A 142,776-nucleotide genomic window follows, 5' to 3' on the forward strand; every position below is an offset into this window, starting at 1 on the left:
CCGCCCACGTTGGCTCCCTGGCCCAGCGGGCGTACTGGGCTCTGCTGAGCCAGCAGAGGGACCAGAGCATCGTGGCCCTGGGCCAGAGCGGTGCTGGCAAGACCACCTGCTGCGAGCAGGTCCTGGAGCACCTGGTGGGGATGGCAGGCAGTGTGGATGGCAGGGTCTCAGGTACAGTGGTCTCCAGGTGACGTGCAGCTGGGACGTGGTGGGGGCGGTGGCGTGGGGGAAGGGAAGGGAGAGTCAGAGGGGGTGCTGGGCGGCTCTTTCTTATATCTGCTCAGCTAGCGTTCACTGAGCACCTGTGTGCAGACCCTGTGCTGGCTTCTGGGCAGGGCCACCCCTAGTCTGTTGGGTACTTTTGTGTGAATTAGAAATAGGTACTCCTTGCCTAAGACACTCACTGCCACATGTGGAACCGTCGTCACGCATTGACATTGTTAGAACCAAACACTTGACCACCACGTTCTGGGCCATCATCCTAATAAGTATACAGGCCTATGGCTATCTGATATAAATGCTGTGCCCTTAGGTGTGGTGTCCTTGTGCAGCGCACAGCCCACTGGACTGTGCAGAGGACCCGATAAGTAAAAACAAAGACAAGGAGGCACTGACAGCCGGAAGGGAGACTCAGCTGCACATCTGTGCCAGACTCCAATGCTCTGCACCGCTTGCTGGCCGAGCTGGGGAGGGGAGAGGCGGAGGGAGCACAGAGAAGGGGCCGGGGGGCTTCCTTGAGGAAATGATGTTTGAGCTGGGCATTAAAGAAAGAGTTTCAACATTGTAAATCAACTATACTTCAATAAAAAATAGTGTCAGTTGGTGATAATAATTACAATATTGATGGGGATCGTGGTAAATGCTTGCTGAGGACTTACGCGCCAGGCTCTATTCCAAGCAGGTTAACTTATTTATTATTTAAAACATCCCTATAAGGTAGACATTATTATTATTTGAATTTTATAGATGAGGCCATTAAAACGCAGGGAGGTTAACCAGCTTGCCCAAGGCCACACAGCTCATACATCCTAGCACCGAGATTCAAACACAGACAGTTTGGCTCCAGAGCTGTTACCCCTGGGCCAGTGTCCTCAATGTATTGTTGCCCCTCTGAGGAGCCTTTTTAGTTGTTCTTTCTCCTAATCGTCTCCCACCATGAAAAGTTAATGCCATAGATTCACCATATATTTGTTTATGCAGTGTGTGTGTATGTGTGTATATATATACAGACACACACAGACGTGTGTGTGTGTGTGTGTATCTGTGCTCTATTCTATACATAAGAAAGGAAAACTGCCCCCATCCTCAAGAATCAGTTTCTGCCCTCTTGGGGGCAGTATTCCCCCTGCTGAGAATATATGGCCCAGGCAGTATTGCTTTTCTAATAATAACAAACAATACTAACACCACCACATTTGGAGCATGTTCTGAGCACTTTACATTATTAAATCTTTTAGTCTTTGTGGCAACCACATGAGGTAAGTAAGTACTATTATTACCCCCATCTTATAGATGGGGTATCTGAGGCACAGGGAGGTTAATTTATTCGCTCCAAATCAGGTGACTAACAACGGGGAGAGGCCATATTCAAGCTTGTTTAACCATTGTACTATCCTGCTTCTCCACTGGGCTTATTCCAATGCTTTATTGATCACCTGTTCTGCACCTGGCCCAGGTTAGAGCCCTGTGAGGAGCTGGGGATACAGCAAGGAGAGGCCCTCCCAGAATGTAGATCTGCTGAAAGTGTGTGTTGGGGGAGTGGGAGTCAGGCTAGGCTGTATCCAGGTGCCTAGCACATAGTGGGTGCTTGTTAAATAGTTATGTTAAAAAGCTTGGGACTGCTGGGCTTTTTGAGCTGGCTGTGATGGGCGTTCCCCGACAGCAGGTCCAAGAATGTTAATGCTCTGCCCTCCTCCTAGACTCCACCAGGCCCAGGAGGCCCTAGGGCAGCCCTTGTCACTCAGATCGTACCAATCCTAGGTGTGTGTATCTCCCCTTCTGGGCTCACTCTTGCTCACCCCGCGCCCCTGCTTGCAGCACAGGGCCAGCCCAGCAGCGGAAGAGGTGTGGCTTAGAGCTGAGTTGGGGGAGTGGAGGGGCCCCTGCTGGGGCCTGGGGCCAGAATGGGGTCCTGTGAGAGGTGGGGGTGGCAGCACCCGGGCCACGGGTGATGCCCTGTCTGTGCCCCACCAGTGGAGAAGATTCGAGCCACCTTCACTGTCCTCCGGGCCTTTGGCTCCATGTTCACCGGCCACAGCCGCCGTGCCACCCGGTGCTCCATGGTGATGTCACTGGACTTGAACGCCACAGGCCGAGTCACGGCCGCCCAGCTCCAGGTGAGGCCTCTGGGTGGGAGGGAGAGGGGGCTCTTTGGGGCTGCAGTAGCCTCAGCCCCACTCAGCAGGGCCCACGCCTCCAGCTGGGACCCTGGAATGTGTCTAAATGGTCATCGCTCCCCAGGCCAAGGCCAGCTCCTCCCCACCTCACTCAGTGCCCAGACATCTCCTCCCGGAGCAGGCCAGCTCGTCTGTGCCTCGGAGTATCACAGGGATGAAATATTCATGAGTAGATACATAATTCAGCCGCTCATTAGCTGGGTCTTAAAAGCGTAAGCTGAAATTAAACAGGCGCTCGCTGGCCTTCTGCGGCAGCCCGTGTGTGACAGGCACATGGCCTGTTTGTTCCTCTCTCTGAAATCACCTGGCTCCTCCCCTTCCCCCCCCCGCCCCGCCCCCGCCAACATTCTGTTTGAACAGAAAACAGGATTAGGTTATTAGAAGGGTTGTTTGTATGTGGAGCTAGGAGAATACCCAGACTCGCTGGTGCACGATAAATCCCTTTCTGTCCCGGCCCTGAAAGTCTACCGTGCATCACCATGTGGGTCAAGTTATTAAGGGCTTCGGTTGCATAAGAGTGTGTTGGAGGGCGGCTCTGGGTTAATTGTTAGTACCCTTGGATTCCTTCATCGGAATGAGCCCGTTGCATTCGTTGATTGCCTGCGTGGACGCTGAATCAGTGAGACAAAGGCCTGGCACGTTTTGATTTGGAGGCGTCCAGCCAAGTTGGGGCCTGAGGTGCTGCCTCGAAGAGTGGGCCTGGGGGTTGGTGGGGGTGTGCGGGCAGCCTAGCGGGGCCTCGTGCTGACCGGCGCCTGTCCTCTCCCCTGGCAGACGATGCTGTTGGAGAAGAGCCACGTGGCCCGGCAGCTGGAAGGGGAAGGCAGTTTCGAGGTTTTCTCCCAGATGCTATCCGGATTGGACCTGGCTCTCAGGTGAGCGACTGGGCTGAGCAGGGACAGCCGAGGGCAGTGAGACAAAGGGCCTCCGCTCTCCAGGGCCCCAGCCCTGCCTCTGCCCAGAGGTGAGAGGCAGTGGAGCCCAGTGGTTAGGAATCTGGCCTCTGATTCTTGCTGCCTGGTACTGCTCCTGGGCTGGGTGAACCTGGCCAGGTGTCACCTGCTCTGAACCTCCGTTTCTTCCTCTGTAAAGTGGAAATAGTACCTTGACTGCTGACCTTACAGGATTAAGTGAGATAATTCACATATGGCTCTTTATACACGCTGGGGGGTGGTGGTGGGTGTCTGCTGTGACGGTGACATTTTGGTACAGGTTCTGACAGCAGCGTGGGAGGTGGGCAAGGAACAGCAGACCCCAAATCTTCCAGAAGCTCCTAAACTCTGTGAGAGCCTTGGGTGCACCTGAGGTAGCTCAGGGCGAGGAGGCACCAGGTGGAACAGCAGAGAAGCCACAAGGCTCATCTGGGAGGGCCTTCTGGGGGAGGTGGCCCAGGGAGTCATCTCTGCCCCTCGCTGACTCCTGGGAATTCTTGGACATGTGGCTCCCTGTCTCTGAGCCTTGGTTTCCTCATCTGTTGAACGAATGAGTAAGGTTCTATCTAGTGAAGCTCCAGGGAGTGCTCACCCCAGGCGAGGGGTGATAATTTTCAATTTGCCTCTGCGTCCCCCATCATTTGTCTCCTGCCTTCCACCCCCGTCTGAAGGGCAGGCCCAACCTGTCCTGAGCCTCCTGGCTAAGGCCAGAGGGGCACCTTACCCTTTGGAGAGAGGGCAGATTAGGGAGGAAACTCCCAGTTTTCAGAGCAGGGTAACTGAGGAGTAAGGAAGCTTCTGGAAGGCCTTCACTTAAGAAGGGCCCATTGAGGGCAGCAAGTGAGGAATATTCGGGAGGCAGGGCCAGGGCCTGAGGCAGACCCCGGGGCCACCTGGGGCACTCTGTGGAGCCCCGTGCCATGATGCCCACCTGCCCTGCCAGGCCACTGGTGTGGGTGGGTCCTCCCTTACTTCTGGTCCCTTCTCTGTTTCCAGGACAGAACTGTACCTGCACCAGCTGGCAGACAGCAGCTCCTTCGGCATGGGCGTGTGGCCTAAGGTAAAGAGGAGGTCCTTCTGGGTGTGAGTGGGTGTCTGTGTCCCCATGGCCAAGATGGGCGGGTCCCCTGTGTGGCTCGTCCCTCTGCCACTGGGGTGAGTAGTTGGCAAGGGCTGGTCACGTGGGGGAGGCAGGGTTGCCTTTATGGGGCCTGGGCTTGTCAGGGAAATGAGTCTTGTGCTAATAAAGGGAACCAGGAGGTGGTTTGTGTAGAGGTTAGGGCGCGGTCTCCGGGACAGGCTGTCTGGGTTCAAACCCCGGCTCTGACACTTACTGGATATGAGACCTCAGGCATGGACCCTAGCCTCTCTGAATGTCTGTGTCCTCTTCGGTAAAATAACAACAGAACGGGCGGGCAGGCTGAGGAGAGGACAGAGCGTGGCACGGCCTGCCCGCCTGGGCCACGGGGAGAAGGTCGGGGCGCCGCCCGCGCCCTCGTTCCGCTGCCTGGCGTCCTTTGTGGAGGCAGGGCTCCCAAGGAGCTCAAAGGCCAGGGAAGGACACACGGGACGGTCCAGAGCCACCCTACCGCTCCAGTGGTGCAGCACCCTCTCTGAATTCCTACTGCCACCAAAACACATCCCTAAGGCCTTTGGGAAGAATTGCTAGGACCCAGGAAGGCGGCCCCTTGCTGTGGTCCAGACTTCAGCAGCTGCCGATGACCAGAGGGAGCCAGCCGGCCGGCCGTGAGCAGGAGGACACGACACGGGGACAGGGACAGCCCCAGCCGGGCTTCCCGCAGCTGTGCCCACCGCCAGAACCAGCTCCAGCCAGTCACAGCCCCCGAGATGCCAAACAGAGACGGGCGAGAGGCCGGCAGGAAACTGACACCCCCTCACTAGAGAGCCTGCCCGGTCGGGGTGCGGGGCACCATCCCCGTCTGAACTCACCCCACAGCTCAGCCGTCTCCCAGTGACCCAGACGCGTCACCACGGCCCCAGGGCTGATCCCCGACCAAGGTCAGAACTCCCCCCAGTGTGACGGCCCCCATGCCACTCCTGTGGTGGAAGGGACGGCAGGCAGAGACCAGGAGTAGAGTCTTTTTTATTAATGGCTGCGTTTTCAAAGAACCGTTTTGTTACCAGGAAAGCTCCCCAGGAAGGGATTGCATTAGTGCAACAAGGGGGAGCCTTGATGCCAGGCTTTCCAGACACTTCCAGGTGGAGACTTTTGGCCTAGGCCGGCCGCCGGGGACTCGGGGGCTGGGAGGACACACGGCCCCTCCCCCGCCCCGACGGGGCGCTAAGGCACCCGGCCCGCCTGGGGGGGCAAAACCCCGTGCCGTCAGCAGGCCGGCGGCTTGCAGCCCTCAACCTGCAGCCCTTTGCTCAGGAGGAAGGCGTCCTGCATGGGGTCACAACCCAGGAAGAGCTTCACCATGCCCTTGGCATCCTCGGAGCCCCCTGGCCTCAGAATGCAGCTTCTGTAGTCCATGGCAACCTGAGGAGAGGGGGCGGGGCTGCAGGAGGGTGGAGCACCCCCTTCACGGAGGGTGTGGGTGTGGCCACCTCTGCTGTGACTCAACAAAGGGCAGGGGAGCAGGGGGTTCTGGGCAGGGCCCTCAGAGCCTGGCAGGCCCAGGCGGGCGGCAAAAGCATCTAGACCCAGGCCCAAGGACCTCCGTGTTGGTCTGCACGGCAGGCCGGCCTCTCACCTTGCCACTCAGGACGCCCTCCTGCTTGAAACGAGTGTGTGGACCGTGTCCGCGGAGTACACCTCGCTGCACAGGTAGCCATAGGACTGGGCGTCGTAGCTTCCTGCCAGGTGGCCGAAGGTCGCAGGCAGGTGGGTCCCTGGGACACATGCGGAGAGGCTCCTGCCCGGCCCCCTGGCCGCTCCGTGCCCCTTCCCCAGAGCCCAGAGCTTGGGGCCTCAAAGCAGCCCTGTCTGAGTCCCCTGCCACTAGAGGGAGTATTGGCCCAACACTTCTAGAAAACGGGGACCTTGCGGGCAACTCAGTGGAGGGACACAAATCAATCTTTGCCGACTTTCTGCTGAAGCTCACGAGGGTTCACCCCTAAGCCTCTTACAGGGACAGCTGCCCGAGGCTCCGAGGGATGAGTCAGGGCTCGCCCTCCAGCACGGGGAGAGCGCGGGTTAAAGCGCTCACGAGGGAGTGAACTGCGTCTCCGCACCGACACGCTCGGGCAAACCTCGTCGACGCGTTCCGTCCGGGGTATGAAGCCCTCTCCTGCCTCTTCCAGGCTCTCCAGAAAGCACGTGCAGATACGCCCAGCCCACCCTCGGACTCCGCGGGCCACAGCTGGAGGGACCAGCCCAGGAACCCAGGCAGGAAGAGGCCAGAGGTCAGCGAGCCTCGACCAGAGCCCGTCAGTCGGTCCCCCTTCACACACCACCAGAGGATCCTCTTGACCTGGGCAGTAGCCGCCAACCGACCGCTAAGGTGGGCCCGGCGTGCGCTTGGCTACCTGGCGTGGCTGGGACCCCGAGGATCTCCTGGCAGAGGCGGGCATTGTCCTAGGCCGGGTCCGAGGGCGTCTGCGTGTGCAGGGCCTGGTCCACCTTGGCCAGGACGATCTGGCGCAGGTTGAAGAGGCCTGGAGGGCGGGAGGAAGGAGACGGGGGCGCTGGCACTGTGTCCAGGCCGCGCTTTCCAGCCGGGCGGTCCGGGAGCCCCTTTCCTTTCCCTCGGCCCGGCCGCACGGGGGTTGGCCAGCCGGGACTTGATGAGCTTGTCCAGCAGCTCCTGGGGGACGGCGCTGCTCGTGCCCCGCCGAGACTGGCAGCAGCGCCAGGGCTTCACAGGGCGCGGCGCTCCCGGCCCCAGAGCCTACCCTCTGGTTCTCATCCCCGGCTGTCACCAGAGTCGCAGGCAACGTGCCCTTCTTTTCGTTTGTCTTTTTTCCGGCCCTCGACCACGCAAAGGTGTGAAGCCCTGCCACTCGCTGCCACGTGGATGCACCGTGAGAACACGGTGCTCAGCGAGAGAAGTCAGACACAGAAGGACACACAGGGTGTGACCCCACTGAGGGGAAACGTCCAGAACAGGTAGATCCACAGAGTCAGAGTGGGTTCCTGGTTGTCAGGGACAGGGGAGGGGAGGGAATGATAACTAAGGGCGTGAGGGACCTTTTTGGGGTGAGGGAAATGTTCCAGAACAGGGCAGTAGTGATGGCTGCACAGCTCAGTAAAGTGTCCCCACGCGCTCCGGTTGCAGTCTGTGAGAGCATCGCTCTCAGGACGAAGGGCTGACTGCAGGAAGACTGAACGAGCACTGGGTCCTGGGCCCAGACGCTCATCTGGGGACCCCCCCCACATTGGGAAGTCACTGGGACTTGCTGAGCCTCCACCGAGACTGGCAGCAGCCCCAGGGCCTCACAGGGCGTGGTGCTCCCGGCCCCAGAGCCTAACCTCTGGTTCTCATCACTCATCACTCACCAGCCTTGCATGCAACGTTCCTTTCTTCTATTTTGTCTTTTTTAAAGGCAACTCTTGAATACCTGTATTTAACATGCAGGGAACCAGTCCTGACTCCTTGATCTGGGACTTCCAGCCTCCAGAGTCTCGAGGACATCCACTTCCGTTGTTTACGCGCCCAGTGCGTGGGGTTTGATGATGGAAACTGACACCGAGGGCGTCTCCTCGTGCGGGGTGACATCAGCGGAAGAATCCCGTGGCGAGGGCCTGCCTGAGGACCACGGGAGAGCCCGGGCCCTCCCCGCCCCCTGCCTTCAGCCCCTCGCCCGCACCCTCCTGGGAGCGGAGCTGGTGCATCGCTTGCCAGAACTCATGGAAGTAGGTCTCCAGCTCATCATGCTGGAACAGGGAGGGCGGGTTGGGCGTAGGCTTGGTGAAGTTGGCCACCATGGCCGCGATGGCAATCTGGCGCCTCCCGTCCTGCTGCAGGCAGCCCGGCTGCAGGCCAAAGCAGGCCATGTGCCCGGACTTCCCTTCCCTGGGGAGGGACGCGGGTGAGGCCCCGCTACCACAGAGGAGCCCCGGCCCACGGCCAACAGGTTCCCCCACGCATGCACCGAGGGTAGAGGTCCAGGTAGAACTTGCTGATGGATGACCTTGCCCGAGGCCGCGTCCCGGACCGTGTAGAGCCTCACATCTTCATCTTCGTGACGCATGTTGGCGCCTTCCTCCAGGTCGAAGGTCAGCCCCAGCAGCTCCTGGGAGATGCCCAGCCGCCCGCGCGTGACCACCTGCATGGGGAAGGACTCATTGAGCAGGTACTGGTCCACGTGGTAGCGCGTCTCCTCCCCCTGGTTCATGTAGTAGCGCAGGTCCTAGACGTTGATGGGCCCATCAAAGTGCAGGCCCCGCCTCTGGCACTCAGCCTTCTTTAGCTCCAGGATCAGGGCCGCTCCTGCTCCCCGAGGGGCTTCAGCTTCTGGGCCAGCTCATCTGCGGGCGGAGGGGAGAGGCTCAGCTATGTCCCTGTGGCAGCCGCCCAGCCGCCCCCCACCCCACGCCCCTCGAGGCAGAATGAAGGGTTGGGGAAGGCGACCCCCAAGGGCTGACACAGTGGGGTCTCAGGCAGCACCACGTCCAGTCAAGGTCCACCTGACCCCCGTCCCCACTGGGACTCGGGGAGGCGGGGTTACCTAGGAAAGTGGCCACCACCTGGCTGGTCTTGGCCATGTTCATCTCCAGCACAGAGTCGGCACGCGTGCTGAATCCCAGCAGGCGGGACTTCTGAGCCTGCAGCCTTACCAGCTCCCCGAGGATCGCGCAGTTCTCCTGGAACCCAGAGACAGCCAGCGCTGGGGACCGTGGGCCACGCCCTCCCCACAGGCCCCGGGCCAGGTCTCTGTGGGTGGGAGGGCTCTCAGGCCACTGGCAGGCACAGCCAAACACCCTCCCTCCTCCTCCTGGCCTGGATTTCTAGACACTTTGGTGCTGTCCTAACATGTGGTCTTTATGAACACAGGTCCTTTTGGAACCAGAAACGGCATGAACCATGATGAGCTCTAAGGCCAAGGGCAGGAAGAAATGTGACCAGGCTCTCCACCCGGGCTCAACAATACAAACTTGGCTGCCGTGCAGACAGCAGCTCATCCCCACGGCGCCCGAACACCCAGCCCCTGGACGGCGAGAGACCTGTTGCTGCAGGTGCCCCGTGGTTGGCTGGTGAGGCCTGGCCCCAGGCGTACGCCACCTTCTCTGGGGCCACCTCTCTGGGTCTGCGGTGGGGTTCTCCTGGGAGCCCCCAGTCACCACAGGACCAACGTGGCCTGTCTGCAGCCCAAGAAGGTGGGGACACAGGTCTGTCCCCCGTGGACATCACCCGCGAGGCCGAGCAAGCACCAGTGGTGTCTGCGGGGAAGATGAAGGGCTCATGCACAGCCCCCATCTACTGAAGATGCTAAACGGGAGAAGCACAGACTGCAGCCACATGCGGTATGGACCAAACGCAAGTGTCCTTGCAGGAACCGATGTCTGAATGTCGAGGCTGTTCCCGGGCCACAGTGAGAAGGCCCAGGCCCCACGCAAGGCACAGAGAGGGGATGGGGGGAACATCTGCGAATCTGAGCTCATCGGGCATCACCCCAGAAGGAGAGGGAGAGAGCCAGAAGGAGATACGGAGGGAGAGGGAGAGAGAGGGAGGTACAGACGTCTCTCCTTTCCCTGGGGGTTCTCTAGTGCAGCCAAGCCTGAAAACCACTGCATTTCGGGAGATGGGTCCTCGTGGAAAAGTTAAATAGTAGCTCATGGCATTATCGACACATATTAAAATGGCCCCAAATCTTGGGGAGTCAGGGAGGGGAGCTGGCGGCTGCCTCGTAAAGGAGGAGAGATTGGGCGTCAGAGGAGGTGCCTGCCTCCACCACCTCCGCCGCCGCTGCCCCCCCCCAGGGCCCCGCAGACTTCATCTCCCAGCTGTGGTCCTGGGCTGGAAGGCAGCGGGGAGGTCAGGCCGTCCCAAGCATCAACGTTGACTTCAGGGCTGATCTGAAAGGCGCCTGGTGTTTGTTGAAGCAGAAAAAAGAGAAAGCAGTGGGCAGAGGATGGGAGGGGGAGGGAGCCCCCATCAGCCCTTCTCCCTGTCTCCCTCTCTGTCCCCCTCCCTCCCTCCCTCCCTCTACCTCCCTGCCTCTCACTCTCCCTCCATCTCTCCCTCTGCCTCTCTCCCTCCCTCTCTCCCTCCCTCTCTCCCTGTCCCTCTCTCCCTGTCCCTCTTGCCCTGTCCTGTCCCTCTCTCCCTCCCTCCATCCCTGTCTCTCTTTCCCTGTCCCTCTCTCCCTCTCCCTCTATCCGTCCCCCCTCCCTTTCCCCGTTTCCATCTCCCTCTCTGCCTCCCTCTTTCCCTGTCCCTGTTTCCCTGCTCTGCTCTCCCTCTCCCTCTCCCTCTTTCCCTCTCCCTCTCTCCCTGTCCCCCTTTCCCTGTCCCTGTTTCCCTGTTCCGCTCTTCCTATACCTCTTTCCCTCTCCCTCTCTCCCTCTCGTGCTCCCTCTCCCTCACCCTCTCCCTCCACCTCCTTCCCTCTCCAGAGAGGGAAGGAGGTGGAGGGAGAGGGACAGGGAGCAGGAGAGGGAGGGGGGAGAGGGAGAGAGGGATAGAGGGAGGGAGAGGGACAGGGAGCAGGAGAGGGAGGGGGAAGAGGGAGAGAGTGATGGAGGGAGGGAAAGACAAAGACATCTCTCCCTCCCTCCCTCTATCCCTCTCTCCCTCTCTCCCTCCCTCTCTCCCTCTTCCTCGCTCCCTCTCCTCCCTCTCCCTCCGTCTCTCCATCTCCCTCACTCCCTCCCAGAGACAGAGAGACGAAGAGGCAGAGACAAGGGAGAGGGAGAGAGGGAGAGGGAGAGAGAGGGGGAGAGAGGGAGAGACGGAGAGAGGGAGAGAGAGAGAGGTCTCTTCCTCCCTTTCCCTCTCTCCTCCTTCTCTCCCTCTCTCCCACTCTCCCTCTTCCCTCTCCCTCCCTCCCCCCTCCCTCTCTCCCTCTCCCCCTCTCCCTCGTCTCTCCCTCTCCCTCCATCTCTCCCTCTCTGGGAGGGAGTGAGGGAGAGGGAGAGACAGAGGGAGGGAGAGGGTGAGACAGAGGGAGGGAGAGGGAGAGAGGAAGGGAAAGGGCGAGGGAGGGAGAGGGAAGGAGGACGAGACGTCTCTCCGTCTCTCCCTCTCCGTCTCCCTCCCCCTCCCTCTCTCCCTCTCCCTCCCTTCCTCTCCCTCTCCCTCTCCTAGAGGGAGGGAGGGAGAGGGAGAGACAGAGGGAGAGGAGAGGGGGAGTCGGAGAAGGAGGTAGGGAGAGGGAGAAGGCGAGAGGGTGCCTGCTTCCCTCTCTGTCTCCCTCCCTCCCTCCCTCCCTCTCCGTGTCCCTGTCTCCCCCCTCTCCCTCTCCCTCTCCCTCTGTCTCTCCCTCTCTGGGAGGGAGAGAGGGAGAGGGAGAAGGAGGGAAAGTGATGGAGGGAGGGAGAGGGAGAGAAGGAGGGGAGAGGGAGGGAGGAAGAGAGCTCTCCCTCTCTCCCCCCTCTCTCTCCCCCTCCCTCTCTCCCTCTCCCCCTCTCCCTTGTCTTTGCCTCTCCCTCCGTCTCTCCCTCTCTGAGAGGGAGTGAGGGAGACGGAGAGACGGAGGGAGAGGGAAAGGGAGGAGAGGGAGGGAGGGAGGGAGAGACGTTTCCTCCCTCCCTTTCCTCCCTCTTCTCCCTCTCCCTCTCCCTCTCCGTCTAACTCTCCCGCTCCCTCCATCTCTCCATCTCCCTCACTCCCTCCCAGAGGGAGAGGGGAGGGAGAGAAGGAGAGGGAAAGAGGAGAGGGAAGAGGGAGAGGAAAGAGGCAGAGGAAAGAAGCAGAGGGAAGAGGCAGAGAGGGAAGAGGGAGAGAGGGAGAGGGAGAGAGAGGGGGAGAGAGGGAGAGACGGAGAGAGGGAGAAAGAGAGAGGTCTCTTCCTCCCTTTCCCTCCTCCTTCTCTCCCTCTCTCCCACTCTCCCTCTTCCCTCTCCCTCTCTCCCCCCTCCCTCTCTCCCTCTCCCCCTCTCCCTCGTCTCTCCCTCTCCCTCCATCTCTCCCTCTCTGGGAGGGAGTGAGGGAGAGGGAGAGACAGAGGGAGGGAGAGGGAGAGACAGAGGGAGGGAGAGGGTGAGACAGAGGGAGGGAGAGGGAGAGAGGAAGGGAAAGGGCGAGGGAGGGAGAGGGAAGGAGGGCGAGACGTCTCTCCCTCTCCGTCTCCCTTCCCCTCCCTCTCTCTCTCTCCCTCCCTTCCTCTCCCTCTCCCTCTCCTAGAGGGAGGGAGGGAGGGAGAGGGAGAGACAGAGGGAGAGGAGAGGGGGAGTCGGAGAAGGAGGTAGGGAGAGGGAGAAGGCGAGAGGGTGCCTGCTTCCCTCTCTGTCTCCCTCCCTCCCTCCCTCCCTCTCCGTGTCCCTGTCTCCCCCCTCTCCCTCTCCCTCTGTCTCTCCCTCTCTGGGAGGGAGAGAGGGAGAAGGAGGGAAAGTGATGGAGGGAGGGAGAGGGAGAGAGGGTGAGGGAGAGAGGGAGAGAAGGAGGAGAGAGGGAGAAGGAGGGAGGAAGAGAGCTCTCCCTCTCTCCCCCCTCTCTCTCCCCCTCCCTCTCTCCCTCTCCCCCTCTCCCCCTCTCCCTTGTCTTTGCCTCTCCCTCCGTCTCTCCCTCTCTGAGAGGGAGTGAGGGAGACGGAGAGACGGAGGGAGAGGGAAAGGGAGGAGAGGGAGGGAGGCAGAGGGAGGGAGGGAGGGAGAGACGTCTCCTCCCTCCCTCTCCTCCCTCTTCTCCCTCTCCCTCTCCCTCTCCCTCCAACTCTCCCGCTCCCTCCATCTCTCCATCTCCCTCACTCCCTCCCAGAGGGAGAGACGGAGGGAGAGGCAGAGACAGGGGAGAGGGAGAGAGGAAGAGGGAGAGAGAGGGGGGAGAGAGGGAGAGGGAGAGAGGGGGAGGGAGAGAAGGAGAGGGAAAGAGGAGAGGGAAGAGGGAGAGGAAAGAGGCAGAGGAAAGAGGCAGAGGGAAGCGGGAGAGGAAGAGGGAAGAGGGAGAGAGGAGAGAGGGAGATAGGGAGAGGAAAGAGAGAGGGAGAGGGAGGGAGAGGGAGAGAGGGAGGGAGAGAAGAAGAGACAGAGGGAGAGCGAGAGAGGGAGTGGGAAAGAGGTAGAGGGAGAGCGGAACAGGGAAAGAGGTACAGGGAGAGAGGGAGGCAGAGAGGGAGGAGAGGAAGCAGGGAGAAAAGAGAGAAAGAACACACCGTCTACATTTCTGTCAAATGACACCGGGGATCCTTACACAACCAGGAGAAAGTAACACAGGGAGGCTCTTTCTCAGCTGGAACTGGAACTGCAGACGGGGCCAAACACCACCAGGCTGGCCACACGTGTCCAGCCGCCGCTCCAGCCCCGTCAGCCGTGAGTCCGGTCACCAGGGCTCTGAGTGTCTGCTCCAGGGAGCTGGGGTTCACCCTCTCACCCGGGAGGCCAGGCCAAGAGAGCAGGGCCCCGGGCTGGACACATAGGGGAAAACGCATCCCCACAGGACAGCTTGTGCGAGCAGATTCAGCTACCAGATTCTAGAGGCCCGGGACCACCCTGTGGCCCGTGAAACCCAGGAGCCACGAGGGTCTTGCAACGTGATTCCTGTCCGTTGGACTGTAAAGTTTATGTAGGGAATCTTGGAAACAGTGGTAACAAGGCTGAATTGGAACGAGCTTTAGGCTATTATGGACCACTCTGAAGTGTGTGGGGTGCTAAAAACCCTCCCGGCTTCGCTCTCGTTGAATGTGAAGATCCCCAAGATGCAGCCGATGCTGTCCGAGAACTAGATGGGAGAACACTATGTGGCTGCCGAGTAAGAGTGGACCTGTCGAATGGGGAAAAGAGAAGTCGAAATCGTGACCGCCTCCTTCTTGGGGTCGTCGCCCTCGAGATGATTATGGGAGGAGGAGTCCTCCACCTCCCACACATCTCCAAGATGGAGAGCCTTCTCCGTCAGCCAGAGCAGGTCCCTTTCTAGATATAGGAGAAGAGAGAGATCCCTGTCCCAAGAGAGAAATCACAAGCCGTCCTGATCTTTCTCTAGGTCTCCTAGCCGATCTAGGTCAGATGAAAGGAAATAGAAGACCACTTTGCAAGAGGAGTGGTGTACAGGCAATAACTTCATTTGGCAGGAGTATGTACAGAAAATTCAAGTTTTGTTTGAGACTTCCGAAGCTTGGTGCACTTTTTAAATGTTTTAGTTGTTCACATTTGTTTGTCTCTTGGGACAGTGACACATAAAGGTGTCATTCTCTATGGTTTGAAATGGGTCCTGTGAGGCATGTAATATGAAGAATTGTTACCTTACAATGTTCCCTTAAGCAAAATTGAACTTGCTTTGAATTTTTGGTCTTGCCTAGACTGATAATAAAACTCTAACTCCTGCCCACCTAAAGTGTGATGTTTACTATTATGGAAACAACACTGGCAAACATTGAAAAGACTTTCTGTAGCTGGGATGTGGTATGCAGCTGTAGTTAAGCAAGCAGTCTTTAAAAGGTGCTGTGAACCCAAGCCAGCAGGTAAAAATGAAAGCCGCACCCTTACCCTAGATTAGAGGTTTAAAAATTCCACTAGTCTTCACACCGGACAAGAGATTGTCCAGGGAGTTTAAAATCTAAGAAGTTTCAAGGAAGTTAGTTTACCTTTGAGTTAGGTCATACGTCCCCTCTGTGATTGCTGTACATGAATACATAGCTCTTTGTAATATTTTTTGGAAATTTGAGATTATCAAGATACCAATGTCCTGCCAGATTAAGAGTATATTGTAGAGCTGAACTTTGAGTTACTGTGCAATTTTTTTTTTCATGCTGTCATTTGTAATATGTTTTGTGAGAATCCTTGGGATTAACGTTTTGGTTGCAAAAGAAAAAAAGAAAAGAAAAGAATCCGCCTGCCAATGCAGGGGACACAGGTTCAAGCCCTGGTCCGGGAAGATCCCAGGTGCCGCAGATCAACTAAGCCCGTGGGCCACAACTACTGAGCCTGCACTCTAGATCCTGGGAGCCAGAACTACTGAGCCCCCGTGCCACAACTACAGAAGCCCACACGCAACGAAGACCCAACGCAGCAAGAAAAAAAAGACAATACTGGCCAGGTGATCAAGGGTAAAATCGTTTGTCATAAGTCCCGTTGATGGTGTGTATCCTTGATGTGACCTGAGGAGAATGGCATTTTTATCTCTGTCTGGGTCTTCCGCCCCAAACCCCATAACTCCAGACCAACCATAAGAAAACATCAGAAAACAAACAGACTAACAAATTGAGGGACAAAACACCTGACCAGTCCTCCTCAAAACTTTCAAGGTATCAAAACCCAGCGACGTCTGAGAAATGTCACAGCCCAGAGGAGACTGGGACAGAAAAAGGATGTTAGGGGAACACTAGGGAAATTCTAATAAAGTGTGGACTTTAGTTAATAACAATGTATCCATCTTGGTTCCTTAGTTGGATAAACATGTCACACTAAGGTACTAATGAGTTGGAAATAGGGGTACTGGGTCAGGGTCCACGGCACTCTGTACACTCTGTACAGATCTTTGCAACTTTTTTGTAACTCTAAGCTCTTGTAAAATTAAGCGAGTACTGAACAGAGCTAAGAATGTTATTTCCCTGATTTGAACATGCCTGAGTTTCTTTTCATGGTCACATTTTTGCTATTTGGATGTGTCTTGGAATCAGTAGCAAAGGAGAGTTGCCAGCCCCTGGGAAGATGTGGGTGGTTCGCAGGTGGCTTGCTCTGGAGCTGAAGACCACGGTGGGGTGGGAAGTCTGCAGCCTCGGGCTGCACTTAGAAACATGGGAGGGGATGGGCCAGCTCAGTTAGGGATGGAACCTATAAATAAAACTTTTTTCTTTTCCGTTATGGCTTATCACAGGATACTGAATATAGTTCCCTGTGCTAGACAGTAGGACGTTGTAGTTTATCCATCCTATATTTAATAGTTTGCATCTGCTAACCCCAAACTCCCAATCCAACCCTCCCTCACTGTTTCTCCCCCTTGGCAACCACAAGTCTGTTCTCTATGTCTGTGAGTCTGTTTTTGTTTTGTAGACGAGTTCATTTGTGTCGTATTTTAGATTTCACATATAAGTGAGATCATATGATATTTGTCTTTCTCTTCTGACTTACTTCACTTAGTATGATAATCTCTAGGTCCATCCACGTTGCTGCAAATAGCATTATTTCATTCTTTTTATGGCTGAATAATATTCCATTGTATATATGTACCACATCTTCTTTATCCATTCATCCATCAGTGGACATTTAGGTAGCTTCCATGTCTTGGCTACTGTAAATAGTGCTGCAATGAACGTTGGGGTGCATGTATCTTTCTTTCTTTCTTCTTTCCTTCTTCCTTTCTTCCTTTCTTTCTTTCTCTCTCTATCTTTCTCTTTCTTTCTTTCTTTCTTTCTCTCTCTTTCTCTCTTTCTCTCTTTCTTTCTTTCTTTTTTCTTTCTTCTTTTATTGTCACACGGCATGTGAGATCTTAGTTCCCTGACCAGAGATGGAACCCACGCCCCCTGCACTGGAAGCATGGATTCTTAACCACTGGACCACCAGGGAAATGCCAGGGGTGTATGTATAGTTTTGAATTAGAGTTTTCTCCGGATCTATGCCCGGGAGTGGAATTGTGGGACCCTATGGCAGCTGTATCTGTTCCTGCACGCCTCACATCAACCACCTGCACTCCAATCCTTGCTCTCAACGTCATCTTTGGGGAACCCAACCTGCGACAGGGACCTTGACAAGAAGAAATGGCTCAGGGAAAAGCTACCTGCACGGGGAGGAGATAGAGACCATCGCCCCTGGGGTGCGGAGGGGAGAGTGGGTGCAGAGGTTTGTCATTTCACCCCCGATACTCATCTCAGCCCTCGTGGCTGCCCCACTCTAGGTCACCTCGGGATACAGAGGTGACCCGGTTAGAGTCCCTGCCTGTGCAGGAATCGGGGCACCAGCGGGTCTGAATAATATTAGTGCAGGGTCTCCCCCGTGGCACTGGGGTTATTCGGGGCGGGTCATCCTCTGCTGAGGGCCCCTCCTGGGCACTGTGTGGGGTTTAGCAGCATCCCTGGCCTCACCCATTTGATTCCAGGGGCCCTCCCTCCCAGTTGTGACAACCACAGATTTTCCCCACACATCACGGAAGAACTGGGTGAGGCGGGGGCAGGATGGCTCTGGGCGAGGACAGCTGTGTTGAAGCAACCAGCCTGGCCCAGGGCAAGGTCTGCCCCAATCCCGTCAGCGCCTGCATTTAGAACTGCCCCTTTCCTCTCCCACCTCCCCTGCCCTGCAGTGGTCTCCGAGACATCATCCCCATGTAATAAATCACACCTTCTCAGTTTACTGTTTGCTGCCCTCGCTAGAACGTGAGCTCTTTGAGGACAGGGATGCTGTTATGTCCCCAGCACCTAGAAGAGTGTCTGCTGTGTAGTAGATGCTTCATAAATACTTGCTGAATAAAGGAGTTGAATAAAGGGATGAGTGGATGAATGAATGAAGGTTACAATGGAAGGAGGGGGGAGATTCCCTTTCTGGCTCTCGGGGGTTGGGAGATCAAGTGAAAGATCTGTCCTAAATAGGCTGACCAGCCTTCTGGGGTTCCCCAGGACTGAGAGTTTCCCCAGAGTTCCAGCGCTCAAACCTGAGCGGTCCTGGGCAAACTGGGGGCAGGTGTTGGTCACCCTATCTAAACACAGTAACAATTCCAGCTGCAATAGCAATGGCCAATGACCTCTACGGTCTTATTGACCATGCACAGTTCTCTACCTGGCGGGGAAGGGTGGGCCGGGATTGGAATTCTGGTGATCCAGGGCGGGTGAGGGCACACCCCGGGCTTGTGGAGGGGAGTCCAGGAAGGTTCTGGAGGAAGTGACAGTGACACAGGAGGGAGGGAGGAGTCTAAGGAAGAACATCCCACATGACAACCTGTGCCAATGGCCCTGGGCCCAAGGTCACACCTGACCAGGGCTTGCTTTTTTTTTTTCTAATTTACTTTTCCCCACATGGATATGCAATTGTCCTAATGCCATTTATTGAAAACTCCTTAATTTCCCCACTTTCTATCATATCAAGTTCTCATATATCTGTTTCTGGACCTTTTTTCTATACCATAGAGCTATACGTCCCATCCTTGCACCACTAGGGCTGTTTCATCACTATAACTTTATTTATTCATTTTGTTTTGGCCGTGCTGTGTGGCATGTGGGATCTTATGTCCCTGACCAGGGATCGAACCCGCGTCCCCTGCAGTGGAAGCTCGGAGTCTTAATCACTGGACCTCCAGGGAAGTCCCCAGGGCTTGCTTTGACATCCATGGAATGGTGGCAGGTGGGCACGGGGAGCAGCTGTCTGTGAGCCATCCTGTGTAGAAATGCAGGGTGGAGGGGAGGACAGATGGAGCTGGAGGGGAAGAAGCGGAGGAGGGAGGGAGGAAGGGAGGGAGGCCGGGGGAGAGACAGACAGAGAGTTTCCGGAGACAATAGCTCTGGCCGTGTCCTAGGGCATGAAAGCTGAAAGTAGCTCCTAGTGCCGGGAGCCTTGGAGCCAGAGGCTGGGAGCCAGGGTGACTGGCTCTCCTCCCTGGTGTGCGTGTGTTGCGGGGGGGTGGGTGGCTCTGGGCTTCTCAGGCTGGGAATGGGGTGCACAGAGCAGGAACGGAGCAGGGACCCTTCTCTCTGGAACCTCGTGGGCCATCCTCAGCTCACAAAGCTGAGCCACTCCTTGCCCTACGAGTGGGGGGCTTATCCTCCCTGTCCCCTGGATCATACCCCCTCACACACAACTTCCCCGTGTGTGTTCCCAGGAACCAAGAGAATCTGTTTTTAAAAGATTTGGGGGAGGGGGGTAACCATACAAACAAGAGCAGAATGGATACTTTTTCAGGATATGAATGGCTCTGTGTAAGCCCACCCCCAGCGTAACCACAGTCCTGACCTCTAACACTCTTGACGAGTCAGCCTTGGTCTGGGCTTGCGGACCCACGGAAGCTTCCTCATTCCCTCCTTCAGATCCCGACTCTCCCTCGGCGTCTTTGTGAGAAGCACCCGGGGAAGTGGGACTGCTAGGCTGTACTGCTGCTAGAACTCCACCTGGGCTCCACCAGGCTCCAGTCCCCGCCCTGTCCACCTAACTGACCCTGAGGCACCTCAACTGGTAGGAGCAGCATCACCTTCCCTCCTGGGACTCGTGATACTTAAGGGAGACACCGAAAGACAAGCCTTTGGCTCCCTGGCTGGCAAAGAGCAGGTACTCAATTGTCATAAGTGTCCGTATCAGTGAGGGTTCTCCAGACAAACAGAATCCATATGGGGTGTGTGTGTATATACACACACACGTACATATGTACAAGCATACAAAAATATACAGCTGTGTACATATGCAGTATGCGTACACACATATACACATATAGTATATACAATACACACATACATATATACACACATATAAAATGCAGTTCGTATATATACAGTATGTATACACACATATACACACAATATAGACAATACACACATACATATACACTATACATACACACATAAAATGCATAGTTTGTATGTATACAGTATGTACACATACGTTTAACATATGCAATATACACACCTAGGTACATATATAGCATACGTATATACACACATACAAAGATATTTAGGTGTGCATATAGACAGTATACATACATACACATATAATATATGCAATACATACACGTACATACATATAGACACACATATACACCTACATATAAAAGCATATAGCATAAAAATATATATGTACTGTATATAGAAATTCATCGTATATATACATACATATATCATATATATAAGATATATACACATACATATATACAATGTGTACACACACACACCTATATGTAAATATGCGCATGTACATACACATATAAATTCATACGCAAGTGTGTATATAATAGTATATTCAATATACTTATAATACCTAGAAACATATTGGGGGGGAGGTGTCACGGTACATCAAGGGGGGGAGTCGAACCCGCCACCCCAGGCCCCGAGGGGTCTCCCCCGGTCTCCACTTCGGGCCGGTGGGTGTGGCCGGGGGCAGCTGAAGACGTGCGTGCGTGCTTGCGTGCGTACGTGCGTGCGTTCGTACGTGCGTACGTGCGTGCGTGGGGGCGGGTCCACGGGGCGGGAGGCGCTCGCCGCGAGTGAGTGGTTCAGCCGGGCCCCGGCTCATTGTGCTTGCCTCACGCCGGCCCCAGTTGGCAGCAGCGCTGGAGGCCCCGGGCCTGTGACCACAAAGAGGGAGCCGGGGGCCGGACGGGAGCAGGCCGGCGGCGGCGGCGGCGGCGCCGGCTGAGGCCCAGGCCAGGCTCCCTCCCCTCAGCCTCCCACCCGCCCGCCCGCCCGCCTGTCCCGCCCCCGCCGGCGGCGCCCCGCCCCTCCCCCAACCGCCAGACTAGCCTGGTGCGGGGGCCGCGCGCGAAAACGTGGGGGAGAAGCTGAGGCTGGAGTCGCCCGTGGTGGCCGAGCCTGCCGTCTACCCATGGCTGCTGCTGGTCTACGTGAGTGCCGCCCGTCCCCTCTTCCCGGACCTCCACCTCTCTTCCCCCACGGCGCGCGCTGAGCCCACCGAGTAACGGAGCGACTCGAGTCGCCAGACCCTCTTTGGAGCCCCCCTTCCCACCCTGCCTGGTTCTCCGCGGCCGTTTCCAGCCCCCGCGCGCAGGGTGGGCAGAGGGGAGCCGGGGCCGGCCGGGGTCACAGACTCGGCAGCGGGGACCCCGCGCTTCCGAGGGGCGCCCGAGCCGGTCTGCCGTTGGCCCTGTAGGGCTGGGGACCCAGGTCCGCCCCCCCCCCCCTCGGCCTGGACTGCCGGCGGGCTTGCCCTTCCATACTTTATGATCTGACACGTCGGGTTTCTTTTTCCTGGCCAGCTTTACCATTACCTGACCAGCTTTCCCAGCATCCCCTGATAATGTGTTAGATATTCAAGTTTTAGGGCCCGGTCCCAGCCCTATGGAATCAGCAACTCTGGTGGGGCTCAGTGATCTCTGTTACAACAGGCCCTCCAGATGATTTTTATTCACCTTAAAGTTTGAAAATATCTGCATTGTCAGCTGGCCGAAGCGTCCACCAGCAGGTGAAGGGGAGTGGCGCCTGGAAAAGATAGGGACCAGCCAAGGTAAGTACAGTAGCATTTGCCATGGTAGTAATGGAGAATGCCTTTTCTCCACTGGTTGGCACAGACTAGTATCTGGGAGCAGTGGCAGGGTTATTTAGGATGCTTTACATTGCAGTGTAGAGTGACCGCTGTCCTGGTTTGCCAGGGACTTCCCCTGTGTGAGCACTTAAAATCTCATCCTGGCAAACCCCTTAGCCTTGGGTTTGATAAACTTAGGGAATAACGTGAAATTTAGGGGAAACATGATCTAGGTTTTGGGCAAGTCACAAGTGCTAATTAAAGCTAAGCAAGTATGGACAACATCTAGCCTTCTTTACCCCTTTGCGGGGAGGTAAATCTTGATTGGGTGAGAGGACTTATTGTTAAGAGATCTTTGTAGAAACATCCCCTTCTGCTTAGTCCGCTGGTTCTCCGTTCTGGCTAGACATTGGCATCGTCTGAGGAGAGTTAAAAGGATTGTATTGGTCTAGCATGACCAACCGTCGGTGTGAGGGTTTTTAAAAAGTGCTTCAGAGGATTCTAATGTGCAGCCAAATTTAGGTGCCACTGCTTAAGCTTTTGAACCGCTGCTACGTATTTTCACCTCATCTTGCTGTGAGAATATCCAACTGTAGTTGAGGTTTGTTGTTTTTCTTTTTCTTTTTTTAACTGTCTTATTATAAGATTTACTGTCTTAAATAAGATTGAATGGACAGAAAATCCTGCTAGTCCATCTGGTATAGCTGGATACCCAGAGTAATATCGTTAAGATATGTACCATTTAAGTATTGTGACTGGCCTTTTAAAAATTAACATATGCATTAAATTAGTATTGATAGTATAGATCTCTTTCGAAGTTGTCATGTTGGGGAGCTATACCTCTAATCTGCTGCCATTGCTAAATATCTGGACACCTCTTACTAGGAATTGCTTTTAAAAATCTTTAGGGATTAAAACCAAGATTGCTGTATTATTTGTACTGGGACCACAAAAACCTCACAGAGTTCCCCCGCTGTACCTTCTACCCCCATCTCTAACCCTTGGCAACTTCTAATCTGTTCTCCATCTCCACAGTTTTGTTATTTTAAGAATAATATGTAAACATAATCATGAATTACTTAATCTTCGGAGATTGGCTTTTAAAAACTTTTCCCTCGGCATCATTCCCTTGAAGTTCATTTCAATTTTTGCATATATTAATAATTTGTTCCTTGTTGTTGCTCGGTAGTATTCTATCATAAGATTTTATCACAATCTGTTTCAACATTCACCCATTGAAAGACATTTGGGGAGTTGCCAGTTTGTGGCTATTAGAAATAAAACTGCTATGAACATTTATGTGTAAGTTTCTGTGGGAACTTCATTAAGTTTTTGTTTCTTTTGGATAAATGCTCAAGAGTACAATTACTGCATTGTAGGGTGAATCTACTTTTAGGATTAAAAGAGACTGTCAAGCTGTTTCTCAGAGTGGCTAAACCATTTTATTTTCCCACCAGTGATGTGATATAATTTTTCTACATACTCGCTAGCATTTGATGTTGTCACTATACTTTAATTTTAGTTATTCTCTGATATCTCATTATGGTCTTAATTTGCATTTCCCTGATGGCTAACGATGTTGAACATCTTTTCATGTGCTTCTTTGCCATGTGTATATTCTCTTCCATGAAATGTCTGTTCCTGTCTTCTGCCTATTCTCTAGTTGGATTTTTTTAAGTTGTTTGGAGAGTTCTTTGTATATTATAGATACAAGTCATTTGTCTCCTATGGGATTTTCAAATATGTTTTCCCACTGTGTAATTTGAGTTTTCATCCACTTAAAAGGATCTTCTATGAAGCATTTTTAACTCATTTTGATGAGATCCAATTGATCAGTTTTTGCTTTTATTGATCATACTTTCGGTGTCAAGTCTAAGAATTATTCACCTAGTTGTAGATGCCAAAGATTTTCTCCTATTTTTTTTCTCTAAAAATGTCCTGCTTTTACATTTAAGATTATGATCCACTTTGATTTAATTTTTGTGTAAGATGTGTAAGGTTTAGGTTAAGGTTCATTGTTTGTTTGTTTGTTTTTGTCGAGGGATGTCCAACTGTTTCAGTACCATTTTTTGAAAAGTCTTTTCTTCCTTGATAGCTTTTGCACTGCTGTCAAAACCAAGTTAAATGTATTTGTGTCAGTCTATTGCTGGGTTCTCTGTTCCATTCCATTGATCTATGTATCTACCCTCCATCATTACTGCGAAATCTTGAAATTGGGTAGATTAATTCCTCCCATTTTAATCTTCCTTTACAAATTGTTTTAGCTATTCTTCAGCCTCTTCCTACCATATAAATCTTAGAATAAGCTTGTCTATATCCACAAAAATCTTGAGGGCATTTTAAGAGTAATTGTGTTAAGCCTCTTAACTTGGGGAGAATTGACAGCTTTATTATGTTGTGTTTTCTAATCCATGAACAAGGTATGTCTCCCTATTTGTTTGGGACTTTTAAAATTTTCTTCATCAGCATTTTGTAATTTTCAGTATAGAGGTCCTATAAATGTCTTATTGGGCTTCTATTTAAGTATTTATTTAGGTCAGTTGTAAATGGCATCACATATTTTTATTTAAGCTTCTACACATTTGTTATTAATATATAATTTGATAAAATTGTGTGGATCTTGTACTCTAAAACATTTACAAACTAATATTATTTCTCAAGCTTTATGTGGATTCCTTGGTATTTTCTCCATTTAGATTATCATCTCATCTTCAGATACAGACAGTTTTAGTTTTCCTTTTTCAATATAATAGGATATATTACTACTCAACATTCAGGAGGATATATTCCTTCCTATTCAACATAGTAGGAATAGTTCTTTCATCTTTTAAATAAACTTTTTAAGAATTTAACTTTTAAATGTATCTATTTATTTATTTTTGCTTTATTTTCTTACTAGAACCTCCAGTAATATATTTAATAAAAGTGGTGAGAGCAGATATCGGTGCCTTGTTTCTGATCTTACAGAGAAAGCGTTCAGTCTTTCACAGTTAAATATAATGTCGGTATAGGTTGTTTGTAGATCATCTTTATGAGTTTCTGTATGTTCCTTTTCTATTCCTAGTTTGCTTGGAGTTTCTTTTCTTCTTTTTTTTAAAATCATGAATGGGATTGGATTTTGTCAAATGCTTTCTCTGCATTAATGATTAGGATCACATGACTTTTCCCCCTTAATCTATTGGATATGGTAGATTACATTGTTTGATTTTCAAATATTTAACCAACTTTGCATAACTGGAATAAATACCACTTGGTCATGGTATATTATTCTTTTTATATATTTCTGGAGTTAATTTGCTAATATTTGGCTGAAGATTTTTACAGCCAATTTCATAAAAAATACTGGCCTGTAGTTTTCTTCTTTCTATACTATCCCAGTCTGGTTTTGGTATCAAGGTAATACTGGCTTCATAAAATTAATTAGGAACTGTTCCCTCTACTTCTGTTTCTTATCAAGTCATGTAAAATTGGTGTTAATTCTTTAAGTCTTGGGTAAAAGTGAAACATCTAAGCCTGAATATTTCTTTTGGGAGTTTTTAAATGAAAAATCAGTGTTTCTCATAGTTACAGGAAAATTGAGATTGTCTCTTTCATCTTGGCTGAGTTTTGGTAGTTTTGGGTGTAGACGCATTGGTCCATTTCATCCACATTTTTGAATTTATAGTGTAGACTTGTTCATAATAACTTGTCCCTTATTAACCTGCAGGATATGTCATGGTATCCCTGGTTGCATTTCTGATATCTGTGATTTGTGCCATCTCTCTTTTTATCTTGATCAGTCTTGCTACATCTTTCTTGATGAGATTGTTTATTTTGAAGAACCAGCCTTTTGTTTCATTGATTTCCTCCCCCCCCCATTTTCCTGTTTTCAGTTTCATGGATTTTTGTTTCATCTTTATTATTTCCTTCTTTCTGCTTGTTTAGTGTTTTCTCCTCTTCCGTTTTTACTATTTTAATATAGAAAATTAGACTATTTCTTTGAAATATTTTCTTTCCCAATTTAGTGCTATAAACTTCCCTTTCAGCATTGCTTTCACTTCATTCCACAAACGTTGATCTGTTATATCTCCATTTTCTTTTATTCTATGCATTTAAAAATTTTTCCTTGACTTTTTACCCATGAGTTATTTGGAATTGTGATGTTTAGTTTTCATGTGATTGAAGATTTTCCTGTTGTCTTTCTGTTATTGATTCCTAGTCTGGTTCCATTATGGCTAGAGAACATACTCTCTAAGATTTTAATTCTTTTAAATCTGCTAATGTTTTTTTATCACCCAGTGTATGGTATATGAGTGAATGTTCCGTGGACACTTGAATGTGTATTCTGTTTTTATTGAGTGTGTTCTTTTTTTTTTTTTTTTTTGAGTGTGTTCTTTAAATGTCAGTTATATCCTGTTGATTGATGATGTTTTCAGTTCTTCCATACCCTTGCTGATTTTTGTCTCTGGGAGTTCTATAAATTGCTGTGTTGAAGTCTCAAATAATAATTGTGGATTTGAAATTCTCTCCTTTTACCTTTTTCAGTGTTTGCTTCATGTGTTTTGAAGTTCTGTTGTTTGGTGCACACACATTTAGTATCACTAGGTCATCTAGGTGGATTATTCCTGTTATCTTTATGTAATGACCCTCTTTGCCCCTAATAATTTCCTTTGCTCTGAAATCTACTTTATCTGATATTAATATAGCCATTCCTGCTTTTTCTGATGAATGTTCACATGATATACCTTTTTCATCCTTTTACTTTGAACTACCTATATCATGATGTTTAAAGTAAGCTTCTTATAGACAGTATAGAGTTGGATCATGCTTGTGATTTTTTCATCTACTCTTCCAATCTCTGTCTTTGACTTGGTTATTTAGATCATTTACAGTTAATGTAATTATTGCTATGTTAAAGATTAGGTCTACCATTTTATTTTTTGTTTTGTCTTTTACCTTAGTTTCTCAATCCTGTGTTTCTCTTATTTTGCCTTCTTGTGGGTTACTTAAACATTTTTTGGTAAGTCCATTTTAATCTAATTTATTTATAATCATTTGTGTATACTGTTTGTATAGTTTTCTTAGTGGTTGCTTTTGGCCTTACACTATACATATGTAACTTATCATAGCCTACTGGAATCTGTCTTTTATTACTTCAAGTGAAGTTTCAAAATTTTACTTCCATTTAGGTCTCTTAATAGTCCCCAGTTTTAAAGTATGATTTTCTGTAGTATTTCCTTTATATACATTGAGAACCACATCAGATGGTGTCATAATTTTTGTTTGACCATCATAGGGAATTTAAGAAACTCATGAGACTAATGATAGTCTCTTATATTTATCCCACTTGTTTTCACCCATTCCATTGTTCGCCTTTTCTTTCTGAAGTTGCCAGTCTTCTGTTATTGTTTTTTATGTTTTCATAACAGTAGGTGATATCTGGGCTTTCCAGTGCCATTGGATATGAGTTTCAGGAAACACTGAGCCTGGCTCACTTAATGCTACTGAGTTGGAGGGTTTGTATACGTTGGGCCTGTTGGCACAGCAGATGCTAGCAGATTAGACTAATGCTGATGGGACTAGTGCCACAGGAGGATGCATTCCCATTCAGGCTATGCTGCTGCTACAGTAGATCAAATCCCCCTCTACCCCAAGTGTGGGGCAGTGACCTGCTGCTGTCACTGCTTCTTTATTAGGCTGCTTTCGCCTCAGGTGTGTGGTGGGATCCCTTGGAAGCTGCTGCTGCTGTGAATCACAGGGTTAAATTCATTTTAGAAATACTTAAATATAAATATATAGCCTGGCTCTTGTAGGACCTCTGTATTTGTTTTTTATTGCTTTCATACGAATTACCGCAAATTGAGTGACTCAAAACATCGTAAATTTATTACCTTACAAGTCTGACATTGGTCTCAGTTGAGTAAAGTAAAAGTGTTGGCAGGATCGACAGATGAATGGATAAAGCTGTGGCACATATATACAATGGACTATTACTCAGCCATAAAAAGAAATGAAATTGAGTTATTTGTAGTGAGGTGGATTGACCTAGAGACTGTCATACAGAGTGAAGTAAGTCAGAAAGAGAAAAACAAATACCGTATGCTAACACATATATATGGAATCTAAAAAAAAAGAAAAAAATGGTTATGAAGAACCTAGGGGCAGGACAGGAATAAAGACTCAGCCATAGAGAATGGACTTGAGGACACAGGGAGGGGGAAGGGTAATCTGGGATGAAGTGAGAGAGTGGCATGGACATATATACACTACCAAATGTAAACTAGATAGCTATTGGGAAGCAGCCACAAAGCACAGGGAGTGGAATCCTGCAGTGTTTGCTGATGGTCATTTGACTGGTGTGAGCTGAAACCTTTTTGACGTTGAATTTGCATGTGGCTAATAATTCCTTATACTGAGCTTTAGGCATGTCCTTTTTTTTCTTTTCCCTTTTTTTTTAAAGAGTGACTACAACTTCCCTCTTCATATTGACGTCTTGAATAATTTGTCATGTGTTGAATTTCCTTGCCTATTCCCTACCCCAGGGCATTTTTTGAGGGCAGGCGTCATTTACAGCCCAGCAGTCCTTGTGACTATTAAGCTACCATTAGCACTGGGTTTAAAGCTGCTGTTGTGGAAAAGAGCCACAAGGTGGCAGCATTATTTCGTTCTCAACTCTTGTTACTAGGGCAACAGAGTCTTCCTGGAGGTAGCGTTCCAAGGTTGTAAATTAGAGTGGAATGTGCTGGGACAAGCCCCCAGAAGTTTATGTCTCCTTACTTATGTTTGTTTTTTAAATTTAATTTCTATTTCTTATCGGAGTAAATTTGATTAGAGTGTTGTGATTGTTTGGCTGTACAGAATCTGCTCAATGATTCATACATATGTCTGTTCATCTTCGGATCCTGTTACCATGTATGTTATTACAGAATGTTGAGTAGACCTCCCTTGGTATTTGGTAGGTGTTTTGTCATTATATATTTTCTATGTATTAGTGATTATATAATTCATATAGTTTATATGTTATATGTTTATATACATTTAACATACATTAATCTATGTATGTTAGCCCCGTAGTCCTAAATTATCCATCCTCCCACCTTTCATTTTGGTTAACCATTAGTTTGTTTTATAAGTCTGTGAGTGTCTTTTTCTGTGGAAATATGTTCATTGGTAGCAATCTTAGGATAACACGTATAAATGATATCATAAGATATTTGTCATTCCCTTTTGACTGACTTAACCTAGTATGATTATTTCTAGGCTCATCTGTAGTCCTGTAAACGGCATTGTTCATTTTTTTCCCGAGGCTACTATTCCGTTCGGTACGTGTACCACTTCTTATTGTCCATTTATCTGTTGATGGGCATTTTGTTTGCTTCCATGTCTTGCCTATTGTAAGTACTGCTGCAATACACGATTTTCCATCCCGTGTCTTTTGGATTCTGGCTTTCACAGGTGACAGGCCCAATAGTGGGCCTTCCAGATCATATGGTGACTCACTTTTGACCTTTAAACACACTGCCATTCTGTTCCTATTATTGGCTGTTACCAGTTTGCATCCCACTTAGACCGAGAGGTTATGCTGTTCTCCACAACTTCTTCAACATCTATTGTTTGTTGACTTTTTGCTGATTGTCATTCTGACTGGTGTGAGGTGATACCTTTGTGTAGATTGGGTTTCCATGCGTCTGACAATTCCTGATGTTTTGCGTTTATCAATGTCCTTTTCATTTTTTTTTAAGATTGAGCTAAACTTACAACTTCTAATTGCCTTCTTGAAAAATTTGCCGCGTTTGGATTTTTTGGCCATTCCCTGCCCCAGGATATTTTTTGACGGCATGAGTCATTTACAGCCCTGCAGTCCTTGTGACTATTAGTGACCATTAGCAGTAGATTTGAGCTGCTGTTTGAGGAAACGGCCTTAGGGTGGGAAGACTTCTACGTTGCCAACTCTGCTTGCTAGGGAAACAGAACCTTGCTGCAAGTTGTGCTTTTAGGTTGCAGATTAGAGTGGAATGTGCCAGGACAAACCCCCATAAGTTTTAGCCTCCTTAATTCTTGTCTGTGTCTTTAAGTTGTAGTTTTTATCAGAGCAAACTTGATTGAAAAATGTCTTTTTTTCTAGGTGTACAGAATCTTGTTCATTTACACATATACATATATCTATTGATCTTTGGGTTCTTTTCCATGTAGGTTATTACAGAGTGTTGAGTAGACCACTCTTGGTATTCCATAGGTCTTTGGGGATTATATATTTTATATGTATTAGTATATGTGTGTTAACCCCAATATCCTAATTTATCCATTCCTCACACCTTTTCTTTGGCTTAACCATAAGTTTGTCTTCTCAATCTGAGATTGCCTTTCTCTGTGGAAATATGTTCATTTTTATGAATTTTCAGATAACATAAGTGACATCAAAAGGCATTTGTCTTTCGCATTCTGATTTACTTCACGTTGTGTGATTATCTCTAGGCTCATGTGTGGTGCTGCATATGCCATTCTTTTATTTTTTTTCGTGACTTATATTCCATTCTGTCTATATACCACTTCTTCTTTGTCCATTCATCTGTTTATGGACCTTTTTTTTGCTTCCATATCTTGGCTATTTCAATATTGCTGCAGTGCACATTTGCCTGCCTCTGTCTTTCCGATTCTGGTGGCCTTAGGTTATAGGCCCAAAAGGTGCCCTGCCGCATCATATGGTAGCTGAATTTTTACCTTTTAAAGCAGCTCCATTCAGTTTGTGTTAGTGCTGTTACCACTTTACATCCCACCAGCAGCTAGAAGGTACACAGTTCTCTACAAGCCCTTCAGCATTTATAGTTTGTAGACTTTTTGCTGATGGTCATTTGACTGGTGTGAGCTGAAACCTTTTTGGACGTTGGATTTGCATATGGCTAAGAATTCCTCATAGTGAACTTCAGGCATGTCCTTTTTTTTCTTTTCCTTTTTTTTTAAAGAGTGACTACACCTTCCCTCTTCATATTGAGTTCTTGAAAAATTTGTCATGTGTTGAATTTCCTTGCCTATGCCCTACCCCAGGGCATTTTTTGAGGGCAGGCGTCATTTACAGTTTTTTTTAAAATTTAATTTATTTTATTTTTTATTTTATTTTATTTTTGGCTGTGTTGGGTCTTCATCGCTGCGCACTGGCTTTCTCTAGTTGCGGTGAGCGGGGGCTACTCTTTGTTACAGTGCGCAGGCCTCTCATTGTGGTGGCTTCTCTTATTGTGGAGCACGGGCTCTAGGGTGCGCGGGCTTCAGTAGTTGTGGCACGCGGGCTCAGTAGTTGTGGCTCGCGGGCTCTAGAGCGCAGTCTCAGTAGTTGTGGCGCACGGGCTTAGTTGGTCCGCGGCATGTGGGATCTTCCGGGACCAGGGCTCGAACCCGTGTCCCCTGCGTTGGCAGGCGGATTCGTAACCACTGCGCCACCAGGGAAGGCCAAGAAGGTGTTTTTTAACGTGTAATTTGAGCAAGTGGTTCCGTGTTATTAACATGCCCGGGGCGGGGTGGGGGGGTCGGTGTGACAGGGCTGCCCTCCTCTGCAGGTCTAGTTCCAGTCTCCGAAAGGCATTGAGGATTCTGTTTGAGGAGTCTGTCTTCCTTTGTGTTTTCTGCTCCCCACGCTCCCTCCTGTAACCCCTTTCTGCCATCCCCACTCCCCCCACCCCCCCAGTCACACGTTGCAAACCCCAGACCCGTTTTTTCCGTTGTGATTAAACGGTCACCTGAAGCCGCCTCCAGGAGCCTCAGATCTGAACCCCCTAGTGGCATTAACGTGGCCCTCGCGCTATTAACTTCAGCCTCACAGACTTTCCCCGCTGAGAACAGCTTTGCTGGGCACTGAGGGTCTGTGACTTTTATCTCAGTTAGGCCATTAAAAAACTGAAACATGGTTTAGATAAATAAATAACTCCTCCTTCCCTTCCTCCTGACTCTGAGCTTGGAGCTGGTGAGCTGTCTGGGGAGAAGGTCACGGGATGGGGGCTGGGGGATGGGGAGAGAGGACAAGGTAACCGTGCCTGACACGGATCTGTAACTACACGTGGACAGAGCTCTATACTGAACGTGTCTGGTCCCTCCTTTGCTCCGAGGCGTTCCCGTTTTCTGGTTGGTGTGAGGGGTGGGGCAGAGTGGAAGGTGGACCAAGGTTGCAGTAGCTTTGTCTGACTCTAGGTCTGTGACATCCCCCTTCAAGCACATCCCTCTTCCCCACTGTCTCCCCATCTCTTCCCTCCGCCCCTTTCCGTGACTGTCTCCGTGTGTTTCCACCTTGTTGCTTTTCTGTGGTCCCTCTGTTTCTCTTTCACCCTCTACCTGTCTCCGCCTTTTGTCTCCTTCCGAACCTTCCAGCATCCCCTGTGCTGCGGTTGGCGCATGGTTTGGGGGATCGCCCTCCAACGCAGGCTGCAGGCGACTTGTCAGACTGCTTTGTGAAACCAAAAAATGTAGAAATCTTTCATTTCCTTGGCCTCTGAGGCTTCGCTGGGGTGGCGGGCAATTGGCAGGCCTGTCGGCTACACCCCACACTGGTCGTTGTTTCATATTCTTAGCTATAAAAGTGGGGATACAAATGGTACCTGCTTCATAAGGCCGTAGTGAGGATCCAGCAGGAAGTGGATGCGAAGCCCTGAGCACAGTGATTGATTCTCAGCAGATGCTCAATGAATGAAATCTCTTAAATGAAATCGTTTATTATAAAAATGTTTAGTCCGGGGTAAAAGTGGACCAGAGCAATGAGCCCCCATGCATATACATCAGCCAGATTCGGTATGTTTCAACATTGTGTGTACCTGCTTTGTCCATCCCCTCTTCTTGTGGTTGCCGGAATATTTTAAAGCAATTAGCAAACACCTCGTAGCATTTCAGCCCTATGTGCGTCTCTTAAAAATCTGAATGTTTTCTCATACAACCTTAAGACCTTTATGCCAACCAATGAAAATGATGATTCTTACTTTAATACTGAGTCCATATTCAGGTTTTTCTGATTAACTTTAAAATGTCCTTTTACTCTTGTGTTTTTTGAATCAGGATCCAAATATTGTTCTTGTATTGTAATTGGTAATAACATCCCATTAATCCAGAACAGCCCCCCACCCCACCCCCACCCCCACCCCCAGGTAATTGACGTATTGAAGAAACTGGGCCGGCTGTAGAGTGTTCCACATTCTGGATTTCTCTGTTTGCTTTTTCGTGGTGTCATTTAAATTGCACTTCTGCTTCCTAAATTTCCTATGAGCTGAAAGCCAGCTCCAACAGCTGGATTAGCGTGTTAGGTTCGGACTTTGTAGCAAGAGGCACATGACACGTAGGGGCCGCTCTGCCGTCCGTCACTTCTCTAAAGTGGGCTCAGGTGCGCTCAGCTCTCCGGCTCCTCACTCAGCTGTCATCTGCCATTCGTTTCATTTTCACTGACGATCTCTGCATAAATCGATTATTTTATTAGGAAGTTAGGAAGCGGTGAGTTTGCTAATCATGCCATTCCTTCCACGTTGACTGCTTTTTACTCATCCACTTGCGCTATATATTTGCCTGTAAAGACAGTCAGGTGCGGTTGGCAGATTTCTGCGACGTCTCCCGTGACTTTTAAAAGCCTCCAGGGGTTACTCCCAGGGGTAACCCGCTGAAAGAGATTTTGCAGATATAATTAAGGTTGTGTTCTGGGTGGGTTGAATTTGCTCACACCAGCCCTTTAAAAGCAGAGAATGTCCTCAGGCCGGCAGCAGAAGTCAGAGAGATTGAAGCAGGAGAAAGGTGGGACGCACCCTTGGCAACTTTGCAGGTGAAGGGGGCCCCATGAGAAGGATTGTGAGTGTGTCGAGGAGCTGAGGGTGACCCCTCCTCCTTGGCAGGCAGCAAGGGAACGGGGACCTCAGTCCTACAGCCCTCGGACCTGCATTCTGCCAACAGCATGAATGAGTTTGGGAGCAGATTCCTCCCTGGAGCCTCTAGATAAGAACCCAGGTTGCCAGCACCTTGATTCTGGCTTTGTGAGCCCCTAGGCAGAAAACCCAGCAGAGCCAGCCAGGACTTCTGACCTCCAGAACTGGGAGGTATTTATTAGCGGTGTTTTTAAGTCACTGAGTTTGTGGGTGTTTGTTACACAGCAATAGAAGACTAATAGAGCAGGATCAATGCTTAACTTCTTTGTTTTTAATTGCCGGTTTCCAGAATAAAAAAGGTTAAGTAAATGACAGCTGCCTTTATCTTCCTCATCCTAACATAGAAACCATACGTCTTAACGGACATCAATGAAGTGGATTCCTAATTTGCTGTCAGTAAAACTTACTCATTTAGAGATTGACAAGTGTCCTGGGTTTGGCTCATTGAAAGAATGGTTTTAAAGGGATACTGGTTATCAAATAGACAGTAAAATCAATTTGTCGGTTAAAATCAATTTGTATGGTTAAGATGTTTTGCTACCATTTTCTTCTGTGATATACTGAAATAATTTCATCATATGCAAGTGGGGCACATAACATTTGATAAATTCCATCTGTCTGTTGACAATCTACTCACTTCTCTGACTGCATACCCTCTCCTGTTAGAGAAGGATGTTTCCGATTATAAGGAGACTCCAAAATAGATGCTTAATTCATAAAGTATGCAAATGTTACTCTCATATATAAAGAACATCATGGTTAAAGTACTATGACGTCACATCATTATTGCCATGGAAGACATTTCATTTTCTCACACTGACTTCAGAGCTTAATCCAGAGTCTGAATATTGATCTTTTTGAATTCGTGTGAGAATTGGTGTCTTTGAAACATGGTTTTGGTCAAAACAAAATTTTGCAACTTTTACTCTTTGAAAAACAGCTTTATCGAGGCATGCTATTACATGTTATAAAATTCACTCACTATGAGTGTAAATTTGATGAGTTTTAGTAAACTCTGAGTTGTGCAGCCAGCACCACAGTCTAATTTTAAAACATTTCCATGTGTCAAAGAGACCCCCTGTGCCCACTTGTAGTCACTTCCTGCTCCCATCCCCAGGCAACCAATAATCTGCTTTCTGTCTCTATAGTAATTTTCCTTTTCTGAACATTTCATATGAGTGGAATCTTACAGGTTGTAGACTGTTTGTCTTTTGCACATGGCTTCTTTCATTTAACACCAGGTTTTGGAGGTTGATCCACGTTGTGTGTTCCGGTCTCTCGTTCCCTTTTGTTGCTGAATAATATTCCATTACGTGGATAGACCACATTTTGTTTATCCCTTCGCCAGTTGATGGACATTTGAATTATTCCCACTTTTGGTCTATTACAAACGATGCTGCTGTGTTCACATTCACGTACAAGTGTGGATGTATGTTTTCATTTCTCCTGGGTATGTAACTAGGAGTGGAATTGCTGGGCTGTATGGTGAATTCATGTTTAACTTTCTAAGGAATCACTAGTTGCTTTCTAAATTATACTACATTTACATTCTCACCATCATTTTATGAGAGTTCCAGGTTTGCCATAGCCTCATCAACACTTGCTGTTGTCTTTGATTCTAGCCTTCCTAGTGGGTGTGAAGTGGTGCTTCATTGGGGTCTTGGTTTGCATTTCCCTAACAGTTAGTGATATTGGACATGTTTGTGGTGATTAGCCATTCTTATATCTTCTTTGGTGAAATATCTATTTAAATCTTATGCCCATTTAAAAAATTGATTGTCTTTATTTATGTTATTTATCATGTGTATAATTCACAAATACTTCCTCCCAGTCAGTGGCTTCTTTTTCATTTTCTTCATAGTGACTTTTGAAGTACAGAAGGTTTTAATTTTGAAGTCCAGTTTACAACTTTTTGGAATGAATTTTAGTGTCTTATCTAAGAACTTTTTGCCTAACTGAATTCCCCAAAGATTTTTTTCTCTTTTTCTTCTAGAAGTGTTTTAGCATTTTAGCTCTTAGGTCTTTGTTTGATTTTTGAGTTGTCATGTATAACGTGAGGTAAGGGTCTAAATTCATCTTTTTTTGCATGTGGCTATCTAGTTGTCTGAAAAATGTTTGTTTTTTTGTTTGAAGATAAAAACGTTTTCTTCCCCCGTTGGATTGTCTTGGCACCTTTGTTGAAAATTGATTGACCATAAACTTAAGGACTTATTTCTGGACTCTTAGTTTTGTTCTGTGGATGTATATGTCTGTCCTTATGCTGGTCCCACAGTGTCTTGATTACTGTAGCTTTATAGTAAGTTTTGAAATCAGGAAATAAAAATCTTCTCACTTTATTCTTTTCTTTCTTTTTTTTTTCAAACTTGTTTTTGGCTCTTCTGGATCCTTTGCATTTCCATATGAATTTTAGCATCAGTTTTTCAATTTCTGCCCCCCCTCAAAAAAAAGCCTACTCAGATTTTGGTAGGGATTTTGTTGAATGTATAGATTTGGAGACAACTGTCATTTTAACAACATTAAGTCTTCCAATCCATGAATGAAATGTCTCTACAGTTGTTTACGTCGTCCCTAATTTCTCTCAGCAGTGCTTTGTAGTTTTCAGTCTTATGTGTCTTCTTAAATTTATTCACAAATATTTTAATGTTTTTGATGCTATTATGGATGAAATTGTTTCTTTAATTTCATTTTTGGTTGTTCATTGCTAGTACATGGAAATAGAATTGGATTTTGTATGGTGATCTTGTATCCTACAATCTTGCTGAACTAATTTATTAGTTCTAGTAGATTTGTGTATGTGTGTATGTGTGTGAGTTCTTCAGGATTTTCTACATGTAAGATCCTGTCTCTGAATAAAAACAAATGTACTCCTTTCTTTCCAGTCTGGTGCCTTTTCTTTTCGATTTTTACTTTTCACTTTAATTTCTTAAATATTTATTAACGTTGGTCTCAAACATATTTAGCATGCTTTCAAAGAACATTCGGGTTGAAAGAATGCATAAATTATATTTGGCGTTTGGGGCTAAGGCATAAGAAATATACTTGCCATGGACTTTGAAAAAAAAATGTATGTTTCATTATAAAAAGGATACATTGGAAAGACAGAAATTGCTACCTTACAAAGTTCTTTTTTTTTAAATTATTATTTATTTATTTATTTATTTATTTATTTTTGGCTGTGTTGGGTCTTCGTTTCTGTGCGAGGGCTTCCTCTAGCTGCGGCAAGTGGGGGCCACTCTTCATCGCGGTGCGTGGACCTCACTATCGTGGCCTTTCGTTGCGGAGCACGGGCTCCAGACGCGCAGGCTCAGTAGCTGTGGCTCACGGGCCTAGTTGCTCTGCGGCATGCGGGATCTTCCCAGAGCAGGGCTCGAACCCGTGTCCCCTGCATTGGCAGGCAGAGTCTCAACCACTGCGCCACCAGGGAAGCCCCAAAGTTCTTTTTAAAAGGATTTTCTAAGCAGGCCTGTAGAAAGAAAGATGGACACAGACATGACATAGAGACCTCTTTTTTTAATTTGGTAATTATATGCAAAATACAGGACCACAGAAGTACTGAAAAAAAAAATAAGCGACACAGAGGAAAACATTTTAGGTTTACTTTTTTGTCAGTTTCAAGGATCAAAGTTACCAGCCTATTTTATGATTATAAAATTATTGCTCGAAGTGCTTTGTGCTTCAAAACATGGTAGGTGGCTAAAATCTGCAAATACTTAACCTCTGTGCAACTTCTGACTTGAAGAGCAGAGTTAAATGATAGAACATCGAGCCCTTTTGCTTGTGGTCGTAGAGAGGGAAATCTTAACCTGGGAACCCCCCTTCAGGCTTTGTTTTCTCTTTTGTTTCCACCTTTGTTTGGAAGAGTTTGTTTGTGTCCCTGTGCAGGGCCTTCCCCAGACAAACAGCCTCCCTGATTGACAGTCACAGATGGCCGCCGTCCCACCCTGTCTGACGTGTAAAACTTCCTCCAGCTGAGAGCCACCAGCCCCAAAAGAGAAGAAAACCTGAGGCCCCATTCAACCCTGCATCAATTATCCATGGCTTTGTGGAGACTTCTAGTGAGGGAAAGAGTTAAAGATCCATTTAAACTTTCAAACAGCAGAGGTAAACACTTGGCTAAGCACAGCTGATTGGATTTTCAATTGAAGAGGCCAGGCAGCCACAGGCAACGGGTGGTGAGGAACCCACAGAAATGATGGACACAGATTCTGCACTTTCAACTTGCATCTCTAGACAGAAATGCCGCCTAGAGAGGAAAGACACTGAAGAAGAGGGAAAGGCTGTGAGTCCAAACCCCACTGGTAGGCAGTCCTTTGGGCTGACTCCTTATCTGTGTTGGCTCCCACAAGCCTGGGTATTGGCGCCCCGGGTTGGAGACGCCACCTGCCCTGCCACGCAGCCTCTGCGGCTCTGAAAACTGGGGACATCTGAGAAAATTGTGGCAGCTTTCAAAGAGAGTAAAAAGGCTTAAACCAGTCCTATGAGAAATTTCGTTGTCTTTTTTGTTCGTTTATTTTAAACCAGTTTATTTGGGCCGGTTTTCCTCTTACAAGACATCATTCAGGTTCTAAGATCAGCCATGATTATCTCTTCCCAGAAAAATTCAGAAGAGCTACACTTCTGCTGGAATGGCACAGTCCTTTAACATCTGCTAATCACTAGAACTATAGGAACCCTGGCATGTGACCACCAGACCCCTGATCTGCCGGCTGGCAACTCTCTCTCTGATCTTGTAGGTGGTTGCTATTTAATTTTCCCTGAGCTCTTCTGAGCCCGTGGTTGATGGGAATTACTATTGGTTTAAGACAGTGATGGCCACCTGTGTACTAAACACAGCACTAGTATTTTCTATGCTAGTTAAAATAATGTGACCAAGTTTGCCCATCCCCCAAAAAGCAGAGCCTGAATAGGAGGTAGGCACTTCACAACTGCTATTTTCCGTCTGTCACCAGGAAAAGTTAGTGGGGAAATGAGCACGCCTCGGGTTTTTTTTTTTTAATTTTTTTCTTTAAATTTATTTATTTATATTTATTTTTGGCTGTGTTGGGTCTTTGTTTCTACGCGAGGGCTTTTCTCCAGTTGCGGCAAGCGGGGGCCACTCTTCATCGCGGTGCGCCGGCCTCTCACTCTCGCGGCCTCTCTTGTTGCGGAGCACAGGCTCCAGACGCGCAGGCTCAGTAGTTGTGGCTCACGGGCCTAGTTGCTCCGCGGCATGTGGGATCTTCCCAGACCAGGGCTCGAACCCGTGTCCCCTGCATTGGCAGGCAGATTCTCAACCACTGCGCCACCAGGGAAGCCCTGGGTTTTTTTTTAATTGAAGTATAGTTGATAGAATGTTGTGTTAGTTTCAGGTGTACAGCAAAGTGATTCAGTTATACATATATATATTCTTTTTCAGATTCTTTTCCATTATAGGTTATTACAAGATACTGAATGTAGTTCCCTGTGCCATACAGTAGGTCCTTGTGTTTATCTATTTTATATATAATGGTGTGTATCTGTTAATCCCAAACTCCTAATTTATCCCTCCCCACGTTTCTCCTTCGGTAGCCATAAGTTTGTTTTCTATGTCTGTGAGTCTATTTCTGTTTTGTAAATCAGTTCATTTGTATCATTTTTTTAGATTCCATGTATAAGTGATACCATGTAATATTTGTCTTTCTCTGTCTGACTCACTTCACTTAGTATGATCATCTCTAGGTCCGTCCATGTTGCTGCAAATGGCATTATTTCATTCTTTTTTATGGCTGCATAATATACCATTGTGTATATATTGATATATACCACATCATCTTTATCCATTCATCTGTGGACGGACATTTAGGCTGCTTCCATGTCTTGGCTATTGTAAGTAGTGCTGGAGTTTGTTTTTTAAAAAAGCATATAAACTATACAATTCCTAGTTAATATATCATGATACTAAAATCCAGAATTTGGGGGCAGTGCACAGGTCTCTGCTTTATGTGCTTTGTTGAATGAGACATTGAGAATCTAATATATATTAAGTGCTCCACTGGAAATGTCTTATTAAACAAAACAGCACATAGGGGAGACTAGAACAGCGTCAGGCCACAGAGGACTTTCCACCTGACACCAGCTCACTCTGCAAAAGGATGGATGTGAAACCCACAGACCTCTGGCATGCCAGTATCAGACAGCTGTAAGGAGTGTTTACTACTGCCCAGAAGTCTCCGAAATTCTTGGAAGGGGCTACTGGTGATGTTTCAGCGCCATGAGTTTAGATCCCACGGCAAGTGTGGGGAAACCACTCTTAGCCAAAAGGAAAGTCTAGCCAATCAGCCAACATCTGCAACTGACTCAACTTTGTAGCTGTCTCGTTGCCTGGGTCCACATAATTAAGGGAAAATGCTACATGCTCTAGCAATATTAGCAAAGCTGGGGTCTTAATATATATTCCTAGAGAGTTCTAAGGACCCAGGAAACATCACCTCTACTGGAAAAGTTGACCGTCAGCTTTTTGAACTGACAGTAGAGGGATGATTGGGCGGTTTTAGGACTTTAGGAGCCCCAAACGCCTGAAATTCCAGGTGGCAGTGCACTGTCATTAATATCCCCTGGTTTTAGCTCTTTGGGAGATACCTTTTCTGAGGGTTTTATACATTATTTTTGATTTATTTTAGTATTCCTACTTCTAGTCAAAGTCAAGACCAGGAAATGTAGAGATATGCTATGAGGTGGTTCTCGGGCTTTGTTTGAAATCTACTAAAAATTCCGTCATTCGTTCAGTGACTTTCACTGTGTACCATGCATCCGTGAGTAGTACTGCTATGGGTGCCCCTATGGAGCTGACATTCTTTGTTTAATATATTTATTTAATTATTTATTTGGCTGCGCTGGGTCTTAGTTGTGGCACGTGGGATCTTTTAGTTGCAGCATGTGAACTCTTAGTTGTGGCATGTGGGATCTAGTGCCCTGACCAGGGATCGAACCCGGGCCCCCCTGCACTTAGCCACTGGACCACCAGGGAAGTCCCTGGAGCTAACATTCTACCGGGGGGTTGGGGGGGGGGCGGGAGACAGACCAACGAATACACACTGTCCGCACAGTAGTAAATGTTGTGGAGAATTGTAGAGGCCAGAGGGGGGCAGGGCTTGCCGGTATGTGCGGCAGTTTCAAAAGGGTGTTTGGAGAAGGCACCACTTATAAAGGGACGGTTGAACAGCGTCCTGGGGAGGTGTGAGGGCTGAGCCCCTGTGTACTGGGGGGAAGTGGGTCCAGGCAGAGGGCTCAGCAGGGCAGAGACCCTAAGACTGGAACCACGTGGTGGAGGAAGAGCAAGGTGGCTGCAGCCAAGGGGCTGAGTGCGAGGGACCGCGAGACAGGTGGGGGGTGGTTGGCGAGGCTTTTTAGGCAATCACGAGGATCTCCACTTTTACTGGTCCTGGGATGGGGCACAGGAAAGTTTGAGCACTGGGGCGGCACACCCTGACTCAAGTGCTCATGCAGCATCGTCTCGGTGCTGTGGAAGCAAGAAGCAGGAGATGCTGCAGCGCTCAGCAAGAGATGATCCCGGCTTTGGGACCAGCGGCCAGCAGTGGAGGTGGTGAGAAGTCATCTGAAGATGGGAGGATAGATTTGCAGTGAATTGTGCTGTGGTACAAAAGCGGGTGGGAGGCACAGGGGCTTGCAGGGTACCATGTGCTTGGGTTCAGCTGGGGTCAGAAGGTGAAAGAAAGGCTCAGGCAAGAGCCTGAGGGTGTAGGGCGATGACTGTGTTCATGCATCTCGGAATTAAGGTGACTTGCTTGCTTTGCACAGTGGGCCGTCTGCTGAAGAGTATTGTCACACCCGCTCTGTGTTCTGCGTGATGCTTTTAGGTCAGCCTTAGAGTTCAGAGCTTTGTCCCAACTCTGCTCGCTGATGAACAGAGAAGATTCTTGTGATTTGGTGGTTTCCAAGAGAAATCCCAGCAAAGTGTGGATGGAGGTGGGGGCAGAGAGAATTGCTTTAGTCCCTCAAAGAGACTGTTTATAACAGTAGAACACAGTGAGAGCAACTAGGACAGCTTCTTCAAGAAGCACATATTCTTTCTTCCCTTGTAAGAGGCACTTACTCTCCAAAGAAATCTTTTTTTTTTTTCCTTACTGGAAATATTTCACTGCTTTGATTTTATTTTTTAATTCATTGTCTTCAAAGTTTGCTCTTTCAGAATTCATTTGCTTACCATATAATCTATGACTATTTCAGAAGATTGAAATTAGGTTTGTTTTGTGGCTTCTACTTTTAAACCAAGAAGTGGGTTCAGAATTGGTGATGGAAGAGAACTTGAAATAGGATAGCTTATTGGGAACATTGATTTGGGCCCTTTTCTTCTAGTGTTACTTTTTAGCTTATCTCTTTCAGAATATGCCTGATTTCCTTCTCTTGAGATACCACATGTCTAAGGATCCAGTTGTTACTTAATTTTTCTTTGTTTACTGATAAATATGCTGTATGCTTTTGTTCTTTTAAAAAGCAATTTTATTGAGGTATAAAACACTCACAATAAAATACATCCAATTTAAGTATAGAGTTTGAGTTTTGACAAAAGTGTGCACCCGCGTACCTGTTACCACGATCCATATATGGACCATTTCCATCACTTTAAAAAGTACACTCTGGGCCCGTTTCTAAATAGCTCATCCCACCCAGCCCCAGGCAAACACTGATCTGCTTCTGCTTCCAGTCACAATAGATTATATTTGCCTTTTCTAGAACATCCTATCAATAGAATCAAATCCTATGCACTCTTTTGGGTCTGGCCCCTTTGCCTCAGCACCATGTTCTTCCTTGAGGTTCATTATCATGTTGCTTGTGTTGGGATTTTTGTTTCTTTTATTGCTGAATAGTATTCCAATGTATGGACTTATTAACACACTTCACTTTTCATGGACATCGGGTTGTTTCCAGTTCAGGGAAATTATGAGTAAAGCTGCTATGGATATTTTTCATCAAGTCTTGTTGTGAACAAATGCTGTCATTTCTCTTTGGTAAGTGCCTAGGAGAGGCATTGTTGCATCTCCTGTGATAGGTACACACGGTATTTTTTTGTTTTTTGGTCGTACCATGCAGCTTGTGGGATCTTAGTCCCCCGACCAGAGATTGAACCTGTGCCCCCTGCAGTGGAAGCATGGACCCCTAACCACTTACCGCCAGGGAATTCCCAGTACACACACATTATGATTGTTATGTCATCTTGATGAATCTACCACTTTTATCATGATGAGAAGTCTGTCCTGGTAATAATATATTTGTTCTGACGTCTACTTTGTCTAATATTGTTATAATCACTCGAGCTTTCTTGATATTAGTGTTTGCATGGTATGTCTATTCTCTGACCTCTGCCTTGTAATTAGACTATTTAGACCATTTACACTTGAATAATTACCAATTTAGTTGGATTTAAATCTCGTATGTATTATTTGTTTCCTTGTTGCTTTTTTCTTCTCCAGTCTTCTTTTGGATTGAGTATATCCTAGTAAGTTGTCATCACCACTGGCTTATAATAGCTATATAGCTCTTCATTTCATTTATTTTTCTGGTGTTTCCAGGCACCTCGTCTTCCGTGAACTCCTGGTGCCTTTGCCTCGGCAGGACCACCATGGTCTGCTTGGGTCCCCCTCCCAGCACCACATTTCAGAAAGTGCCTCCAGGCGAAGAGCTGACGCAGCCTGGGGTCCTCCTAGTTTGCTTCCCTTCTTTCAGGGACTCTAGCCCCTTCTGTGTCTGAAAACAGTTACTTCATATACTTTGTCCAGTTTTCTGGTTGTTATTGTGGGAGCTTAGGTTCGGCTCTGGTTACCATATTATGTTCTGAAGTGTAATTTTATTTTTGAAATAAAGTATTTGGTTCTTGGCAGGAGAATGTGTTAAATATGTGAAATTGGGACTGCCTGTAAAACCCTAGATGCATAACACCATTGTTATGACTTCACAAAGTGATGTAAAGATGGTGATGATCAGTTTCCGGCTTAGGCATAGCAGCACGTGTAAACCTCAGAAGCAGAAGCTTTGAAAAGTTCTGTATCAGTCCCGTTTGAATGATAACAGCCCATAATCGAGCCCTTAGGTGCTCAGTGTTCTACATACAGATCTTTTTTAAAAAAAATCATCTTACGTGTGTGTTTTTTTAAATTATTTATTTATTTATTTATTTATTTTTGGCTGCGTTGAGTCTTCGTTGCTGTGCACGGGTTTTCTCTAGTTGCGGCGAGCGGGGGCTGCTCTTCGTTGTGGTGTGAGGGCTTCTCACTGTGGTAGCTTCTCTTGTTGCAGAGCACGGGCTGTAGCACGCGGGCTTCAGTAGTTGTGGTGCGTGGGCTTCAGTAGTTGTGGCTCACCGGCTCTAGAGCGCAGGCTCAGTAGTTGTAGTGCACGGGCTTAGTTGCTCCGAGGCATGTGGGATCTTCCCGGACCAGGGCTTAAACCCGTGTCCCCTGCATTGACAGGCGGATTCTTAACCACTGTGCCACCAGGGAAGCCCCTGAGGTTTTAATTTAATTTTAATTCATTTAAATTGAAATAGCCCCATGTGGCTAGTGGCTGCCGTATTAGACAGCAAAACTCCAGGTAGCAAGGGAGCAGGGGTAGAAAGACAGCCCTGTGATGGAGCAGTCAGGGGAGCCTCCCAGCAAAAGACTGACCAGCCTCTTGCCTCACTGTGGCAGGGGAAGCCCCAGGCTGGAAATGGCAAATACTTGGCACAGGCACCACTCCGAACCATTCCTGCGCCCATGGCAGACATTGCTAGTCAATCACCACACACTTTCTTGCTAGTTCAGCCATAGCTCAGGATCCTTCTCAATACAACACTCCAGGCAGTCCCCAACTACAGATCAGTAGATGCTAGCATTTGAGAGAAATATTACTGGTCATCCCTAGGCCAGGAGGCCCATCTGGGAGGTCCAGGATCTCACCAGGCTGTAAGGTGGCTGGCAAGGGACGTGTGGCCAACCTGGGTCAGTGAGGCAACCACAAATATGGAGAGTGGAGAGGCAATGTGCTGGAGGAGCCAAGATTTTTCTATTTCTTCAAGAAACACTCAGAGCATGATTTAGGGAGAGAGGAAGGGGGTGGGGGGAGAGGTGAAGACTTGTCAAAGCCAGCTGATGTGCAAAGCATTTGGAGATTTTTATTGAGCTGGGTGCAATATTGTGATTTATGAAGAAAAATACATATTTGGTCATTCGGACCAAAAATATATATTTGGCCATCTCCCACGTGGCCCAAACCTTAAAATATTTACATTTTCGCCCTTTTTGGAAAAAAAAAATTTGCTGACCCTTATTCTAGAGAGGGTTCTGAATTGCCCACAAAAGTGGACTTGCTGGATTAAAGGAAATATGCATTGAAAATTTCAGCAGATGCTGCCCTTCATACTTGCACTAGCTAGCAGTGTATGAGATTGCCTGTTCCCCAGTATCCTCACCAACACAGAGTAATATCAAACTTTTCCATGTGGCCAATTGGATAGGTGAAAATGGTATTTCACTATCGTTTTAATTGTACTTACCTTATTAGCAGTAAGATTTAGTATTAGGCAGTAGGTATAATAAAATATATATTTGGTCTTTGTCCCTCATTCCTGGCACAAAACTTCTAAACCCCGTGGAATTTCCAGATAGGAGTGTCTTTTGATATTCATAACAAAACCCTTTCAACCACACCTGAGTTTGTGTTAATGAGGTGACTTTTGGAAAGCCCCTAAGGAAGGGGCTGGTTGCCAGGGGAACCAACCAGAATTAGAGGATTGGAACTTTCAGTCTCTTCCACCCTCCCCCCCACCCCCTTGAAGGGGAGAGGGGCTTGAGGTTGAATCAGTTAATCCTGTCTACATAACGAAGCTTCAGTGAAATTAAAAGAATGGAGTTTGGGGCTTCCCTGGTGGCGCAGTGGTTGAGAGTCTGCCTGCCAATGCAGGGGACGCGGGCTCGAGCCCTGGTCTGGGAAGATGCCACATGACACGGAGCAAGTGGGCCCGTGAGCCACAACTGCTGAGCCTGCGCGTCTGGAGCCTGTGCTCCGCAACAAGAGAGGCCGCGATGGTGAGAGACCCGCGCATCGCGATGAAGAGTGGCCCCCGCTTGCCACAACTAGAGAAAGCCCTTGCACAGAAACGAAGACCCAACACAACTAAAATAAATAAATAAATAAATAATTTTAAAAAAAAGTTCTTCAAAATTATTAAAAAAAAAAAAAAAAAGAATGGAGTTTGGAGAGCTTCTGGATTGGTGTACCCAGGGAGGTGCCAGGTGGGACAGCATGGAAGCTTTGCACCCCTTTCCCCATACCTTGCCCTGTGCGTCTCTTCCATATGGCTGTTCCTGAGTTAGATCTTTTTATAATAAACTGGTAATCTAGAAAGGAAAAAAAAATATTATATATATATATATATATATTTGGTCATCTCATATATATTTGGCTTTCCAAAAGTCACCTCATTAACATAACAAAAGGCACCTTTTTTAAAAAATTAATTTTATTTGAGCGTAGTTCTGCTGTACAGCAAAGTGAATCAGCTATACATATACATATATCCCCTCTTTTTTGGATTTCCTTCCCATTTAGGTCACCACAGAGCATTGAGTAGAGTTCCCTGTGCTATACAGTAGGTTCTCATTAGCCTGGAAGGGCGACGCTGCACTCTCCCCTCCGTTGCCAGGCAGGCTGTGCTTCTGTTACTGCAGCCCAAGGCCCCGAGAGCCTGCTCTGGTTCCTTAGGGGCCCCTGGGAGGGGTGTTTGTCACAGGTCTCTCCGCAAGCCCAGTTCTCTCGACCGTGACTGTCCTCGATTGCGGCGTCTGCTACACGGCCTGGGTCAAAGAGCCTAAAAGTGCGGGGATTGGGACCCAACCTGGTAGGAGGAACTTGAGTCCCGTGATCCCCCTAAGCCCCTGTAACCCTGCGGTGGGCGTGGGTCCCCCTCAAGTCACGCTGCCTCCCACACCCACAGCTTCCTTCTGTCTTTGGCTGAGTCCCCTCTGGTTCCTCAAATGGCCACCAGGTGGGAGCAGAGACCTGCGGTGAGGCTGGGACTGAGGCCTCCTTGAAGATGGGCTAGGAGGGCTCCAGGCAGGGCTGGGGGCCTCTCTCACTGGGGGTCTGGGCTTGCCGGGTGGCTGGGAGCTGGGTGCGTGCCTGGGGGTGCAGGCCTCTTTTGGGGTGAGTGTGCTGTGACTGCGTGGGGTGTAGATGGGCACACCTGTGTGCAGAGGCCTCTGCAGCTGTTGGGTGCGTGTGCCCTTGAGCATGCCCGTGTGCAAGCATGCAGGGGGTACCTGTGTGTGACTGTGGGGCCTGGGTCTGCAGAATCCTCCCTGTTCCCCTGCAGGCCTGAGAAGGCTGACGATTGGGATAGCCTGGCCCTTGAACTTTATGTTTCCAAAGCGGCAGGTGGCTCCGAGGCTCGGACCTCAGGACCCCCTGCCCGCTGCGTTCCCTTAGGCTGTGTCCAGCCAGTGTGGCGGCTTGTCCTACTTTGCCAGGTTTGGGGTCCTGCTGAGCCTTTTTTATTTATTTATTTATTTTAACATCTTTATTGGAGTATACTTGCTTTACAATGGTGTGTTAGTTTCTGCTGTGTAACAAAGTGAATCAGTTATACATATACGTATGTTCCCATATCTCTTCCCTCTTGCATCTCCCTCCCTCCCACCCTCCCTATCCCACCCCTCTAGGTGGTCACAAAGCACCAAGCTGATCTCCCTGTGCTCTGCGGCTGCTTCCCACTAGCTCTCTGTTTGACGTTTGATAGTGTATATATGTCCATGCCACTGTCTCACTTTGTCACATCTTACCCTTCCCCCTCCCCATATCCTCAGGTCCATTCTCTAGTAGGTCTGTGAGCCTTTTGATTTGTGTCAGGATGGGGACTCATTGCTGTTCCTGGGGGCCTCGGGGTAGGAAAGGCCAACAGTGCACTGGGGGTGCTCCTTAGCCCCAGGCTGGGGGTTCGGGGAGGGGGAGGGCCGCCACACCGGAGTTTGTGCCCCTGGTCCTGCCAAGCCACTGGGAGGGTGGATGCTAGCCCACTTGTCACCCGCTTAGCATCCTGGGCTTCCAAGGTCCTCCTCCAGCCAGGCCCGTTTCCCTGCTCCCTTTGGTGCCTTTCTACTGCCCTCACTACCTCCACCGCCCTCTTCCGTTCTCCCTGAAAACCACGCTAAGCAGACATTTGTCAAGGTCACAGTGACCTCCATGCTGCCAAGCCCAGTGGACAATTCTCCGGCCTCCTCTGACTTGACCCTCAGCAGCACTTCAGGGGCTGGTCCTTCCCTCCTCCTGCCATCACTCCCTTCCGCAGCTCAGGAATTCCGCTCTCCTGGTTTTCCTTCTGTCCCGCTGGCCCTCCCTCTCAGCCTCCTTTGCTGGTCCCTGATCTCTCCAAGTCTGGGTGCCCCATCCCTACACCTCTTCTGTCTCCCTCTTTAAACGCCCACTTCCTTGGTGATCTCATCCAAGCTCATGGCTTTCAAATGACTCCCGTTGAGTATAATTTAATTAGTTGGTTTTTTATCATCTGTCTTCTCCCAAAGGAAAGCAAGCTCTACAGGCAGGGCTTTTTTTGTCTTAAGTCAGGTTTATTAAGGTATAATTTACATACAGTTAATGTCACCCTTTTTAGTGTTCACTTCTGTAAGTTTTTGACAAACACGTATAGTTGTGAAACTGTCTCTGCCATCAATTACAGGACAGTTCCCATCACCCCCAAAAGTTCTCCATACCCTTGTGGTCATCCCCTCCCCCATGTCCCGCCCTGGGCAGCCACTAATCTGTTCTTTTGTCCCTTTTCCCTAGTTGTGCCTTTTCTGAAAAGTCATATAAATGGGATTGTACTGCGTGTAACCTTTGGAATCGGCTTCTTCCACTTATCACAATGCACAGCGCATTTGAGATTCACCCATATTGTTGCAGCTGTGAGCCGTTAGTTCTTTTATTCTATTGTATTTTATTGCACAGCTTTGTTTATCTGTTCGGAGGGGGACCAGTTGTCCTGGTTTCCGTGGGAGGGAATGGTTTTTCTGGGACATGGGACTTTCAGTGCTAAAACCAGGGTGGTTGGTTATCTTAGTTCTTTAGTTGAGGGACATTTGGGTTGTTTCTAGGTTGTTGATGATTTTGAATACCTACTCAATATAACCAGTGACAGAGGGTTTTTTGGTGAACACAAATGTCCATTTCTCTTGGGTAAATACCTAGGAGTGGGGTTGCTCAGTTGGATGACGAGTGTACGTATCACTGTAAAAGAGGCTGCCAAGCTGTTCTCCAGAGTGGCTGTATTGTGTAGCATTGTGGGAGAATTCCACTTGCTCTGCATCTTAACCAGAACTTGGCAGTGTGTCAAAAAAAATTAAAAACCGGTTTTTTAGCCATCTTAATAGGTGTATAATGATATCTCCTCACGGTTGGCAGAGATTTCCTTTATTCGCCTTGAGTAGTGTTGTGCCCCCAGTGCCTGGGTTAGTGCCTGCTATGTAGTAGACACTCAATGAATTTTTTTTTTTTTTACTGAGTGAATGAATGTATGGATGGATGAATGAATGAAGTCAAAGGGGCTTCCGGTATCTAAATCTGTTATAGCAAATACATAGCACACGTACCGCCAATTCCCCCATGCCCCATTCTGTTTCCATGGCAGACGTCACTCATCAATTGAGCCATTTTATCCACCTGCTTCATTTCAGACAGGTACGATCCAGTCCTTTGTGTAGCAAGTGAGATGAGCCCCATGAGCTAATGCAGCTTTAGTTCAAGCCTCTCATTGGCTGAAGAAGAGGCCAGGCTCAGAGCAGGGTCCAAGGCTGCCCAAGGACTCACAGCGAGCCAGTGGCAGGACTAGATCTCCAGGCTGGGCTCTCCCCAGAAAAATGCACGACGTCTCTGACAAGGCTGGAGTAGGATGGGAGGCATGGACGTGGATCTGGGCTTGAGGCCGGGTTGGAGCATTGTGGAGTGCTCCCTGGGCCCCGGCCGGGTGGGAAGGCTGATGCCGGCGCTCTTCCTGCAGGTGCCCAGGAGCTGCTGGGATGGCCTACCCGCCCACGTTGGCTCCCTGGCCCAGCGGGCGTACTGGGCTCTGCTGAGCCAGCAGAGGGACCAGAGCATCGTGGCCCTGGGCCAGAGCGGTGCTGGCAAGACCACCTGCTGCGAGCAGGTCCTGGAGCACCTGGTGGGGATGGCAGGCAGTGTGGATGGCAGGGTCTCAGGTACAGTGGTCTCCAGGTGACGTGCAGCTGGGACGTGGTGGGGGCGGTGGCGTGGGGGAAGGGAAGGGAGAGTCAGAGGGGGTGCTGGGCGGCTCTTTCTTATATCTGCTCAGCTAGCGTTCACTGAGCACCTGTGTGCAGACCCTGTGCTGGCTTCTGGGCAGGGCCACCCCTAGTCTGTTGGGTACTTTTGTGTGAATTAGAAACAGGTACTCCTTGCCTAAGACACTCACTGCCACATGTGGAACCGTCGTCACGCATTGACATTGTTAGAACCAAACACTTGACCACCACGTTCTGGGCCATCATCCTAATAAGTATACAGGCCTATGGCTATCTGATATAAATGCTGTGCCCTTAGGTGTGGTGTCCTTGTGCAGCGCACAGCCCACTGGACTGTGCAGAGGACCCGATAAGTAAAAACAAAGACAAGGAGGCACTGACAGCCGGAAGGGAGACTCAGCTGCTCATCTGTGCCAGACTCCAGTGCTCTGCACCGCTTGCTGGCCGAGCTGGGGAGGGGAGAGGCGGAGGGAGCACAGAGAAGGGGCCGGGGGGCTTCCTTGAGGAAATGACGTTTGAGCTGGGCATTAAAGAAAGAGTTTCAACATTGTAAATCAACTATACTTCAATAAAAAATAGTGTCAGTTGGTGATAATAATTACAATATTGATGGGGATCGTGGTAAATGCTTGCTGAGGACTTACGCGCCAGGCTCTATTCCAAGCAGGTTAACTTATTTATTATTTAAAACATCCCTATAAGGTAGACATTATTATTATTTGAATTTTATAGATGAGGCCATTAAAACGCAGGGAGGTTAACCAGCTTGCCCAAGGCCACACAGCTCATACATCCTAGCACCGAGATTCAAACACAGACAGTTTGGCTCCAGAGCTGTTACCCCTGGGCCAGTGTCCTCAATGTATTGTTGCCCCTCTGAGGAGCCTTTTTAGTTGTTCTTTCTCCTAATCGTCTCCCACCGTGAAAAGTTAATGCCATAGATTCACCATATATTTGTTTATGCAGTGTGTGTGTATGTGTGTATATATATACAGACACACACAGACATGTGTGTGTGTGTGTGTGTGTGTATCTGTGCTCTATTCTATACATAAGAAAGGAAAACTGCCCCCATCCTCAAGAATCAGTTTCTGCCCTCTTGGGGGCAGTATTCCCCCTGCTGAGAATATATGGCCCAGGCAGTATTGCTTTTCTAATAATAACAAACAATACTAACACCACCACATTTGGAGCATGTTCTGAGCACTTTACATTATTAAATCTTTTAGTCTTTGTGGCAACCACATGAGGTAAGTAAGTACTATTATTACCCCCATCTTATAGATGGGGTATCTGAGGCACAGGGAGGTTAATTTATTCGCTCCAAATCAGGTGACTAACAACGGGGAGAGGCCATATTCAAGCTTGTTTAACCATTGTACTATCCTGCTTCTCCACTGGGCTTATTCCAATGTTTTATTGATCACCTGTTCTGCACCTGGCCCAGGTTAGAGCCCTGTGAGGAGCTGGGGATACAGCAAGGAGAGGCCCTCCCAGAATGTAGATCTGCTGAAAGTGTGTGTTGGGGGAGTGGGAGTCAGGCTAGGCTGTATCCAGGTGCCTAGCACATAGTGGGTGCTTGTTAAATAGTTATGTTAAAAAGCTTGGGACTGCTGGGCTTTTTGAGCTGGCTGTGATGGGCGTTCCCCGACAGCAGGTCCAAGAATGTTAATGCTCTGCCCTCCTCCTAGACTCCACCAGGCCCAGGAGGCCCTAGGGCAGCCCTTGTCACTCAGATCGTACCAATCCTAGGTGTGTGTATCTCCCCTTCTGGACTCACTCTTGCTCACCCCGCGCCCCTGCTTGCAGCACAGGGCCAGCCCAGCAGCGGAAGAGGTGTGGCTTAGAGCTGAGTTGGGGGAGTGGAGGGGCCCCTGCTGGGGCCTGGGGCCAGAATGGGGTCCTGTGAGAGGTGGGGGTGGCAGCACCCGGGCCACGGGTGATGCCCTGTCTGTGCCCCACCAGTGGAGAAGATTCGAGCCACCTTCACTGTCCTCCGGGCCTTTGGCTCCGTGTTCACCGGCCACAGCCGCCGTGCCACCCGGTGCTCCATGGTGATGTCACTGGACTTGAACGCCACAGGCCGAGTCACGGCCGCCCAGCTCCAGGTGAGGCCTCTGGGTGGGAGGGAGAGGGGGCTCTTTGGGGCTGCAGTAGCCTCAGCCCCACTCAGCAGGGCCCACGCCTCCAGCTGGGACCCTGGAATGTGTCTAAATGGTCATCGCTCCCCAGGCCAAGGCCAGCTCCTCCCCACCTCACTCAGTGCCCAGACATCTCCTCCCGGAGCAGGCCAGCTCGTCTGTGCCTCGGAGTATCACAGGGATGAAATATTCATGAGTAGATACATAATTCAGCCGCTCATTAGCTGGGTCTTAAAAGCGTAAGCTGAAATTAAACAGGCGCTCGCTGGCCTTCTGCGGCAGCCCGTGTGTGACAGGCACATGGCCTGTTTGTTCCTCTCTCTGAAATCACCTGGCTCCTCCCCTTCCCCCCCCCCCGCCGCCCCCGCCAACATTCTGTTTGAACAGAAAACAGGATTAGGTTATTAGAAGGGTTGTTTGTATGCGGAGCTAGGAGAATACCCAGACTCGCTGGTGCACGATAAATCCCTTTCTGTCCCGGCCCTGAAAGTCTACCGTGCATCACCATGTGGGTCAAGTTATTAAGGGCTTCGGTTGCATAAGAGTGTGTTGGAGGGCGGCTCTGGGTTAATTGTTAGTACCCTTGGATTCCTTCATCGGAATGAGCCCGTTGCATTCGTTGATTGCCTGCGTGGACGCTGAATCAGTGAGACAAAGGCCTGGCACGTTTTGATTTGGAGGCGTCCAGCCAAGTTGGGGCCTGAGGTGCTGCCTCGAAGAGTGGGCCTGGGGGTTGGTGGGGGTGTGCGGGCAGCCTAGCGGGGCCTCGTGCTGACCGGCGCCTGTCCTCTCCCCTGGCAGACGATGCTGTTGGAGAAGAGCCACGTGGCCCGGCAGCTGGAAGGGGAAGGCAGTTTCGAGGTTTTCTCCCAGATGCTATCCGGATTGGACCTGGCTCTCAGGTGAGCGACTGGGCTGAGCAGGGACAGCCGAGGGCAGTGAGACAAAGGGCCTCCGCTCTCCAGGGCCCCAGCCCTGCCTCTGCCCAGAGGTGAGAGGCAGTGGAGCCCAGTGGTTAGGAATCTGGCCTCTGATTCTTGCTGCCTGGTACTGCTCCTGGGCTGGGTGAACCTGGCCAGGTGTCACCTGCTCTGAACCTCCGTTTCTTCCTCTGTAAAGTGGAAATAGTACCTTGACTGCTGACCTTACAGGATTAAGTGAGATAATTCACATATGGCTCTTTATACACGCTGGGGGGTGGTGGTGGATGTCTGCTGTGACGGTGACATTTTGGTACAGGTTCTGACAGCAGCGTGGGAGGTGGGCAAGGAACAGCAGACCCCAAATCTTCCAGAAGCTCCTAAACTCTGTGAGAGCCTTGGGTGCACCTGAGGTAGCTCAGGGCGAGGAGGCACCAGGTGGAACAGCAGAGAAGCCACAAGACTCATCTGGGAGGGCCTTCTGGGGGAGGTGGCCCAGGGAGTCATCTCTGCCCCTCGCTGACTCCTGGGAATTCTTGGACATGTGGCTCCCTGTCTCTGAGCCTTGGTTTCCTCATCTGTTGAACGAATGAGTAAGGTTCTATCTAGTGAAGCTCCAGGGAGTGCTCACCCCAGGCGAGGGGTGATAATTTTCAATTTGCCTCTGCGTCCCCCATCATTTGTCTCCTGCCTTCCACCCCCGTCTGAAGGGCAGGCCCAACCTGTCCTGAGCCTCCTGGCTAAGGCCAGAGGGGCACCTTACCCTTTGGAGAGAGGGCAGATTAGGGAGGAAACTCCCAGTTTTCAGAGCAGGGTAACTGAGGAGTAAGGAAGCTTCTGGAAGGCCTTCACTTAAGAAGGGCCCATTGAGGGCAGCAAGTGAGGAATATTCGGGAGGCAGGGCCAGGGCCTGAGGCAGACCCCGGGGCCACCTGGGGCACTCTGTGGAGTCCCGTGCCATGATGCCCACCTGCCCTGCCAGGCCACTGGTGTGGGTGGGTCCTCCCTTACTTCTGGTCCCTTCTCTGTTTCCAGGACAGAACTGTACCTGCACCAGCTGGCAGACAGCAGCTCCTTCGGCATGGGCGTGTGGCCTAAGGTAAAGAGGAGGTCCTTCTGGGTGTGAGTGGGTGTCTGTGTCCCCATGGCCAAGATGGGCGGGTCCCCTGTGTGGCTCGTCCCTCTGCCACTGGGGTGAGTAGTTGGCAAGGGCTGGTCACGTGGGGGAGGCAGGGTTGCCTTTATGGGGCCTGGGCTTGTCAGGGAAATGAGTCTTGTGCTAATAAAGGGAACCAGGAGGTGGTTTGTGTAGAGGTTAGGGCGCGGTCTCCGGGACAGGCTGTCTGGGTTCAAACCCCGGCTCTGACACTTACTGGATATGAGACCTCAGGCATGGACCCTAGCCTCTCTGAATGTCTGTGTCCTCTTCGGTAAAATAACAACAGAACGGGCGGGCAGGCTGAGGGGAGGACAGAGCGTGGCACGGCCTGCCCGCCTGGGCCACGGGGAGAAGGTCGGGGCGCCGCCCGCGCCCTCGTTCCGCTGCCTGGCGTCCTTTGTGGAGGCAGGGCTCCCAAGGAGCTCAAAGGCCAGGGAAGGACACACGGGACGGTCCAGAGCCACCCTACCGCTCCAGTGGTGCAGCACCCTCTCTGAATTCCTACTGCCACCAAAACACATCCCTAAGGCCTTTGGGAAGAATTGCTAGGACCCAGGAAGGCGGCCCCTTGCTGTGGTCCAGACTTCAGCAGCTGCCGATGACCAGAGGGAGCCAGCCGGCCGGCCGTGAGCAGGAGGACAGGACACGGGGACAGGGACAGCCACAGCCGGGCTTCCCGCAGCTGTGCCCACCGCCAGAACCAGCTCCAGCCAGTCACAGCCCCCGAGATGCCAAACAGAGACGGGCGAGAGGCCGGCAGGAAACTGACACCCCCTCACTGGAGAGCCTGCCCGGTCGGGGTGCGGGGCACCATCCCCGTCTGAACTCACCCCACAGCTCAGCCGTCTCCCAGTGACCCAGACGCGTCACCACGGCCCCAGGGCTGATCCCCGACCAAGGTCAGAACTCCCCCCAGTGTGACGGCCCCCATGCCACTCCTGTGGTGGAAGGGACGGCAGGCAGAGACCAGGAGTAGAGTCTTTTTTATTAATGGCTGCGTTTTCAAAGAACCGTTTTGTTACCAGGAAAGCTCCCCAGGAAGGGATTGCATTAGTGCAACAAGGGGGAGCCTTGATGCCAGGCTTTCCAGACACTTCCAGGTGGAGACTTTTGGCCTAGGCCGGCCGCCGGGGACTCGGGGGCTGGGAGGACACACGGCCCCTCCCCCGCCCCGACGGGGCGCTAAGGCACCCGGCCCGCCTGGGGGGGCAAAACCCCGTGCCGTCAGCAGGCCGGCGGCTTGCAGCCCTCAACCTGCAGCCCTTTGCTCAGGAGGAAGGCGTCCTGCATGGGGTCACAACCCAGGAAGAGCTTCACCATGCCCTTGGCATCCTCGGAGCCCCCTGGCCTCAGAATGCAGCTTCTGTAGTCCATGGCAACCTGAGGAGAGGGGGCGGGGCTGCAGGAGGGTGGAGCACCCCCTTCACGGAGGGTGTGGGTGTGGCCACCTCTGCTGTGACTCAACAAAGGGCAGGGGAGCAGGGGGTTCTGGGCAGGGCCCTCAGAGCCTGGCAGGCCCAGGCGGGCGGCAAAAGCATCTAGGCCCAGGCCAAGGACCTCCGTGTTGGTCTGCACGGCAGGCCGGCCTCTCACCTTGCCACTCAGGACGCCCTCCTGCTTGAAACGAGTGTGTGGACCGTGTCCGCGGAGTACACCTCGCTGCACAGGTAGCCATAGGACTGGGCGTCGTAGCTTCCTGCCAGGTGGCCGAAGGTCGCAGGCAGGTGGGTCCCTGGGACACACGCGGAGAGGCTCCTGCCCGGCCCCCTGGCCGCTCCGTGCCCCTTCCCCAGAGCCCAGAGCTTGGGGCCTCAAAGCAGCCCTGTCTGAGTCCCCTGCCACTAGAGGGAGTATTGGCCCAACACTTCTAGAAAACGGGGACCTTGCGGGCAACTCAGTGGAGGGACACAAATCAATCTTTGCCGACTTTCTGCTGAAGCTCACGAGGGTTCACCCCTAAGCCTCTTACAGGGACAGCTGCCCGAGGCTCCGAGGGATGAGTCAGGGCTCGCCCTCCAGCACGGGGAGAGCGCGGGTTAAAGCGCTCACGAGGGAGTGAACTGCGTCTCCGCACCGACACGCTCGGGCAAACCTCGTCGACGCGTTCCGTCCAGGGTATGAAGCCCTCTCCTGCCTCTTCCAGGCTCTCCAGAAAGCACGTGCAGATACGCCCAGCCCACCCTCGGACTCCGCGGGCCACAGCTGGAGGGACCAGCCCAGGAACCCAGGCAGGAAGAGGCCAGAGGTCAGCGAGCCTCGACCAGAGCCCGTCAGTCGGTCCCCCTTCACACACCACCAGAGGATCCTCTTGACCTGGGCAGTAGCCGCCAACCGACCGCTAAGGTGGGCCCGGCGTGCGCTTGGCTACCTGGCGTGGCTGGGACCCCGAGGATCTCCTGGCAGAGGCGGGCATTGTCCTAGGCCGGGTCCGAGGGCGTCTGCGTGTGCAGGGCCTGGTCCACCTTGGCCAGGACGATCTGGCGCAGGTTGAAGAGGCCTGGAGGGCGGGAGGAAGGAGACGGGGGCGCTGGCACTGTGTCCAGGCCGCGCTTTCCAGCCGGGCGGTCCGGGAGCCCCTTTCCTTTCCCTCGGCCCGGCCGCACGGGGGTTGGCCAGCCGGGACTTGATGAGCTTGTCCAGCAGCTCCTGGGGGACGGCGCTGCTCGTGCCCCGCCGAGACTGGCAGCAGCGCCAGGGCTTCACAGGGCGCGGCGCTCCCGGCCCCAGAGCCTACCCTCTGGTTCTCATCCCCGGCTGTCACCAGAGTCGCAGGCAACGTGCCCTTCTTTTCGTTTGTCTTTTTTCCGGCCCTCGACCACGCAAAGGTGTGAAGCCCTGCCACTCGCTGCCACGTGGATGCACCGTGAGAACACGGTGCTCAGCGAGAGAAGTCAGACACAGAAGGACACACAGGGTGTGACCCCACTGAGGGGAAACGTCCAGAACAGGTAGATCCACAGAGTCAGAGTGGGTTCCTGGTTGTCAGGGACAGGGGAGGGGAGGGAATGATAACTAAGGGCGTGAGGGACCTTTTTGGGGTGAGGGAAATGTTCCAGAACAGGGCAGTAGTGACGGCTGCACAGCTCAGTAAAGTGTCCCCACGCGCTCCGGTTGCAGTCTGTGAGAGCATCGCTCTCAGGACGAAGGGCTGACTGCAGGAAGACTGAACGAGCACTGGGTCCTGGGCCCAGACGCTCATCTGGGGACCCCCCCCACATTGGGAAGTCACTGGGACTTGCTGAGCCTCCACCGAGACTGGCAGCAGCCCCAGGGCCTCACAGGGCGTGGTGCTCCCGGCCCCAGAGCCTAACCTCTGGTTCTCATCACCGCCTGTCACCAGCCTTGCATGCAACGTTCCTTTCTTCTATTTTGTCTTTTTTAAAGGCAACTCTTGAATACCTGTATTTAACATTGCAGGGAACCAGTCCTGACTCCTTGATCTGGGACTTCCAGCCTCCAGAGTCTCGAGGACATCCACTTCCGTTGTTTACGCGCCCAGTGCGTGGGGTTTGGTGATGGAAACTGACACCGAGGGCGTCTCCTCGTGCGGGGTGACATCAGCGGAAGAATCCCGTGGCGAGGGCCTGCCTGAGGACCACGGGAGAGCCCGGGCCCTCCCCGCCCCCTGCCTTCAGCCCCTCGCCCGCACCCTCCTGGGAGCGGAGCTGGTGCATCGCTTGCCAGAACTCATGGAAGTAGGTCTCCAGCTCATCATGCTGGAACAGGGAGGGCGGGTTGGGCGTAGGCTTGGTGAAGTTGGCCACCATGGCCGCGATGGCAATCTGGCGCCTCCCGTCCTGCTGCAGGCAGCCCGGCTGCAGGCCAAAGCAGGCCATGTGCCCGGACTTCCCTTCCCTGGGGAGGGACGCGGGTGAGGCCCCGCTACCACAGAGGAGCCCCGGCCCACGGCCAACAGGTTCCCCCACGCATGCACCGAGGGTAGAGGTCCAGGTAGAACTTGCTGATGGATGACCTTGCCCGAGGCCGCGTCCCGGACCGTGTAGAGCCTCACATCTTCATCTTCGTGACGCATGTTGGCGCCTTCCTCCAGGTCGAAGGTCAGCCCCAGCAGCTCCTGGGAGATGCCCAGCCGCCCGCGCGTGACCACCTGCATGGGGAAGGACTCATTGAGCAGGTACTGGTCCACGTGGTAGCGCGTCTCCTCCCCCTGGTTCATGTAGTAGCGCAGGTCCTAGACGTTGATGGGCCCGTCAAAGTGCAGGCCCCGCCTCTGGCACTCAGCCTTCTTTAGCTCCAGGATCACGGCCGCTCCTGCTCCCCGAGGGGCTTCAGCTTCTGGGCCAGCTCATCTGCGGGCGGAGGGGAGAGGCTCAGCTATGTCCCTGTGGCAGCCGCCCAGCCGCCCCCCACCCCACGCCCCTCGAGGCAGAATGAAGGGTTGGGGAAGGCGACCCCCAAGGGCTGACACAGTGGGGTCTCAGGCAGCACCACGTCCAGTCAAGGTCCACCTGACCCCCGTCCCCACTGGGACTCGGGGAGGCGGGGTTACCTAGGAAAGTGGCCACCACCTGGCTGGTCTTGGCCATGTTCATCTCCAGCACAGAGTCGGCACGCGTGCTGAATCCCAGCAGGCGGGACTTCTGAGCCTGCAGCCTTACCAGCTCCCCGAGGATCGCGCAGTTCTCCTGGAACCCAGAGACAGCCAGCGCTGGGGACCGTGGGCCACGCCCTCCCCACAGGCCCCGGGCCAGGTCTCTGTGGGTGGGAGGGCTCTCAGGCCACTGGCGGGCACAGCCAAACCCCCTCCCTCCTCCTCCTGGCCTGGATTTCTAGACACTTTGGTGCTGTCCTAACATGTGGTCTTTATGAACACAGGTCCTTTTGGAACCAGAAACGGCGTGAACCATGATGAGCTCTAAGGCCAAGGGCAGGAAGAAATGTGACCAGGCTCTCCAGGAGCCACCCAGGGGCCTCCCCGGGCTCAACAATACAAACTTGGCTGCCGTGCAGACAGCAGCTCATCCCCACGGCGCCCGAACACCCAGCCCCTGGACGGCGAGAGACCTGTTGCTGCAGGTGCCCCGTGGTTGGCTGGTGAGGCCTGGCCCCAGGCGTACGCCACCTTCTCTGGGGCCACCTCTCTGGGTCTGCGGTGGGGTTCTCCTGGGAGCCCCCAGTCACCACAGGACCAACGTGGCCTGTCTGCAGCCCAAGAAGGTGGGGACACAGGTCTGTCCCCCGTGGACATCACCCGCGAGGCCGAGCAAGCACCAGTGGTGTCTGCGGGGAAGATGAAGGGCTCATGCACAGCCCCCATCTACTGAAGATGCTAAACGGGAGAAGCACAGACTGCAGCCACATGCGGTATGGACCAAACGCAAGTGTCCTTGCAGGAACCGATGTCTGAATGTCGAGGCTGTTCCCGGGCCACAGTGAGAAGGCCCAGGCCCCACGCAAGGCACAGAGAGGGGATGGGGGGAACATCTGCGAATCTGAGCTCATCGGGCATCACCCCAGAAGGAGAGGGAGAGAGCCAGAAGGAGATACGGAGGGAGAGGGAGAGAGAGGGAGGTACAGACGTCTCTCCTTTCCCTGGGGGTTCTCTAGTGCAGCCAAGCCTGAAAACCACTGCATTTCGGGAGATGGGTCCTCGTGGAAAAGTTAAATAGTAGCTCATGGCATTATCGACACATATTAAAATGGCCCCAAATCTTGGGGAGTCAGGGAGGGGAGCTGGCGGCTGCCTCGTAAAGGAGGAGAGATTGGGCGTCAGAGGAGGTGCCTGCCTCCACCACCTCCGCCGCCGCTGCCCCTCCCCCAGGGCCCCGCAGACTTCATCTCCCAGCTGTGGTCCTGGGCTGGAAGGCAGCGGGGAGGTCAGGCCGTCCCAAGCATCAACGTTGACTTCAGGGCTGATCTGAAAGGCGCCTGGTGTTTGTTGAAGCAGAAAAAAGAGAAAGCAGTGGGCAGAGGATGGGAGGGGGAGGGAGCCCCCATCAGCCCTTCTCCCTGTCTCCCTCTCTGTCTCCCTCCCTCCCTCCCTCCCTCTACCTCCCTGCCTCTCACTCTCCCTCCATCTCTCCCTCTGCCTCTCTCCCTCCCTCTCTCCCTGTCCCTCTTGCCCTGTCCTGTCCCTCTCTCCCTCCCTCCATCCCTGTCTCTCTTTCCCTGTCCCTCTCTCCCTCTCCCTCTATCCGTCCCCCTTCCCTTTCCCCGTTTCCATCTCCCTCTCTGCCTCCCTCTTTCCCTGTCCCTGTTTCCCTGCTCTGCTCTCCCTCTCCCTCTTTCCCTCTCCCTCTCTCCCTGTCCCCCTTTCCCTGTCCCTGTTTCCCTGTTCCGCTCTTCCTATACCTCTTTCCCTCTCCCTCTCTCCCTCTCGTGCTCCCTCTCCCTCTCCCTCTCCCTCCACCTCCTTCCCTCTCCAGAGAGGGAACGAGGTGGAGGGAGAGGGACAGGGAGCAGGAGAGGGAGGGGGGAGAGGGAGAGAGGGATAGAGGGAGGGAGAGGGACAGGGAGCAGGAGAGGGAGGGGGAAGAGGGAGAGAGTGATAGAGGGAGGGAGGGAAAGACAAAGACATCTCTCCCTCCCTCCCTCCCTCCCTCTCTCCCTCCCTCTCTCCCTCCCTCTCTCCCTCTTCCTCGCTCCCTCTCCTCCCTCTCCCTCCGTCTCTCCATCTCCCTCACTCCCTCCCAGAGACAGAGAGACGAAGAGGCAGAGACAAGGGAGAGGGAGAGAGGGAGAGGGAGAGAGAGGGGGAGAGAGGGAGAGACGGAGAGAGGGAGAGAGAGAGAGGTCTCTTCCTCCCTTTCCCTCTCTCCTCCTTCTCTCCCTCTCTCCCACTCTCCCTCTTCCCTCTCCCTCCCTCCCCCCTCCCTCTCTCCCTCTCCCCCTCTCCCTCGTCTCTCCCTCTCCCTCCATCTCTCCCTCTCTGGGAGGGAGTGAGGGAGAGGGAGAGACAGAGGGAGGGAGAGGGTGAGACAGAGGGAGGGAGAGGGAGAGAGGAAGAGAAAGGGCGAGGGAGGGAGAGGGAAGGAGGACGAGACGTCTCTCCCTCTCCGTCTCCCTCCCCCTCCCTCTCTCCCTCTCCCTCCCTTCCTCTCCCTCTCCCTCTCCTAGAGGGAGGGAGGGAGAGGGAGAGACAGAGGGAGAGGAGAGGGGGAGTCGGAGAAGGAGGTAGGGAGAGGGAGAAGGCGAGAGGGTGCCTGCTTCCCTCTCTGTCTCCCTCCCTCCCTCCCTCCCTCTCCGTGTCCCTGTCTCCCCCCTCTCCCTCTCCCTCTGTCTCTCCCTCTCTGGGAGGGAGAGAGGGAGAGGGAGAAGGAGGGAAAGTGATGGAGGGAGGGAGAGGGAGAGAGGGTGAGGGAGAGAGGGAGAGAAGGAGGAGAGAGGGAGAGGGAGGGAGGAAGAGAGCTCTCCCTCTCTCCCCCCTCTCTCTCCCCCTCCCTCTCTCCCTCTCCCCCTCTCCCTTGTCTTTGCCTCTCCCTCCGTCTCTCCCTCTCTGAGAGGGAGTGAGGGAGACGGAGAGACGGAGGGAGAGGGAAAGGGAGGAGAGGGAGGGAGGGAGGGAGAGACGTTTCCTCCCTCCCTTTCCTCCCTCTTCTCCCTCTCCCTCTCCCTCTCCGTCTAACTCTCCCGCTCCCTCCATCTCTCCATCTCCCTCACTCCCTCCCAGAGGGAGAGGGGAGGGAGAGAAGGAGAGGGAAAGAGGAGAGGGAAGAGGGAGAGGAAAGAGGCAGAGGAAAGAAGCAGAGGGAAGAGGCAGAGAGGGAAGAGGGAGAGAGGGAGAGGGAGAGAGAGGGGGAGAGAGGGAGAGACGGAGAGAGGGAGAAAGAGAGAGGTCTCTTCCTCCCTTTCCCTCCTCCTTCTCTCCCTCTCTCCCACTCTCCCTCTTCCCTCTCCCTCTCTCCCCCCTCCCTCTCTCCCTCTCCCCCTCTCCCTCGTCTCTCCCTCTCCCTCCATCTCTCCCTCTCTGGGAGGGAGTCAGGGAGAGGGAGAGACAGAGGGAGGGAGAGGGTGAGACAGAGGGAGGGAGAGGGAGAGAGGAAGGGAAAGGGCGAGGGAGGGAGAGGGAAGGAGGGCGAGACGTCTCTCCCTCTCCGTCTCCCTTCCCCTCCCTCTCTCCCTCTCCCTCCCTTCCTCTCCCTCTCCCTCTCCTAGAGGGAGGGAGGGAGAGGGAGAGACAGAGGGAGAGGAGAGGGGGAGTCGGAGAAGGAGGTAGGGAGAGGGAGAAGGCGAGAGGGTGCCTGCTTCCCTCTCTGTCTCCCTCCCTCCCTCCCTCCCTCTCCGTGTCCCTGTCTCCCCCCTCTCCCTCTCCCTCTGTCTCTCCCTCTCTGGGAGGGAGAGAGGGAGAGGGAGAAGGAGGGAAAGTGATGGAGGGAGGGAGAGGGAGAGAGGGTGAGGGAGAGAGGGAGAGAAGGAGGAGAGAGGGAGAGGGAGGGAGGAAGAGAGCTCTCCCTCTCTCCCCCCTCTCTCTCCCCCTCCCTCTCTCCCTCTCCCCCTCTCCCTTGTCTTTGCCTCTCCCTCCGTCTCTCCCTCTCTGAGAGGGAGTGAGGGAGACGGAGAGACGGAGGGAGAGGGAAAGAGAGGAGAGGGAGGGAGGCAGAGGGAGGGAGGGAGGGAGAGACGTCTCCTCCCTCCCTCTCCTCCCTCTTCTCCCTCTCCCTCTCCCTCCAACTCTCCCGCTCCCTCCATCTCTCCATCTCCCTCACTCCCTCCCAGAGGGAGAGACGGAGGGAGAGGCAGAGACAGGGGAGAGGGAGAGAGGAAGAGGGAGAGAGAGGGGGGAGAGAGGGAGAGGGAGAGAGGGGGAGGGAGAGAAGGAGAGGGAAAGAGGAGAGGGAAGAGGGAGAGGAAAGAGGCAGAGGAAAGAGGCAGAGGGAAGAGGGAGAGGAAGAGGGAAGAGGGAGAGAGGAGAGAGGGAGATAGGGAGAGGAAAGAGAGAGGGAGAGGGAGGGAGAGGGAGAGAGGGAGGGAGAGAGGAAGAGACAGAGGGAGAGCGAGAGAGGGAGTGGGAAAGAGGTAGAGGGAGAGCGGAACAGGGAAAGAGGTACAGGGAGAGAGGGAGGCAGCGAGGGAGGAGAGGAAGCAGGGAGAAAAGAGAGAAAGAACACACCGTCTACATTTCTGTCAAATGACACCGGGGATCCTTACACAACCAGGAGAAAGTAACACAGGGAGGCTCTTTCTCAGCTGGAACTGGAACTGCAGACGGGGCCAAACACCACCAGGCTGGCCACACGTGTCCAGCCGCCGCTCCAGCCCCGTCAGCCGTGAGTCCGGTCACCAGGGCTCTGAGTGTCTGCTCCAGGGAGCTGGGGTTCACCCTCTCACCCGGGAGGCCGGGCCAAGAGAGCAGGGCCCCGGGCTGGACACATAGGGGAAAACGCATCCCCACAGGACAGCTTGTGCGAGCAGATTCAGCTACCAGATTCTAGAGGCCCGGGACCACCCTGTGGCCCGTGAAACCCAGGAGCCACGAGGGTCTTGCAACGTGATTCCTGTCCGTTGGACTGTAAAGTTTATGTAGGGAATCTTGGAAACAGTGGTAACAAGGCTGAATTGGAACGAGCTTTAGGCTATTATGGACCACTCTGAAGTGTGTGGGGTGCTAAAAACCCTCCCGGCTTCGCTCTCGTTGAATGTGAAGATCCCCGAGATGCAGCCGATGCTGTCCGAGAACTAGATGGGAGAACACTATGTGGCTGCCGAGTAAGAGTGGACCTGTCGAATGGGGAAAAGAGAAGTCGAAATCGTGACCGCCTCCTTCTTGGGGTCGTCGCCCTCGAGATGATTATGGGAGGAGGAGTCCTCCACCTCCCGCACATCTCCAAGATGGAGAGCCTTCTCCGTCAGCCAGAGCAGGTCCCTTTCTAGATATAGGAGAAGAGAGAGATCCCTGTCCCAAGAGAGAAATCACAAGCCGTCCTGATCTTTCTCTAGGTCTCCTAGCCGATCTAGGTCAGATGAAAGGAAATAGAAGACCACTTTGCAAGAGGAGTGGTGTACAGGCAATAACTTCATTTGGCAGGAGTATGTACAGAAAATTCAAGTTTTGTTTGAGACTTCCGAAGCTTGGTGCACTTTTTAAATGTTTTAGTTGTTCACATTTGTTTGTCTCTTGGGACAGTGACACATAAAGGTGTCATTCTCTATGGTTTGAAATGGGTCCTGGGAGGCATGTAATATGAAGAATTGTTACCTTACAATGTTCCCTTAAGCAAAATTGAACTTGCTTTGAATTTTTGGTCTTGCCTAGACTGATAATAAAACTCTAACTCCTGCCCACCTAAAGTGTGATGTTTACTATTATGGAAACAACACTGGCAAACATTGAAAAGACTTTCTGTAGCTGGGATATGGTATGCAGCTGTAGTTAAGCAAGCAGTCTTTAAAAGGTGCTGTGAACCCAAGCCAGCAGGTAAAAATGAAAGCCGCACCCTTACCCTAGATTAGAGGTTTAAAAATTCCACTAGTCTTCACACCGGACAAGAGATTGTCCAGGGAGTTTAAAATCTAAGAAGTTTCAAGGAAGTTAGTTTACCTTTGAGTTAGGTCATACGTCCCCTCTGTGATTGCTGTACATGAATACATAGCTCTTTGTAATATTTTTTGGAAATTTGAGATTATCAAGATACCAATGTCCTGCCAGATTAAGAGTATATTGTAGAGCTGAACTTTGAGTTACTGTGCAATTTTTTTTTTCATGCTGTCATTTGTAATATGTTTTGTGAGAATCCTTGGGATTAACGTTTTGGTTGCAAAAGAAAAAAAGAAAAGAAAAGAATCCGCCTGCCAATGCAGGGGACACAGGTTCAAGCCCTGGTCCGGGAAGATCCCAGGTGCCGCAGATCAACTAAGCCCGTGGGCCACAACTACTGAGCCTGCACTCTAGATCCTGGGAGCCAGAACTACTGAGCCCCCGTGCCACAACTACAGAAGCCCACACGCAACGAAGACCCAATGCAGCAAGAAAAAAAAGACGATACTGGCCAGGTGATCAAGGGTAAAATCGTTTGTCATAAGTCCCGTTGATGGTGTGTATCCTTGATGTGACCTGAGGAGAATGGCATTTTTATCTCTGTTTGGGTCTTCCGCCCCAAACCCCATAACTCCAGACCAACCATAAGAAAACATCAGAAAACAAACAGACTAACAAATTGAGGGACAAAACACCTGACCAGTCCTCCTCAAAACTTTCAAGGTATCAAAACCCAGCGACGTCTGAGAAATGTCACAGCCCAGAGGAGACTGGGACAGAAAAAGGATGTTAGGGGAACACTAGGGAAATTCTAATAAAGTGTGGACTTTAGTTAATAACAATGTATCCATCTGGGTTCCTTAGTTGGATAAACATGTCACACTAAGGTACTAATGAGTTGGAAATAGGGGTACTGGGTCAGGGTCCACGGCACTCTGTACACTCTGTACAGATCTTTGCAACTTTTTTGTAACTCTAAGCTCTTGTAAAATTAAGCGAGTACTGAACAGAGCTAAGAATGTTATTTCCCTGATTTGAACATGCCTGAGTTTCTTTTCATGGTCACATTTTTGCTATTTGGATGTGTCTTGGAATCAGTAGCAAAGGAGAGTTGCCAGCCCCTGGGAAGATGTGGGTGGTTCGCAGGTGGCTTGCTCTGGAGCTGAAGACCACGGTGGGAAGTCTGCAGCCTCGGGCTGCACTTAGAAACATGGGAGGGGATGGGCCAGCTCAGTTAGGGATGGAACCTATAAATAAAACTTTTTTCTTTTCCGTTATGGCTTATCACAGGATACTGAATATAGTTCCCTGTGCTAGACAGTAGGACGTTGTAGTTTATCCATCCTATATTTAATAGTTTGCATCTGCTAACCCCAAACTCCCAATCCAACCCTCCCTCACTGTTTCTCCCCCTTGGCAACCACAAGTCTGTTCTCTATGTCTGTGAGTCTGTTTTTGTTTTGTAGACGCGTTCATTTGTGTCGTATTTTAGATTTCACATATAAGTGAGATCATATGATATTTGTCTTTCTCTTCTGACTTACTTCACTTAGTATGATAATCTCTAGGTCCATCCACGTTGCTGCAAATAGCATTATTTCATTCTTTTTATGGCTGAATAATATTCCATTGTATATATGTACCACATCTTCTTTATCCATTCATCCATCAGTGGACATTTAGGTAGCTTCCATGTCTTGGCTACTGTAAATAGTGCTGCAATGAACGTTGGGGTGCATGTATCTTTCTTTCTTTCTTCTTTCCTTCTTCCTTTCTTCCTTTCTTTCTTTCTCTCTCTCTCTTTCTCTTTCTTTCTTTCTTTCTTTCTTTCTCTCTCTTTCTCTCTTTCTCTCTTTCTTTCTTTCTTTTTTCTTTCTTCTTTTATTGTCACACGGCATGTGAGATCTTAGTTCCCTGACCAGAGATGGAACCCACGCCCCCTGCACTGGAAGCATGGATTCTTAACCACTGGACCACCAGGGAAATGCCAGGGGTGTATGTATAGTTTTGAATTAGAGTTTTCTCCGGATCTATGCCCGGGAGTGGAATTGTGGGACCCTATGGCAGCTGTATCTGTTCCTGCACGCCTCACATCAACCACCTGCACTCCAATCCTTGCTCTCAACGTCATCTTCAGGGAACCCAACCTGCGACAGGGACCTTGACAAGAAGAAATGGCTCAGGGAAAAGCTACCTGCACAGGGAGGAGATAGAGACCATCGCCCCTGGGGTGCGGAGGGGAGAGTGGGTGCAGAGGTTTGTCATTTCACCCCCGATACTCATCTCAGCCCTCCTGGCTGCCCCACTCTAGGTCACCTCGGGATACAGAGGTGACCCGGTTAGAGTCCCTGCCTGTGCAGGAATCGGGGCACCAGCGGGTCTGAATAATATTAGTGCAGGGTCTCCCCCGTGGCACTGGGGTTATTCGGGGCGGGTCATCCTCTGCTGAGGGCCCCTCCTGGGCACTGTGTGGGGTTTAGCAGCATCCCTGGCCTCACCCATTTGATTCCAGGGGCCCTCCCTCCCAGTTGTGACAATCACAGATTTTCCCCACACATCACGGAAGAACTGGGTGAGGCGGGGGCAGGATGGCTCTGGGCGAGGACAGCTGTGTTGAAGCAACCAGCCTGGCCCAGGGCAAGGTCTGCCCCAATCCCGTCAGCGCCTGCATTTAGAACTGCCCCTTTCCTCTCCCACCTCCCCTGCCCTGCAGTGGTCTCCGAGACATCATCCCCATGTAATAAATCACACCTTCTCAGTTTACTGTTTGCTGCCCTCGCTAGAACGTGAGCTCTTTGAGGACAGGGATGCTGTTATGTCCCCAGCACCTAGAAGAGTGTCTGCTGTGTAGTAGATGCTTCATAAATACTTGCTGAATAAAGGAGTTGAATAAAGGGATGAGTGGATGAATGAATGAAGGTTACAATGGAAGGAGGGGGGAGATTCCCTTTCTGGCTCTCGGGGGTTGGGAGATCAAGTGAAAGATCTGTCCTAAATAGGCTGACCAGCCTTCTGGGGTTCCCCGGGACTGAGAGTTTCCCCAGAGTTCCAGCGCTCAAACCTGAGCGGTCCTGGGCAAACTGGGGGCGGGTGTTGGTCACCCTATCTAAACACAGTAACAATTCCAGCTGCAATAGCAATGGCCAATGACCTCTACGGTCTTATTGACCATGCACAGTTCTCTACCTGGCGGGGAAGGGTGGGCCGGGATTGGAATTCTGGTGATCCAGGGCGGGTGAGGGCACACCCCGGGCTTGTGGAGGGGAGTCCAGGAAGGTTCTGGAGGAAGTGACAGTGACACAGGAGGGAGGGAGGAGTCTAAGGAAGAACATCCCACATGACAACCTGTGCCAATGGCCCTGGGCCCAAGGTCACACCTGACCAGGGCTTGCTTTTTTTTTTTTCTAATTTACTTTTCCCCACATGGATATGCAATTGTCCTAATGCCATTTATTGAAAACTCCTTAATTTCCCCACTTTCTATCATATCAAGTTCTCATATATCTGTTTCTGGACCTTTTTTCTATACCATAGAGCTATACGTCCCATCCTTGCACCACTAGGGCTGTTTCATCACTATAACTTTATTTATTCATTTTGTTTTGGCCGTGCTGTGTGGCATGTGGGATCTTATGTCCCTGACCAGGGATCGAACCCGCGTCCCCTGCAGTGGAAGCTCGGAGTCTTAATCACTGGACCTCCAGGGAAGTCCCCAGGGCTTGCTTTGACATCCATGGAATGGTGGCAGGTGGGCACGGGGAGCAGCTGTCTGTGAGCCATCCTGGGTAGAAATGCAGGGTGGAGGGGAGGACAGATGGAGCTGGAGGGGAAGAAGCGGAGGAGGGAGGGAGGAAGGGAGGGAGGCCGGGCGAGAGACAGACAGAGAGTTTCCGGAGACAATAGCTCTGGCCGTGTCCTAGGGCATGAAAGCTGAAAATAGCTCCTAGTGCCGGGAGCCTTGGAGCCGGAGGCTGGGAGCCAGGGTGACTGGCTCTCCTCCCTGGTGTGCGTGTGTTGCGGGGGGGGTGGGTGGCTCTGGGCTTCTCAGGCTGGGAATGGGGTGCACAGAGCAGGAACGGAGCAGGGACCCTTCTCTCTGGAACCTCGTGGGCCATCCTCAGCTCACAAAGCTGAGCCACTCCTTGCCCTACGAGTGGGGGGCTTATCCTCCCTGTCCCCTGGATCATACCCCCTCACACACAACTTCCCCGTGTGTGTTCCCAGCAACCAAGAGAATCTGTTTTTAAAAGATTTGGGGGAGGGGGGTAACCATACAAACAAGAGCAGAATGGATACTTTTTCAGGATATGAATGGCTCTGTGTAAGCCCACCCCCAGGGTAACCACAGTCCTGACCTCTAACACTCTTGACGAGTCAGCCTTGGTCTGGGCTTGCGGACCCACGGAAGCTTCCTCATTCCCTCCTTCAGATCCCGACTCTCCCTCGGCGTCTTTGTGAGAAGCACCCGGGGAAGTGGGACTGCTAGGCTGTACTGCTGCTAGAACTCCACCTGGGCTCCACCAGGCTCCAGCCCCCCGCCCTGTCCACCTAACTGACCCTGAGGCACCTCAACTGGTAGGAGCAGCATCACCTTCCCTCCTGGGACTCGTGATACTTAAGGGAGACACCGAAAGACAAGCCTTTGGCTCCCTGGCTGGCAAAGAGCAGGTACTCAATTGTCATAAGTGTCCGTATCAGTGAGGGTTCTCCGGACAAACAGAATCCATATGGGGTGTGTGTGTATATACACACACACGTACATATGTACAAGCATACAAAAATATACAGCTGTGTACATATGCAGTATGCGTACACACATATACACATATAGTATATACAATACACACATACATATATACACACATATAAAATGCAGTTTGTATATATACAGTATGTATACACACATATACACACAATATAGACAATACACACATACATATACACTATACATACACACATATAAAATGCATAGTTGGTATGTATACAGTATGTACACATACGTATAACATATGCAATATACACACCTAGGTACATATATAGCATACGTATATACACACATACAAAGATATTTAGGTGTGCATATAGACAGTATACATACATACACATATAATATATGCAATACATACACGTACATACATATAGACACACATATACACCTACATATAAAAGCATATAGCATAAAAATATATATGTACTGTATATAGAAATTCATCGTATATATACATACATATATCATATATATAAGATATATACACATACATATATACAATGTGTACACACACACACCTATATGTAAATATGCGCATGTACATACACATATAAATTCATACGCAAGTGTGTATATAATAGTATATTCATATATACATATAATACCTAGAAACATATTGGGGGGGAGGTGTCACGGTACGTCAAGGGCGGGAGTCGAACCCGCCACCCCAGGCCCCGAGGGGTCTCCCCGGGTCTCCACTTCGGGCCGGTGGGTGTGGCCGGGGGGGGGGGCAGCTGAAGACGTGCGTGCGTGCTTGCGTGCGTGCGTGCGTGCGTACGTGCGTACGTGCGTGCGTGGGGGCGGGTCCACGGGGCGGGAGGCGCTCGCTGCGAGTGAGTGGTTCAGCCGGGCCCCGGCTCATTGTGCTTGCCTCACGCCGGCCCCAGTTGGCAGCAGCGCTGGAGGCCCCGGGCCTGTGACCACAAAGAGGGAGCCGGGGGCCGGACGGGAGCAGGCCGGCGGCGGCGGCGGCGGCGGCGGCGCCGGCTGAGGCCCAGGCCAGGCTCCCTCCCCTCAGCCTCCCGCCCGCCCGCCTGTCCCGCCCCCGCCGGCGGCGCCCCGCCCCTCCCCCAACCGCCAGACTAGCCTGGTGCGGGGGCCGCGCGCGAAAACGTGGGGGAGAAGCTGAGGCTGGAGTCGCCCGTGGTGGCCGAGCCCGCCGTCTACCCATGGCTGCTGCTGGTCTACGTGAGTGCCGCCCGTCCCCTCTTCCCGGACCTCCACCTCTCTTCCCCCACGGCGCGCGCTGAGCCCACTGAGTAACGGAGCGACTCAAGTCGCCAGACCCTCTTTGGAGCCCCCCTTCCCGCCGTGCCTGGTTCTCCGCGGCTGTTTGCAGCCCCCGCGCGCAGGGTGGGCAGAGGGGAGCCGGGGCCGGCCGGGGGCACAGACTCGGCAGCGGGGACCCCGCGCTTCCGAGGGGCGCCCGAGCCGGTCTGCCGTTGGCCCTGTAGGGCTGGGGACCCAGGTCCGCCCCCTCCCCCCGGCCTGGACTGCCGGCGGGCTTGCCCTTCCATACTTTATGATCTGACACGTCGGGTTTCTTTTTCCTGGCCAGCTTTACCATTACCTGACCAGCTTTCCCAGCATCCCCTGATAATGTGTTAGATATTCAAGTTTTAGGGCCCGGTCCCAGCCCTATGGAATCAGCAACTCTGGTGGGGCTCAGTGATCTCTGTTACAACAGGCCCTCCAGATGATTTTTATTCACCTTAAAGTTTGAAAATATCTGCATTGTCAGCTGGCCGAAGCGTCCACCAGCAGGTGAAGGGGAGTGGCGCCTGGAAAAGATAGGGACTAGCCAAGGTAAGTACAGTAGCATTTGCCATGGTAGTAATGGAGAATGCCTTTTCTCCACTGGTTGGCACAGACTAGTATCTGGGAGCAGTGGCAGGGTTATTTAGGATGCTTTACATTGCAGTGTAGAGTGACCGCTGTCCTGGTTTGCCAGGGACTTCCCCTGTGTGAGCACTTAAAATCTCATCCTGGCAAACCCCTTAGCCTTGGGTTTGATAAACTTAGGGAATAACATGAAATTTAGGGGAAACATGATCTAGGTTTTGGGCAAGTCACAAGTGCTAATTAAAGCTAAGCAAGTATGGACAACATCTAGCCTTCTTTACCCCTTTGCGGGGAGGTAAATCTTGATTGGGTGAGAGGACTTATTGTTAAGAGATCTTTGTAGAAACATCCCCTTCTGCTTAGTCCGCTGGTTCTCCGTTCTGGCTAGACATTGGCATCGTCTGAGGAGAGTTAAAATGATTGTATTGGTCTAGCATGACCAACCGTCGGTGTGAGGGTTTTTAAAAAGTGCTTCAGAGGATTCTAATGTGCAGCCAAATTTAGGTGCCACTGCTTAAGCTTTTGAACCGCTGCTACGTATTTTCACCTCATCTTGCTGTGAGAATATCCAACTGTAGTTGAGGTTTGTTGTTTTTCTTTTTCTTTTTTTAACTGTCTTATTATAAGATTTACTGTCTTAAATAAGATTGAATGGACAGAAAATCCTGCTAGTCCATCTGGTATAGCTGGATACCCAGAGTAATATCGTTAAGATATGTACCATTTAAGTATTGTGACTGGCCTTTTAAAAATTAACATATGCATTAAATTAGTATTGATAGTATAGATCTCTTTCGAAGTTGTCATGTTGGGGAGCTATACCTCTAATCTGCTGCCATTGCTAAATATCTGGACACCTCTTACTAGGAATTGCTTTTAAAAATCTTTAGGGATTAAAACCAAGATTGCTGTATTATTTGTACTGGGACCACAAAAACCTCACAGAGTTCCCCCGCTGTACCTTCTACCCCCATCTCTAACCCTTGGCAACTTCTAATCTGTTCTCCATCTCCACAGTTTTGTTATTTTAAGAATAATATGTAAACATAATCATGAATTACTTAATCTTCGGAGATTGGCTTTTAAAAACTTTTCCCTCGGCATCATTCCCTTGAAGTTCATTTCAATTTTTGCATATATTAATAATTTGTTCCTTGTTGTTGCTCGGTAGTATTCTATCATAAGATTTTATCACAATCTGTTTCAACATTCACCCATTGAAAGACATTTGGGGAGTTGCCAGTTTGTGGCTATTAGAAATAAAACTGCTATGAACATTTATGTGTAAGTTTCTGTGGGAACTTCATTAAGTTTTTGTTTCTTTTGGATAAATGCTCAAGAGTACAATTACTGCATTGTAGGGTGAATCTACTTTTAGGATTAAAAGAGACTGTCAAGCTGTTTCTCAGAGTGGCTAAACCATTTTATTTTCCCACCAGTGATGTGATATAATTTTTCTACGTACTCGCTAGCATTTGATGTTGTCACTATACTTTAATTTTAGTTATTCTCTGATATCTCATTATGGTCTTAATTTGCATTTCCCTGATGGCTAACGATGTTGAACATCTTTTCATGTGCTTCTTTGCCATGTGTATATTCTCTTCCATGAAATGTCTGTTCCTGTCTTCTGCCTATTCTCTAGTTGGATTTTTTTAAGTTGTTTGGAGAGTTCTTTGTATATTATAGATACAAGTCATTTGTCTCCTATGGGATTTTCAAATATGTTTTCCCACTGTGTAATTTGAGTTTTCATCCACTTAAAAGGATCTTCTATGAAGCATTTTTAACTCATTTTGATGAGATCCAATTGATCAGTTTTTGCTTTTATTGATCATACTTTCGGTGTCAAGTCTAAGAATTATTCACCTAGTTCTAGATGCCAAAGATTTTCTCCTATTTTTTTTTTCTAAAAATGTCCTGCTTTTACATTTAAGATTATGATCCACTTTGATTTAATTTTTGTGTAAGATGTGTAAGGTTTAGGTTAAGGTTCATTGTTTGTTTGTTTGTTTTTGTCGAGGGATGTCCAACTGTTTCAGTACCATTTTTTGAAAAGTCTATTCTTCCTTGATAGCTTTTGCACTGCTGTCAAAACCAAGTTAAATGTATTTGTGTCAGTCTATTGCTGGGTTCTCTGTTCCATTCCATTGATCTATGTATCTACCCTCCATCATTACTGCGAAATCTTGAAATTGGGTAGATTAATTCCTCCCATTTTAATCTTCCTTTACAAATTGTTTTAGCTATTCTTCAGCCTCTTCCTACCATATAAATCTTAGAATAAGCTTGTCTATATCCACAAAAACCTTGAGGGCATTTTAAGAGTAATTGTGTTAAGCCTCTTAACTTGGGGAGAATTGACAGCTTTATTATGTTGTGTTTTCTAATCCATGAACAAGGTATGTCTCCCTATTTGTTTGGGACTTTTAAAATTTTCTTCATCAGCATTTTGTAAATTTTCAGTATAGAGGTCCTATAAATGTCTTATTGGGCTTCTATTTAAGTATTTATTTAGGTCAGTTGTAAATGGCATCACATATTTTTATTTAAGCTTCTACACATTTGTTATTAATATATAATTTGATAAAATTGTGTGGATCTTGTACTCTAAAACATTTACAAACTAATATTATTTCTCAAGCTTTTTGTGGATTCCTTGGTATTTTCTCCATTTAGATTATCATCTCATCTTCAGATACAGACAGTTTTAGTTTTCCTTATTCAATATAATAGGATATATTACTATTCAACATTCAGGAGGATATATTCCTTCCTATTCAACATAGTAGGAATAGTTCTTTCATCTTTTAAATAAACTTTTTAAAAATTTAACTTTTAAATGTATCTGTTTATTTATTTTTGCTTTATTTTCTTACTAGAACCTCCAGTAATATATTTAATAAAAGTGGTGAGAGCAGATATCGGTGCCTTGTTTCTGATCTTACAGAGAAAGCGTTCAGTCTTTCACAGTTAAATATAATGTCGGTATAGGTTGTTTGTAGATCATCTTTATGAGTTTCAGTATGTTCCTTTTCTACTCCTAGTTTGCTTGGAGTTTCTTTTCTTCTCTTTTTAAAATCATGAATGGGATTGGATTTTGTCAAATGCTTTCTCTGCATTAATGATTAGGATCACATGACTTTTCCCCCTTAATCTATTGGATATGGTAGATTACATTGTTTGATTTTCAAATATTTAACCAACTTTGCATAACTGGAATAAATACCACTTGGTCATGGTATATTATTCTTTTTATATATTTCTGGAGTTAATTTGCTCATATTTGGCTGAGGATTTTTACAGCCAATTTCATAAAAAATACTGGCCTGTAGTTTTCTTCTTTCTATACTATCCCAGTCTGGTTTTGGTATCAAGGTAATACTGGCTTCATAAAATTAATTAGGAACTGTTCCCTCTACTTCTGTTTCTTATCAAGTCATGTAAAATTGGTGTTAATTCTTTAAGTCTTGGGTAAAAGTGAAACATCTAAGCCTGAATATTTCTTTTGGGAGTTTTTAAATGAAAAATCAGTGTTTCTCATAGTTACAGGAAAATTGAGATTGTCTCTTTCATCTTGGCTGAGTTTTGGTAGTTTTGGGTGTAGACGCATTGGTCCATTTCATCCACATTTTTGAATTTATAGTGTAGACTTGTTCATAATAACTTGTCCCTTATTAACCTGCAGGATATGTCATGGTATCCCTGGTTGCATTTCTGATATCTGTGATTTGTGCCATCTCTCTTTTTATCTTGATCAGTCTTGCTACATCTTTCTTGATGAGATTGTTTATTTTGAAGAACCAGCCTTTTGTTTCATTGATTTCCTCCCCCCCCCCCATTTTCCTGTTTTCAGTTTCATGGATTTTTGTTTCATCTTTATTATTTCCTTCTTTCTGCTTGTTTAGTGTTTTTTCCTCTTCCGTTTTTACTATTTTAATATAGAAAATTAGACTATTTCTTTGAAATATTTTCTTTCCCAATTTAGTGCTATAAACTTCCCTTTCAGCATTGCTTTCACTTCATTCCACAAACGTTGATCTGTTATATCTCCATTTTCTTTTATTCTATGCATTTAAAAATTTTTCCTTGACTTTTTACCCATGAGTTATTTGGAATTGTGATGTTTAGTTTTCATGTGATTGAAGATTTTCCTGTTGTCTTTCTGTTATTGATTTCTAGTCCGGTTCCATTATGGCTAGAGAACATACTCTCTATGATTTTAATTCTTTTAAATCTGCTAATGTTTTTTTTTATCACCCAGTGTATGGTATATGAGTGAATGTTCCATGGACACTTGAATATGTATTCTGCTTTTATTGAGTGTGTTCTTTAAATGTCAGTTATATCCTGTTGATTGATGATGTTTTCAGTTCTTCCATACCCTTGCTGATTTTTGTCTCTGGGAGTTCTATAAATTGCTGTGTTGAAGTCTCAAATAATAATTGTGGATTTGAAATTCTCTCCTTTTACCTTTTTCAGTGTTTGCTTCATGTGTTTTGAAGTTCTGTTGTTTGGTGCACACACATTTAGTATCACTAGGTCATCTAGGTGGATTATTCCTGTTATCTTTATGTAATGACCCTCTTTGCCCCTAATAATTTCCTTTGCTCTGAAATCTACTTTATCTGATATTAATATAGCCATTCCTGCTTTTTCTGATGAATGTTCACATGATATACCTTTTTCATCCTTTTACTTTGAACTACCTATATCATGATGTTTAAAGTAAGCTTCTTATAGACAGTATAGAGTTGGATCATGCTTGTGATTTTTTCATCTACTCTTCCAATCTCTGTCTTTGACTTGGTTATTTAGATCATTTACAGTTAATGTAATTATTGCTATGTTAAAGATTAGGTCTACCATTTTATTTTTTGTTTTGTCTTTTACCTTAGTTTCTCAATCCTGTGTTTCTCTTATTTTGCCTTCTTGTGGGTTACTTAAACATTTTTTGGTAAGTCCATTTTAATCTAATTTATTTATAATCATTTGTGTATACTGTTTGTATAGTTTTCTTAGTGGTTGCTTTTGGCCTTACACTATACATATGTAACTTATCATAGCCTACTGGAATCTGTCTTTTATTACTTCAAGTGAAGTTTCAAAATTTTACTTCCATTTAGGTCTCTTAATAGTCCCCAGTTTTAAAGTATGATTTTCTGTAGTATTTCCTTTATATACATTGAGAACCACATCAGACGGTGTCATAATTTTTGTTTGATCATCATAGGGAATTTAAGAAACTCATGAGACTAATGATAGTCTCTTATATTTATCCCACTTGTTTTCACCCATTCCATTGTTCGCCTTTTCTTTCTGAAGTTGCCAGTCTTCTGTTATTGTTTTTTATGTTTTCATAACAGTAGGTGATATCTGGGCTTTCCAGTGCCATTGGATATGAGTTTCAGGAAACACTGAGCCTGGCTCACTTAATGCTACTGAGTTGGAGGGTTTGTATACGTTGGGCCTGTTGGCACAGCAGATGCTAGCAGATTAGACTAATGCTGATGGGACTAGTGCCACAGGAGGATGCATTCCCATTCAGGCTACGCTGCTGCTACAGTAGATCAAATCCCCCTCTACCCCAAGTGTGGGGCAGTGACCTGCTGCTGTCACTGCTTCTTTATTAGGCTGCTTTCACCTCAGGTGTGTGGTGGGATCCCTTGGAAGCTGCTGCTGCTGTGAATCACAGGGTTAAATTCATTTTAGAAATACTTAAATATAAATATATAGCCTGGCTCTTGTAGGACCTCTGTATTTGTTTTTTATTGCTTTCATACGAATTACCGCAAATTGAGTGACTCAAAACATCGTAAATTTATTACCTTACAAGTCTGACATTGGTCTCAGTTGAGTAAAGTAAAAGTGTTGGCAGGATCGACAGATGAATGGATAAAGCTGTGGCACATATATACAATGGACTATTACTCAGCCATAAAAAGAAATGAAATTGAGTTATTTGTAGTGAGGTGGATTGACCTAGAGACTGTCATACAGAGTGAAGTAAGTCAGAAAGAGAAAAACAAATACCGTATGCTAACACATATATATGGAATCTAAAAAAAAAGAAAAAAATGGTTATGAAGAACCTAGGGGCAGGACAGGAATAAAGACTCAGCCATAGAGAATGGACTTGAGGACACAGGGAGGGGGAAGGGTAATCTGGGATGAAGTGAGAGAGTGGCATGGACATATATACACTACCAAATGTAAACTAGATAGCTATTGGGAAGCAGCCACAAAGCACAGGGAGTGGAATCCTGCAGTGTTTGCTGATGGTCATTTGACTGGTGTGAGCTGAAACCTTTTTGACGTTGAATTTGCATGTGGCTAATAATTCCTTATACTGAGCTTTAGGCATGTCCTTTTTTTTCTTTTCCCTTTTTTTTTAAAGAGTGACTACAACTTCCCTCTTCATATTGACGTCTTGAATAATTTGTCATGTGTTGAATTTCCTTGCCTATTCCCTACCCCAGGGCATTTTTTGAGGGCAGGCGTCATTTACAGCCCAGCAGTCCTTGTGACTATTAAGCTACCATTAGCACTGGGTTTAAAGCTGCTGTTGTGGGAAAGAGCCACAAGGTGGCAGCATTATTTCGTTCTCAACTCTTGTTACTAGGGCAACAGAGTCTTCCTGGAGGTAGCGTTCCAAGGTTGTAAATTAGAGTGGAATGTGCTGGGACAAGCCCCCAGAAGTTTATGTCTCCTTACTTATGTTTGTTTTTTAAATTTAATTTCTATTTCTTATCGGAGTAAATTTGATTAGAGTGTTGTGGTTGTTTGGCTGTACAGAATCTGCTCAATGATTCATGCATATGTCTGTTCATCTTCGGATCCTGTTACCATGTATGTTATTACAGAATGTTGAGTAGACCTCCCTTGGTATTTGGTAGGTGTTTTGTCATTATATATTTTCTATGTATTCGTGATTATATAATTCATATAGTTTATATGTTATATGTTTATATACATTTAACATACATTAATCTATGTATGTTAGCCCCTTAGTCCTAAATTATCCATCCTCCCACCTTTCATTTTGGTTAACCATTAGTTTGTTTTATAAGTCTGTGAGTGTCTTTTTCTGTGGAAATATGTTCATTGGTAGCAATCTTAGGATAACATGTATAAATGATATCATAGGATATTTGTCATTCCCTTTTGACTGACTTAACCTAATATGATTATTTCTAGGCTCATCTGTAGTCCTGTAAACGGCACTGTTCATTTTTTTCCCGAGGCTACTATTCCATTCGGTACGTATACCACTTCTTCTTTGTCCATTTATCTGTTGATGGGCATTTTGTTTGCTTCCATGTCTTGCCTATTGTAAATACTGCTGCAATACACGATTTTCCATCCCGTGTCTTTTGGATTCTGGCTTTCACAGGTGACAGGCCCAATAGTGGGCCTTCCAGATCATATGGTGACTCACTTTTTACCTTTAAACACACTGCCATTCTGTTCCTATTATTGGCTGTTACCACTTTACATCCCACTTAGACCGAGAGGTTATGCTGTTCTCCACAACTTCTTCAACATCTATTGTTTGTTGACTTTTTGCTGATGGTCATTCTGACTGGTGTGAGGTGATACCTTTGTGTAGATTGGGTTTCCATGCGTCTGACAATTCCTGATGTTTTGCGTTTATCAATGTCCTTTTCATTTTTTTTTAAGATTGAGCTAAACTTACAACTTCTAATTGCCTTCTTGAAAAATTTGCCGCGTTTGGATTTTTTGGCCATTCCCTGCCCCAGGATATTTTTTGACGGCATGAGTCATTTACAGCCCTGCAGTCCTTGTGACTATTAGTGACCATTAGCAGTAGATTTGAGCTGCTGTTTGAGGAAACGGCCTTAGGGTGGGAAGACTTCTACGTTGCCAACTCTGCTTGCTAGGGAAACAGAACCTTGCTGCAAGTTGTGCTTTTAGGTTGCAGATTAGAGTGGAATGTGCCAGGACAAACCCCCATAAGTTTTAGCCTCCTTAATTCTTGTCTGTGTCTTTAAGTTGTAGTTTTTATCAGAGCAAACTTGATTGAAAAATGTCTTTTTTTCTAGGTGTACAGAATCTTGTTCATTTACACATATACATATATCTATTGATCTTTGGGTTCTTTTCCATGTAGGTTATTACAGAGTGTTGAGTAGACCACTCTTGGTATTCCATAGGTCTTTGGGGATTATATATTTTATATGTATTAGTATATGTGTGTTAACCCCAATATCCTAATTTATCCATTCCTCACACCTTTTCTTTGGCTTAACCATAAGTTTGTCTTCTCAATCTGAGATTGCCTTTCTCTGTGGAAATATGTTCATTTTTATGAATTTTCAGATAACATAAGTGACATCAAAAGGCATTTGTCTTTCGCATTCTGATTTACTTCACGTTGTGTGATTATCTCTAGGCTCATGTGTGGTGCTGCATATGCCATTCTTTTATTTTTTTTCATGACTTATATTCCATTCTGTCTATATACCACTTCTTCTTTGTCCATTCATCTGTTTATGGACCTTTTTTTTGCTTCCATATCTTGGCTATTTCAATATTGCTGCAGTGCACATTTGCCTGCCTCTGTCTTTCTGATTCTGGTGGCCTTAGGTTATAGGCCCAAAAGGTGCCCTGCCGCATCATATGGTAGCTGAATTTTTACCTTTTAAAGCAGCTCCATTCAGTTTGTGTTAGTGCTGTTACCACTTTACATCCCACCAGCAGCTAGAAGGTACACAGTTCTCTACAAGCCCTTCAGCATTTATAGTTTGTAGACTTTTTGCTGATGGTCATTTGACTGGTGTGAGCTGAAACCTTTTTGGACATTGGATTTGCATATGGCTAAGAATTCCTTATAGTGAACTTTAGGCATGTCCTTTTTTTTCTTTTCCTTTTTTTTTTAAAGAGTGGCTACACCTTCCCTCTTCATATTGAGTTCTTGAAAAATTTGTCATGTGTTGAATTTCCTTGCCTATGCCCTACCCCAGGGCATTTTTTGAGGGCAGGCGTCATTTACAGTTTTTTTTTTAAATTTAATTTATTTTATTTTTTATTTTATTTTATTTTTGGCTGTGTTGGGTCTTCATTGCTGCGCACTGGCTTCCTCTAGTTGCGGTGAGCGGGGGCTACTCTTTGTTACAGTGCGCAGGCCTCTCATTGTGGTGGCTTCTCTTATTGTGGAGCACGGGCTCCAGGGTGCGCGGGCTTCAGTAGTTGTGGCACGCGGGCTCAGTAGTTGTGGCTCGCGGGCTCTAGAGCGCAGTCTCAGTAGTTGTGGCGCACGGGCTTAGTTGGTCCGCGGCATGTGGGATCTTCCGGGACCAGGGCTCGAACCCGTGTCCCCTGCGTTGGCAGGCGGATTCGTAACCACTGCGCCACCAGGGAAGGCCAAGAAGGTGTTTTTTAACGTGTAATTTGAGCAAGTGGTTCCGTGTTATTAACATGCCCGGGGCGGGGTGGGGGGTCGGTGTGACAGGCCTGCCCTCCTCTGCAGGTCTAGTTCCAGTCTCTGAAAGGCATTGAGGATTCTGTTTGAGGATTCTGTCTTCCTTTGTGTTTTCTGCTCCCCACGCTCCCTCCTGTAACCCCTTTCTGCCATCCCCACTCCCCCCACCCCCCCAGTCACACGTTGCAAACCCCAGACCCGTTTTTTCCGTTGTGATTAAACCGTCACCTGAAGCCGCCTCCAGGAGCCTCTGATCTGAACCCCCTAGTGGCATTAACGTGGCCCTTGTGCTATTAACTTCAGCCTCACAGACTTTCCCCGCTGAGAACAGCTTTGCTGGGCACTGAGGGTCTGTGACTTTTATCTCAGTTAGGCCGTTAAAAAACTGAAACATGGTTTAGATAAATAAATAACTCCTCCTTCCCTTCCTCCTGGCTCTGAGCTTGGAGCTGGTGAGCTGTCTGGGGAGAAGGTCACGGGATGGGGGCTGGGGGATGGGGAGAGAGGACAAGGTAACCGTGCCTGACACGGATCTGTAACTACACGTGGACAGAGCTCTATACTGAACGTGTCTGGTCCCTCCTTTGCTCCGAGGCGTTCCCGTTTTCTGGTTGGTGTGAGGGGTGGGGCAGAGTGGAAGGTGGACCAAGGTTGCAGTAGCTTTGTCTGACTCTAGGTCTGTGACATCCCCCTTCAAGCACATCCCTCTTCCCCACTGTCTCCCCATCTCTTCCCTCCGCCCCTTTCCGTGACTGTCTCCGTGTGTTTCCACCTTGTTGCTTTTCTGTGGTCCCTCTGTTTCTCTTTCACCCTCTACCTGTCTCCGCCTTTTGTCTCCTTCCGAACCTTCCAGCATCCCCTGTGCTGCGGTTGGCGCATGGTTTGGGGGATCGCCCTCCAACGCGGGCTGCAGGCGACTTGTCAGACTGCTTTGTGAAACCAAAAAATGTAGAAATCTTTCATTTCCTTGGCCTCTGAGGCTTCGCTGGGGTGGCGGGCAATTGGCAGGCCTGTCGGCTACACCCCACACTGGTCGTTGTTTCATATTCTTAGCTATAAAAGTGGGGATACAAATGGTACCTGCTTCATAAGGCCGTAGTGAGGATCCAGCAGGAAGTGGATGCGAAGCCCTGAGCACAGTGATTGATTCTCAGCAGATGCTCAATGAATGAAATCTCTTAAATGAAATCGTTTATTATAAAAATGTTTAGTCCGGGGTAAAAGTGGACCAGAACAATGAGCCCCCATGCATATACATCAGCCAGATTCGGTATGTTTCAACATTTTGTGTACCTGCTTTGTCCATCCCCTCTTCTTGTGGTTGCCGGAATATTTTAAAGCAATTAGCAAACCCCTCGTAGCATTTCAGCCCTATGTGCGTCTCTAAAAAATCTGAATGTTTTCTCATACAACCTTAAGACCTTTATGCCAACCAATGAAAATGATGATTCTTACTTTAATACTGAGTCCATATTCAGGTTTTTCTGATTAACTTTAAAATGTCCTTTTACTCTTGTGTTTTTTGAATCAGGATCCAAATATTGTTCTTGTATTGTAATTGGTAATAACATCCCATTAATCCAGAACAGCCCCCCACCCCACCCCCACCCCCACCCCCAGGTAATTGACGTATTGAAGAAACTGGGCCGGCTGTAGAGTGTTCCACATTCTGGATTTCTCTGTTTGCTTTTTCGTGGTGTCATTTAAATTGCACTTCTGCTTCCTAAATTTCCTATGAGCTGAAAGCCAGCTCCAACAGCTGGATTAGCGTGTTAGGTTCGGACTTTGTAGCAAGAGGCACATGACACGTAGGGGCCGCTCTGCCGTCCGTCACTTCTCTAAAGTGGGCTCAGGTGCGCTCAGCTCTCCGGCTCCTCACTCAGCTGTCATCTGCCATTCGTTTCATTTTCACTGACGATCTCTGCATAAATCGATTATTTTATTAGGAAGTTAGGAAGCGGTGAGTTTGCTAATCATGCCATTCCTTCCACGTTGACTGCTTTTTACTCATCCACTTGCGCTATATATTTGCCTGTAAAGACAGTCAGGTGCGGTTGGCAGATTTCTGCGACGTCTCCCGTGACTTTTAAAAGCCTCCAGGGGTTACTCCCAGGGGTAACCCGCTGAAAGAGATTTTGCAGATATAATTAAGGTTGTGTTCTGGGTGGGTTGAATTTGCTCACACCAGCCCTTTAAAAGCAGAGAATGTCCTCAGGCCGGCAGCAGAAGTCAGAGAGATTGAAGCAGGAGAAAGGTGGGACGCACCCTTGGCAACTTTGCAGGTGGAGGGGGCCCCATGAGAAGGATTGTGAGTGTGTCGAGGAGCTGAGGGTGACCCCTCCTCCTTGGCAGGCAGCAAGGGAACGGGGACCTCAGTCCTACAGCCCTCGGACCTGCATTCTGCCAACAGCATGAATGAGTTTGGGAGCAGATTCCTCCCTGGAGCCTCTAGATAAGAACCCAGGTTGCCAGCACCTTGATTCTGGCTTTGTGAGCCCCTAGGCAGAAAACCCAGCAGAGCCAGCCAGGACTTCTGACCTCCAGAACTGGGAGGTATTTATTAGTGGTGTTTTTAAGTCACTGAGTTTGTGGATATTTGTTACACAGCAATAGAAGACTAATAGAGCAGGATCAATGCTTAACTTCTTTGTTTTTAATTGCCGGTTTCCAGAATAAAAAAGGTTAAGTAAATGACAGCTGCCTTTATCTTCCTCATCCTAACATAGAAACCATACGTCTTAACGGACACCAATGAAGTGGATTCCTAATTTGCTGTCAGTAAAACTTACTCATTTAGAGATTGACAAGTGTCCTGGGTTTGGCTCATTGAAAGAATGGTTTTAAAGGGATACTGGTTATCAAATAGACAGTAAAATCAATTTGTCGGTTAAAATCAATTTGTATGGTTAAGATGTTTTGCTACCATTTTCTTCTGTGATATACTGAAATAATTTCATCATATGCAAGTGGGGCACATAACATTTGATAAATTCCATCTGTCTGTTGACAATCTACTCACTTCTCTGACTGCATACCCTCTCCTGTTAGAGAAGGATGTTTCCGATTATAAGGAGACTCCAAAATAGATGCTTAATTCATAAAGTATGCAAATGTTACTCTCATATATAAAGAACATCATGGTTAAAGTACTATGACGTCACATCATTATTGCCATGGAAGACATTTCATTTTCTCACACTGACTTCAGAGCTTAATCCAGAGTCTGAATATTGATCTTTTTGAATTCGTGTGAGAATTGGTGTCTTTGAAACATGGTTTTGGTCAAAACAAAATTTTGCAACTTTTACTCTTTGAAAAACAGCTTTATCGAGGCATGCTATTACATGTTATAAAATTCACTCACTATGAGTGTAAATTTGATGAGTTTTAGTAAACTCTGAGTTGTGCAGCCAGCACCACAGTCTAATTTTAAAACATTTCCATGTGTCAAAGAGACCCCCTGTGCCCACTTGTAGTCACTTCCTGCTCCCATCCCCAGGCAACCAATAATCTGCTTTCTGTCTCTATAGTAATTTTCCTTTTCTGAACATTTCATATGAGTGGAATCTTACAGGTTGTAGACTGTTTGTCTTTTGCACATGGCTTCTTTCATTTAACACCAGGTTTTGGAGGTTGATCCACGTTGTGTGTTCCGGTCTCTCGTTCCCTTTTGTTGCTGAATAATATTCCATTACGTGGATAGACCACATTTTGTTTATCCCTTCGCCAGTTGATGGACATTTGAATTATTCCCACTTTTGGTCTATTACAAACGATGCTGCTGTGTTCACATTCACGTACAAGTGTGGATGTATGTTTTCATTTCTCCTGGGTATGTAACTAGGAGTGGAATTGCTGGGCTGTATGGTGAATTCATGTTTAACTTTCTAAGGAATCACTAGTTGCTTTCTAAATTATACTACATTTACATTCTCACCATCATTTTATGAGAGTTCCAGGTTTGCCATAGCCTCATCAACACTTGCTGTTGTCTTTGATTCTAGCCTTCCTAGTGGGTGTGAAGTGGTGCTTCATTGGGGTCTTGGTTTGCATTTCCCTAACAGTTAGTGATATTGGACATGTTTGTGGTGATTAGCCATTCTTATATCTTCTTTGGTGAAATATCTATTTAAATCTTATGCCCATTTAAAAAATTGATTGTCTTTATTTATGTTATTTATCATGTGTATAATTCACAAATACTTCCTCCCAGTCAGTGGCTTCTTTTTCATTTTCTTCATAGTGACTTTTGAAGTACAGAAGGTTTTAATTTTGAAGTCCAGTTTACAACTTTTTGGAATGAATTTTAGTGTCTTATCTAAGAACTTTTTGCCTAACTGAATTCCCCAAAGATTTTTTTCTCTTTTTCTTCTAGAAGTGTTTTAGCATTTTAGCTCTTAGGTCTTTGTTTGATTTTTGAGTTGTCATGTATAACGTGAGGTAAGGGTCTAAATTCATCTTTTTTTGCATGTGGCTATCTAGTTGTCTGAAAAATGTTTGTTTTTTTGTTTGAAGATAAAAACGTTTTCTTCCCCCGTTGGATTGTCTTGGCACCTTTGTTGAAAATTGATTGACCATAAACTTAAGGACTTATTTCTGGACTCTTAGTTTTGTTCTGTTGATGTATATGTCTGTCCTTATGCTGGTCCCACAGTGTCTTGATTACTGTAGCTTTATAGTAAGTTTTGAAATCAGGAAATAAAAATCTTCTCACTTTATTCTTTTCTTTCTTTTTTTTTTCAAACTTGTTTTTGGGTCTTCTGGATCCTTTGCATTTCCATATGAATTTTAGCATCAGTTTTTCAATTTCTGCCCCCCCTCAAAAAAAAGCCTACTCAGATTTTGGTAGGGATTTTGTTGAATGTATAGATTTGGAGACAACTGTCATTTTAACAACATTAAGTCTTCCAATCCATGAATGAAATGTCTCTACAGTTGTTTACGTCGTCCCTAATTTCTCTCAGCAGTGCTTTGTAGTTTTCAGTCTTATGTGTCTTCTTAAATTTATTCACAAATATTTTAATGTTTTTGATGCTATTATGGATGAAATTGTTTCTTTAATTTCATTTTTGGTTGTTCATTGCTAGTACATGGAAATAGAATTGGATTTTGTATGGTGATCTTGTATCCTACAATCTTGCTGAACTAATTTATTAGTTCTAGTAGATTTGTGTATGTGTGTATGTGTGTGAGTTCTTCAGGATTTTCTACATGTAAGATCCTGTCTCTGAATAAAAACAAATGTACTCCTTTCTTTCCAGTCTGGTGCCTTTTCTTTTCGATTTTTCCTTTTCACTTTAATTTCTTAAATATTTATTAACGTTGGTCTCAAACATATTTAGCATGCTTTCAAAGAACATTCGGGTTGAAAGAATGCATAAATTATATTTGGCGTTTGGGGCTAAGGCATAAGAAATATACTTGCCATGGACTTTGAAAAAAAAATGTATGTTTCATTATAAAAAGGATACATTGGAAAGACAGAAATTGCTACCTTACAAAGTTCTTTTTTTTTAAATTATTATTTATTTATTTATTTATTTATTTATTTTTGGCTGTGTTGGGTCTTCGTTTCTGTGCGAGGGCTTCCTCTAGCTGCGGCAAGTGGGGGCCACTCTTCATCGCGGTGCGTGGGCCTCACTATCGTGGCCTTTCGTTGCGGAGCACGGGCTCCAGACGCGCAGGCTCAGTAGTTGTGGCTCACGGGCCTAGTTGCTCTGCGGCATGCGGGATCTTCCCAGAGCAGGGCTCGAACCCGTGTCCCCTGCATTGGCAGGCAGAGTCTCAACCACTGCGCCACCAGGGAAGCCCCAAAGTTCTTTTTAAAAGGATTTTCTAAGCAGGCCTGTAGAAAGAAAGATGGACACAGACATGACATAGAGACCTCTTTTTTTAATTTGGTAATTATATGCAAAATACAGGACCACAGAAGTACTGGAAAAAAAATAAGCGACACAGAGGAAAACATTTTAGGTTTACTTTTTTGTCAGTTTCAAGGATCAAAGTTACCAGCCTATTTTATGATTATAAAATTATTGCTCGAAGTGCTTTGTGCTTCAAAACATGGTAGGTGGCTAAAATCTGCAAATACTTAACCTCTGTGCAACTTCTGACTTGAAGAGCAGAGTTAAATGATAGAACATCGAGCCCTTTTGCTTGTGGTCATAGAGAGGGAAATCTTAACCTGGGAACCCCCCTTCAGGCTTTGTTTTCTCTTTTGTTTCCACCTTTGTTTGGAAGAGTTTGTTTGTGTCCCTGTGCAGGGCCTTCCCCAGACAAACAGCCTCCCTGATTGACAGTCACAGATGGCCGCCGTCCCACCCTGTCTGACGTGTAAAACTTCCTCCAGCTGAGAGCCACCAGCCCCAAAAGAGAAGAAAACCTGAGGCCCCATTCAACCCTGCATCAATTATCCATGGCTTTGTGGAGACTTCTAGTGAGGGAAAGAGTTAAAGATCCATTTAAACTTTCAAACAGCAGAGGTAAACACTTGGCTAAGCACAGCTGATTGGATTTTCAATTGAAGAGGCCAGGCAGCCACAGGCAACGGGTGGTGAGGAACCCACAGAAATGATGGACACAGATTCTGCACTTTCAACTTGCATCTCTAGACAGAAATGCCGCCTAGAGAGGAAAGACACTGAAGAAGAGGGAAAGGCTGTGAGTCCAAACCCCACTGGTAGGCAGTCCTTTGGGCTGACTCCTTATCTGTGTTGGCTCCCACAAGCCTGGGTATTGGCGCCCCGGGTTGGAGACGCCACCTGCCCTGCCACGCAGCCTCTGCGGCTCTGAAAACTGGGGACATCTGAGAAAATTGTGGCAGCTTTCAAAGAGAGTAAAAAGGCTTAAACCAGTCCTATGAGAAATTTCGTTGTCTTTTTTGTTCGTTTATTTTAAACCAGTTTATTTGGGCCGGTTTTCCTCTTACAAGACATCATTCAGGTTCTAAGATCAGCCATGATTATCTCTTCCCAGAAAAATTCAGAAGAGCTACACTTCTGCTGGAATGGCACAGTCCTTTAACATCTGCTAATCACTAGAACTATAGGAACCCTGGCATGTGACCACCAGACCCCTGATCTGCCGGCTGGCAACTCTCTCTCTGATCTTGTAGGTGGTTGCTATTTAATTTTCCCTGAGCTCTTCTGAGCCCGTGGTTGATGGGAATTACTATTGGTTTAAGACAGTGATGGCCACCTGTGTACTAAACACAGCACTAGTATTTTCTATGCTAGTTAAAATAATGTGACCAAGTTTGCCCATCCCCCAAAAAGCAGAGCCTGAATAGGAGGTAGGCACTTCACAACTGCTATTTTCCGTCTGTCACCAGGAAAAGTTAGTGGGGAAATGAGCACGCCTCGGGTTTTTTTTTTTTAATTTTTTTCTTTAAATTTATTTATTTATATTTATTTTTGGCTGTGTTGGGTCTTTGTTTCTACGCGAGGGCTTTTCTCCAGTTGCGGCAAGCGGGGGCCACTCTTCATCGCGGTGCGCCGGCCTCTCACTCTCGCGGCCTCTCTTGTTGCGGAGCACAGGCTCCAGACGCGCAGGCTCAGTAGTTGTGGCTCACGGGCCTAGTTGCTCCGCGGCATGTGGGATCTTCCCAGACCAGGGCTCGAACCCGTGTCCCCTGCATTGGCAGGCAGATTCTCAACCACTGCGCCACCAGGGAAGCCCTGGGTTTTTTTTTAATTGAAGTATAGTTGATAGAATGTTGTGTTAGTTTCAGGTGTACAGCAAAGTGATTCAGTTATACATATATATATTCTTTTTCAGATTCTTTTCCATTATAGGTTATTACAAGATACTGAATGTAGTTCCCTGTGCCATACAGTAGGTCCTTGTGTTTATCTATTTTATATATAATGGTGTGTATCTGTTAATCCCAAACTCCTAATTTATCCCTCCCCACGTTTCTCCTTCGGTAGCCATAAGTTTGTTTTCTATGTCTGTGAGTCTATTTCTGTTTTGTAAATCAGTTCATTTGTATCATTTTTTTAGATTCCATGTATAAGTGATACCATGTAATATTTGTCTTTCTCTGTCTGACTCACTTCACTTAGTATGATCATCTCTAGGTCCGTCCATGTTGCTGCAAATGGCATTATTTCATTCTTTTTTATGGCTGCATAATATACCATTGTGTATATATTGATATATACCACATCATCTTTATCCATTCATCTGTGGACGGACATTTAGGCTGCTTCCATGTCTTGGCTATTGTAAGTAGTGCTGGAGTTTGTTTTTTAAAAAAGCATATAAACTATACAATTCCTAGTTAATATATCATGATACTAAAATCCAGAATTTGGGGGCAGTGCACAGGTCTCTGCTTTATGTGCTTTGTTGAATGAGACTTTGAGAATCTAATATATATTAAGTGCTCCACTGGAAATGTCTTATTAAACAAAACAGCACATAGGGGAGACTAGAACAGCGTCAGGCCACAGAGGACTTTCCACCTGCCACCAGCTCACTCTGCAAAAGGATGGATGTGAAACCCACAGACCTCTGGCATGCCAGTATCAGACAGCTGTAAGGAGTGTTTACTACTGCCCAGAAGTCTCCGAAATTCTTGGAAGGGGCTACTGGTGATGTTTCAGCGCCATGAGTTTAGATCCCACGGCAAGTGTGGGGAAACCACTCTTAGCCAAAAGGAAAGTCTAGCCAATCAGCCAACATCTGCAACTGACTCAACTTTGTAGCTGTCTCGTTGCCTGGGTCCACATAATTAAGGGAAAATGCTACATGCTCTAGCAATATTAGCAAAGCTGGGGTCTTAATATATATTCCTAGAGAGTTCTAAGGACCCAGGAAACATCACCTCTACTGGAAAAGTTGACCGTCAGCTTTTTGAACTGACAGTAGAGGGATGATTGGGCGGGTTTAGGACTTTAGGAGCCCCAAACGCCTGAAATTCCAGGTGGCAGTGCACTGTCATTAATATCCCCTGGTTTTAGCTCTTTGGGAGATACCTTTTCTGAGGGTTTTATACATTATTTTTGATTTATTTTAGTATTCCTACTTCTAGTCAAAGTCAAGACCAGGAAATGTAGAGATATGCTATGAGGTGGTTCTCGGGCTTTGTTTGAAATCTACTAAAAATTCCGTCATTCGTTCAGTGACTTTCACTGTGTACCATGCATCCGTGAGTAGTACTGCTATGGGTGCCCCTATGGAGCTGACATTCTTTGTTTAATATACTTATTTAATTATTTATTTGGCTGCGCTGGGTCTTAGTTGTGGCACGTGGGATCTTTTAGTTGCAGCATGCGAACTCTTAGTTGTGGCATGTGGGATCTAGTGCCCTGACCAGGGATCGAACCCGGGCCCCCCTGCACTTAGCCACTGGACCACCAGGGAAGTCCCTGGAGCTAACATTCTACCGGGGGGTTGGGGGGGGGGCGGGAGACAGACCAACGAATACACACTGTCCGCACAGTAGTAAATGTTGTGGAGAATTGTAGAGGCCAGAGGGGGGCAGGGCTTGCCGGTATGTGCGGCAGTTTCAAAAGGGTGTTTGGAGAAGGCACCACTTATAAAGGGACGGTTGAACAGCGTCCTGGGGAGGTGTGAGGGCTGAGCCCCTGTGTACTGGGGGGAAGTGGGTCCAGGCAGAGGGCTCAGCAGGGCAGAGACCCTAAGACTGGAACCACGTGGTGGAGGAAGAGCAAGGTGGCTGCAGCCAAGGGGCTGAGTGCGAGGGACCGCGAGACAGGTGGGGGGTGGTTGGCGAGGCTTTTTAGGCAATCACGAGGATCTCCACTTTTACTGGTCCTGGGATGGGGCACAGGAAAGTTTGAGCACTGGGGCGGCACACCCTGACTCAAGTGCTCATGCAGCATCGTCTCGGTGCTGTGGAAGCAAGAAGCAGGAGATGCTGCAGCGCTCAGCAAGAGATGATCCCGGCTTTGGGACCAGCGGCCAGCAGTGGAGGTGGTGAGAAGTCATCTGAAGATGGGAGGATAGATTTGCAGTGAATTGTGCTGTGGTACAAAAGCGGGTGGGAGGCACAGGGGCTTGCAGGGTACCATGTGCTTGGGTTCAGCTGGGGTCAGAAGGTGAAAGAAAGGCTCAGGCAAGAGCCTGAGGGTGTAGGGCGATGACTGTGTTCATGCATCTCGGAATTAAGGTGACTTGCTTGCTTTGCACAGTGGGCCGTCTGCTGAAGAGTATTGTCACACCCGCTCTGTGTTCTGCGTGATGCTTTTAGGTCAGCCTTAGAGTTCAGAGCTTTGTCCCAACTCTGCTCGCTGATGAACAGAGAAGATTCTTGTGATTTGGTGGTTTCCAAGAGAAATCCCAGCAAAGTGTGGATGGAGGTGGGGGCAGAGAGAATTGCTTTAGTCCCTCAAAGAGACTGTTTATAACAGTAGAACACAGTGAGAGCAACTAGGACAGCTTCTTCAAGAAGCACATATTCTTTCTTCCCTTGTAAGAGGCACTTACTCTCCAAAGAAATCTTTTTTTTTTTTCCTTACTGGAAATATTTCACTGCTTTGATTTTATTTTTTAATTCATTGTCTTCAAAGTTTGCTCTTTCAGAATTCATTTGCTTACCATATAATCTATGACTATTTCAGAAGATTGAAATTAGGTTTGTTTTGTGGCTTCTACTTTTAAACCAAGAAGTGGGTTCAGAATTGGTGATGGAAGAGAACTTGAAATAGGATAGCTTATTGGGAACATTGATTTGGGCCCTTTTCTTCTAGTGTTACTTTTTAGCTTATCTCTTTCAGAATATGCCTGATTTCCTTCTCTTGAGATACCACATGTCTAAGGATCCAGTTGTTACTTAATTTTTCTTTGTTTACTGATAAATATGCTGTATGCTTTTGTTCTTTTAAAAAGCAATTTTATTGAGGTATAAAACACTCACAATAAAATACATCCAATTTAAGTATAGAGTTTGAGTTTTGACAAAAGTGTGCACCCGCGTACCTGTTACCACGATCCATATATGGACCATTTCCATCACTTTAAAAAGTACACTCTGGGCCCGTTTCTAAATAGCTCATCCCACCCAGCCCCAGGCAAACACTGATCTGCTTCTGCTTCCAGTCACAATAGATTATATTTGCCTTTTCTAGAACATCCTATCAATAGAATCAAATCCTATGCACTCTTTTGGGTCTGGCCCCTTTGCCTCAGCACCATGTTCTTCCTTGAGGTTCATTATCATGTTGCTTGTGTTGGGGTTTTTGTTTCTTTTATTGCTGAATAGTATTCCAATGTATGGACTTATTAACACACTTCACTTTTCATGGACATCGGGTTGTTTCCAGTTCAGGGAAATTATGAGTAAAGCTGCTATGGATATTTTTCATCAAGTCTTGTTGTGAACAAATGCTGTCATTTCTCTTTGGTAAGTGCCTAGGAGAGGCATTGTTGCATCTCCTGTGATAGGTACACACGGTATTTTTTTGTTTTTTGGTCGTACCATGCAGCTTGCGGGATCTTAGTCCCCCGACCAGAGATTGAACCTGTGCCCCCTGCAGTGGAAGCATGGACCCCTAACCACTTACCGCCAGGGAATTCCCAGTACACACACATTATGATTGTTATGTCATCTTGATGAATCTACCACTTTTATCATGATGAGAAGTCTGTCCTGGTAATAATATATTTGTTCTGACGTCTACTTTGTCTAATATTGTTATAATCACTCGAGCTTTCTTGATATTAGTGTTTGCATGGTATGTCTATTCTCTGACCTCTGCCTTGTAATTAGACTATTTAGACCATTTACACTTGAATAATTACCAATTTAGTTGGATTTAAATCTCGTATGTATTATTTGTTTCCTTGTTGCTTTTTTCTTCTCCAGTCTTCTTTTGGATTGAGTATATCCTAGTAAGTTGTCATCACCACTGGCTTATAATAGCTATATAGCTCTTCATTTCATTTATTTTTCTGGTGTTTCCAGGCACCTCGTCTTCCGTGAACTCCTGGTGCCTTTGCCTCGGCAGGACCACCATGGTCTGCTTGGGTCCCCCTCCCAGCACCACATTTCAGAAAGTGCCTCCAGGCGAAGAGCTGACGCAGCCTGGGGTCCTCCTAGTTTGCTTCCCTTCTTTCAGGGACTCTAGCCCCTTCTGTGTCTGAAAACAGTTACTTCATATACTTTGTCCAGTTTTCTGGTTGTTATTGTGGGAGCTTAGGTTCGGCTCTGGTTACCATATTATGTTCTGAAGTGTAATTTTATTTTTGAAATAAAGTATTTGGTTCTTGGCAGGAGAATGTGTTAAATATGTGAAATTGGGACTGCCTGTAAAACCCTAGATGCATAACACCATTGTTATGACTTCACAAAGTGATGTAAAGATGGTGATGATCAGTTTCCGGCTTAGGCATAGCAGCACGTGTAAACCTCAGAAGCAGAAGCTTTGAAAAGTTCTGTATCAGTCCCGTTTGAATGATAACAGCCCATAATCGAGCCCTTAGGTGCTCAGTGTTCTACATACAGATCTTTTTTAAAAAAAATCATCTTACGTGTGTGTTTTTTTAAATTATTTATTTATTTATTTATTTATTTTTGGCTGCGTTGAGTCTTCGTTGCTGTGCACGGGTTTTCTCTAGTTGCGGCGAGCGGGGGCTGCTCTTCGTTGTGGTGTGAGGGCTTCTCACTGTGGTAGCTTCTCTTGTTGCAGAGCACGGGCTGTAGCACGCGGGCTTCAGTAGTTGTGGTGCGTGGGCTTCAGTAGTTGTGGCTCACCGGCTCTAGAGCGCAGGCTCAGTAGTTGTAGTGCACGGGCTTAGTTGCTCCGAGGCATGTGGGATCTTCCCGGACCAGGGCTTAAACCCGTGTCCCCTGCATTGACAGGCGGATTCTTAACCACTGTGCCACCAGGGAAGCCCCTGAGGTTTTAATTTAATTTTAATTCATTTAAATTGAAATAGCCCCATGTGGCTAGTGGCTGCCGTATTAGACAGCAAAACTCCAGGTAGCAAGGGAGCAGGGGTAGAAAGACAGCCCTGTGATGGAGCAGTCAGGGGAGCCTCCCAGCAAAAGACTGACCAGCCTCTTGCCTCACTGTGGCAGGGGAAGCCCCAGGCTGGAAATGGCAAATACTTGGCACAAGCACCACTCCGAACCATTCCTGCGCCCATGGCAGACATTGCTAGTCAATCACCACACACTTTCTTGCTAGTTCAGCCATAGCTCAGGATCCTTCTCAATACAACACTCCAGGCAGTCCCCAACTACAGATCAGTAGATGCTAGCATTTGAGAGAAATATTACTGGTCATCCCTAGGCCAGGAGGCCCATCTGGGAGGTCCAGGATCTCACCAGGCTGTAAGGTGGCTGGCAAGGGACGTGTGGCCAACCTGGGTCAGTGAGGCAACCACAAATATGGAGAGTGGAGAGGCAATGTGCTGGAGGAGCCAAGATTTTTCTATTTCTTCAAGAAACACTCAGAGCATGATTTAGGGAGAGAGGAAGGGGGTGGGGGGAGAGGTGAAGACTTGTCAAAGCCAGCTGATGTGCAAAGCATTTGGAGATTTTTATTGAGCTGGGTGCAATATTGTGATTTATGAAGAAAAATACATATTTGGTCATTCGGACCAAAAATATATATTTGGCCATCTCCCACGTGGCCCAAACCTTAAAATATTTACATTTTCGCCCTTTTTGGAAAAAAAAAATTTGCTGACCCTTATTCTAGAGAGGGTTCTGAATTGCCCACAAAAGTGGACTTGCTGGATTAAAGGAAATATGCATTGAAAATTTCAGCAGATGCTGCCCTTCATACTTGCACTAGCTAGCAGTGTATGAGATTGCCTGTTCCCCAGTATCCTCACCAACACAGAGTAATATCAAACTTTTCCATGTGGCCAATTGGATAGGTGAAAATGGTATTTCACTATCGTTTTAATTGTACTTACCTTATTAGCAGTAAGATTTAGTATTAGGCAGTAGGTATAATAAAATATATATTTGGTCTTTGTCCCTCATTCCTGGCACAAAACTTCTAAACCCCGTGGAATTTCCAGATAGGAGTGTCTTTTGATATTCATAACAAAACCCTTTCAACCACACCTGAGTTTGTGTTAATGAGGTGACTTTTGGAAAGCCCCTAAGGAAGGGGCTGGTTGCCAGGGGAACCAACCAGAATTAGAGGATTGGAACTTTCAGTCTCTTCCACCCTCCCCCCCACCCCCTTGAAGGGGAGAGGGGCTTGAGGTTGAATCAGTTAATCCTGTCTACATAACGAAGCTTCAGTGAAATTAAAAGAATGGAGTTTGGGGCTTCCCTGGTGGCGCAGTGGTTGAGAGTCTGCCTGCCAATGCAGGGGACGCGGGCTCGAGCCCTGGTCTGGGAAGATGCCACATGACACGGAGCAAGTGGGCCCGTGAGCCACAACTGCTGAGCCTGCGCGTCTGGAGCCTGTGCTCCGCAACAAGAGAGGCCGCGATGGTGAGAGACCCGCGCATCGCGATGAAGAGTGGCCCCCGCTTGCCACAACTAGAGAAAGCCCTTGCACAGAAACGAAGACCCAACACAACTAAAATAAATAAATAAATAAATAATTTTAAAAAAAAGTTCTTCAAAATTATTAAAAAAAAAAAAAAAAAGAATGGAGTTTGGAGAGCTTCTGGATTGGTGTACCCAGGGAGGTGCCAGGTGGGACAGCATGGAAGCTTTGCACCCCTTTCCCCATACCTTGCCCTGTGCGTCTCTTCCATATGGCTGTTCCTGAGTTAGATCTTTTTATAATAAACTGGTAATCTAGAAAGGAAAAAAAAATATTATATATATATATATATATTTGGTCATCTCATATATATTTGGCTTTCCAAAAGTCACCTCATTAACATAACAAAAGGCACCTTTTTTAAAAATTAATTTTATTTGAGCGTAGTTCTGCTGTACAGCAAAGTGAATCAGCTATACATATACATATATCCCCTCTTTTTTGGATTTCCTTCCCATTTAGGTCACCACAGAGCATTGAGTAGAGTTCCCTGTGCTATACAGTAGGTTCTCATTAGCCTGGAAGGGCGACGCTGCACTCTCCCCTCCGTTGCCAGGCAGGCTGTGCTTCTGTTACTGCAGCCCAAGGCCCCGAGAGCCTGCTCTGGTTCCTTAGGGGCCCCTGGGAGGGGTGTTTGTCACAGGTCTCTCCGCAAGCCCAGTTCTCTCGACCGTGACTGTCCTCGATTGCGGCGTCTGCTACACGGCCTGGGTCAAAGAGCCTAAAAGTGCGGGGATTGGGACCCAACCTGGTAGGAGGAACTTGAGTCCCGTGATCCCCCTAAGCCCCTGTAACCCTGCGGTGGGCGTGGGTCCCCCTCAAGTCACGCTGCCTCCCACACCCACAGCTTCCTTCTGTCTTTGGCTGAGTCCCCTCTGGTTCCTCAAATGGCCACCAGGTGGGAGCAGAGACCTGCGGTGAGACTGGGACTGAGGCCTCCTTGAAGATGGGCTAGGAGGGCTCCAGGCAGGGCTGGGGGCCTCTCTCACTGGGGGTCTGGGCTTGCCGGGTGGCTGGGAGCTGGGTGCGTGCCTGGGGGTGCAGGCCTCTTTTGGGGTGAGTGTGCTGTGACTGCGTGGGGTGTAGATGGGCACACCTGTGTGCAGAGGCCTCTGCAGCTGTTGGGTGCGTGTGCCCTTGAGCATGCCCGTGTGCAGGCATGCAGGGGGTACCTGTGTGTGACTGTGGGGCCTGGGTCTGCAGAATCCTCCCTGTTCCCCTGCAGGCCTGAGAAGGCTGACGATTGGGATAGCCTGGCCCTTGAACTTTATGTTTCCAAAGCGGCAGGTGGCTCCGAGGCTCGGACCTCAGGACCCCCTGCCCGCTGCGTTCCCTTAGGCTGTGTCCAGCCAGTGTGGCGGCTTGTCCTACTTTGCCAGGTTTGGGGTCCTGCTGAGCCTTTTTTATTTATTTATTTATTTTAACATCTTTATTGGAGTATACTTGCTTTACAATGGTGTGTTAGTTTCTGCTGTGTAACAAAGTGAATCAGTTATACATATACGTATGTTCCCATATCTCTTCCCTCTTGCATCTCCCTCCCTCCCACCCTCCCTATCCCACCCCTCTAGGTGGTCACAAAGCACCAAGCTGATCTCCCTGTGCTCTGCGGCTGCTTCCCACTAGCTCTCTGTTTGACGTTTGATAGTGTATATATGTCCATGCCACTGTCTCACTTTGTCACATCTTACCCTTCCCCCTCCCCATATCCTCAGGTCCATTCTCTAGTAGGTCTGTGAGCCTTTTGATTTGTGTCAGGATGGGGACTCATTGCTGTTCCTGGGGGCCTCGGGGTAGGAAAGGCCAACAGTGCACTGGGGGTGCTCCTTAGCCCCAGGCTGGGGGTTCGGGGAGGGGGAGGGCCGCCACACCGGAGTTTGTGCCCCTGGTCCTGCCAAGCCACTGGGAGGGTGGATGCTAGCCCACTTGTCACCCGCTTAGCATCCTGGGCTTCCAAGGTCCTCCTCCAGCCAGGCCCGTTTCCCTGCTCCCTTTGGTGCCTTTCTACTGCCCTCACTACCTCCACCGCCCTCTTCCGTTCTCCCTGAAAACCACGCTAAGCAGACATTTGTCAAGGTCACAGTGACCTCCATGCTGCCAAGCCCAGTGGACAATTCTCCGGCCTCCTCTGACTTGACCCTCAGCAGCACTTCAGGGGCTGGTCCTTCCCTCCTCCTGCCATCACTCCCTTCCGCAGCTCAGGAATTCCGCTCTCCTGGTTTTCCTTCTGTCCCGCTGGCCCTCCCTCTCAGCCTCCTTTGCTGGTCCCTGATCTCTCCAAGTCTGGGTGCCCCATCCCTACACCTCTTCTGTCTCCCTCTTTAAACGCCCACTTCCTTGGTGATCTCATCCAAGCTCATGGCTTTCAAATGACTCCCGTTGAGTATAATTTAATTAGTTGGTTTTTTATCATCTGTCTTCTCCCAAAGGAAAGCAAGCTCTACAGGCAGGGCTTTTTTTGTCTTAAGTCAGGTTTATTAAGGTATAATTTACATACAGTTAATGTCACCCTTTTTAGTGTTCACTTCTGTAAGTTTTTGACAAACACGTATAGTTGTGAAACTGTCTCTGCCGTCAATTACAGGACAGTTCCCATCACCCCCAAAAGTTCTCCATACCCTTGTGGTCATCCCCTCCCCCATGTCCCGCCCTGGGCAGCCACTAATCTGTTCTTTTGTCCCTTTTCCCTAGTTGTGCCTTTTCTGAAAAGTCATATAAATGGGATTGTACTGCGTGTAACCTTTGGAATCGGCTTCTTCCACTTATCACAATGCACAGCGCATTTGAGATTCACCCATATTGTTGCAGCTGTGAGCCGTTAGTTCTTTTATTCTATTGTATTTTATTGCACAGCTTTGTTTATCTGTTCGGAGGGGGACCAGTTGTCCTGGTTTCCGTGGGAGGGAATGGTTTTTCTGGGACATGGGACTTTCAGTGCTAAAACCAGGGTGGTTGGTTATCTTAGTTCTTTAGTTGAGGGACATTTGGGTTGTTTCTAGGTTGTTGATGATTTTGAATACCTACTCAATATAACCAGTGACAGAGGGTTTTTTGGTGAACACAAATGTCCATTTCTCTTGGGTAAATACCTAGGAGTGGGGTTGCTCAGTTGGATGACGAGTGTACGTATCACTGTAAAAGAGGCTGCCAAGCTGTTCTCCAGAGTGGCTGTATTGTGTAGCATTGTGGGAGAATTCCACTTGCTCTGCATCTTAACCAGAACTTGGTAGTGTGTCAAAAAAAATTAAAAACCGGTTTTTTAGCCATCTTAATAGGTGTATAATGATATCTCCTCACGGTTGGCAGAGATTTCCTTTATTCGCCTTGAGTAGTGTTGTGCCCCCAGTGCCTGGGTTAGTGCCTGCTATGTAGTAGACACTCAATGAATTTTTTTTTTTTTTACTGAGTGAATGAATGTATGGATGGATGAATGAATGAAGTCAAAGGGGCTTCCGGTATCTAAATCTGTTATAGCAAATACATAGCACACGTACCGCCAATTCCCCCATGCCCCATTCTGTTTCCATGGCAGACGTCACTCATCAATTGAGCCATTTTATCCACCTGCTTCATTTCAGACAGGTACGATCCAGTCCTTTGTGTAGCAAGTGAGATGAGCCCCATGAGCTAATGCAGCTTTAGTTCAAGCCTCTCATTGGCTGAAGAAGAGGCCAGGCTCAGAGCAGGGTCCAAGGCTGCCCAAGGACTCACAGCGAGCCAGTGGCAGGACTAGATCTCCAGGCTGGGCTCTCCCCAGAAAAATGCACGACGTCTCTGACAAGGCTGGAGTAGGATGGGAGGCATGGACGTGGATCTGGGCTTGAGGCCGGGTTGGAGCATTGTGGAGTGCTCCCTGGGCCCCGGCCGGGTGGGAAGGCTGATGCCGGCGCTCTTCCTGCAGGTGCCCAGGAGCTGCTGGGATGGCCTACCCGCCCACGTTGGCTCCCTGGCCCAGCGGGCGTACTGGGCTCTGCTGAGCCAGCAGAGGGACCAGAGCATCGTGGCCCTGGGCCAGAGCGGTGCTGGCAAGACCACCTGCTGCGAGCAGGTCCTGGAGCACCTGGTGGGGATGGCAGGCAGTGTGGATGGCAGGGTCTCAGGTACAGTGGTCTCCAGGTGACGTGCAGCTGGGACGTGGTGGGGGCGGTGGCGTGGGGGAAGGGAAGGGAGAGTCAGAGGGGGTGCTGGGCGGCTCTTTCTTATATCTGCTCAGCTAGCGTTCACTGAGCACCTGTGTGCAGACCCTGTGCTGGCTTCTGGGCAGGGCCACCCCTAGTCTGTTGGGTACTTTTGTGTGAATTAGAAACAGGTACTCCTTGCCTAAGACACTCACTGCCACATGTGGAACCGTCGTCACGCATTGACATTGTTAGAACCAAACACTTGACCACCACGTTCTGGGCCATCATCCTAATAAGTATACAGGCCTATGGCTATCTGATATAAATGCTGTGCCCTTAGGTGTGGTGTCCTTGTGCAGCGCACAGCCCACTGGACTGTGCAGAGGACCCGATAAGTAAAAACAAAGACAAGGAGGCACTGACAGCCGGAAGGGAGACTCAGCTGCTCATCTGTGCCAGACTCCAGTGCTCTGCACCGCTTGCTGGCCGAGCTGGGGAGGGGAGAGGCGGAGGGAGCACAGAGAAGGGGCCGGGGGGCTTCCTTGAGGAAATGATGTTTGAGCTGGGCATTAAAGAAAGAGTTTCAACATTGTAAATCAACTATACTTCAATAAAAAATAGTGTCAGTTGGTGATAATAATTACAATATTGATGGGGATCGTGGTAAATGCTTGCTGAGGACTTACGCGCCAGGCTCTATTCCAAGCAGGTTAACTTATTTATTATTTAAAACATCCCTATAAGGTAGACATTATTATTATTTGAATTTTATAGATGAGGCCATTAAAACGCAGGGAGGTTAACCAGCTTGCCCAAGGCCACACAGCTCATACATCCTAGCACCGAGATTCAAACACAGACAGTTTGGCTCCAGAGCTGTTACCCCTGGGCCAGTGTCCTCAATGTATTGTTGCCCCTCTGAGGAGCCTTTTTAGTTGTTCTTTCTCCTAATCGTCTCCCACCGTGAAAAGTTAATGCCATAGATTCACCATATATTTGTTTATGCAGTGTGTGTGTATGTGTGTATATATATACAGACACACACAGACATGTGTGTGTGTGTGTGTGTGTATCTGTGCTCTATTCTATACATAAGAAAGGAAAACTGCCCCCATCCTCAAGAATCAGTTTCTGCCCTCTTGGGGGCAGTATTCCCCCTGCTGAGAATATATGGCCCAGGCAGTATTGCTTTTCTAATAATAACAAACAATACTAACACCACCACATTTGGAGCATGTTCTGAGCACTTTACATTATTAAATCTTTTAGTCTTTGTGGCAACCACATGAGGTAAGTAAGTACTATTATTACCCCCATCTTATAGATGGGGTATCTGAGGCACAGGGAGGTTAATTTATTCGCTCCAAATCAGGTGACTAACAACGGGGAGAGGCCATATTCAAGCTTGTTTAACCATTGTACTATCCTGCTTCTCCACTGGGCTTATTCCAATGCTTTATTGATCACCTGTTCTGCACCTGGCCCAGGTTAGAGCCCTGTGAGGAGCTGGGGATACAGCAAGGAGAGGCCCTCCCAGAATGTAGATCTGCTGAAAGTGTGTGTTGGGGGAGTGGGAGTCAGGCTAGGCTGTATCCAGGTGCCTAGCACATAGTGGGTGCTTGTTAAATAGTTATGTTAAAAAGCTTGGGACTGCTGGGCTTTTTGAGCTGGCTGTGATGGGCGTTCCCCGACAGCAGGTCCAAGAATGTTAATGCTCTGCCCTCCTCCTAGACTCCACCAGGCCCAGGAGGCCCTAGGGCAGCCCTTGTCACTCAGATCGTACCAATCCTAGGTGTGTGTATCTCCCCTTCTGGACTCACTCTTGCTCACCCCGCGCCCCTGCTTGCAGCACAGGGCCAGCCCAGCAGCGGAAGAGGTGTGGCTTAGAGCTGAGTTGGGGGAGTGGAGGGGCCCCTGCTGGGGCCTGGGGCCAGAATGGGGTCCTGTGAGAGGTGGGGGTGGCAGCACCCGGGCCACGGGTGATGCCCTGTCTGTGCCCCACCAGTGGAGAAGATTCGAGCCACCTTCACTGTCCTCCGGGCCTTTGGCTCCGTGTTCACCGGCCACAGCCGCCGTGCCACCCGGTGCTCCATGGTGATGTCACTGGACTTGAACGCCACAGGCCGAGTCACGGCCGCCCAGCTCCAGGTGAGGCCTCTGGGTGGGAGGGAGAGGGGGCTCTTTGGGGCTGCAGTAGCCTCAGCCCCACTCAGCAGGGCCCACGCCTCCAGCTGGGACCCTGGAATGTGTCTAAATGGTCATCGCTCCCCAGGCCAAGGCCAGCTCCTCCCCACCTCACTCAGTGCCCAGACATCTCCTCCCGGAGCAGGCCAGCTCGTCTGTGCCTCGGAGTATCACAGGGATGAAATATTCATGAGTAGATACATAATTCAGCCGCTCATTAGCTGGGTCTTAAAAGCGTAAGCTGAAATTAAACAGGCGCTCGCTGGCCTTCTGCGGCAGCCCGTGTGTGACAGGCACATGGCCTGTTTGTTCCTCTCTCTGAAATCACCTGGCTCCTCCCCTTCCCCCCCCCCCGCCGCCCCCGCCAACATTCTGTTTGAACAGAAAACAGGATTAGGTTATTAGAAGGGTTGTTTGTATGCGGAGCTAGGAGAATACCCAGACTCGCTGGTGCACGATAAATCCCTTTCTGTCCCGGCCCTGAAAGTCTACCGTGCATCACCATGTGGGTCAAGTTATTAAGGGCTTCGGTTGCATAAGAGTGTGTTGGAGGGCGGCTCTGGGTTAATTGTTAGTACCCTTGGATTCCTTCATCGGAATGAGCCCGTTGCATTCGTTGATTGCCTGCGTGGACGCTGAATCAGTGAGACAAAGGCCTGGCACGTTTTGATTTGGAGGCGTCCAGCCAAGTTGGGGCCTGAGGTGCTGCCTCGAAGAGTGGGCCTGGGGGTTGGTGGGGGTGTGCGGGCAGCCTAGCGGGGCCTCGTGCTGACCGGCGCCTGTCCTCTCCCCTGGCAGACGATGCTGTTGGAGAAGAGCCACGTGGCCCGGCAGCTGGAAGGGGAAGGCAGTTTCGAGGTTTTCTCCCAGATGCTATCCGGATTGGACCTGGCTCTCAGGTGAGCGACTGGGCTGAGCAGGGACAGCCGAGGGCAGTGAGACAAAGGGCCTCCGCTCTCCAGGGCCCCAGCCCTGCCTCTGCCCAGAGGTGAGAGGCAGTGGAGCCCAGTGGTTAGGAATCTGGCCTCTGATTCTTGCTGCCTGGTACTGCTCCTGGGCTGGGTGAACCTGGCCAGGTGTCACCTGCTCTGAACCTCCGTTTCTTCCTCTGTAAAGTGGAAATAGTACCTTGACTGCTGACCTTACAGGATTAAGTGAGATAATTCACATATGGCTCTTTATACACGCTGGGGGGTGGTGGTGGATGTCTGCTGTGACGGTGACATTTTGGTACAGGTTCTGACAGCAGCGTGGGAGGTGGGCAAGGAACAGCAGACCCCAAATCTTCCAGAAGCTCCTAAACTCTGTGAGAGCCTTGGGTGCACCTGAGGTAGCTCAGGGCGAGGAGGCACCAGGTGGAACAGCAGAGAAGCCACAAGACTCATCTGGGAGGGCCTTCTGGGGGAGGTGGCCCAGGGAGTCATCTCTGCCCCTCGCTGACTCCTGGGAATTCTTGGACATGTGGCTCCCTGTCTCTGAGCCTTGGTTTCCTCATCTGTTGAACGAATGAGTAAGGTTCTATCTAGTGAAGCTCCAGGGAGTGCTCACCCCAGGCGAGGGGTGATAATTTTCAATTTGCCTCTGCGTCCCCCATCATTTGTCTCCTGCCTTCCACCCCCGTCTGAAGGGCAGGCCCAACCTGTCCTGAGCCTCCTGGCTAAGGCCAGAGGGGCACCTTACCCTTTGGAGAGAGGGCAGATTAGGGAGGAAACTCCCAGTTTTCAGAGCAGGGTAACTGAGGAGTAAGGAAGCTTCTGGAAGGCCTTCACTTAAGAAGGGCCCATTGAGGGCAGCAAGTGAGGAATATTCGGGAGGCAGGGCCAGGGCCTGAGGCAGACCCCGGGGCCACCTGGGGCACTCTGTGGAGCCCCGTGCCATGATGCCCACCTGCCCTGCCAGGCCACTGGTGTGGGTGGGTCCTCCCTTACTTCTGGTCCCTTCTCTGTTTCCAGGACAGAACTGTACCTGCACCAGCTGGCAGACAGCAGCTCCTTCGGCATGGGCGTGTGGCCTAAGGTAAAGAGGAGGTCCTTCTGGGTGTGAGTGGGTGTCTGTGTCCCCATGGCCAAGATGGGCGGGTCCCCTGTGTGGCTCGTCCCTCTGCCACTGGGGTGAGTAGTTGGCAAGGGCTGGTCACGTGGGGGAGGCAGGGTTGCCTTTATGGGGCCTGGGCTTGTCAGGGAAATGAGTCTTGTGCTAATAAAGGGAACCAGGAGGTGGTTTGTGTAGAGGTTAGGGCGCGGTCTCCGGGACAGGCTGTCTGGGTTCAAACCCCGGCTCTGACACTTACTGGATATGAGACCTCAGGCATGGACCCTAGCCTCTCTGAATGTCTGTGTCCTCTTCGGTAAAATAACAACAGAACGGGCGGGCAGGCTGAGGGGAGGACAGAGCGTGGCACGGCCTGCCCGCCTGGGCCACGGGGAGAAGGTCGGGGCGCCGCCCGCGCCCTCGTTCCGCTGCCTGGCGTCCTTTGTGGAGGCAGGGCTCCCAAGGAGCTCAAAGGCCAGGGAAGGACACACGGGACGGTCCAGAGCCACCCTACCGCTCCAGTGGTGCAGCACCCTCTCTGAATTCCTACTGCCACCAAAACACATCCCTAAGGCCTTTGGGAAGAATTGCTAGGACCCAGGAAGGCGGCCCCTTGCTGTGGTCCAGACTTCAGCAGCTGCCGATGACCAGAGGGAGCCAGCCGGCCGGCCGTGAGCAGGAGGACAGGACACGGGGACAGGGACAGCCACAGCCGGGCTTCCCGCAGCTGTGCCCACCGCCAGAACCAGCTCCAGCCAGTCACAGCCCCCGAGATGCCAAACAGTGACGGGCGAGAGGCCGGCAGGAAACTGACACCCCCTCACTGGAGAGCCTGCCCGGTCGGGGTGCGGGGCACCATCCCCGTCTGAACTCACCCCACAGCTCAGCCGTCTCCCAGTGACCCAGACGCGTCACCACGGCCCCAGGGCTGATCCCCGACCAAGGTCAGAACTCCCCCCAGTGTGACGGCCCCCATGCCACTCCTGTGGTGGAAGGGACGGCAGGCAGAGACCAGGAGTAGAGTCTTTTTTATTAATGGCTGCGTTTTCAAAGAACCGTTTTGTTACCAGGAAAGCTCCCCAGGAAGGGATTGCATTAGTGCAACAAGGGGGAGCCTTGATGCCAGGCTTTCCAGACACTTCCAGGTGGAGACTTTTGGCCTAGGCCGGCCGCCGGGGACTCGGGGGCTGGGAGGACACACGGCCCCTCCCCCGCCCCGACGGGGCGCTAAGGCACCCGGCCCGCCTGGGGGGGCAAAACCCCGTGCCGTCAGCAGGCCGGCGGCTTGCAGCCCTCAACCTGCAGCCCTTTGCTCAGGAGGAAGGCGTCCTGCATGGGGTCACAACCCAGGAAGAGCTTCACCATGCCCTTGGCATCCTCGGAGCCCCCTGGCCTCAGAATGCAGCTTCTGTAGTCCATGGCAACCTGAGGAGAGGGGGCGGGGCTGCAGGAGGGTGGAGCACCCCCTTCACGGAGGGTGTGGGTGTGGCCACCTCTGCTGTGACTCAACAAAGGGCAGGGGAGCAGGGGGTTCTGGGCAGGGCCCTCAGAGCCTGGCAGGCCCAGGCGGGCGGCAAAAGCATCTAGGCCCAGGCCCAAGGACCTCCGTGTTGGTCTGCACGGCAGGCCGGCCTCTCACCTTGCCACTCAGGACGCCCTCCTGCTTGAAACGAGTGTGTGGACCGTGTCCGCGGAGTACACCTCGCTGCACAGGTAGCCATAGGACTGGGCGTCGTAGCTTCCTGCCAGGTGGCCGAAGGTCGCAGGCAGGTGGGTCCCTGGGACACACGCGGAGAGGCTCCTGCCCGGCCCCCTGGCCGCTCCGTGCCCCTTCCCCAGAGCCCAGAGCTTGGGGCCTCAAAGCAGCCCTGTCTGAGTCCCCTGCCACTAGAGGGAGTATTGGCCCAACACTTCTAGAAAACGGGGACCTTGCGGGCAACTCAGTGGAGGGACACAAATCAATCTTTGCCGACTTTCTGCTGAAGCTCACGAGGGTTCACCCCTAAGCCTCTTACAGGGACAGCTGCCCGAGGCTCCGAGGGATGAGTCAGGGCTCGCCCTCCAGCACGGGGAGAGCGCGGGTTAAAGCGCTCACGAGGGAGTGAACTGCGTCTCCGCACCGACACGCTCGGGCAAACCTCGTCGACGCGTTCCGTCCGGGGTATGAAGCCCTCTCCTGCCTCTTCCAGGCTCTCCAGAAAGCACGTGCAGATACGCCCAGCCCACCCTCGGACTCCGCGGGCCACAGCTGGAGGGACCAGCCCAGGAACCCAGGCAGGAAGAGGCCAGAGGTCAGCGAGCCTCGACCAGAGCCCGTCAGTCGGTCCCCCTTCACACACCACCAGAGGATCCTCTTGACCTGGGCAGTAGCCGCCAACCGACCGCTAAGGTGGGCCCGGCGTGCGCTTGGCTACCTGGCGTGGCTGGGACCCCGAGGATCTCCTGGCAGAGGCGGGCATTGTCCTAGGCCGGGTCCGAGGGCGTCTGCGTGTGCAGGGCCTGGTCCACCTTGGCCAGGACGATCTGGCGCAGGTTGAAGAGGCCTGGAGGGCGGGAGGAAGGAGACGGGGGCGCTGGCACTGTGTCCAGGCCGCGCTTTCCAGCCGGGCGGTCCGGGAGCCCCTTTCCTTTCCCTCGGCCCGGCCGCACGGGGGTTGGCCAGCCGGGACTTGATGAGCTTGTCCAGCAGCTCCTGGGGGACGGCGCTGCTCGTGCCCCGCCGAGACTGGCAGCAGCGCCAGGGCTTCACAGGGCGCGGCGCTCCCGGCCCCAGAGCCTACCCTCTGGTTCTCATCCCCGGCTGTCACCAGAGTCGCAGGCAACGTGCCCTTCTTTTCGTTTGTCTTTTTTCCGGCCCTCGACCACGCAAAGGTGTGAAGCCCTGCCACTCGCTGCCACGTGGATGCACCGTGAGAACACGGTGCTCAGCGAGAGAAGTCAGACACAGAAGGACACACAGGGTGTGACCCCACTGAGGGGAAACGTCCAGAACAGGTAGATCCACAGAGTCAGAGTGGGTTCCTGGTTGTCAGGGACAGGGGAGGGGAGGGAATGATAACTAAGGGCGTGAGGGACCTTTTTGGGGTGAGGGAAATGTTCCAGAACAGGGCAGTAGTGACGGCTGCACAGCTCAGTAAAGTGTCCCCACGCGCTCCGGTTGCAGTCTGTGAGAGCATCGCTCTCAGGACGAAGGGCTGACTGCAGGAAGACTGAACGAGCACTGGGTCCTGGGCCCAGACGCTCATCTGGGGACCCCCCCCCACATTGGGAAGTCACTGGGACTTGCTGAGCCTCCACCGAGACTGGCAGCAGCCCCAGGGCCTCACAGGGCGTGGTGCTCCTGGCCCCAGAGCCTAACCTCTGGTTCTCATCACTCATCACTCACCAGCCTTGCATGCAACGTTCCTTTCTTCTATTTTGTCTTTTTTAAAGGCAACTCTTGAATACCTGTATTTAACATGCAGGGAACCAGTCCTGACTCCTTGATCTGGGACTTCCAGCCTCCAGAGTCTCGAGGACATCCACTTCCGTTGTTTACGCGCCCAGTGCGTGGGGTTTGATGATGGAAACTGACACCGAGGGCGTCTCCTCGTGCGGGGTGACATCAGCGGAAGAATCCCGTGGCGAGGGCCTGCCTGAGGACCACGGGAGAGCCCGGGCCCTCCCCGCCCCCTGCCTTCAGCCCCTCGCCCGCACCCTCCTGGGAGCGGAGCTGGTGCATCGCTTGCCAGAACTCATGGAAGTAGGTCTCCAGCTCATCATGCTGGAACAGGGAGGGCGGGTTGGGCGTAGGCTTGGTGAAGTTGGCCACCATGGCCGCGATGGCAATCTGGCGCCTCCCGTCCTGCTGCAGGCAGCCCGGCTGCAGGCCAAAGCAGGCCATGTGCCCGGACTTCCCTTCCCTGGGGAGGGACGCGGGTGAGGCCCCGCTACCCCCGCTACCACAGAGGAGCCCCGGCCCACGGCCAACAGGTTCCCCCACGCATGCACCGAGGGTAGAGGTCCAGGTAGAACTTGCTGATGGATGACCTTGCCCGAGGCCGCGTCCCGGACCGTGTAGAGCCTCACATCTTCATCTTCGTGACGCATGTTGGCGCCTTCCTCCAGGTCGAAGGTCAGCCCCAGCAGCTCCTGGGAGATGCCCAGCCGCCCGCGCGTGACCACCTGCATGGGGAAGGACTCATTGAGCAGGTACTGGTCCACGTGGTAGCGCGTCTCCTCCCCCTGGTTCATGTAGTAGCGCAGGTCCTAGACGTTGATGGGCCCGTCAAAGTGCAGGCCCCGCCTCTGGCACTCAGCCTTCTTTAGCTCCAGGATCACGGCCGCTCCTGCTCCCCGAGGGGCTTCAGCTTCTGGGCCAGCTCATCTGCGGGCGGAGGGGAGAGGCTCAGCTATGTCCCTGTGGCAGCCGCCCAGCCGCCCCCCACCCCACGCCCCTCGAGGCAGAATGAAGGGTTGGGGAAGGCGACCCCCAAGGGCTGACACAGTGGGGTCTCAGGCAGCACCACGTCCAGTCAAGGTCCACCTGACCCCCGTCCCCACTGGGACTCGGGGAGGCGGGGTTACCTAGGAAAGTGGCCACCACCTGGCTGGTCTTGGCCATGTTCATCTCCAGCACAGAGTCGGCACGCGTGCTGAATCCCAGCAGGCGGGACTTCTGAGCCTGCAGCCTTACCAGCTCCCCGAGGATCGCGCAGTTCTCCTGGAACCCAGAGACAGCCAGCGCTGGGGACCGTGGGCCACGCCCTCCCCACAGGCCCCGGGCCAGGTCTCTGTGGGTGGGAGGGCTCTCAGGCCACTGGCGGGCACAGCCAAACCCCCTCCCTCCTCCTCCTGGCCTGGATTTCTAGACACTTTGGTGCTGTCCTAACATGTGGTCTTTATGAACACAGGTCCTTTTGGAACCAGAAACGGCGTGAACCATGATGAGCTCTAAGGCCAAGGGCAGGAAGAAATGTGACCAGGCTCTCCAGGAGCCACCCAGGGGCCTCCCCGGGCTCAACAATACAAACTTGGCTGCCGTGCAGACAGCAGCTCATCCCCACGGCGCCCGAACACCCAGCCCCTGGACGGCGAGAGACCTGTTGCTGCAGGTGCCCCGTGGTTGGCTGGTGAGGCCTGGCCCCAGGCGTACGCCACCTTCTCTGGGGCCACCTCTCTGGGTCTGCGGTGGGGTTCTCCTGGGAGCCCCCAGTCACCACAGGACCAACGTGGCCTGTCTGCAGCCCAAGAAGGTGGGGACACAGGTCTGTCCCCCGTGGACATCACCCGCGAGGCCGAGCAAGCACCAGTGGTGTCTGCGGGGAAGATGAAGGGCTCATGCACAGCCCCCATCTACTGAAGATGCTAAACGGGAGAAGCACAGACTGCAGCCACATGCGGTATGGACCAAACGCAAGTGTCCTTGCAGGAACCGATGTCTGAATGTCGAGGCTGTTCCCGGGCCACAGTGAGAAGGCCCAGGCCCCACGCAAGGCACAGAGAGGGGATGGGGGGAACATCTGCGAATCTGAGCTCATCGGGCATCACCCCAGAAGGAGAGGGAGAGAGCCAGAAGGAGATACGGAGGGAGAGGGAGAGAGAGGGAGGTACAGACGTCTCTCCTTTCCCTGGGGGTTCTCTAGTGCAGCCAAGCCTGAAAACCACTGCATTTCGGGAGATGGGTCCTCGTGGAAAAGTTAAATAGTAGCTCATGGCATTATCGACACATATTAAAATGGCCCCAAATCTTGGGGAGTCAGGGAGGGGAGCTGGCGGCTGCCTCGTAAAGGAGGAGAGATTGGGCGTCAGAGGAGGTGCCTGCCTCCACCACCTCCGCCGCCGCTGCCCCTCCCCCAGGGCCCCGCAGACTTCATCTCCCAGCTGTGGTCCTGGGCTGGAAGGCAGCGGGGAGGTCAGGCCGTCCCAAGCATCAACGTTGACTTCAGGGCTGATCTGAAAGGCGCCTGGTGTTTGTTGAAGCAGAAAAAAGAGAAAGCAGTGGGCAGAGGATGGGAGGGGGAGGGAGCCCCCATCAGCCCTTCTCCCTGTCTCCCTCTCTGTCTCCCTCCCTCCCTCCCTCCCTCTACCTCCCTGCCTCTCACTCTCCCTCCATCTCTCCCTCTGCCTCTCTCCCTCCCTCTCTCCCTGTCCCTCTTGCCCTGTCCTGTCCCTCTCTCCCTCCCTCCATCCCTGTCTCTCTTTCCCTGTCCCTCTCTCCCTCTCCCTCTATCCGTCCCCCCTCCCTTTCCCCGTTTCCATCTCCCTCTCTGCCTCCCTCTTTCCCTGTCCCTGTTTCCCTGCTCTGCTCTCCCTCTCCCTCTTTCCCTCTCCCTCTCTCCCTGTCCCCCTTTCCCTGTCCCTGTTTCCCTGTTCCGCTCTTCCTATACCTCTTTCCCTCTCCCTCTCTCCCTCTCGTGCTCCCTCTCCCTCTCCCTCTCCCTCCACCTCCTTCCCTCTCCAGAGAGGGAACGAGGTGGAGGGAGAGGGACAGGGAGCAGGAGAGGGAGGGGGGAGAGGGAGAGAGGGATAGAGGGAGGGAGAGGGACAGGGAGCAGGAGAGGGAGGGGGAAGAGGGAGAGAGTGATAGAGGGAGGGAGGGAAAGACAAAGACATCTCTCCCTCCCTCCCTCCCTCCCTCTCTCCCTCCCTCTCTCCCTCTTCCTCGCTCCCTCTCCTCCCTCTCCCTCCGTCTCTCCATCTCCCTCACTCCCTCCCAGAGACAGAGAGACGAAGAGGCAGAGACAAGGGAGAGGGAGAGAGGGAGAGGGAGAGAGAGGGGGAGAGAGGGAGAGACGGAGAGAGGGAGAGAGAGAGAGGTCTCTTCCTCCCTTTCCCTCTCTCCTCCTTCTCTCCCTCTCTCCCACTCTCCCTCTTCCCTCTCCCTCCCTCCCCCCTCCCTCTCTCCCTCTCCCCCTCTCCCTCGTCTCTCCCTCTCCCTCCATCTCTCCCTCTCTGGGAGGGAGTGAGGGAGAGGGAGAGACAGAGGGAGGGAGAGGGTGAGACAGAGGGAGGGAGAGGGAGAGAGGAAGAGAAAGGGCGAGGGAGGGAGAGGGAAGGAGGACGAGACGTCTCTCCCTCTCCGTCTCCCTCCCCCTCCCTCTCTCCCTCTCCCTCCCTTCCTCTCCCTCTCCCTCTCCTAGAGGGAGGGAGGGAGAGGGAGAGACAGAGGGAGAGGAGAGGGGGAGTCGGAGAAGGAGGTAGGGAGAGGGAGAAGGCGAGAGGGTGCCTGCTTCCCTCTCTGTCTCCCTCCCTCCCTCCCTCCCTCTCCGTGTCCCTGTCTCCCCCCTCTCCCTCTCCCTCTGTCTCTCCCTCTCTGGGAGGGAGAGAGGGAGAGGGAGAAGGAGGGAAAGTGATGGAGGGAGGGAGAGGGAGAGAGGGTGAGGGAGAGAGGGAGAGAAGGAGGAGAGAGGGAGAGGGAGGGAGGAAGAGAGCTCTCCCTCTCTCCCCCCTCTCTCTCCCCCTCCCTCTCTCCCTCTCCCCCTCTCCCTTGTCTTTGCCTCTCCCTCCGTCTCTCCCTCTCTGAGAGGGAGTGAGGGAGACGGAGAGACGGAGGGAGAGGGAAAGGGAGGAGAGGGAGGGAGGGAGGGAGAGACGTTTCCTCCCTCCCTTTCCTCCCTCTTCTCCCTCTCCCTCTCCCTCTCCGTCTAACTCTCCCGCTCCCTCCATCTCTCCATCTCCCTCACTCCCTCCCAGAGGGAGAGGGGAGGGAGAGAAGGAGAGGGAAAGAGGAGAGGGAAGAGGGAGAGGAAAGAGGCAGAGGAAAGAAGCAGAGGGAAGAGGCAGAGAGGGAAGAGGGAGAGAGGGAGAGGGAGAGAGAGGGGGAGAGAGGGAGAGACGGAGAGAGGGAGAAAGAGAGAGGTCTCTTCCTCCCTTTCCCTCCTCCTTCTCTCCCTCTCTCCCACTCTCCCTCTTCCCTCTCCCTCTCTCCCCCCTCCCTCTCTCCCTCTCCCCCTCTCCCTCGTCTCTCCCTCTCCCTCCATCTCTCCCTCTCTGGGAGGGAGTCAGGGAGAGGGAGAGACAGAGGGAGGGAGAGGGTGAGACAGAGGGAGGGAGAGGGAGAGAGGAAGGGAAAGGGCGAGGGAGGGAGAGGGAAGGAGGGCGAGACGTCTCTCCCTCTCCGTCTCCCTTCCCCTCCCTCTCTCCCTCTCCCTCCCTTCCTCTCCCTCTCCCTCTCCTAGAGGGAGGGAGGGAGAGGGAGAGACAGAGGGAGAGGAGAGGGGGAGTCGGAGAAGGAGGTAGGGAGAGGGAGAAGGCGAGAGGGTGCCTGCTTCCCTCTCTGTCTCCCTCCCTCCCTCCCTCCCTCTCCGTGTCCCTGTCTCCCCCCTCTCCCTCTCCCTCTGTCTCTCCCTCTCTGGGAGGGAGAGAGGGAGAGGGAGAAGGAGGGAAAGTGATGGAGGGAGGGAGAGGGAGAGAGGGTGAGGGAGAGAGGGAGAGAAGGAGGAGAGAGGGAGAGGGAGGGAGGAAGAGAGCTCTCCCTCTCTCCCCCCTCTCTCTCCCCCTCCCTCTCTCCCTCTCCCCCTCTCCCTTGTCTTTGCCTCTCCCTCCGTCTCTCCCTCTCTGAGAGGGAGTGAGGGAGACGGAGAGACGGAGGGAGAGGGAAAGAGAGGAGAGGGAGGGAGGCAGAGGGAGGGAGGGAGGGAGAGACGTCTCCTCCCTCCCTCTCCTCCCTCTTCTCCCTCTCCCTCTCCCTCTCCCTCCAACTCTCCCGCTCCCTCCATCTCTCCATCTCCCTCACTCCCTCCCAGAGGGAGAGACGGAGGGAGAGGCAGAGACAGGGGAGAGGGAGAGAGGAAGAGGGAGAGAGAGGGGGGAGAGAGGGAGAGGGAGAGAGGGGGAGGGAGAGAAGGAGAGGGAAAGAGGAGAGGGAAGAGGGAGAGGAAAGAGGCAGAGGAAAGAGGCAGAGGGAAGAGGGAGAGGAAGAGGGAAGAGGGAGAGAGGAGAGAGGGAGATAGGGAGAGGAAAGAGAGAGGGAGAGGGAGGGAGAGGGAGAGAGGGAGGGAGAGAGGAAGAGACAGAGGGAGAGCGAGAGAGGGAGTGGGAAAGAGGTAGAGGGAGAGCGGAACAGGGAAAGAGGTACAGGGAGAGAGGGAGGCAGCGAGGGAGGAGAGGAAGCAGGGAGAAAAGAGAGAAAGAACACACCGTCTACATTTCTGTCAAATGACACCGGGGATCCTTACACAACCAGGAGAAAGTAACACAGGGAGGCTCTTTCTCAGCTGGAACTGGAACTGCAGACGGGGCCAAACACCACCAGGCTGGCCACACGTGTCCAGCCGCCGCTCCAGCCCCGTCAGCCGTGAGTCCAGTCACCAGGGCTCTGAGTGTCTGCTCCAGGGAGCTGGGGTTCACCCTCTCACCCGGGAGGCCGGGCCAAGAGAGCAGGGCCCCGGGCTGGACACATAGGGGAAAACGCATCCCCACAGGACAGCTTGTGCGAGCAGATTCAGCTACCAGATTCTAGAGGCCCGGGACCACCCTGTGGCCCGTGAAACCCAGGAGCCACGAGGGTCTTGCAACGTGATTCCTGTCCGTTGGACTGTAAAGTTTATGTAGGGAATCTTGGAAACAGTGGTAACAAGGCTGAATTGGAACGAGCTTTAGGCTATTATGGACCACTCTGAAGTGTGTGGGGTGCTAAAAACCCTCCCGGCTTCGCTCTCGTTGAATGTGAAGATCCCCGAGATGCAGCCGATGCTGTCCGAGAACTAGATGGGAGAACACTATGTGGCTGCCGAGTAAGAGTGGACCTGTCGAATGGGGAAAAGAGAAGTCGAAATCGTGACCGCCTCCTTCTTGGGGTCGTCGCCCTCGAGATGATTATGGGAGGAGGAGTCCTCCACCTCCCGCACATCTCCAAGATGGAGAGCCTTCTCCGTCAGCCAGAGCAGGTCCCTTTCTAGATATAGGAGAAGAGAGAGATCCCTGTCCCAAGAGAGAAATCACAAGCCGTCCTGATCTTTCTCTAGGTCTCCTAGCCGATCTAGGTCAGATGAAAGGAAATAGAAGACCACTTTGCAAGAGGAGTGGTGTACAGGCAATAACTTCATTTGGCAGGAGTATGTACAGAAAATTCAAGTTTTGTTTGAGACTTCCGAAGCTTGGTGCACTTTTTAAATGTTTTAGTTGTTCACATTTGTTTGTCTCTTGGGACAGTGACACATAAAGGTGTCATTCTCTATGGTTTGAAATGGGTCCTGGGAGGCATGTAATATGAAGAATTGTTACCTTACAATGTTCCCTTAAGCAAAATTGAACTTGCTTTGAATTTTTGGTCTTGCCTAGACTGATAATAAAACTCTAACTCCTGCCCACCTAAAGTGTGATGTTTACTATTATGGAAACAACACTGGCAAACATTGAAAAGACTTTCTGTAGCTGGGATATGGTATGCAGCTGTAGTTAAGCAAGCAGTCTTTAAAAGGTGCTGTGAACCCAAGCCAGCAGGTAAAAATGAAAGCCGCACCCTTACCCTAGATTAGAGGTTTAAAAATTCCACTAGTCTTCACACCGGACAAGAGATTGTCCAGGGAGTTTAAAATCTAAGAAGTTTCAAGGAAGTTAGTTTACCTTTGAGTTAGGTCATACGTCCCCTCTGTGATTGCTGTACATGAATACATAGCTCTTTGTAATATTTTTTGGAAATTTGAGATTATCAAGATACCAATGTCCTGCCAGATTAAGAGTATATTGTAGAGCTGAACTTTGAGTTACTGTGCAATTTTTTTTTTCATGCTGTCATTTGTAATATGTTTTGTGAGAATCCTTGGGATTAACGTTTTGGTTGCAAAAGAAAAAAAGAAAAGAAAAGAATCCGCCTGCCAATGCAGGGGACACAGGTTCAAGCCCTGGTCCGGGAAGATCCCAGGTGCCGCAGATCAACTAAGCCCGTGGGCCACAACTACTGAGCCTGCACTCTAGATCCTGGGAGCCAGAACTACTGAGCCCCCGTGCCACAACTACAGAAGCCCACACGCAACGAAGACCCAACGCAGCAAGAAAAAAAAGACGATACTGGCCAGGTGATCAAGGGTAAAATCGTTTGTCATAAGTCCCGTTGATGGTGTGTATCCTTGATGTGACCTGAGGAGAATGGCATTTTTATCTCTGTCTGGGTCTTCCGCCCCAAACCCCATAACTCCAGACCAACCATAAGAAAACATCAGAAAACAAACAGACTAACAAATTGAGGGACAAAACACCTGACCAGTCCTCCTCAAAACTTTCAAGGTATCAAAACCCAGCGACGTCTGAGAAATGTCACAGCCCAGAGGAGACTGGGACAGAAAAAGGATGTTAGGGGAACACTAGGGAAATTCTAATAAAGTGTGGACTTTAGTTAATAACAATGTATCCATCTTGGTTCCTTAGTTGGATAAACATGTCACACTAAGGTACTAATGAGTTGGAAATAGGGGTACTGGGTCAGGGTCCACGGCACTCTGTACACTCTGTACAGATCTTTGCAACTTTTTTGTAACTCTAAGCTCTTGTAAAATTAAGCGAGTACTGAACAGAGCTAAGAATGTTATTTCCCTGATTTGAACATGCCTGAGTTTCTTTTCATGGTCACATTTTTGCTATTTGGATGTGTCTTGGAATCAGTAGCAAAGGAGAGTTGCCAGCCCCTGGGAAGATGTGGGTGGTTCGCAGGTGGCTTGCTCTGGAGCTGAAGACCACGGTGGGGTGGGAAGTCTGCAGCCTCGGGCTGCACTTAGAAACATGGGAGGGGATGGGCCAGCTCAGTTAGGGATGGAACCTATAAATAAAACTTTTTTCTTTTCCGTTATGGCTTATCACAGGATACTGAATATAGTTCCCTGTGCTAGACAGTAGGACGTTGTAGTTTATCCATCCTATATTTAATAGTTTGCATCTGCTAACCCCAAACTCCCAATCCAACCCTCCCTCACTGTTTCTCCCCCTTGGCAACCACAAGTCTGTTCTCTATGTCTGTGAGTCTGTTTTTGTTTTGTAGACGCGTTCATTTGTGTCGTATTTTAGATTTCACATATAAGTGAGATCATATGATATTTGTCTTTCTCTTCTGACTTACTTCACTTAGTATGATAATCTCTAGGTCCATCCACGTTGCTGCAAATAGCATTATTTCATTCTTTTTATGGCTGAATAATATTCCATTGTATATATGTACCACATCTTCTTTATCCATTCATCCATCAGTGGACATTTAGGTAGCTTCCATGTCTTGGCTACTGTAAATAGTGCTGCAATGAACGTTGGGGTGCATGTATCTTTCTTTCTTTCTTCTTTCCTTCTTCCTTTCTTCCTTTCTTTCTTTCTCTCTCTCTCTTTCTCTTTCTTTCTTTCTTTCTTTCTCTCTCTTTCTTTCTTTCTTTCTTTCTTTTTTCTTTCTTCTTTTATTGTCACACGGCATGTGAGATCTTAGTTCCCTGACCAGAGATGGAACCCACGCCCCCTGCACTGGAAGCATGGATTCTTAACCACTGGACCACCAGGGAAATGCCAGGGGTGTATGTATAGTTTTGAATTAGAGTTTTCTCCGGATCTATGCCCGGGAGTGGAATTGTGGGACCCTATGGCAGCTGTATCTGTTCCTGCACGCCTCACATCAACCACCTGCACTCCAATCCTTGCTCTCAACGTCATCTTCGGGGAACCCAACCTGCGACAGGGACCTTGACAAGAAGAAATGGCTCAGGGAAAAGCTACCTGCACGGGGAGGAGATAGAGACCATCGCCCCTGGGGTGCGGAGGGGAGAGTGGGTGCAGAGGTTTGTCATTTCACCCCCGATACTCATCTCAGCCCTCGTGGCTGCCCCACTCTAGGTCACCTCGGGATACAGAGGTGAGCCGGTTAGAGTCCCTGCCTGTGCAGGAATCGGGGCACCAGCGGGTCTGAATAATACTAGTGCAGGGTCTCCCCCGTGGCACTGGGGTTATTCGGGGCGGGTCATCCTCTGCTGAGGGCCCCTCCTGGGCACTGTGTGGGGTTTAGCAGCATCCCTGGCCTCACCCATTTGATTCCAGGGGCCCTCCCTCCCAGTTGTGACAACCACAGATTTTCCCCACACATCACGGAAGAACTGGGTGAGGCGGGGGCAGGATGGCTCTGGGCGAGGACAGCTGTGTTGAAGCAACCAGCCTGGCCCAGGGCAAGGTCTGCCCCAATCCCGTCAGCGCCTGCATTTAGAACTGCCCCTTTCCTCTCCCACCTCCCCTGCCCTGCAGTGGTCTCCGAGACATCATCCCCATGTAATAAATCACACCTTCTCAGTTTACTGTTTGCTGCCCTCGCTAGAACGTGAGCTCTTTGAGGACAGGGATGCTGTTATGTCCCCAGCACCTAGAAGAGTGTCTGCTGTGTAGTAGATGCTTCATAAATACTTGCTGAATAAAGGAGTTGAATAAAGGGATGAGTGGATGAATGAATGAAGGTTACAATGGAAGGAGGGGGGAGATTCCCTTTCTGGCTCTCGGGGGTTGGGAGATCAAGTGAAAGATCTGTCCTAAATAGGCTGACCAGCCTTCTGGGGTTCCCCGGGACTGAGAGTTTCCCCAGAGTTCCAGCGCTCAAACCTGAGCGGTCCTGGGCAAACTGGGGGCGGGTGTTGGTCACCCTATCTAAACACAGTAACAATTCCAGCTGCAATAGCAATGGCCAATGACCTCTACGGTCTTATTGACCATGCACAGTTCTCTACCTGGCGGGGAAGGGTGGGCCGGGATTGGAATTCTGGTGATCCAGGGCGGGTGAGGGCACACCCCGGGCTTGTGGAGGGGAGTCCAGGAAGGTTCTGGAGGAAGTGACAGTGACACAGGAGGGAGGGAGGAGTCTAAGGAAGAACATCCCACATGACAACCTGTGCCAATGGCCCTGGGCCCAAGGTCACACCTGACCAGGGCTTGCTTTTTTTTTTTTCTAATTTACTTTTCCCCACATGGATATGCAATTGTCCTAATGCCATTTATTGAAAACTCCTTAATTTCCCCACTTTCTATCATATCAAGTTCTCATATATCTGTTTCTGGACCTTTTTTCTATACCATAGAGCTATACGTCCCATCCTTGCACCACTAGGGCTGTTTCATCACTATAACTTTATTTATTCATTTTGTTTTGGCCGTGCTGTGTGGCATGTGGGATCTTATGTCCCTGACCAGGGATCGAACCCGCGTCCCCTGCAGTGGAAGCTCAGAGTCTTAATCACTGGACCTCCAGGGAAGTCCCCAGGGCTTGCTTTGACATCCATGGAATGGTGGCAGGTGGGCACGGGGAGCAGCTGTCTGTGAGCCATCCTGGGTAGAAATGCAGGGTGGAGGGGAGGACAGATGGAGCTGGAGGGGAAGAAGCGGAGGAGGGAGGGAGGAAGGGAGGGAGGCCGGGCGAGAGACAGACAGAGAGTTTCCGGAGACAATAGCTCTGGCCGTGTCCTAGGGCATGAAAGCTGAAAATAGCTCCTAGTGCCGGGAGCCTTGGAGCCGGAGGCTGGGAGCCAGGGTGACTGGCTCTCCTCCCTGGTGTGCGTGTGTTGCGGGGGGGGTGGGTGGCTCTGGGCTTCTCAGGCTGGGAATGGGGTGCACAGAGCAGGAACGGAGCAGGGACCCTTCTCTCTGGAACCTCGTGGGCCATCCTCAGCTCACAAAGCTGAGCCACTCCTTGCCCTACGAGTGGGGGGCTTATCCTCCCTGTCCCCTGGATCATACCCCCTCACACACAACTTCCCCGTGTGTGTTCCCAGCAACCAAGAGAATCTGTTTTTAAAAGATTTGGGGGAGGGGGGTAACCATACAAACAAGAGCAGAATGGATACTTTTTCAGGATATGAATGGCTCTGTGTAAGCCCACCCCCAGGGTAACCACAGTCCTGACCTCTAACACTCTTGACGAGTCAGCCTTGGTCTGGGCTTGCGGACCCACGGAAGCTTCCTCATTCCCTCCTTCAGATCCCGACTCTCCCTCGGCGTCTTTGTGAGAAGCACCCGGGGAAGTGGGACTGCTAGGCTGTACTGCTGCTAGAACTCCACCTGGGCTCCACCAGGCTCCAGCCCCCCACCCTGTCCACCTAACTGACCCTGAGGCACCTCAACTGGTAGGAGCAGCATCACCTTCCCTCCTGGGACTCGTGATACTTAAGGGAGACACCGAAAGACAAGCCTTTGGCTCCCTGGCTGGCAAAGAGCAGGTACTCAATTGTCATAAGTGTCCGTATCACTGAGGGTTCTCCAGACAAACAGAATCCATATGGGGTGTGTGTGTATATACACACACACGTACATATGTACAAGCATACAAAAATATACAGCTGTGTACATATGCAGTATGCGTACACACATATACACATATAGTATATACAATACACACATACATATATACACACATATAAAATGCAGTTTGTATATATACAGTATGTATACACACATATACACACAATATAGACAATACACACATACATATACACTATACATACACACATATAAAATGCATAGTTGGTATGTATACAGTATGTACACATACGTATAACATATGCAATATACACACCTAGGTACATATATAGCATACGTATATACACACATACAAAGATATTTAGGTGTGCATATAGACAGTATACATACATACACATATAATATATGCAATACATACACGTACATACATATAGACACACATATACACCTACATATAAAAGCATATAGCATAAAAATATATATGTACTGTATATAGAAATTCATCGTATATATACATACATATATCATATATATAAGATATATACACATACATATATACAATGTGTACACACACACCTATATGTAAATATGCGCATGTACATACACATATAAATTCATACGCAAGTGTGTATATAATAGTATATTCATATATACATATAATACCTAGAAACATATTGGGGGGGAGGTGTCACGGTACGTCAAGGGCGGGAGTCGAACCCGCCACCCCAGGCCCCGAGGGGTCTCCCCGGGTCTCCACTTCGGGCCGGTGGGTGTGGCCGGGGGGGGCAGCTGAAGACGTGCGTGCGTGCTTGCGTGCGTACGTGCGTGCGTGCGTACGTGCGTACGTGCGTGCGTGGGGGCGGGTCCACGGGGCGGGAGGCGCTCGCTGCGAGTGAGTGGTTCAGCCGAGCCCCGGCTCATTGTGCTTGCCTCACGCCGGCCCCAGTTGGCAGCAGCGCTGGAGGCCCCGGGCCTGTGACCACAAAGAGGGAGCCGGGGGCCGGACGGGAGCAGGCCGGCGGCGGCGGCGGCGGCGGCGGCGCCGGCTGAGGCCCAGGCCAGGCTCCCTCCCCTCAGCCTCCCGCCCGCCCGCCTGTCCCGCCCCCGCCGGCGGCGCCCCGCCCCTCCCCCAACCGCCAGACTAGCCTGGTGCGGGGGCCGCGCGCGAAAACGTGGGGGAGAAGCTGAGGCTGGAGTTGCCCGTGGTGGCCGAGCCCGCCGTCTACCCATGGCTGCTGCTGGTCTACGTGAGTGCCGCCCGTCCCCTCTTCCCGGACCTCCACCTCTCTTCCCCCACGGCGCGCGCTGAGCCCACCGAGTAACGGAGCGACTCAAGTCGCCAGACCCTCTTTGGAGCCCCCCTTCCCGCCCTGCCTGGTTCTCCGCGGCTGTTTGCAGCCCCCGCGCGCAGGGTGGGCAGAGGGGAGCCGGGGCCGGCCGGGGGCACAGACTCGGCAGCGGGGACCCCGCGCTTCCGAGGGGCGCCCGAGCCGGTCTGCCGTTGGCCCTGTAGGGCTGGGGACCCAGGTCCGCCCCCTCCCCCCGGCCTGGACTGCCGGCGGGCTTGCCCTTCCATACTTTATGATCTGACACGTCGGGTTTCTTTTTCCTGGCCAGCTTTACCATTACCTGACCAGCTTTCCCAGCATCCCCTGATAATGTGTTAGATATTCAAGTTTTAGGGCCCGGTCCCAGCCCTATGGAATCAGCAACTCTGGTGGGGCTCAGTGATCTCTGTTACAACAGGCCCTCCAGATGATTTTTATTCACCTTAAAGTTTGAAAATATCTGCATTGTCAGCTGGCCGAAGCGTCCACCAGCAGGTGAAGGGGAGTGGCGCCTGGAAAAGATAGGGACTAGCCAAGGTAAGTACAGTAGCATTTGCCATGGTAGTAATGGAGAATGCCTTTTCTCCACTGGTTGGCACAGACTAGTATCTGGGAGCAGTGGCAGGGTTATTTAGGATGCTTTACATTGCAGTGTAGAGTGACCGCTGTCCTGGTTTGCCAGGGACTTCCCCTGTGTGAGCACTTAAAATCTCATCCTGGCAAACCCCTTAGCCTTGGGTTTGATAAACTTAGGGAATAACATGAAATTTAGGGGAAACATGATCTAGGTTTTGGGCAAGTCACAAGTGCTAATTAAAGCTAAGCAAGTATGGACAACATCTAGCCTTCTTTACCCCTTTGCGGGGAGGTAAATCTTGATTGGGTGAGAGGACTTATTGTTAAGAGATCTTTGTAGAAACATCCCCTTCTGCTTAGTCCGCTGGTTCTCCGTTCTGGCTAGACATTGGCATCGTCTGAGGAGAGTTAAAATGATTGTATTGGTCTAGCATGACCAACCGTCGGTGTGAGGGTTTTTAAAAAGTGCTTCAGAGGATTCTAATGTGCAGCCAAATTTAGGTGCCACTGCTTAAGCTTTTGAACCGCTGCTACGTATTTTCACCTCATCTTGCTGTGAGAATATCCAACTGTAGTTGAGGTTTGTTGTTTTTCTTTTTCTTTTTTTAACTGTCTTATTATAAGATTTACTGTCTTAAATAAGATTGAATGGACAGAAAATCCTGCTAGTCCATCTGGTATAGCTGGATACCCAGAGTAATATCGTTAAGATATGTACCATTTAAGTATTGTGACTGGCCTTTTAAAAATTAACATATGCATTAAATTAGTATTGATAGTATAGATCTCTTTCGAAGTTGTCATGTTGGGGAGCTATACCTCTAATCTGCTGCCATTGCTAAATATCTGGACACCTCTTACTAGGAATTGCTTTTAAAAATCTTTAGGGATTAAAACCAAGATTGCTGTATTATTTGTACTGGGACCACAAAAACCTCACAGAGTTCCCCCGCTGTACCTTCTACCCCCATCTCTAACCCTTGGCAACTTCTAATCTGTTCTCCATCTCCACAGTTTTGTTATTTTAAGAATAATATGTAAACATAATCATGAATTACTTAATCTTCGGAGATTGGCTTTTAAAAACTTTTCCCTCGGCATCATTCCCTTGAAGTTCATTTCAATTTTTGCATATATTAATAATTTGTTCCTTGTTGTTGCTCGGTAGTATTCTATCATAAGATTTTATCACAATCTGTTTCAACATTCACCCATTGAAAGACATTTGGGGAGTTGCCAGTTTGTGGCTATTAGAAATAAAACTGCTATGAACATTTATGTGTAAGTTTCTGTGGGAACTTCATTAAGTTTTTGTTTCTTTTGGATAAATGCTCAAGAGTACAATTACTGCATTGTAGGGTGAATCTACTTTTAGGATTAAAAGAGACTGTCAAGCTGTTTCTCAGAGTGGCTAAACCATTTTATTTTCCCACCAGTGATGTGATATAATTTTTCTACGTACTCGCTAGCATTTGATGTTGTCACTATACTTTAATTTTAGTTATTCTCTGATATCTCATTATGGTCTTAATTTGCATTTCCCTGATGGCTAACGATGTTGAACATCTTTTCATGTGCTTCTTTGCCATGTGTATATTCTCTTCCATGAAATGTCTGTTCCTGTCTTCTGCCTATTCTCTAGTTGGATTTTTTTAAGTTGTTTGGAGAGTTCTTTGTATATTATAGATACAAGTCATTTGTCTCCTATGGGATTTTCAAATATGTTTTCCCACTGTGTAATTTGAGTTTTCATCCACTTAAAAGGATCTTCTATGAAGCATTTTTAACTCATTTTGATGAGATCCAATTGATCAGTTTTTGCTTTTATTGATCATACTTTCGGTGTCAAGTCTAAGAATTATTCACCTAGTTCTAGATGCCAAAGATTTTCTCCTATTTTTTTTTTCTAAAAATGTCCTGCTTTTACATTTAAGATTATGATCCACTTTGATTTAATTTTTGTGTAAGATGTGTAAGGTTTAGGTTAAGGTTCATTGTTTGTTTGTTTGTTTTTGTCGAGGGATGTCCAACTGTTTCAGTACCATTTTTTGAAAAGTCTATTCTTCCTTGATAGCTTTTGCACTGCTGTCAAAACCAAGTTAAATGTATTTGTGTCAGTCTATTGCTGGGTTCTCTGTTCCATTCCATTGATCTATGTATCTACCCTCCATCATTACTGCGAAATCTTGAAATTGGGTAGATTAATTCCTCCCATTTTAATCTTCCTTTACAAATTGTTTTAGCTATTCTTCAGCCTCTTCCTACCATATAAATCTTAGAATAAGCTTGTCTATATCCACAAAAATCTTGAGGGCATTTTAAGAGTAATTGTGTTAAGCCTCTTAACTTGGGGAGAATTGACAGCTTTATTATGTTGTGTTTTCTAATCCATGAACAAGGTATGTCTCCCTATTTGTTTGGGACTTTTAAAATTTTCTTCATCAGCATTTTGTAAATTTTCAGTATAGAGGTCCTATAAATGTCTTATTGGGCTTCTATTTAAGTATTTATTTAGGTCAGTTGTAAATGGCATCACATATTTTTATTTAAGCTTCTACACATTTGTTATTAATATATAATTTGATAAAATTGTGTGGATCTTGTACTCTAAAACATTTACAAACTAATATTATTTCTCAAGCTTTTTGTGGATTCCTTGGTATTTTCTCCATTTAGATTATCATCTCATCTTCAGATACAGACAGTTTTAGTTTTCCTTATTCAATATAATAGGATATATTACTATTCAACATTCAGGAGGATATATTCCTTCCTATTCAACATAGTAGGAATAGTTCTTTCATCTTTTAAATAAACTTTTTAAAAATTTAACTTTTAAATGTATCTGTTTATTTATTTTTGCTTTATTTTCTTACTAGAACCTCCAGTAATATATTTAATAAAAGTGGTGAGAGCAGATATCGGTGCCTTGTTTCTGATCTTACAGAGAAAGCGTTCAGTCTTTCACAGTTAAATATAATGTCGGTATAGGTTGTTTGTAGATCATCTTTATGAGTTTCAGTATGTTCCTTTTCTACTCCTAGTTTGCTTGGAGTTTCTTTTCTTCTCTTTTTAAAATCATGAATGGGATTGGATTTTGTCAAATGCTTTCTCTGCATTAATGATTAGGATCACATGACTTTTCCCCCTTAATCTATTGGATATGGTAGATTACATTGTTTGATTTTCAAATATTTAACCAACTTTGCATAACTGGAATAAATACCACTTGGTCATGGTATATTATTCTTTTTATATATTTCTGGAGTTAATTTGCTCATATTTGGCTGAGGATTTTTACAGCCAATTTCATAAAAAATACTGGCCTGTAGTTTTCTTCTTTCTATACTATCCCAGTCTGGTTTTGGTATCAAGGTAATACTGGCTTCATAAAATTAATTAGGAACTGTTCCCTCTACTTCTGTTTCTTATCAAGTCATGTAAAATTGGTGTTAATTCTTTAAGTCTTGGGTAAAAGTGAAACATCTAAGCCTGAATATTTCTTTTGGGAGTTTTTAAATGAAAAATCAGTGTTTCTCATAGTTACAGGAAAATTGAGATTGTCTCTTTCATCTTGGCTGAGTTTTGGTAGTTTTGGGTGTAGACGCATTGGTCCATTTCATCCACATTTTTGAATTTATAGTGTAGACTTGTTCATAATAACTTGTCCCTTATTAACCTGCAGGATATGTCATGGTATCCCTGGTTGCATTTCTGATATCTGTGATTTGTGCCATCTCTCTTTTTATCTTGATCAGTCTTGCTACATCTTTCTTGATGAGATTGTTTATTTTGAAGAACCAGCCTTTTGTTTCATTGATTTCCTCCCCCCCCCCATTTTCCTGTTTTCAGTTTCATGGATTTTTGTTTCATCTTTATTATTTCCTTCTTTCTGCTTGTTTAGTGTTTTTTCCTCTTCCGTTTTTACTATTTTAATATAGAAAATTAGACTATTTCTTTGAAATATTTTCTTTCCCAATTTAGTGCTATAAACTTCCCTTTCAGCATTGCTTTCACTTCATTCCACAAACGTTGATCTGTTATATCTCCATTTTCTTTTATTCTATGCATTTAAAAATTTTTCCTTGACTTTTTACCCATGAGTTATTTGGAATTGTGATGTTTAGTTTTCATGTGATTGAAGATTTTCCTGTTGTCTTTCTGTTATTGATTTCTAGTCTGGTTCCATTATGGCTAGAGAACATACTCTCTATGATTTTAATTCTTTTAAATCTGCTAATGTTTTTTTTTATCACCCAGTGTATGGTATATGAGTGAATGTTCCATGGACACTTGAATATGTATTCTGCTTTTATTGAGTGTGTTCTTTAAATGTCAGTTATATCCTGTTGATTGATGATGTTTTCAGTTCTTCCATACCCTTGCTGATTTTTGTCTCTGGGAGTTCTATAAATTGCTGTGTTGAAGTCTCAAATAATAATTGTGGATTTGAAATTCTCTCCTTTTACCTTTTTCAGTGTTTGCTTCATGTGTTTTGAAGTTCTGTTGTTTGGTGCACACACATTTAGTATCACTAGGTCATCTAGGTGGATTATTCCTGTTATCTTTATGTAATGACCCTCTTTGCCCCTAATAATTTCCTTTGCTCTGAAATCTACTTTATCTGATATTAATATAGCCATTCCTGCTTTTTCTGATGAATGTTCACATGATATACCTTTTTCATCCTTTTACTTTGAACTACCTATATCATGATGTTTAAAGTAAGCTTCTTATAGACAGTATAGAGTTGGATCATGCTTGTGATTTTTTCATCTACTCTTCCAATCTCTGTCTTTGACTTGGTTATTTAGATCATTTACAGTTAATGTAATTATTGCTATGTTAAAGATTAGGTCTACCATTTTATTTTTTGTTTTGTCTTTTACCTTAGTTTCTCAATCCTGTGTTTCTCTTATTTTGCCTTCTTGTGGGTTACTTAAACATTTTTTGGTAAGTCCATTTTAATCTAATTTATTTATAATCATTTGTGTATACTGTTTGTATAGTTTTCTTAGTGGTTGCTTTTGGCCTTACACTATACATATGTAACTTATCATAGCCTACTGGAATCTGTCTTTTATTACTTCAAGTGAAGTTTCAAAATTTTACTTCCATTTAGGTCTCTTAATAGTCCCCAGTTTTAAAGTATGATTTTCTGTAGTATTTCCTTTATATACATTGAGAACCACATCAGACGGTGTCATAATTTTTGTTTGACCATCATAGGGAATTTAAGAAACTCATGAGACTAATGATAGTCTCTTATATTTATCCCACTTGTTTTCACCCATTCCATTGTTCGCCTTTTCTTTCTGAAGTTGCCAGTCTTCTGTTATTGTTTTTTATGTTTTCATAACAGTAGGTGATATCTGGGCTTTCCAGTGCCATTGGATATGAGTTTCAGGAAACACTGAGCCTGGCTCACTTAATGCTACTGAGTTGGAGGGTTTGTATACGTTGGGCCTGTTGGCACAGCAGATGCTAGCAGATTAGACTAATGCTGATGGGACTAGTGCCACAGGAGGATGCATTCCCATTCAGGCTATGCTGCTGCTACAGTAGATCAAATCCCCCTCTACCCCAAGTGTGGGGCAGTGACCTGCTGCTGTCACTGCTTCTTTATTAGGCTGCTTTCGCCTCAGGTGTGTGGTGGGATCCCTTGGAAGCTGCTGCTGCTGTGAATCACAGGGTTAAATTCATTTTAGAAATACTTAAATATAAATATATAGCCTGGCTCTTGTAGGACCTCTGTATTTGTTTTTTATTGCTTTCATACGAATTACCGCAAATTGAGTGACTCAAAACATCGTAAATTTATTACCTTACAAGTCTGACATTGGTCTCAGTTGAGTAAAGTAAAAGTGTTGGCAGGATCGACAGATGAATGGATAAAGCTGTGGCACATATATACAATGGACTATTACTCAGCCATAAAAAGAAATGAAATTGAGTTATTTGTAGTGAGGTGGATTGACCTAGAGACTGTCATACAGAGTGAAGTAAGTCAGAAAGAGAAAAACAAATACCGTATGCTAACACATATATATGGAATCTAAAAAAAAAGAAAAAAATGGTTATGAAGAACCTAGGGGCAGGACAGGAATAAAGACTCAGCCATAGAGAATGGACTTGAGGACACAGGGAGGGGGAAGGGTAATCTGGGATGAAGTCAGAGAGTGGCATGGACATATATACACTACCAAATGTAAACTAGATAGCTATTGGGAAGCAGCCACAAAGCACAGGGAGTGGAATCCTGCAGTGTTTGCTGATGGTCATTTGACTGGTGTGAGCTGAAACCTTTTTGACGTTGAATTTGCATGTGGCTAATAATTCCTTATACTGAGCTTTAGGCATGTCCTTTTTTTTCTTTTCCCTTTTTTTTTAAAGAGTGACTACAACTTCCCTCTTCATATTGACGTCTTGAATAATTTGTCATGTGTTGAATTTCCTTGCCTATTCCCTACCCCAGGGCATTTTTTGAGGGCAGGCGTCATTTACAGCCCAGCAGTCCTTGTGACTATTAAGCTACCATTAGCACTGGGTTTAAAGCTGCTGTTGTGGGAAAGAGCCACAAGGTGGCAGCATTATTTCGTTCTCAACTCTTGTTACTAGGGCAACAGAGTCTTCCTGGAGGTAGCGTTCCAAGGTTGTAAATTAGAGTGGAATGTGCTGGGACAAGCCCCCAGAAGTTTATGTCTCCTTACTTATGTTTGTTTTTTAAATTTAATTTCTATTTCTTATCGGAGTAAATTTGATTAGAGTGTTGTGGTTGTTTGGCTGTACAGAATCTGCTCAATGATTCATGCATATGTCTGTTCATCTTCGGATCCTGTTACCATGTATGTTATTACAGAATGTTGAGTAGACCTCCCTTGGTATTTGGTAGGTGTTTTGTCATTATATATTTTCTATGTATTAGTGATTATATAATTCATATAGTTTATATGTTATATGTTTATATACATTTAACATACATTAATCTATGTATGTTAGCCCCTTAGTCCTAAATTATCCATCCTCCCACCTTTCATTTTGGTTAACCATTAGTTTGTTTTATAAGTCTGTGAGTGTCTTTTTCTGTGGAAATATGTTCATTGGTAGCAATCTTAGGATAACATGTATAAATGATATCATAGGATATTTGTCATTCCCTTTTGACTGACTTAACCTAATATGATTATTTCTAGGCTCATCTGTAGTCCTGTAAACGGCACTGTTCATTTTTTTCCCGAGGCTACTATTCCATTCGGTACGTATACCACTTCTTCTTTGTCCATTTATCTGTTGATGGGCATTTTGTTTGCTTCCATGTCTTGCCTATTGTAAATACTGCTGCAATACACGATTTTCCATCCCGTGTCTTTTGGATTCTGGCTTTCACAGGTGACAGGCCCAATAGTGGGCCTTCCAGATCATATGGTGACTCACTTTTTACCTTTAAACACACTGCCATTCTGTTCCTATTATTGGCTGTTACCACTTTACATCCCACTTAGACCGAGAGGTTATGCTGTTCTCCACAACTTCTTCAACATCTATTGTTTGTTGACTTTTTGCTGATGGTCATTCTGACTGGTGTGAGGTGATACCTTTGTGTAGATTGGGTTTCCATGCGTCTGAGAATTCCTGATGTTTTGCGTTTATCAATGTCCTTTTCATTTTTTTTTAAGATTGAGCTAAACTTACAACTTCTAATTGCCTTCTTGAAAAATTTGCCGCGTTTGGATTTTTTGGCCATTCCCTGCCCCAGGATATTTTTTGAGGGCATGAGTCATTTACAGCCCTGCAGTCCTTGTGACTATTAGTGACCATTAGCAGTAGATTTGAGCTGCTGTTTGAGGAAACGGCCTTAGGGTGGGAAGACTTCTACATTGCCAACTCTGCTTGCTAGGGAAACAGAACCTTGCTGCAAGTTGTGCTTTTAGGTTGCAGATTAGAGTGGAATGTGCCAGGACAAACCCCCATAAGTTTTAGCCTCCTTAATTCTTGTCTGTGTCTTTAAGTTGTAGTTTTTATCAGAGCAAACTTGATTGAAAAATGTCTTTTTTTCTAGGTGTACAGAATCTTGTTCATTTACACATATACATATATCTATTGATCTTTGGGTTCTTTTCCATGTAGGTTATTACAGAGTGTTGAGTAGACCACTCTTGGTATTCCATAGGTCTTTGGGGATTATATATTTTATATGTATTAGTATATGTGTGTTAACCCCAATATCCTAATTTATCCATTCCTCACACCTTTTCTTTGGCTTAACCATAAGTTTGTCTTCTCAATCTGAGATTGCCTTTCTCTGTGGAAATATGTTCATTTTTATGAATTTTCAGATAACATAAGTGACATCAAAAGGCATTTGTCTTTCGCATTCTGATTTACTTCACGTTGTGTGATTATCTCTAGGCTCATGTGTGGTGCTGCATATGCCATTCTTTTATTTTTTTTCGTGACTTATATTCCATTCTGTCTATATACCACTTCTTCTTTGTCCATTCATCTGTTTATGGACCTTTTTTTTGCTTCCATATCTTGGCTATTTCAATATTGCTGCAGTGCACATTTGCCTGCCTCTGTCTTTCTGATTCTGGTGGCCTTAGGTTATAGGCCCAAAAGGTGCCCTGCCGCATCATATGGTAGCTGAATTTTTACCTTTTAAAGCAGCTCCATTCAGTTTGTGTTAGTGCTGTTACCACTTTACATCCCACCAGCAGCTAGAAGGTACACAGTTCTCTACAAGCCCTTCAGCATTTATAGTTTGTAGACTTTTTGCTGATGGTCATTTGACTGGTGTGAGCTGAAACCTTTTTGGACATTGGATTTGCATATGGCTAAGAATTCCTTATAGTGAACTTTAGGCATGTCCTTTTTTTTCTTTTCCTTTTTTTTTTTAAAGAGTGGCTACACCTTCCCTCTTCATATTGAGTTCTTGAAAAATTTGTCATGTGTTGAATTTCCTTGCCTATGCCCTACCCCAGGGCATTTTTTGAGGGCAGGCGTCATTTACAGTTTTTTTTTTAAATTTAATTTATTTTATTTTTTATTTTATTTTATTTTTGGCTGTGTTGGGTCTTCATTGCTGCGCACTGGCTTCCTCTAGTTGCGGTGAGCGGGGGCTACTCTTTGTTACAGTGCGCAGGCCTCTCATTGTGGTGGCTTCTCTTATTGTGGAGCACGGGCTCCAGGGTGCGCGGGCTTCAGTAGTTGTGGCACGCGGGCTCAGTAGTTGTGGCTCGCGGGCTCTAGAGCGCAGTCTCAGTAGTTGTGGCGCACGGGCTTAGTTGGTCCGCGGCATGTGGGATCTTCCGGGACCAGGGCTCGAACCCGTGTCCCCTGCGTTGGCAGGCGGATTCGTAACCACTGCGCCACCAGGGAAGGCCAAGAAGGTGTTTTTTAACGTGTAATTTGAGCAAGTGGTTCCGTGTTATTAACATGCCCGGGGTGGGGTGGGGGGTCGGTGTGACAGGCCTGCCCTCCTCTGCAGGTCTAGTTCCAGTCTCTGAAAGGCATTGAGGATTCTGTTTGAGGATTCTGTCTTCCTTTGTGTTTTCTGCTCCCCACGCTCCCTCCTGTAACCCCTTTCTGCCATCCCCACTCCCCCCACCCCCCCAGTCACACGTTGCAAACCCCAGACCCGTTTTTTCCGTTGTGATTAAACCGTCACCTGAAGCCGCCTCCAGGAGCCTCTGATCTGAACCCCCTAGTGGCATTAACGTGGCCCTTGTGCTATTAACTTCAGCCTCACAGACTTTCCCCGCTGAGAACAGCTTTGCTGGGCACTGAGGGTCTGTGACTTTTATCTCAGTTAGGCCGTTAAAAAACTGAAACATGGTTTAGATAAATAAATAACTCCTCCTTCCCTTCCTCCTGGCTCTGAGCTTGGAGCTGGTGAGCTGTCTGGGGAGAAGGTCACGGGATGGGGGCTGGGGGATGGGGAGAGAGGACAAGGTAACCGTGCCTGACACGGATCTGTAACTACACGTGGACAGAGCTCTATACTGAACGTGTCTGGTCCCTCCTTTGCTCCGAGGCGTTCCCGTTTTCTGGTTGGTGTGAGGGGTGGGGCAGAGTGGAAGGTGGACCAAGGTTGCAGTAGCTTTGTCTGACTCTAGGTCTGTGACATCCCCCTTCAAGCACATCCCTCTTCCCCACTGTCTCCCCATCTCTTCCCTCCGCCCCTTTCCGTGACTGTCTCCCTGTGTTTCCACCTTGTTGCTTTTCTGTGGTCCCTCTGTTTCTCTTTCACCCTCTACCTGTCTCCGCCTTTTGTCTCCTTCCGAACCTTCCAGCATCCCCTGTGCTGCGGTTGGCGCATGGTTTGGGGGATCGCCCTCCAACGCGGGCTGCAGGCGACTTGTCAGACTGCTTTGTGAAACCAAAAAATGTAGAAATCTTTCATTTCCTTGGCCTCTGAGGCTTCGCTGGGGTGGCGGGCAATTGGCAGGCCTGTCGGCTACACCCCACACTGGTCGTTGTTTCATATTCTTAGCTATAAAAGTGGGGATACAAATGGTACCTGCTTCATAAGGCCGTAGTGAGGATCCAGCAGGAAGTGGATGCGAAGCCCTGAGCACAGTGATTGATTCTCAGCAGATGCTCAATGAATGAAATCTCTTAAATGAAATCGTTTATTATAAAAATGTTTAGTCCGGGGTAAAAGTGGACCAGAACAATGAGCCCCCATGCATATACATCAGCCAGATTCGGTATGTTTCAACATTTTGTGTACCTGCTTTGTCCATCCCCTCTTCTTGTGGTTGCCGGAATATTTTAAAGCAATTAGCAAACCCCTCGTAGCATTTCAGCCCTATGTGCGTCTCTAAAAAACCTGAATGTTTTCTCATACAACCTTAAGACCTTTATGCCAACCAATGAAAATGATGATTCTTACTTTAATACTGAGTCCATATTCAGGTTTTTCTGATTAACTTTAAAATGTCCTTTTACTCTTGTGTTTTTTGAATCAGGATCCAAATATTGTTCTTGTATTGTAATTGGTAATAACATCCCATTAATCCAGAACAGCCCCCCACCCCACCCCCACCCCCACCCCCAGGTAATTGACGTATTGAAGAAACTGGGCCGGCTGTAGAGTGTTCCACATTCTGGATTTCTCTGTTTGCTTTTTCGTGGTGTCATTTAAATTGCACTTCTGCTTCCTAAATTTCCTATGAGCTGAAAGCCAGCTCCAACAGCTGGATTAGCGTGTTAGGTTCGGACTTTGTAGCAAGAGGCACATGACACGTAGGGGCCGCTCTGCCGTCCGTCACTTCTCTAAAGTGGGCTCAGGTGCGCTCAGCTCTCCGGCTCCTCATTCAGCTGTCATCTGCCATTCGTTTCATTTTCACTGACGATCTCTGCATAAATCGATTATTTTATTAGGAAGTTAGGAAGCAGTGAGTTTGCTAATCATGCCATTCCTTCCACGTTGACTGCTTTTTACTCATCCACTTGCGCTATATATTTGCCTGTAAAGACAGTCAGGTGCGGTTGGCAGATTTCTGCGACGTCTCCCGTGACTTTTAAAAGCCTCCAGGGGTTACTCCCAGGGGTAACCCGCTGAAAGAGATTTTGCAGATATAATTAAGGTTGTGTTCTGGGTGGGTTGAATTTGCTCACACCAGCCCTTTAAAAGCAGAGAATGTCCTCAGGCCGGCAGCAGAAGTCAGAGAGATTGAAGCAGGAGAAAGGTGGGACGCACCCTTGGCAACTTTGCAGGTGGAGGGGGCCCCATGAGAAGGATTGTGAGTGTGTCGAGGAGCTGAGGGTGACCCCTCCTCCTTGGCAGGCAGCAAGGGAACGGGGACCTCAGTCCTACAGCCCTCGGACCTGCATTCTGCCAACAGCATGAATGAGTTTGGGAGCAGATTCCTCCCTGGAGCCTCTAGATAAGAACCCAGGTTGCCAGCACCTTGATTCTGGCTTTGTGAGCCCCTAGGCAGAAAACCCAGCAGAGCCAGCCAGGACTTCTGACCTCCAGAACTGGGAGGTATTTATTAGCGGTGTTTTTAAGTCACTGAGTTTGTGGATATTTGTTACACAGCAATAGAAGACTAATAGAGCAGGATCAATGCTTAACTTCTTTGTTTTTAATTGCCGGTTTCCAGAATAAAAAAGGTTAAGTAAATGACAGCTGCCTTTATCTTCCTCATCCTAACATAGAAACCATACGTCTTAACGGACACCAATGAAGTGGATTCCTAATTTGCTGTCAGTAAAACTTACTCATTTAGAGATTGACAAGTGTCCTGGGTTTGGCTCATTGAAAGAATGGTTTTAAAGGGATACTGGTTATCAAATAGACAGTAAAATCAATTTGTCGGTTAAAATCAATTTGTATGGTTAAGATGTTTTGCTACCATTTTCTTCTGTGATATACTGAAATAATTTCATCATATGCAAGTGGGGCACATAACATTTGATAAATTCCATCTGTCTGTTGACAATCTACTCACTTCTCTGACTGCATACCCTCTCCTGTTAGAGAAGGATGTTTCCGATTATAAGGAGACTCCAAAATAGATGCTTAATTCATAAAGTATGCAAATGTTACTCTCATATATAAAGAACATCATGGTTAAAGTACTATGACGTCACATCATTATTGCCATGGAAGACATTTCATTTTCTCACACTGACTTCAGAGCTTAATCCAGAGTCTGAATATTGATCTTTTTCAATTCGTGTGAGAATTGGTGTCTTTGAAACATGGTTTTGGTCAAAACAAAATTTTGCAACTTTTACTCTTTGAAAAACAGCTTTATCGAGGCATGCTATTACATGTTATAAAATTCACTCACTATGAGTGTAAATTTGATGAGTTTTAGTAAACTCTGAGTTGTGCAGCCAGCACCACAGTCTAATTTTAAAACATTTCCATGTGTCAAAGAGACCCCCTGTGCCCACTTGTAGTCACTTCCTGCTCCCATCCCCAGGCAACCAATAATCTGCTTTCTGTCTCTATAGTAATTTTCCTTTTCTGAACATTTCATATGAGTGGAATCTTACAGGTTGTAGACTGTTTGTCTTTTGCACATGGCTTCTTTCATTTAACACCAGGTTTTGGAGGTTGATCCACGTTGTGTGTTCCGGTCTCTCGTTCCCTTTTGTTGCTGAATAATATTCCATTACGTGGATAGACCACATTTTGTTTATCCCTTCGCCAGTTGATGGACATTTGAATTATTCCCACTTTTGGTCTATTACAAACGATGCTGCTGTGTTCACATTCACGTACAAGTGTGGATGTATGTTTTCATTTCTCCTGGGTATGTAACTAGGAGTGGAATTGCTGGGCTGTATGGTGAATTCATGTTTAACTTTCTAAGGAATCACTAATTGCTTTCTAAATTATACTACATTTACATTCTCACCATCATTTTATGAGAGTTCCAGGTTTGCCATAGCCTCATCAACACTTGCTGTTGTCTTTGATTCTAGCCTTCCTAGTGGGTGTGAAGTGGTGCTTCATTGGGGTCTTGATTTGCATTTCCCTAACAGTTAGTGATATTGGACATGTTTGTGGTGATTAGCCATTCTTATATCTTCTTTGGTGAAATATCTATTTAAATCTTATGCCCATTTAAAAAATTGATTGTCTTTATTTATGTTATTTATCATGTGTATAATTCACAAATACTTCCTCCCAGTCAGTGGCTTCTTTTTCATTTTCTTCATAGTGACTTTTGAAGTACAGAAGGTTTTAATTTTGAAGTCCAGTTTACAACTTTTTGAATGAATTTTAGTGTCTTATCTAAGAACTTTTTGCCTAACTGAATTATTCCCCAAAGATTTTTTTCTCTTTTTCTTCTAGAAGTGTTTTAGCAATTTAGCTCTTAGGTCTTTGTTTGATTTTTGAGTTGTCATGTATAACGTGAGGTAAGGGTCTAAATTCATCTTTTTTTGCATGTGGCTATCTAGTTGTCTGAAAAATGTTTGTTTTTTTGTTTGAAGATAAAAACGTTTTCTTCCCCCGTTGGATTGTCTTGGCACCTTTGTTAAAAATTGATTGACCATAAACTTAAGGACTTATGTCTGGACTCTTAGTTTTGTTCTGTTGATGTATATGTCTGTCCTTATGCTGGTCCCACAGTGTCTTGATTACTGTAGCTTTATAGTAAGTTTTGAAATCAGGAAATAAAAATCTTCTCACTTTATTCTTTTCTTTCTTTTTTTTTTCAAACTTGTTTTTGGCTCTTCTGGATCCTTTGCATTTCCATATGAATTTTAGCATCAGTTTTTCAATTTCTGCCCCCCCTCAAAAAAAAGCCTACTCAGATTTTGGTAGGGATTTTGTTGAATGTATAGATTTGGAGACAACTGTCATTTTAACAACATTAAGTCTTCCAATCCATGAATGAAATGTCTCTACAGTTGTTTACGTCGTCCCTAATTTCTCTCAGCAGTGCTTTGTAGTTTTCAGTCTTATGTGTCTTCTTAAATTTATTCACAAATATTTTAATGTTTTTGATGCTATTATGGATGAAATTGTTTCTTTAATTTCATTTTTGGTTGTTCATTGCTAGTACATGGAAATAGAATTGGATTTTGTATGGTGATCTTGTATCCTACAATCTTGCTGAACTAATTTATTAGTTCTAGTAGATTTGTGTATGTGTGTATGTGTGTGAGTTCTTTAGGATTTTCTACATGTAAGATCCTGTCTCTGAATAAAAACAAATGTACTCCTTTCTTTCCAGTCTGGTGCCTTTTCTTTTCGATTTTTCCTTTTCACTTTAATTTCTTAAATATTTATTAACGTTGGTCTCAAACATATTTAGCATGCTTTCAAAGAACATTCGGGTTGAAAGAATGCAGAAATTATATTTGGCGTTTGGGGCTAAGGCATAAGAAATATACTTGCCATGGACTTTGAAAAAAAAAGTATGTTTCATTATAAAAAGGATACATTGGAAAGACAGAAATTGCTACCTTACAAAGTTCTTTTTTTTTTAATTATTATTTATTTATTTATTTATTTATTTTTGGCTGTGTTGGGTCTTCGTTTCTGTGCGAGGGCTTCCTCTAGCTGCGGCAAGTGGGGGCCACTCTTCATCGCGGTGCGTGGGCCTCACTATCGTGGCCTTTCGTTGCGGAGCACAGGCTCCAGACGCGCAGGCTCAGTAGTTGTGGCTCACGGGCCTAGTTGCTCTGCGGCATGCGGGATCTTCCCAGAGCAGGGCTCGAACCCGTGTCCCCTGCATTAGCAGGCAGAGTCTCAACCACTGCGCCACCAGGGAAGCCCCAAAGTTCTTTTTAAAAGGATTTTCTAAGCAGGCCTGTAGAAAGAAAGATGGACACAGACATGACATAGAGACCTCTTTTTTTAATTTGGTAATTATATGCAAAATACAGGACCACAGAAGTACTGAAAAAAAAAAATAAGCGACACAGAGGAAAACATTTTAGGTTTACTTTTTTGTCAGTTTCAAGGAACAAAGTTACCAGCCTATTTTATGATTATAAAATTATTGCTCGAAGTGCTTTGTGCTTCAAAACATGGTAGGTGGCTAAAATCTGCAAATACTTAACCTCTGTGCAACTTCTGACTTGAAGAGCAGAGTTAAATGATAGAACATCGAGCCCTTTTGCTTGTGGTCATAGAGAGGGAAATCTTAACCTGGGAACCCCCCTTCAGGCTTTGTTTTCTCTTTTGTTTCCACCTTTGTTTGGAAGAGTTTGTTTGTGTCCCTGTGCAGGGCCTTCCCCAGACAAACAGCCTCCCTGATTGACAGTCACAGATGGCCGCCGTCCCACCCTGTCTGACGTGTAAAACTTCCTCCAGCTGAGAGCCACCAGCCCCAAAAGAGAAGAAAACCTGAGGCCCCATTCAACCCTGCATCAATTATCCATGGCTTTGTGGAGACTTCTAGTGAGGGAAAGAGTTAAAGATCCATTTAAACTTTCAAACAGCAGAGGTAAACACTTGGCTAAGCACAGCTGATTGGATTTTCAATTGAAGAGGCCAGGCAGCCACAGGCAACGGGTGGTGAGGAACCCACAGAAATGATGGACACAGATTCTGCACTTTCAACTTGCATCTCTAGACAGAAATGCCGCCTAGAGAGGAAAGACACTGAAGAAGAGGGAAAGGCTGTGAGTCCAAACCCCACTGGTAGGCAGTCCTTTGGGCTGACTCCTTATCTGTGTTGGCTCCCACAAGCCTGGGTATTGGCGCCCCAGGTTGGAGACGCCACCTGCCCTGCCACGCAGCCTCTGCGGCTCTGAAAACTGGGGACATCTGAGAAAATTGTGGCAGCTTTCAAAGAGAGTAAAAAGGCTTAAACCAGTCCTATGAGAAATTTCGTTGTCTTTTTTGTTCGTTTATTTTAAACCAGTTTATTTGGGCCGGTTTTCCTCTTACAAGACATCATTCAGGTTCTAAGATCAGCCATGATTATCTCTTCCCAGAAAAATTCAGAAGAGCTACACTTCTGCTGGAATGGCACAGTCCTTTAACATCTGCTAATCACTAGAACTATAGGAACCCTGGCATGTGACCACCAGACCCCTGATCTGCCGGCTGGCAACTCTCTCTCTGATCTTGTAGGTGGTTGCTATTTAATTTTCCCTGAGCTCTTCTGAGCCCGTGGTTGATGGGAATTACTATTGGTTTAAGACAGTGATGGCCACCTGTGTACTAAACACAGCACTAGTATTTTCTATGCTAGTTAAAATAATGTGACCAAGTTTGCCCATCCCCCAAAAAGCAGAGCCTGAATAGGAGGTAGGCACTTCACAACTGCTATTTTCCGTCTGTCACCAGGAAAAGTTAGTGGGGAAATGAGCACGCCTCGGGTTTTTTTTTTTTTAATTTTTTTCTTTAAATTTATTTATTTATATTTATTTTTGGCTGTGTTGGGTCTTTGTTTCTACGCGAGGGCTTTTCTCCAGTTGCGGCAAGCGGGGGCCACTCTTCATCGCGGTGCGCCGGCCTCTCACTCTCGCGGCCTCTCTTGTTGCGGAGCACAGGCTCCAGACGCGCAGGCTCAGTAGTTGTGGCTCACGGGCCTAGTTGCTCCGCGGCATGTGGGATCTTCCCAGACCAGGGCTCGAACCCGTGTCCCCTGCATTGGCAGGCAGATTCTCAACCACTGCGCCACCAGGGAAGCCCTGGGTTTTTTTTTAATTGAAGTATAGTTGATAGAATGTTGTGTTAGTTTCAGGTGTACAGCAAAGTGATTCAGTTATACATATATATATTCTTTTTCAGATTCTTTTCCATTATAGGTTATTACAAGATACTGAATGTAGTTCCCTGTGCCATACAGTAGGTCCTTGTGTTTATCTATTTTATATATAATGGTGTGTATCTGTTAATCCCAAACTCCTAATTTATCCCTCCCCACGTTTCTCCTTCGGTAGCCATAAGTTTGTTTTCTATGTCTGTGAGTCTATTTCTGTTTTGTAAATCAGTTCATTTGTATCATTTTTTTAGATTCCATGTATAAGTGATACCATGTAATATTTGTCTTTCTCTGTCTGACTCACTTCACTTAGTATGATCACCTCTAGGTCCGTCCATGTTGCTGCAAATGGCATTATTTCATTCTTTTTTATGGCTGCATAATATACCATTGTGTATATATTGATATATACCACATCATCTTTATCCATTCATCTGTGGACGGACATTTAGGCTGCTTCCATGTCTTGGCTATTGTAAGTAGTGCTGGAGTTTGTTTTTTAAAAAAGCATATAAACTATACAATTCCTAGTTAATATATCATGATACTAAAATCCAGAATTTGGGGGCAGTGCACAGGTCTCTGCTTTATGTGCTTTGTTGAATGAGACATTGAGAATCTAATATATATTAAGTGCTCCACTGGAAATGTCTTATTAAACAAAACAGCACATAGGGGAGACTAGAACAGCGTCAGGCCACAGAGGACTTTCCACCTGCCACCAGCTCACTCTGCAAAAGGATGGATGTGAAACCCACAGACCTCTGGCATGCCAGTATCAGACAGCTGTAAGGAGTGTTTACTACTGCCCAGAAGTCTCCGAAATTCTTGGAAGGGGCTACTGGTGATGTTTCAGCGCCATGAGTTTAGATCCCACGGCAAGTGTGGGGAAACCACTCTTAGCCAAAAGGAAAGTCTAGCCAATCAGCCAACATCTGCAACTGACTCAACTTTGTAGCTGTCTCGTTGCCTGGGTCCACATAATTAAGGGAAAATGCTACATGCTCTAGCAATATTAGCAAAGCTGGGGTCTTAATATATATTCCTAGAGAGTTCTAAGGACCCAGGAAACATCACCTCTACTGGAAAAGTTGACCGTCAGCTTTTTGAACTGACAGTAGAGGGATGATTGGGCGGTTTTAGGACTTTAGGAGCCCCAAACGCCTGAAATTCCAGGTGGCAGTGCACTGTCATTAATATCCCCTGGTTTTAGCTCTTTGGGAGATACCTTTTCTGAGGGTTTTATACATTATTTTTGATTTATTTTAGTATTCCTACTTCTAGTCAAAGTCAAGACCAGGAAATGTAGAGATATGCTATGAGGTGGTTCTCGGGCTTTGTTTGAAATCTACTAAAAATTCCGTCATTCGTTCAGTGACTTTCACTGTGTACCATGCATCCGTGAGTAGTACTGCTATGGGTGCCCCTATGGAGCTGACATTCTTTGTTTAATATACTTATTTAATTATTTATTTGGCTGCGCTGGGTCTTAGTTGTGGCACGTGGGATCTTTTAGTTGCAGCATGCGAACTCTTAGTTGTGGCATGTGGGATCTAGTGCCCTGACCAGGGATCGAACCCGGGCCCCCCTGCACTTAGCCACTGGACCACCAGGGAAGTCCCTGGAGCTAACATTCTACCGGGGGGTTGGGGGGGGGGCGGGAGACAGACCAACGAATACACACTGTCCGCACAGTAGTAAATGTTGTGGAGAATTGTAGAGGCCAGAGGGGGGCAGGGCTTGCCGGTATGTGCGGCAGTTTCAAAAGGGTGTTTGGAGAAGGCACCACTTATAAAGGGACGGTTGAACAGCGTCCTGGGGAGGTGTGAGGGCTGAGCCCCTGTGTACTGGGGGGAAGTGGGTCCAGGCAGAGGGCTCAGCAGGGCAGAGACCCTAAGACTGGAACCACGTGGTGGAGGAAGAGCAAGGTGGCTGCAGCCAAGGGGCTGAGTGCGAGGGACCGCGAGACAGGTGGGGGGTGGTTGGCGAGGCTTTTTAGGCAATCACGAGGATCTCCACTTTTACTGGTCCTGGGATGGGGCACAGGAAAGTTTGAGCACTGGGGCGGCACACCCTGACTCAAGTGCTCATGCAGCATCGTCTCGGTGCTGTGGAAGCAAGAAGCAGGAGATGCTGCAGCGCTCAGCAAGAGATGATCCCGGCTTTGGGACCAGCGGCCAGCAGTGGAGGTGGTGAGAAGTCATCTGAAGATGGGAGGATAGATTTGCAGTGAATTGTGCTGTGGTACAAAAGCGGGTGGGAGGCACAGGGGCTTGCAGGGTACCATGTGCTTGGGTTCAGCTGGGGTCAGAAGGTGAAAGAAAGGCTCAGGCAAGAGCCTGAGGGTGTAGGGCGATGACTGTGTTCATGCATCTCGGAATTAAGGTGACTTGCTTGCTTTGCACAGTGGGCCGTCTGCTGAAGAGTATTGTCACACCCGCTCTGTGTTCTGCGTGATGCTTTTAGGTCAGCCTTAGAGTTCAGAGCTTTGTCCCAACTCTGCTCGCTGATGAACAGAGAAGATTCTTGTGATTTGGTGGTTTCCAAGAGAAATCCCAGCAAAGTGTGGATGGAGGTGGGGGCAGAGAGAATTGCTTTAGTCCCTCAAAGAGACTGTTTATAACAGTAGAACACAGTGAGAGCAACTAGGACAGCTTCTTCAAGAAGCACATATTCTTTCTTCCCTTGTAAGAGGCACTTACTCTCCAAAGAAATCTTTTTTTTTTTCCTTACTGGAAATATTTCACTGCTTTGATTTTATTTTTTAATTCATTGTCTTCAAAGTTTGCTCTTTCAGAATTCATTTGCTTACCATATAATCTATGACTATTTCAGAAGATTGAAATTAGGTTTGTTTTGTGGCTTCTACTTTTAAACCAAGAAGTGGGTTCAGAATTGGTGATGGAAGAGAACTTGAAATAGGATAGCTTATTGGGAACATTGATTTGGGCCCTTTTCTTCTAGTGTTACTTTTTAGCTTATCTCTTTCAGAATATGCCTGATTTCCTTCTCTTGAGATACCACATGTCTAAGGATCCAGTTGTTACTTAATTTTTCTTTGTTTACTGATAAATATGCTGTATGCTTTTGTTCTTTTAAAAAGCAATTTTATTGAGGTATAAAACACTCACAATAAAATACATCCAATTTAAGTATAGAGTTTGAGTTTTGACAAAAGTGTGCACCCGCGTACCTGTTACCACGATCCATATATGGACCATTTCCATCACTTTAAAAAGTACACTCTGGGCCCGTTTCTAAATAGCTCATCCCACCCAGCCCCAGGCAAACACTGATCTGCTTCTGCTTCCAGTCACAATAGATTATATTTGCCTTTTCTAGAACATCCTATCAATAGAATCAAATCCTATGCACTCTTTTGGGTCTGGCCCCTTTGCCTCAGCACCATGTTCTTCCTTGAGGTTCATTATCATGTTGCTTGTGTTGGGGTTTTTGTTTCTTTTATTGCTGAATAGTATTCCAATGTATGGACTTATTAACACACTTCACTTTTCATGGACATCGGGTTGTTTCCAGTTCAGGGAAATTATGAGTAAAGCTGCTATGGATATTTTTCATCAAGTCTTGTTGTGAACAAATGCTGTCATTTCTCTTTGGTAAGTGCCTAGGAGAGGCATTGTTGCATCTCCTGTGATAGGTACACACGGTATTTTTTTGTTTTTTGGTCGTACCATGCAGCTTGCGGGATCTTAGTCCCCCGACCAGAGATTGAACCTGTGCCCCCTGCAGTGGAAGCATGGACCCCTAACCACTTACCGCCAGGGAATTCCCAGTACACACACATTATGATTGTTATGTCATCTTGATGAATCTACCACTTTTATCATGATGAGAAGTCTGTCCTGGTAATAATATATTTGTTCTGACGTCTACTTTGTCTAATATTGTTATAATCACTCGAGCTTTCTTGATATTAGTGTTTGCATGGTATGTCTATTCTCTGACCTCTGCCTTGTAATTAGACTATTTAGACCATTTACACTTGAATAATTACCAATTTAGTTGGATTTAAATCTCGTATGTATTATTTGTTTCCTTGTTGCTTTTTTCTTCTCCAGTCTTCTTTTGGATTGAGTATATCCTAGTAAGTTGTCATCACCACTGGCTTATAATAGCTATATAGCTCTTCATTTCATTTATTTTTCTGGTGTTTCCAGGCACCTCGTCTTCCGTGAACTCCTGGTGCCTTTGCCTCGGCAGGACCACCATGGTCTGCTTGGGTCCCCCTCCCAGCACCACATTTCAGAAAGTGCCTCCAGGCGAAGAGCTGACGCAGCCTGGGGTCCTCCTAGTTTGCTTCCCTTCTTTCAGGGACTCTAGCCCCTTCTGTGTCTGAAAACAGTTACTTCATATACTTTGTCCAGTTTTCTGGTTGTTATTGTGGGAGCTTAGGTTCGGCTCTGGTTACCATATTATGTTCTGAAGTGTAATTTTATTTTTGAAATAAAGTATTTGGTTCTTGGCAGGAGAATGTGTTAAATATGTGAAATTGGGACTGCCTGTAAAACCCTAGATGCATAACACCATTGTTATGACTTCACAAAGTGATGTAAAGATGGTGATGATCAGTTTCCGGCTTAGGCATAGCAGCACGTGTAAACCTCAGAAGCAGAAGCTTTGAAAAGTTCTGTATCAGTCCCGTTTGAATGATAACAGCCCATAATCGAGCCCTTAGGTGCTCAGTGTTCTACATACAGATCTTTTTTAAAAAAAATCATCTTACGTGTGTGTTTTTTTAAATTATTTATTTATTTATTTATTTATTTTTGGCTGCGTTGAGTCTTCGTTGCTGTGCACGGGTTTTCTCTAGTTGCGGCGAGCGGGGGCTGCTCTTCGTTGTGGTGTGAGGGCTTCTCACTGTGGTAGCTTCTCTTGTTGCAGAGCACGGGCTGTAGCACGCGGGCTTCAGTAGTTGTGGTGCGTGGGCTTCAGTAGTTGTGGCTCACCGGCTCTAGAGCGCAGGCTCAGTAGTTGTAGTGCACGGGCTTAGTTGCTCCGAGGCATGTGGGATCTTCCCGGACCAGGGCTTAAACCCGTGTCCCCTGCATTGACAGGCGGATTCTTAACCACTGTGCCACCAGGGAAGCCCCTGAGGTTTTAATTTAATTTTAATTCATTTAAATTGAAATAGCCCCATGTGGCTAGTGGCTGCCGTATTAGACAGCAAAACTCCAGGTAGCAAGGGAGCAGGGGTAGAAAGACAGCCCTGTGGTGGAGCAGTCAGGGGAGCCTCCCAGCAAAAGACTGACCAGCCTCTTGCCTCACTGTGGCAGGGGAAGCCCCAGGCTGGAAATGGCAAATACTTGGCACAGGCACCACTCCGAACC

General features: G+C 48.5%; 4 pseudogenes across 4 annotated transcripts; 2 read left to right on the top strand and 2 right to left on the bottom strand.

Moving 5' to 3' along the window:
- Window positions 1-5,672: 5,672 nt before the first annotated feature.
- LOC309621874 (thimet oligopeptidase-like) lies at window positions 5,673-20,312 on the bottom strand (annotated as a pseudogene). Its single transcript has 8 exons — window positions 20,306-20,312; window positions 8,960-9,118; window positions 8,384-8,759; window positions 8,109-8,304; window positions 7,053-7,095; window positions 6,818-6,946; window positions 6,043-6,181; window positions 5,673-5,828 (listed from the first exon to the last, which is right to left on the bottom strand). The product of its transcript is annotated as a thimet oligopeptidase-like (transcript).
- A 5,473-nt stretch (window positions 20,313-25,785) lies between these two features.
- LOC309621875 (serine/arginine-rich splicing factor 3 pseudogene) lies at window positions 25,786-63,780 on the top strand (annotated as a pseudogene). The gene is made up of 2 exons: window positions 25,786-25,789; window positions 63,274-63,780. The product of its transcript is annotated as a serine/arginine-rich splicing factor 3 pseudogene (transcript).
- Window positions 63,781-104,418: 40,638 nt separating this feature from the next.
- LOC309621876 (thimet oligopeptidase-like) lies at window positions 104,419-107,857 on the bottom strand (annotated as a pseudogene). Its single transcript has 6 exons — window positions 107,716-107,857; window positions 107,140-107,515; window positions 106,856-107,051; window positions 105,564-105,684; window positions 104,789-104,927; window positions 104,419-104,574 (listed from the first exon to the last, which is right to left on the bottom strand). The product of its transcript is annotated as a thimet oligopeptidase-like (transcript).
- Window positions 107,858-112,646: 4,789 nt separating this feature from the next.
- LOC309621877 (serine/arginine-rich splicing factor 3 pseudogene) lies at window positions 112,647-113,133 on the top strand (annotated as a pseudogene). Its single transcript has one exon. The product of its transcript is annotated as a serine/arginine-rich splicing factor 3 pseudogene (transcript).
- The last annotated feature ends 29,643 nt before the right edge of the window (window positions 113,134-142,776 follow it).

The sequence above is a fragment of the Balaenoptera borealis genome, assembly GCF_965194805.1.
Source record: "Balaenoptera borealis genome assembly, contig: HAP1_SCAFFOLD_1118, whole genome shotgun sequence".
Lineage (NCBI taxonomy): Eukaryota > Metazoa > Chordata > Mammalia > Artiodactyla > Balaenopteridae > Balaenoptera > Balaenoptera borealis.